The sequence below is a fragment of the Diceros bicornis genome, chromosome 18 (genome assembly GCF_020826845.1).
Source record: "Diceros bicornis minor isolate mBicDic1 chromosome 18, mDicBic1.mat.cur, whole genome shotgun sequence".
Taxonomy (NCBI): Eukaryota; Metazoa; Chordata; class Mammalia; order Perissodactyla; family Rhinocerotidae; genus Diceros; species Diceros bicornis.
In genome coordinates this window covers 36,516,535-36,660,713 of record NC_080757.1, presented here as the reverse complement: position 1 = coordinate 36,660,713, position 144,179 = coordinate 36,516,535, and the positions used below count along the sequence as shown (strand labels likewise).

The window sequence follows — 144,179 nt, the reverse complement described above, 5'->3', positions numbered from 1 at the left end:
TGGACTTTCCCTCTATCCTCAAAACGTTTCCACAAGGAAACCCATTAAGCTCCTGCCTTCATTCTCTGCCAAAAAAGACCACATTTTTCCCACCCCCTAAAACCCTCTCCCAGGAGTTTTCTGCTAATTTTCTGTATTTTCCCATGGGCGGGGCCCCCCTTCCCACACTGTGACTAGACCCACCCCCTGACACACGCCAATCAGATAGGAGCCTCTTGTTCATATAAATTGGACATCCTGCCTTGGCTGTTTGTTTGGAAGTTCTTTCTGCTGTCTGTCTATATCCCTGCTACCGAAGTTCACCATACTTATCATTGCCCACCCCATGGGGCCCAGCCTTTATAGGAGCCCTGCTGTGTGTCAGGTGCTTTAGGGTGAAATTTCATTTATTCCTCACCACAACCCTGTGAGAGGAGACACTATTCCCTATTTTACAGAGAAAGATAAAAGCTCAGAGAGGTTAAGTAAAACACCCAGAGTCACACAGCTAATAAGTGATGGAAGCAGGTTTTGAATCCAGATCTATCTGATCCCTAGGAAGAGAAATACAGAGATCCCTCTGCCAGAACTGACTCTTTCTTTTCTCCTCTTCCCTCCCAAGTTCTACCCCTTTCACTTCTCTCTGGTTTTTCCTTCTTTCTTTTCCCATCCTCCCTTCACCCTGCCTCAGATAATGATCCTTTGCTCCATCTTGTCTCTTGATGCCTTTGGAGAATGTTGAGATCAGACTTCACAGCAGACCTCGATTTCCCTTCAGTGGGACCCTAGTCTCTCTACTTCTGTTCCCACATTCTGAGCAATCCCTCCTTCCCTGGATCTCAGGTTCCTAACTCCGTGTTCTTCCTGCCCTTGGAGCAAGTATGCATCCTCTTGGATTCAGACTGGCACAGAGTTCTCCACCCTGGGCTGGAAGGGGGAGAAGATCTGGCCCTGTGCCTGCCCCCTCCTTGCACGAGGAGGAGAGGACCCGGGCATCCCCTGGCGTCCCTCCTCTTAATCTGGAGTTCACATCCATTAATTAAGAGAGCATGAGTCAAGAGTGAGCTTGGAAATCTCCCCTTTGTGCCACTTGAAAGAGCAGAGGACTATATATGCAAGTCCTTCTTGTTTTCTAGCTTCAATCTCTCCTGCTGTACCTGAACTTTCTTGCCAGGAGCCCCATCCCCACCCTCAAGAGCCAAGCCCTTCAGCTTCGTGGGGTAGCGCCATGGGTGGGAAATTCTGCTAACCCTAGTCACTCCCATTCAGGCCACACCTGAGCCCCGACCTGGGAGGAGAGGCATGGAAGGCCAGCCGGGCCTGGGCTGGGTTCTCAGCTCAGCTCTGGCCTGCGGGGAGGGCTGGGTGGGAACCATTTTCAGATTATTCCTTAATCATGCTGGGAACAAGGGTACAGGGCTGGGAACTCTCTAAGACAATCTGCCAAGAAATGTACTGGCACCAGCTGGGTTACCCTGAGAAGCCTGAGGGCCAGTGCTTCTGGGGCCACCCTTCCTCCTTCCTAGGGGGCTGCCAAGAGCTTTCACAGACCCAGGGTCGCACGGAGGGAAGAGGGTGGGAGTCAATGAGGGGACGAGGCTGAACCAGGGGTCAGCGACCTGGCGGGGGGGTGGGGCGCGGAGGAGGAAGGGACGGAGGGCCTCCAGCCCCTGCGTCCCAAGTGCCCCAAGGGCAGGCGACTAAATTCTGGGCTCCGGCTCCCCCCCGCCCGTGCATGTGCCCTCAGGCGTGACCTTCTCGGATGTGGTGAGCGCCACCGAGCCGTGTAAGCCGTGCACCGAGTGCGTGGGCCTGCAGAGCATGTCGGCGCCGTGCGTGGAGGCCGACGACGCCGTGTGCCGCTGTGCCTACGGCTACTACCAGGACGAGACGACGGGCCGCTGCGAGGCGTGCCGCGTGTGCGAGGCGGGCTCGGGCCTCGTGTTCTCGTGTCAGGACAAGCAGAACACCGTGTGCGAGGAGTGCCCCGACGGCACGTACTCCGACGAGGCCAACCACGTGGACCCGTGCCTGCCCTGCACGGTGTGCGAGGACACCGAGCGCCAGCTGCGCGAGTGCACGCGCTGGGCCGACGCCGAGTGCGAGGGTGAGCCGCGGGCGCCCCCTAGGGGCAGCTCTGGGGCCTTGAGCCGGTGGACACCCTCCCTGAAACCTGAGGGAGCGGTGGCTCCGATCCTTCTCAGCGAAGAACCCCTTTCACTACGTCCTGCTTTGGGCTAAGTGTTTGGAAAGACCTGTTTGATCCTTGAGGTGGGCTTTCTGAGCTGGAAGAGTGGCTTGAGGATCCTCAGGAGTTGGGACCCTCTGGCTCTGAGGCCTGCCCTAGGTCCAGAGTGGTTTATGGCTCTGGGACCTGGGATGGAATCCGCCCTGTCACTTACTATCTGAGTGATGTTAGGGAGGACGCTCCTCTCTCTGGACCTCAGTTTCCTCACTGGCCATACGGTTAGCAGGGTTGTTGTGGGTTAGAGAAGGCGGCTGGCCTACTTCAACTTGTGATGTCTGGGGGAGGGGTCAACAGTCGTGGTTACAGTTTAGTCAAGGATGAAGTCGGACCCAGGGGACATTAAGGAGGTCACAGGGGAAAGGCTTTGGGGCAGAGGAAGAAGAGGAGCAGCAGGCCTGGGGCTCGGGAGCCGGAGGACGAGGCCGAGTGCGCTTGGAGGGCTGTCAGCCCCAGGGTGCATGGGAGCTGGATGTACCCACCATAGCCAGGCGTTGGGCTCCAGGAGAGGGGCAGTTCCTGGGATGGGGAGAGGAAGCACCAGGGCAGCCAGGTCAGAACTGGTTTGGTCTCTGGTTGGTGACATCCATCTCAGGGGAGATAGGTGGGCTCTTCCATTGCAGGGAGAGGTTGACAATGCCTTTCCTTCTCTCCATCACCCTGAGCCTGGGATCCCATTTTGCTTTGTCTCTTTGGGACCTAACCCTCAGGGTGCCCTCACTCAGCAGGCAACACAGCGCCTCCTTCAGGGAGCCCCATGTGTGACAGCCTTTGCCCCAGTCTGATGAAGGGGACATGGTCCCAGCACTTAGTTCCCAGGAGGTCCCCCATTCTGGTGGAGGCAGCACAGCCTCTGCTCTCAGAGCGGGGGCAGATGGGGGAGATAGATCCTACTGTGGGGAGCCTCTAGTCTGACACCCATGCCTCCTTTCCACGTCTAGGAGCTCAGGGTGGGGAAGGCTGTTAAGCTGGGCTGAGGCCTGGTATGCCTGTGATGTTTCTCGCATTGGGCAGGGGGGAGGAATGGGGCGCAGAACATGGTGGTTCTGGTGGCGATTGGCCTGGGCTAGGAGACAGGCAAGTGGTGTCAGGTGTCAGGTGCAGGGCAGAGCAGGGAGGGAGTTTCAGCAGCTGGCGGGCGGGCAGCACAGTTCCGTGGGCAAGTCTGGACCAGCTGGTGGGGGACAGAGGTGGTGGCTGGGGGTGGGGTGGGCTCTGCCTTTTGGGGCATTCACAGATTCTTCCCAGATACCACCCCACTTTCCCAGCCACCCTTGAGGGGTATGTTTATCCCTGCCCCTCTTCCCCTCTCCGCTCTCGTCTCTGAAAGGTTAAATGTCAGCTGGGGCAGAGGGAACATTTCAGGAAGTGGAATTTGATTATGGTTTGGTCGCTCCCCTCCCCTCCAGTGCTTGGTACTTTCTTCCATATACATTTCAGGTGTCAACATGGTGACTCACCCACCCTGGGGGCAGAAGCCTCCCCTCTCCCCCCAGTGAAATTTGGTTTAGGAAGAGTAACCTGGTCCCGCTTTTCACCCCCAAATCTGACAGCCCTATTCCGGAAACGGCTGTCAGGACCCGCCAAGGGCTTAGCGGATTGGAATGCTAGTGGACATGGCCACATCTGGATCTCATCCCCCCGCCCCCATCAGAGGGGATTGGAGAAAGGAGGGGAAAGCGCCCTGGACAGCGCCGTCTTCAGCCTGATCTGTCCCTTACTGCCATCTCAGCCCTTCCCCACTGCTCTCAAATCTCTGATAGCCTGACAGCACCCCTCCATACCTTCAGCCTCTGGGTTGGGGTCCATCTGAGCAGAGCTCTCTCAGCCTCAGGGCTCAGGCTGCCCCTTCAGCTTGCCCAGTGCCCTAGCAGGGCAAGAGAAGACCCTCCCCAGTCCAACGCCTTGTCTGTGGCTGCCAAAACACAGGGCTGTGTCTCCCCTACTTCCTGCCCCACCCCTCCTACCAGCTCCCAAGACCAAAATGGGGAAGGGGTGGGATGGGGTAGCAGATGGCAGCCCCCTTCCCATGCAAGCCAGATGGATTCCAGATTCACAGCTGGGGGCCTTACCCCTCAGAAGGTGCTGAAAACGGGGGTCTTTGAAGCATCTCCGTCTTGAGCTAAGGAGGCCCAGGAGATGGGTGGGCAGCTTCGACACCAACTTGGGTGGGCAAACTGGGGGCTGAATGGGGCAGAACTGGGGAGCAGAGTGTCCTCCCCTTCACCCCATTGGCATGTCCTGTCTGCTTTCCCTCCCTGCCCCAGGCCTGGGAAGTGAGGATGGGTGGGGTAGACATCTTGGCCCAGACAGGTAGCCCCAGGCCGTCCAGAGCCCACAACCCCTTGTACTGCTCCTGGCTGGATGGCAGAATGGAAAATCCCACCCACTGATGCCAGGAGGTACAGAGTCCCCTGCCAGGGAGGCTGGCAATGCCCAGCTGGCATGAGAGGGCCTAGGTGGGTGGTGAGGCACAGTCTCCCTCCCCTGAGGCAGTGGGCAGTCCCTGCTTTGTAAGCCCTCTTTCCATCAGCAGTCTGCTTCCTGCCAAGTTGGGTTTGGGCTACCTGACACTGTCTTCTCTGGGTAGCAAGATTAGATGGTGTGGGGACCATGCAGGGCAGGAAACAGAGGTGAGCCACTGACCAAGGACTGGTTGGAGGGAAGCAAGCCAGCTGGGCACCCCCGCTTCCTGCCCGAGCCCAGAGCTGGGACATCAGAGACCGGAAAGGAGGCTGAGTGCCAGCTCTCGGGGAGGTCAGGGGGAAGGTACCTCTCTGTCTGGACCTGAGTACCCTCATGGACCTGAGTACCCTCATCCTTCCTTAGGACAGGGTTGACTGGAGCCCCTGGGGCAACCTGGGCCAGACAAGTTAGAACATTTCCCCAGAGTGATTCCAGCTGGAGGCTTCCTGGGGCTCACTCGCTCTTCTTTGTGTATTTACCTCCATGGGAGTAGAGTAGAATTCTAGGATCACAGCTATACCTGCGATGGAAGGGAGCTTAAAGACCATCTCTCTTAATATCTCCATTCTACAGATGGGGAAATTGAGGTCCTGAGAGTTGAAGGGACTGGTCCAGAGTCACACAGCAAGTCAGTGACAGAGCTGAAGGGGACCTAGGTGGCCTGATTCTTAGGCCCTTGCTCTTCTCCACTAGCATGACATCATACACACAATCCCAGCCCTCGCCCCCGTGTGTAACAGTTGGTGCATGAGCACGTGGAGCGGGGGCGGGGAAGAAACCCTGGAGTGGGTCAGAACATAGCGGAGGGGCTTGCGGAGTGGGCCCTCACTCCTGCAGCTCTTTCTCCCAGAGATTCCCGGCCGTTGGATTACACGGGCCACGCCCCCAGAGGGATCGGACAGCACTGTCCCCAGCACCAAGGAGCCCGAGGGTCCTCCAGAGCAAGACCTCGTAGCCAGCACGGTGGCAGATGTGGTGACCACAGTGATGGGCAGCTCTCAGCCCGTTGTGACCCGAGGCACTGCCGACAACCTCATCCCCGTCTATTGCTCCATCCTGGCCGCTGTGGTTGTGGGCCTCGTGGCCTACATTGCCTTCAAGAGGTGAGAGGGGGCACGGGGGACAGAAAGCGGGACCTTTGTCCTCAAGGTGGGCTTTGCTGTGACTTTGACCCGAAAATGCACAAATCCTTTAAACGCAGCCCCAAACCAAGCTCATCCTCACTCACCATCAGCAGCCCCGCTCCAGGGCGTGGCGGGTCAGCAGGAGGTGGGGAAGGGGATGGTCCCTGTCCTGTCCTGGCACCAGCACCTCCCCACTCACAGGCTGCTCTCCTTCCTCACTCCCTGAGCCCCCAGCTGCACACAGAGCTCTCTTTACCAGCTGCCTGTCTCCTCATCCCCCGAGCCCCGTCCACCACAGTTACCTGTGTGTGCGTGTCTCTTCCTTCCCATGTCACATTTGGGAGCCTGTGGCACCCACATCCAGAAATCCAGGATGTGCAAAAACCCTCAGAAAGCATTTGAAATGTTTAAGTGCACTTTCCATTTTGTAAAAAAAATCACCAAAGTAATACATGCTTGTTTGGGAAAATGCACATAAGACCAACGTCTTATAAAGCAAAAAGTAAAAGCCCCTTTATTTCTCCCCAAATCCTACCCCTCTCTTCTTTGGATTCTGTTTGGAATGGATCCTTTCCAGACCTTTTCTGTGCATTTATAAACATGTATATATAACTTTTATAGTTATACATAAACACGCAGGTTTTTTTAAAGCATCAGTGGGATCGCACTATACATCTTCTACAACTTACTTTTTCACTTAATCTCCCTTGGGAGAACTTTCCTCAGGACATATAGATTATCGGATCATTTGTAACCATCATTCAATGATAGGGATGGATCATGATTTATTTACCCAGTCTCCTATTGATGGACGTTGGGTTTGTTTTCAGTTTTTTCTTATTGCTTATAATAGCAGAGGAAAACCTTGTATATATCCCTGCACACACGTGGGAGTGTTTTAGAAGGTAGACTGGGAAAAGTGGAATTCCTGGAAGTCGTTTATTTATGCACCATTCATCCCATGAACGTTTAGTGAACGCCTGCTGTGTGCACCAAGCCCCTCTGCCCTCTCCGTGCCTTCCGTGTAGGCCAGGGCCGACATGTAGAGAAATAAGAACCCAGGTACCATGGTTGGGGGCTATAGTCGGGACCTACTGTGGCCTGCCCCTGGCCCCCACACATCAGGCACCTTAGCCGCACGGCCGGTGTGGCCCCTCACCCCCTGAGACCGGGCCTGCCCTCTGGCTCCAGGTGGAACAGCTGCAAGCAGAACAAGCAAGGAGCCAACAGCCGGCCTGTGAACCAGACGCCCCCGCCTGAGGGAGAAAAACTCCACAGCGACAGCGGCATCTCTGTGGACAGCCAGAGTCTGCATGACCAGCAGCCTCACACTCAGACAGCCGCAGGCCAGGGTGAGCAGCGAGGCCGGGCGGGGGGCTGAAGCAGGGAGAACGGGAGTGATTAAGATTAGACTGCAGGAAGGACTGCCAAAGGGGCTGGCTCATGGTGCCTCTGTGTAGAAGGATGGGAGAGGCCGGGGGAGTGGAGGGGAAGGACATTTCCAGTGGAATGGCTTGGGAAATGGAGGCTTTGACAAATTGGAGCATCCAGGCTCATCAAGCTAATTGTCCCCCCTAGGGCTAATCACTCCCCAAAGTGGCTGCAATTAGCCTCCTCCCCTGGACTTCTGGGGAACAAGTAGTTAATTATGTACCCTAATTAGTGGCCCATAGCCCAGCTCCAGGACACTTGCTGCCATGGAGTCTGGGACTGAGAAGTCCTGTCTCCTCTTCTGCTTTGATTGACTGCTGGGGGCGGGGAGGGGGGTTAGGCAGTGGGGATAGTGCTGGAGCTGTGGGCGAGGAGGGGACATGAGCCAGCCTCCCCCAGGCCCCTCCATGGCCCTGCCCCCCATCCAGGACCTCATCTTGGCCACCCTCTGCCTCTAGGCCCTCGGGGCTTCCCCAGATTGGGAGGTGAAATGCCTGGGCCCTTCTCAGCTCTTACCCATGCCCTCTGGGGGGAAAGGGGGTCCAACGGGTAGCACCTGACTCCCCTGGGTTCTTGGCAGCCCACAAGGGAGATGGAGGCCTCTACAGCAGCCTGCCACTGGCCAAGCGGGAGGAGGTGGAGAAGCTGCTCAATGGTTCTGCGGGGGACACCTGGCGGCACCTGGCGGGCGAGCTGGGCTACCAGCCTGAGCACATAGACTCCTTCACCCACGAGGCCTGCCCCGTCCGTGCCCTGCTTGCCAGCTGGGCCGCCCAGGACAGTGCGACGCTCGACGCCCTCCTGGCCGCCCTGCGCCGCATCCAGCGAGCCGACATTGTCGAGAGCCTGTGCAGCGAGTCCACGGCCACCTCCCCGGTGTGAGCCGAGCTGGGAGCCCCTGCCCTGCCCCCACATTCCGACGACTGATGCTCCAGCCAACCCCCGTGGGCCGGCGTCAGAGCTGAGCCCCTCTGGGCAGGGCCTCAGAGCCCAGGCCCCCAAACCACAGCCCTGTCACTGCTCCCGTGTGGCCCCACCGCTTCTGATCACACTCCTCCAGTGCCAGAAGGACCCCTGCTGCCTCTCCCTCCTTGCCCCTTCCCGGTCCCCATCTCAGGCTTTCTGCTCCTTCTCCCCATACTGCTCGACGGGCCAGCCCCTCCCACCTTAGCAGGTGTCATATCTGGGGGGCTGACACCAGGGATGGCGTTGGGGGCCATGACAAGGCCCCAGAGACTCAGAGGGAGAGACTGAGGAACTAAAGCCATGGACTCTGCACTGTGAACTTGGGGAATGAGGGGGCATCAGAGTGGCCTACACCCTCTCTCAGCCCCCCTCACCCTCCCCTCTGGCCTAAGATGAAGAGGACCAGAGGCTTGTCTGACCTGAAAGGGGGTTTTGAAATCTAGTCCATCCCCTTTGTTTTACATACAGGACAATGAGGTCCAGAGAGAGGCGGTGACTTGCCTAAAGCCACCCAGCAATAGGAGGCTGAATGTGGACTGGCTCCCTCCTCCCTGAGTGAAGGGTGCAGGCCTCAGGTTTGCTTAAGGGCTGGGAGAGGGGGGCCAGGCGACCCTCTGGGAAATGTCTCAAAGCCAAGTCCGGTCTGCCTTCTACTATCTCCAGGCCTGTCCAACCCCTGTGAAGGCAGGATGCTTCGCTCAAGGCCTGGTCCTGTGATCCGTCATGACCCCAGTGAGGTTTGGGGTTTGTGGAAAGGGGTGCTGCCTCCCTCTGCCTGTGCCCTCAGGCATGTCAGTGTGGCCTCTGTGGTGGGCCCAGTCTGTAGGTGCCCTCCATCCCGGCACAGACCCAGAGCCAGCACAGGCGGCATCTTCCCCTAGAGTCAACCCTGCAACACGCAGATTCACAGACATACAGACGCACGCATACAAGATGAGAAACCTTGCCTTGCTTCCCAAGTTCTTTCTCCTGGGCTGTGACCGGATCCTGCCCCGGGGCAGTTGCCAGAGAAGCATCGAAGGGAATTGCGCTCTGCTGTCTGTCTTCCCTCGCCCCCGGGTTTGGCGGGCCAAGCCTCAAGCTGAGGCTTGAGCTGGTGTCTGTCTTCCAAGGGCCTGCACGTGGAGGAATGCCCCCCCACATCCGCCCCTTCCCTGCAAGCTCGGTTTTGGCCCGGCCCGGAAGGCTGCAAAGAAGGAAAGTGGACCAGTGTGGGAACGCAGCAAGAAGAGACTGAGATAGCCTGTGGCCCATTGAGGGTCTCTCCCAAGTTTAGAGGATCCTACAAAGGACTGATTTTTCCCTAGCTGGGTGCCAGAAAGGGGCCCTGCAGTCTCCTGAGGTCCCTCCCTGGCCTGTTTTCTTGATGTTGGAATGAGTGTGGCTCCCCCTCTATTTAGCATGAACGAGCCCGAGCAGGGTGTGTACTGACAGCCACCCCCTCCCTGGCCCAGGGTTCTTCCAACCCTGTGTAAGGGACTGGGAACACTATACGTAGATGGCATTTCTTTGACCTCAATCTGTGATGGGAGGAAGAAACTCACCTGCTGGCCCCTCGCCTGTGCACCTGGGGAGTGGGACAGAGTCTGAGTGTATTTATTTTCCTCCCCAGCAGTTGGGGAGGGCGTTGGGGGTTGCAAGTATGTTTTAGCATGTGTTTGGTTCTGGGGCCCCTCCCACCTCCCTTTGGGCTGAGATGGAAGCCTTTTGGCCCCCCAGCTGGGGGCTATGAGCGCCAGACTCCCTGTCCCCTCCCCCTTGCATCCTGTGTAATCATTTCTTGGGCCCTCCTGAAACCTACACATAAAACATAAATGATGACCATTAAATAGCAAAGAAAGAAAAATAGTCCAAAGAGATTTTCTCAAATACGCGTGGTTTGAGTTGGTGGCGCTTGTGTGTGTTAGAGACCCAGGTATAATTTCCAACTCACTGAGTTCCTGTCCTATTTTTTCCTCCCATAAAATGGGGAAGTTTTAACAGAAATCCAGCAAATTCACATGTGTAGCCATGGAGTTAATTTAAGTGGGATAGGGAAGGAGTGGGGCCCCTTTGCCCCAGATCTTGGAGAGGGAAAGTGAAAACGGCCATGCAGGAAGTGGGCCAGCTGTGAACTTGACCAGATGTCAGAAGTGAAGCTGACCACGGGGGAGCCAGAGGCTTGCTAGGAAGGCCAGGTCACAACCCTGCAGCTCCCAGCCACGCACATGGCTTGGGAGACACACACACCCCACCCACACACATGCACATGCACAGCGTCTGGCTCCAGATGGCCTGTGGGAACCTGGCTGCCCGGCCTGGAGTTGGACAGGCCCCTCCCACATGGCTCTCCCAGGCAGCTCCCGATCCGGGCTCCTACCAGCCTGGCTTTCAGCTCTGCCTAGCCCAGGCCTGGAAGCTCCTAGAGCTGCAGAGTTCCCAGCCCCAGGCCTGTGCCCGTCTCTGAGGCTGGCAGGGCAGCTGGTCAGACTGCTTAGCCTCTGCTGGTCGCTTGGCCAGGTCTCCTGGTGGGGCTGGTTTGTGGTTGCTGGGGAAGGTCACAGGAGTCTTGCTCTTCCCAGAAAGAACAGCAAACAAGCGCTCCCGATCTTGGGATCCTGGGACGAGCCAGCTGGGCCCCAGCCAAGAGTTTGACATGAGGTGGAGGGCAGGCTGTCTTCCATCTCCCACCCCAAGACTGTGCCGGCTGTGAGGAAGGCGGGGGTGGGGGTTATTCAAAGTAGGTAAGAGAAACAGTCCTGGGACTTGTAACCCCCTGTGTGATGGGGGAGACAGTCTCCGTCTTGAGGGAGCCTCCCATCTGATGGGGCAGACACAGTCCCAGACTTCAAGATACCTCTCATATAATGCGGGAGGCACAATTCCTGACTTAAGGGATCCCCCATCCTGATGGGGGAAATGCCTCTAATTTGGTGGGGGAGAGCCAGATGCTGCCTGTGGGAATAAGGGCGACACAAATCCGTGCCTTCAGAGATCTTATATTCTCGAGGAGGGAGATGGCAGACAGGCCCTATATGGTATGCAGTGCCATGATCGGGGTAAGTGGGGTCCCAGCCCAGGCCCACCCCTCCCAGGGGTTAGGGAAGGATTGTGGGAGAAGGGACATCAAAGCTGAGCCCTTAAGGATGAGTGGAGTTAACATGCCGGGGGAGGAGAGTGCTTCTGGCAGAGGAACCCACTCAGCAAAGAGAGAACAGAGCCCAGGGCCTGGGGAGGCTCCTGTGCCTGGAGCCCAGAGTGAGCCAGAGGTCAGTGGGGCCAGATGGGGAAGAGCTTATGAAGAGACACTCAAGGCGTCTGGACAGCGTTCTGAGAACACTGGGGAGCCACTGAGGGGTTTCAGCAGGGGGGTGCCACAGACAGATTTGCATTTAGGAAGTTCAAGCTCTGGCTGCAGTGTGGAGGGTGAGGGTGCGGCAGCCCCAAGTAAAGGAGGGGCCACAGGGATGGCAAGAAGAGGGCGTTCTAAGAGGCTCCTCAGAGCACACAGGACTAAGGAGCGGGGGTAGAAAGGGGCCTGACACTGGCCTAGGGCTCCTGGGGGTCGGGGGCAGAGCCTTAAAGACATCATGCCAGAGATTCTCACCCCCACCCCCTACCACATTGTGGAGAAACCCTCTTTGCTTCTCCATCCCTCCTTCTTTAATCCCCGCAAGGGTGAAAATGCTTCATCACTTCCCGTCTTTAATGTGGCCTCAGAGGGCTTCATGAGGCCCCTGCCAACTCCTCTAGACTCACGGCCCGCTCTAGCCATCCTCTTCCTTACTCTCTGTGCTTCCCCAAACCAGCCTTCTTACAATTCTTCAAGCTTCAATGTTCCCTCTAGCCACAGGGCCTTTGCACATGCTGTCCCTTCTGTAATACTCTTTCCCTTTCTTTCCCAAGTTACCTCCCAATTCAGTGCTTCTTTGGGGAAGCCCTCACCATACTCTGAACACAAATCAAGTTTCTTGATTCCACGTTCAGAGAACATCATGTTCCACTCCTTTTCTTCAGACACTTATCTCTCTTTGCAATTAGGCACCCATCTGAGTGATTATTTGATTACTGTAAACTTCAGGAAACCAGAGACAGGGTCTGGTTTTGCTCACTTTCTAATCCTCAGCACATTGTCTGGCTTCTAGCTGGCAACCAAGAAAAATTTGTTGAATAAATGAATGAATGTGCTCTAAAGCAGCACTGTCCAATAGAAATATAATGCAAGAGACATGATTTTCAATTTTTTGTAGCCACATTACCAAAGTAAAAAGAAGCAAGAGAGACGAACTTATTATATTTTGTTTAGCCCAATATGTCCAAAGTATTATTTCAACATATAATCAATATTTTTGAATTATTAATGAAATATGTTACATTTTTTTTCCTACTAAGTTTTCAAAATCCAGTGTGTATTTTCTTCTCAATTTGGACTAGCCCCATTTCAAGTGCTCAGTAGCTGCATGTGGCTCGTGGCTATCACACGGGGCAGCTCAGCTCTAGGGATTCACACCTCCCAGAGCGGGGACTCATCCGGAGCCCCCAGTGGGCTCAGAGGACGGAGAGATGCTCCTTTGCTTCCTCCTGTGTCATCAGTCTCCCTGGTCCTGAGGCCCATAGTTCTCCCCTCCCACGCCCACCCCCAAGGCCTCTCTCCACTCTGCTCACACCCAGGCACCTCTCTTTGTCTCTTTCGTTCACTGGGCTAGAGCATGAGACCCTTCATCTTTCCTGGCCCATTAGGGCCCCTTCCTTTCCCCTGGCACCTCCCTCCCCTCTTTCATCCAGTGCGATGAAGCTGAGATGAGACTTGGAACAATGTGAAAGACCTCTTCATCCAGTGGGGAGGGGCGTGGTAGGGGCCACTGAGCCTGCAGCCCAGTGTTCCCTGGGAAGAAGGGGCTGGGCCAGAGCTGGGGTCAGGAGAAGACATTTCCCATGATGCTCTGGGCTGTGGGGTCTGCTGACCATATGCCTGGGGGAGGCAGCTCCCCTGATAATGCAAGGCAGGTTCCTCCCCAGCTTTGTGGCAGCTGGTGGGCAGAAGGCCAGGGGACAAGACTGAGCCCCCAGGCATCTGGGTACCAAAGAGCTGAGGCAAGGAGGATTCCTTCTTCAGCCTCCTGCCCCCTTCTCTCTGACTCCCCCAACACCCCTGCCCTCATGCTGACCCCTCCCGGCTACAGCAGGCTTCCTTCAGCAATCTGCCCACCCTGGGCCCCACCCCAGACTCCAGATCACTCTCTAGCTCCATCAAAAACCCCCAGTTCTCAGTGCACATCCTTAGGGGTCTCTGATGTGACACCCTTATTCAGAGGGGCACCCGGGATTCTTCCCAAGGCAGACCCTGAGCAGCCCTCTTCCTCCCCACACGCAGGGCGATGCCTCCCAGGCCTGACTGAAGGTTCAGATTTTCCACGACACTCCCATTTCCACCCCGGTTCTACCTATTCCAGTGCCCCAACCACATCAGAGCAGAGGCCAGGAACATCTCCCAAAGCTCCGTCATGGAAGAACATTCAGGAGCATTCCAACTCTCACCCCCCAGCCCTCCCAGGGCACTCAGTCCTGCCCTCTTCCCACAGCATCCGGGCACTTCCCAATCCCTGTGCTCCCTTCCCAGCGATCCTGCTCCAGCTGTTTCCAACAACATTCCTGAAGGGCTCCTGGGAAAGGTGGGATTGGGTCTCCTCCCTGGGCTGGGACTGCTCCCTTCAGAAAAGTCTGGGAATGCTCCCATCCCCCTCCCATATGCTGGTGACTCATAGAATCTGGAGGTCCTTCTGCCTCATCCAGTTGGAGCCCGACGCCCCCCTGAGAAGCCTCAACACTCTGGCCTGGGCCTGGGGCTCAGCATCCACATTCCAGGGGCCCAGCCCTACCCCAGGGCCTAAGGCTTCAATCAGCGATCCAGATGGTTCTCATTCTACTCCTACGCACCTTGGATGCCAGCGGTCCACACCGGATGTGCAGGTCAGGGGCACGGAGCAGCCAGGCTCCCACTCGTCAACCTGGAGCCAAGGGAGGTCACACCATGACCTCGTGGAAGACGACGCCGAGAGCCCAGAAGCCAGCCACCTGGGAGCTCCCTTCTCCTCACCCTGCGTACCAGTGCGGATTGTTTGTGGTACAAGAGTGAGAAAATCCAACCCAGGCTGGTTTAAGGGAATTTACTGTCCATCAGAAGTGGAAGGGAGAGGGGTAGGGCTGGCTCTCGCCACAGCTTGATTCAGAGCTCAAACAACAACCCAGGACCCAGTTTCTCTCTCTCCATCTCTTGCTTCCATTTTCTCCCATAGACCCTTCCCTTGTGGTCATAAGATGACCGCACAACTTCAGGTTCAAGCCCGGGGGAAAGACAGCGTCTCAGTCCTAGAATCCCAACCACAGTCTCCAGGTGTCCTGGGTTCTGACCGGCCCGTCCCGGGGAACGGCGATCACTGATTGGCTAGGGTGGAGGTCACATGCTCCATCCCCAGCGCAGGGATGTCGCTCCACCTGAAGCATGGGCACCAAGAGGGGGAAACTGAGGTACAGTTACTGAAAGAGGGCCCCCCAAACAAATGTAGCCGTCATCCCAGATCAACACTTGGGCTCCTTCCTCCTCCCAGGGAACCTGTGTGAGACTCTCCCCCCAGACCCAAATGTGTCTTTCTAGTAAGAATCGCCGTGAAACAACACGGAGATCGCGGTACAAAAGCGTCCAGGAGGTACTGGGGTTCCGAAGAGGGAGGACGTCCTCGTGGCTGCAGGACGCAGGGAGGGTCCTGGCGTGGAGGCCTTGACCTGAGCCTTGAGGGATGGACAGGATTTGGATTGTGGGGATGGAAAATAGGCGGGGAGAATATTTCAGGCAGAGGAAACACTGGAGCAAAGGCACAAGAATGGGGAGCGGGAGGAGTTAACTCTGACCGGAATCAAGAGCAATGGGGACGAGGTGAAAATCGGGCCAGTTCAGCAGGGACTCGAATGCCCGGCTGAGGAATTTGGACTGAACTGGGAGCTTCTGAGGTTGTCTGAGCAGGAGAGTGTTCTGGAAGGAGAGGCAGGAAGATGAGCTGGGAGGTTGGTGCTTCAGGCACAGGAACTAGCAGTGGGGAGGAAAAAAGGGAAGCAATTCAGGAAATATTAAGAAGGGAGAAGGAACTCGCCTTGGCAGAGGATCAGATGGGAAGTAGTAAGGCAGAGAGGGGTCTGCATGACTCCCGGGCTCCAGCCTTGGCAGGCGAGGGGATGATGGTGCTGTTCATAGAGACGGGAGCCCTGGAGGAGGGGCAGCCTTCGGTGGAAGATCAAGAAATCCATGTTGAGTTTGAGAAGCCTGTGGGACATTCAGAGGAGAAAGTCAGGAGGCATTTGGTTGCACATGTCAAGAGCAGGGAAATTCCAGGGCTACAGTGGAATTTAATCATCTGCCAGCCACTTGGTGAGGTCCCCATGGGACAGAAGGAGAGAGAGCCCTTGGACTGGTCCCGCCTAGGTGACTGAGAAAAATGAGGAGGCAGAGACGGTCAAGAAGGGCTGGTCAGTGAGTTGGGAGGCCTGGATTTTGCAGCATCAGGGAAGCCTAAGAAAGGAGCAGGTTTCCAGGAGAAGGCAGCAGGTGATCCCCAATGCAGGTACTGCAGGGAGGCCTGGGAGGGAGAGGGCTGGGATGAGCCACTGGATCGGACTGTGGGGGGTGCGGGAGACAGATGGCAGTGGTCAGAGGAGAGGGTGGTAGGTGAGACAGTGGAGCCCCTGTATAACTCTCCTAGAAGCTTTGCTGAGAGGGGAAGGAGACAGAGCTTGCCCAGGGGCCAGCAGGGATTTCGAGGGGGCGAGGGAGAGGGAGGATGCGAGCGCCATGGTCTGGCGTCTTGAGGTTTACAGCCGGCTACCGTGAGCCATTCCTCTCCCCTTGGACTCCGCAGCCTGGTTCCACCTGCCCGGCCCCTCTGTGTGACATTCCACAGCCTCGAGGGTCCAGGCCAGCTGAAGGGGGTCAACCTGGTCCTCAGGGTCCTTCTGCCCCAACCGTCTTGCCCTCTACCCCCTACCCATTCTTTGGTCCCCCTCACACCCATCTCACTGCTGCTGGTGCAGGATTAATTAGCAAGGACCGGTGCCTTGTCCCCCAAGACCTCAAAGTTCAGTTGAAACGAAGAGGAAAATTGTCCGAAATCTAAATGGGATTGGATTCTGCCAGGAGAGCCACAACCTAGATCCTCTGTCAAAATGCCACCTCTTTGAGACTTTAATAAGCAGCCATTAGGCCCTGTGAGTGAGCTGCTCACTCCATCCCTTCCGGGGGAACGACTGGCTGAAAGCCAGAGTAGGACTGAAGAAGTTGCCAGAATCACATTAGGTTCATGCAGAAGCCACCTGGGCAGCTCTGAGCACCAAGTCCCACCTCTTCCTGAGGTAATACGTGGGCTGGGCACGTGCCCAGAGAGCACCACGTGCCTGTCAGGCTGGGGCCTGACACGCCTCTCTGGGGAGCCTACCAGAAGCCCCGGAGCAAGGCAAACCCAGAGCAGTGACTCAGGTGAGGGGTAGGGGCTGGGGAGGGAAGGCTGCAGTCCAGGCCAGACTGTGGCACTCCCCCCCCCTCATTACCAGGTCCCCAGCTAATCAAGGGACAAGGGAGGGAGCATGAGTGCCAGGGGCAGGGGCTTGGCTGCCCCATCTGGGAGCATGGCAATGCCTCCCTTGGCAGGAGGGAAGTCTGCTTGGCAGACCGGCATGGAGGCTGTCTCAGGCCACACCAAACTCAGAGTGGATGCCCCGATGCCAGGCAGCCCTCCATCAATGAAGCACCTCCACTGAGGACAAAGGGCAGCTACAGTCCAGGCCTGGGGGGACATGTCCCGAAGGCCTGCAGTGAGGATAGGGCAGGGGTAGGGGGTGTCACTGGGAGCCATAGCCTGAGTCCCTGGATCTGGGCCCCGAGTCTGGCCTCAAGGTGGGGGAAAGGCCCTGGAGAACCTTGGGGACCCCAGGGGACTGGGAGCTAACCAGAGCCACTGACGTGGCTGGACCAAGTAACATAGCTGCCTATTGACTGGGGCCTCTGGAGACACTGCTTAATGATAACAGAGGACATTTGTCCAGCATTTTAAAGTTTACAGAGCACTTTCACAGCCGTAATTCCACGTGATCATCTCATTAGTCTTGCCAGAGAAGTATTATTGGACCCACTTTATAGATGAGGCAACGGAAACCCAGAGACTTGACCAAGGCCACCTGCTGGTAAGCGGCAGAGCCAACCTGGGAGCCATGTCTGCCCCCCACGTGCCCTCATCTCCTATTCTTTGCCCCATGCTAGGCTGACTGCTGCCAACAGGCTGAGGGTGGAGGTGCTTGTACCAGGGGCGGGATGAGGGTGAAGGGCGGGGGCGAGGCACTGGTCTGGGGAGGCAGGGAGGCTGGAGCTGGGACTGGGATTCAGACAGTGGGACAGAGGTTGAAGATAAGCTGACCCTGTTCAAATGTTCCCAAAGTCGCATTCCCCTTCCAGAAACCCTGCCCCCTTCCCAAAGAGTGGCAGGAACAGCTGGAACCCACTAGGGGAAGAAGAAAGGGGATCCCAGTTAAGAGCCTGGCGTCTTAACCTTGGTCCCCCCAGCACACCCTCTGCTCCCAGCCCCCCACCCAGGCTGCAGGAGGCTGGCGCCAGTGGGAGCCTGGCACAGAGCCATATAGGTCAGGCCTGGTGGGGGTGCAGAAGACCAGCATGGCCGCACTGCACTGCGAGTCCCACCTTGGGGGTCCTCTGCCTGGACCCCTCTGTGCATCCCCAACTGTTCGCCACTCTGCCAGTCCACAGAGATTCCTCAGGGCCTGAGACCTCAGTCTGGGATTCAGACAAGACTGTCCTTGCAAGACACCTCGCCCCCTCCCTACCCTGAGCTCTGCTGGATCCCACTGGGTAGCCCCCCTCCCTGGGTCCCTGACATGAAGGCTCCAAGGCCCTGCCAGACGACTCTTCCCATCCTTGCTGCTGGCTATTTTGGCTCCATCACCCAACGGACACAAGTGGAAAGAATGTGAGCCCGAGAGTCACACAGTCCTGGGTTCAAACCCCAGCCTTGCCACCTCCTAGCTCTGGGATTTGGGGAAGGTAGTCACATAGCCTCGCTGAGCCTTTGTTTCTCAGCTGTCAAATGGGAATAAATAGTAGCTGCCTTGGAGACTTGCTGTAGAACTTAAAGTCAATATATGTGAGGCTAGATCTAGCACAACCCTGGGTCACCGTGGCTATCTGAGTCACCGTCATCCCCACCCTGGCATTAGAGGCCCCATGGGAACCCCACCCTGCAGCCAGACTGGGTGACTTGTGTTCCCTGAATACAGCTCAGACTTCCCATCTGGGGCCTTTACTGCTGCACCTGCTGCCTGTGGGGCCCTCTCCCCACCTGACCTGCAGCCGCATCCCTTTCCCAGCTCCTCCTGGAAGCCCTCGGGGATCTTCCTCACATATTGCCTTCAGGATCTCCTCAGCACTTTGCATAGAAAGGACTCTACTCCATTTGGGGTCCTCACTTTATATCTTTGATTACATTTATATTTTCATTAAATATTTTATTAAATTATAAGCCAATTCATCTCTGCAACCCTCCCCATCCCCCCTGCGCCCCCCACCTCCAGCACCTTGTGCACAGTAGGTGCTCAAAGCCCATGAAATGCCGATTGCATTCCTCTTCATGGAGCAAGTCCAACCCCTCTCCCTCAGACCTGCTTGGACCCCCTTCCACACGGAGCCTTCCCACCATCTATCGAGGACATTGCCGTTCAGGGAGCACCTGAATGGTCCTCGGACAGGAAGAGAAAGAGAGTGTGAGAACAGAGAGAGGGAAGCACACTAACGGGGGCCAGCCCTGTGACTTAATCAAGCTTGACATGGTTTGGCAAAAGCCATTCATGGTTGTCCCTCTGGCCCCATCCAGACCAGCACCTCGCGCCTTCCTCCATTCTTGGCTGACAATGTGGAGAAGGAGAAGCCACCCACAGACACCAATTTGCAAGACAGACATAGCCTGGGCCTCCAGGCAGGAGCTGAGGAAGGCTGTGGGGTGGGGGGGAGTAAAGTCCGGGGACAATCGCTCTGAGCTTGGCTACAGCTGAAACAGGCCTGGAGACTCATGCATCAGACACCTGTCTGCCTCCTGGGCTGCTCCGTCCCACCCCAACCCCTCCCCCACAACCCCTTTTAGATTTTTAGTAAAGTCCCTTCTTCATTTCACCTGAACTGTAAGCTCCTTGAGAACCAAGGACTGGCTCTTACTAATTAATCCCCATACCCAGCGCTCTGCCTGATGAACAACTGTTGTTCATCAACCACCCCACTGTACAGATGAGGAAATTGAGGCTCAAAGAGGCATAGTGACTCCCACAGGCTCACACCACAGATGCACAGCAGAGATGGGAACCCATTTGATACCTTGAGCCTCCAAATACCCTGGACTCTTCTCACAATCCCCTTGGTGGGGGAGGTCTCAGTGCAAGATATTCTCTGCAAACAAACTCCCAAAGCTCAACAAGTTCTGGAAGATTCAGGAGCAGAAAGCAGGCTCCTTCCTCCCCACCCACACATCCCCAGGTCTCCCAAAGTGACCTCCTAGCTTAGAAGGCCCTGAGCAGGGTCACCCGCCCCCGACCAGAGGATTGTCTCTCCAGGTTTGGGGGCACACCTCTACTCTCCACCTTCCCTCACTGCCCTGGTTCTATGGGGGAGGCCCCAAGGCCCTTGGGGGGCAGTGAGCCAGCTGGTGATGCTACTGGAAGGTGGCTCAGCCGCCTGGCTCCCAGGTTCCAGTCTTTCTCGAACTCTGAGCCCTCCCTGTATAAATAGCAAAGCTCTGCACTCTCCCTTCTCCTGCCTCAAGTCTAACCTAGGTGTCTTCTGCTATTTTGAGCAGATAACAATTGCTTGGAGCAACCTTAAGAAGCCCTCAGACGGATGGGATAAGGCAGGATTCTTGTCTCTGGTCAGCTCCCAATCTGATGGCGCAAACCAGTCACGTTGGAGGACCTTAGAGAGACAAAGAGCAGTGGCCATCTGCAGGGGCTTGAGGGGAGGCAGAGGGAAGGCGACATGCATGGACAGGGCGGGCGGGGCAGAAGGGCTGGGTCTGGGGGAGAGTTTTTGGCCGGAGGAAAGGCCTGAGGGAGAAGGGAGGGCTGGCGTGGGTGGGGGCGGGCGGAGGAGCCTGCCAGGACTAGCAGAGGGAGCTGAGGTGGCTGCGCGGGTCGGGGGGGGGGGGGGGGGGGGGCAGGACCCCGGCGCTGGAGGCCCCAGATCCTGGACGGGGCTCCAGCGGAGAAACCTAAGCCTGTGGGCCCTCCCCCTTCCCAATCCTCCGGTGCTAAAAGGCCCACGACATTTACGACTTCAGGAGAGTAAAGAGCCTGAGAAACGAATCGCAGACCATATGGATTTGTTTCCTGGGGTTAAAAAAAAAAAAAAAAAAAAAATCCCTCTAATTAGGCCGGGAAAAGCCATTGGCCTCTGTCTCGAGGCCCCTGGATTCAATTACCGCCCGGCCTCCCCCACTCGCGCTGCGGCCGCGGCCCTCCCCGCCCCTCCACGCGCAGGGCGGGGGCTGGGTGCCCGGCGGAAGGGGGCCGAGGGGAGGATGAGGGGGGCGGGAGCCGGGGAGGGAGCTGGAAGGGGGACAGCGTTTGTAGTCATTTCTGATGGATTCGATCTTAAATCCCCTCGCGGCTGTTGCGAGGCCTCAGCGCCCAGCCGGGCATCCCACCCAGCCCCCTCGTCCCCACCCAGTCCCCTCGTCTACGCGTCTCTGGGAAGGCCGGGGTCTTGGGACAAGACCTCCTTGAATTCCCTTCGTCTCTCTGCCAGGAACAACTTCTTGACATCAGGAGAAAACGGAGTCGTTGAGCAAGTTGAGAGGTGGAATGGTGGAATTATGGGTGTCAAAAAAAATTTTTTTTAAGAGTTGGTGTAATACTTTTTCTACAGTAAATGGAAACAAGGCATGAAAAAGTCCCTTACTCCTCCACCTGTGCTCTGGGTCCCCTCAGAGGACTGTGTCCCCTCAGTCTATAGACACTCTTCCTCTTCTCTCATCCTATAAACACCTCCTCTGAGCCCTGCCACCCTCTCAAACCTCTGTCCTCTCGCCATCCCTGTCTAACTCCAGATTCTGCGAGAAAGTAGTTCACCCCCTCCTCCCTCCCACCCTCAACCAACAGCACCCTGCTCTCCTCCAACCCCTCACCCCTCTCCCGCCTAGGCTGGCCTCTTTCCCTGTGGAATCCTGTGGTGCGACCCCAAGCCTCACCAGCCCAGCCTCCCTGCGCCTGCGCCGTAAGGGCTTCATCTTTCCTCCCCGAGCTGCGAGGACACGAGGACATCGCTATTTCTCCACCAGCTACTCTGCGTGTTGCCCCAAGGTCAGAGCTTCTGGGTCCCCTTCTGGGCCTTTTCCTCTCTCTACGCAATACTATCTTACTGACTCACATGCCCAACTGTCGCAGTGGCCCCCATCCCCACTTTAAATGGCTCCCAAATCTATTACCTCAGCAACCCCTCTCTCCTAGGCTCCATTTTCCAGTTGCCTGTAAATACTGCCTTTTGCATGTTCTACCAACGTCTCAAACTCAACATGCTCAAAACGCAAGAAGAATTCATTCTTCATCTGCCCTGCCCCTCCAAAAACAAAACAACAAAGTCCCTCCCTCAGGGACTCCCTCTGTTCTTTTTTTTTTTAATTAATAAACTTTAATTTTTTAGAGCAGTTTTAGTTTCACAGGAAAATTGAGTGGAAAGTACTGAGAGTTCCCATATACCTTCTGTCCCACCAACACATGTCCTCCCCCACTATCTACATCCCACACCACAGCGGTACATTTGTTACAACTGATGAAGCTACAGTGACACGTCATTGTCACCTAAAGTCCATAGTTACATTGGAGTTCATTTTTAGTGTTGTACGCACTATGGGTTTGGACAAATGCATATTGACCTGTATCCACCACTGTAGCATCATACAAAATCGTTTCACTGCACTAAAAATCCTCCTCCCTCCCCCAACCCCAGGCAACCACTGGTCCTTCTCTGGTCTCTATAATTTTGCCTTTTCCAGAATGTCATACAGTTGCAATCACACAGTATCTAGCCTTTTCAGATTGGCTTCTTTCACTTAGTAATATGCATTTAACTTTCCTCCACATCTTTTCATGGCTTGATAACTCATTTCTTTTTTCTGCTGAATAGTATTCCATTGTCTGGATGTACCGCAATTTATTTTTCCATTCACCTGCTGAAGGATATCTTAGTTGTTTCCAAGTTGTGGCAATTATGAATAAAGCTGCTATAAACATCCATGTGCAGGTTTTTGTGTGGTTATAAGTTTTCAATTCATTTGCGTAAATACCAAGGAGTGCGATTACTGGATTGTTTGATAAGAGTATGTTTAGTTTTGTAAAAACTACCAAACTGTCTTCCAAAATGACTACACCATTTTGCATTCCCACCAGCAATGAATGAGAGTTCCTACTGCTCCACATCTTTGTCAGCAATTGATGTATCAGTGTTTTGGATTTTGGCCATTCTAATAAATATATAGTGGTATCTCATTGATGTTTTAATTTACGATTCCCTCATGACCTAGGATGTTGAACCTCTTTTCATATGCTTATTTGCCATCTGTATATCTTCTTTGGTGAGGTGTATGTTCAGGTCTTTTGCCCATTTTTTAATCAGGTTGTTGGTTTTCTTGTTGAGTTTTAAGAGTTTTTTGTATATTTTGGATAACAGATATATCATTTGCAAATATTTTCTCCCAGTCAGTGGCTTGTCTTCTGATTCTCTTGACGTTACCTTTTACAGAGCAGCAGTTTTTAATTTTAATGAAGTCCAGCTTATCAATGATTTCTTTCTCAGATTGTGACTTTGCTGTTGTATCTTAAAAGTCATTGCCACACCCAAGGTCAATTAGATTTTCTCCTTTTATCTTCTAGGAATTTTATGGTTTTGCATTTTACATTTAGGTCTATAATTCATTTTAAGTTAATTTTTGTGGAGAGTGTAAAGTCTGTCTAGATTCATCTTTTTGCATGTGGATGTCCAGTTGTTCCAGCATCATTTGTTGAAAAGACTATCTTTTCTCCATTGTATTGCCTTTGCTCCTTTGTCAAAGACCAGTTGACAGTATTTATGTGGCTCTATTTCTGGGCTCCCTATTCTGTTCTTTAATCTATGTGTCTGTTCTCTCACCAATACCACACTGTTTTGATTACTGTAGCCTTATAGTAAGTCTTGAAGTTGAGTATTATCAGTCTTCTGACTTTGTTTCTGTTTAATATCGAGTTGGCTATTTTCCATATAAATTTTAGAATCGGTTTGTTGATATCCAGAAAGTAACTTGCTGGCGTTTTGCTTAGGATTTCATTGAATCTATCGGTTCATGAAGTTGGGAAGAATTGAGAGCTTGACAAAATTGAGTCTTCCTATCCATGAATATGGAATATCTCTCTATTTATTTAGTTCTTCTTTGATATCTTTCATCAGAGTTTTGTAGTTTTCCTCATATAGAACTTGTATGTATTTTGTTAGATTTGTATCTAAGTGTTTCATTTTGGGGGATGCTAATGTAAATGATAATGTTTTAATTCAAATTCCACTTGTTCATTGCCGGTATATAGGAATGCAATTGCCTTTTGTATATTAACCTGATATCCTGCAACCTTGCTATAATCACTTATTAGTTCTAAGAGTTTTTGTCGATTCTTTCATGTTTTCTTTATAGATGATCATGTCATCTGTGAACAAAGACAGTTCGATTTCTCCCTCCTCAGTACCTTTTATTTCCTTCTCTTGTCTTACTGCATTAGCTGGAACTTCCAGTGCAATGTTGAAAAGTAGTGGCGAGAGGGACATCCTTGCCTTGTTCCTGGTCTTAGAGGGAAAGCTTTGAGTTTCTAACCATTAAGTATGAGGTTAGCTGTAGGTTTTTCATAGATATTCTTTATCCAATTGAGGAAGTTTCCCTCTATTCCCAACTTACTGATAGTTTTTATCATGAATGGGTGTTGAATTTTCTGTACCCATTGATGTGATCATGTGATTTTTCTTCTTTAGCCTGTTGATGTGATGGATTACATTAATTGATTTTCAAATATTGAACCAGCCTTGTATACCTGAAATAAATCCCACTGGGTCAGGGTATATAATTCTTTTTATACATTGTTGGATTCGATTTGCTAATATTTTGTTGAGGATTTTTGCACCTAGGTTTATGAGAGATATTGGTCTGTAGTTTTCTTTTCTTGTAACGTCTTTGTCTGGGTTCGGTATTTGGGTAATGCTGGTCTCATAGAATGAGTTAGAAAGTATCCCCTCTGTCTTCCAGACAGAAGAAGGGGCTTCTGTCTTCTGGAAGAGATTGTAAAGAATTGGTATAATTTCTTCCTTAAATATTTGGTAAAATTCACCAGTGAACCCATCTGGGCCTGGCACTTTCTGTTTTGAAAGGTTATTAATTATTGATTCAATTTCTTCAACAGATATAGGCCTATTCAGATTGTCTGTTAGTGCTCTGTTCTTAATTGATGATACTTCCACCCACACAGGTTATCATTGACTCCATCTCACTCCAATTTCTAACTGCAAACCAAATGGCAACTACTTTGGTTCAGGTCTCCCTCCCTCCAGAGCAACAGAGGGTTTGGGTTCCAGGAGACTAAAAGGGTTGTTCTGATACTACCACTCACAAGCTGTGTGACCTTCAACAAGACACTGAACCTCTCTGGTCTCAGTTTCCCCATCTGTAAAATGATGAGGGTTGGTTGTCACAGTCACATTGTGTCATAGCACACCACTCGGCTCTGCAGTGAATAATATTTACATGGTCAAATGCTGTTTTTTGGTTGTGAGTTTTCTTTTTTAAACAAAGATCAACTTTTAGACAAACCACAGAAGACTTGTCTATGGTTACAGCCTAGAAGGTAAATGTTAATGATTTGATGTCAAAAGTATAGCTCACAGTGTCTGGGAGGTGAAAGGAAAAGAGGAGAGGTGGGGATCAATGTCCTCATCTCCAAAGTGGAGAATCAAGAGATGCCGTCTATGGTGGGCTGAACAAGAAATAGAGGCCCTGATCTGCGATGTTTGATGTTGCAGGGGTGAGGAGTGGGGGGTCTGAGAACAGTGGAGTGCAACCACATTTGGAAGGAAAAGAGGAATTGGGAGGTCGAGAGCCAAATCTTCATCAGTCCTAAAAGGCAATCAATCAATAATGTCTAAAGTTGTCAAGTCAAGGAAAGGAAGTAAAAAAAATCTTTTAAAATAACACTATAAATATTAGAGTTAAGAAGACCATTACTAGAATATCTAAAAATAAAAAAGGTTAAAAAGTTCCCTGGGGAGCAGGACCCCAGATGGGACAGGGAGAAGTTATTTTTCACTTTAATTCCTTCTATACTATTTAAATTTTTAACCATATTCAAATATTATTTAGCTAAAAATGTTTAAATAAATTATTTTGATTAGAAATTTCAACTGAATGGAGTTTTTTAGTTTTCTTTGAAGACTTTTTTCTTTATTGTGGTGTAATTGACGTATGATAAACTGCACACATTTAAAGTGTAGAATTTGATAGTTTTGACATCTGTAGACAACTGGGAAGCTCTCACCACGATCAGGATAAAAGCTTCCTCATGCCCTTTGTACCCCCTCCTTCCCCTTCCCACCCTCGCTCCCAATGCAACCACTGATCTGCTTTCTGTTACTAGAGGTTAGTTTCTATTTTCTAGAGTTTTAAGTAAATGGAATCATCTAGCATATACTCTTTTTTTTTTTTTTTGGTCTGGCTTCTTTCACTCAGCATAATGGTTTTGAAATTCATACATGTTGTTGCCAGTATCAGTAGTTTATTCCTTTTTATTGCTGAATAGTATTCCACTGTATGGATGTGCCACAGTTTATCCATTCACTTGTGATGAATGAAACATTTGTGTTGTCTCCAGATTGTGTGTGTGTGTGTGTGTGTGTGTGTGTGTGTGTTTGCTTTTCGAGAAATACTTAGGAGTAGAATGACTGGGTGAATGAGTAGATCATATGGTAGGTATCTGGGTGAATGACTAGATCATGTGGTAGGTATATGTTTAACTTTAAAGAAACTGTCAAACTGATTTCCAAAGTGATTGTACCATTTTACATTCCCCTCAACAGTGTATGAGAGTTTTAATTCCTCTACACCCTTGCCAACACTTAGTAAGATCAGTTTCTTTTTTTTTATTTTAGCTACCAATGCATAAAGATACGTGCACTCCTGTGTTCATTGCAACATTATTCACAACAGCCAAGACTTGGAAGCAACATAAGTGCCCAACAAGGGACGAATGGATGAAGAAGACATGGTATATATACACAATGGAATACTACTCAGTCATAAGAAACGATGAAATCCAGCCATTTGTGACAACATGAATGAACATTGAGGGTATTATGCTAACCGAAATAAATCAGAGGAAGAAAGTCAAATACTGTATGATCTCACTCATAAGTAGAAGATAAAAACAACAACAAACACATAGAGACAGAGATTGGATTGGTGGTTACCAGAGGGGAGGAGGGGAGGGAAGAGGGTGAAAGGGATGATTAGGCACGTGTGTGGTGATGGATTGTATTTGGATGGTGAACATGATGTAATCAATGCAGAAATAGAAGTATAATGATGTATGCCTGAAATTTATACAATGTTACAAACCAATGTTACTGTAATAAAAAATTTTTTTAAAAAGTCATAGGTGTATAGTGGTGTCTCATTGTAGTTTTAATTTGCGTTTCCCTAATGACTAATGATGTGAGCGTCTTTTCATGTACTTATTTGCCATCCATATATCTTCCTTAGCAAAATGTCTCTTCAAATCTTTTGCCTACATTTTATTGGGCTGTTTGTTTTCTTATTGTTGAGTTTTGAGAGTTTTTATATATTTCTTGATACAAGTCTTATGAGACATATACTTTATAAATATTTTTTCTTGTTTTTTTTAAATAAGCTTTTTGTTTTAGAATAGTGTTAGATTCACAGAGCAATGGTACAGAGAGTTCCCATATACCCCACACCCACTTTCCCTTATTATTAACATCTTACATTAATTTGGTACATTTGTTACAATTAATAAACCAATATTGTTACATTAATATTAATTAAAGTCATGTCTCCTGAGGCTCCTTGGGTTGTAACAATTTCTCAGACTTTCCTTGTATTGATGACCTTGACACTTTTGAGGAGTATCGCTCAAGTGTTTTGTAGAATGTCCCTCCATTGGGATTTGTCTGATGTTTTTCTCATGATTAGACTGGGTTATGGGTTTGGGGGAGGAAGTGCCATTTTTATCACATCATATCAAGGGGACATAGTATTAACGTCACTTATCACTGTTGACGTTAACCTTGTTCACCCAGCTGAGATAACATTCGTGAGGTGTCTCCACTGTAAAGTGCCTCCTTCCCCCCCACTTTCCATATTGCGCTCTTTGGAAGGAGCCCGCTCTCAAGGAATGGGGAACTATGCTCCACCTCAAGAGTGGGGTATCTACAGACATTGTTTGGACCTCTTCTGCGTGAGAGGTTTGTCTCTGCTCCCCCAATTATACGCTGACTCAATAATTTATTTATATCAGTATGGACTCATGGATATTTATTTTATGCTTTGAGTTATAATCCAATACCAATCTTGTGTATTTCCTGCCCAAGTTCTAAAATAAGCCATTTTTCCAAGAATTTCTGGTTCCTTTTGTTGGAGAATGGTATTAGAAACCAAGATCTGGGCACTAGGTGTGCTCATTTCTAATGGGGTGTGGTTGCTTCTAGGCCCTCTTAGTGGACAGAGCAAGGAAATACATGTATACTAACCCATGTATTTAGGTATATCTATAAGTATTTCTATATGTAACCATCTGTATCTATATTAAGCTAAACATGAGTTTGTACTAATGTCTCCAACTCTAATTCATAAATCATTCTATCATTCTAGCCTCTTCTCCTTGCTTACCTGGACTACTACACAGTGAGAAACCGGGCTCGTACAATCCGCCATCCATTTACTTACTTGTTCAATTCCGGTATACATATATATCAGTATCAGAATTGTTAACCTGTACCCCTGCAAGAGATAACTCTATCAACTAGCATACAGTGCTAATGTACAGTTTCTTTTGACTTTAGTTTTACAGATGCTACTCATCTCCAAAGTTACTTAGAATAGCACCTTTTCTCCCCATCTCCGTTAGTGAGGTTGTTTCACACGTGTGTAATAGTTAGATTGTTTTGTCACATTCTGCATTCTTTCCTGAGATCTCCCAACCTCCTAAATGATTTTTTAAACTTGCCTACATTATGATTCACTCTGTCTGTAAAGTTCTATGGGTTTTGACAAACACAGTGTCATGTGTCCACCATTACAGTATCATACAGAATAGTTTCATCATCCTGAAACAAAATCCCCTGTGCTTCACCTATTCAACCCTTCCTTCTCCCCACAAACTCCTGGCAAAATCCTGGATCTCTTTACCATCTCTGTAATTTTGCCTTTTCCAGAATCATATAATTGGAATCATACAATATGAAGCCTTTTCAGACTGGCTTCTTTGACTTAGAAATATGCATTAAAATTTCATCCACGTTGAGGGGCCAGCCCCGGGGCATAGTGGTTAAGTTTGGCATGCTCTACTTCAGTGGCCTGGGTTCACGTAGGCTCAGGTGTGGACCTACACCATTCCTCAGCCATGCTGTGGCAGCGACCCACATACAAAATAGAGGAAGATTGGTACAGATGTTAGCTCAGGGCTAATCTTCCTCAAACAAAAAAAAAAAAAGAGGAGGATTGGTAATGGATGTTAGCTCATGGTGAATCTTCCTCAGTAAAAGAAAAATTAATCTGCATCGAGCCAGCCCAGATAGCCTAGTGGGTAAAGTTCCACTCGCTCCACTTCAGCAGCCTGGGTTCAGTTCCCAGGCACAAAACCACACCACCCATCTGTCAGTAGCCGTGCTGTGGTGGTGGCTCTCACAGAAGAACTAGAGGGACTTGAACTAGAATATACAACTATGTACTGGGGTTTTGGGGAGGCAAAAAAAAAAAGAGGAAGATTAACAGATGTTAGCTCAGAGTGAATCTTTCCCAGCAAAAAAAAAGAAGAAGGAGAAGAAGAAAAACACTTACAAAAATGCAACCTATTTAAATATATAAATAAAAAAATAAAAATTCACTCATGTCTTTTCTTTTATCGCTGAATAATATTCCACTGGATGAATGTACACAGTTTGTTTATCCATTCACCCATTGAAACATCTTGATTGCTTCTAGTTTTTGGCAATTATAAATAAAGCTGCTAAAAACACTTGCATGTAGGTCTTTGCGTGGACATAAAGTTTTCAAATCAGTTGGATAAATACTTAGGAGTGTGAATGCTGGATCATATCCTATTTAGCTTTGTAGGAAACTGCCAAACTGTCTTCCAAAGTGGCTGTACCACTCTGCAGTCCCACCAGCAACGAATGAGTTCCTGTTGCTCCGTATCCTTGCCAGCAGTTGGTGTTGTCAGGTTTTTTTTTTTAATTTTAGCCCTTCTAATAGGTATCTCAGTTTTGTTTTGAATTTGTAATTCCCTAATGACAAATGATGTTGAGTATCTTTTCCTATTTTCTTTGGGGAGGTGTCTGTCTAGATCTTTTGCCCATTTTTTAATTAGTTTGTTCATTTTCTTACTGTCAAGTTTTAAGAGTTCTTTGCATATTTTAGATACAACTCCTTGTTCAGAAATGTATTTTGCAAATATTTTCTCCCAATCTGTGGTTTGTCTTTTCATTCTCTTAACAGCGTCTTTTGAAAAGAAGAATTTTATTTTGATGAAGTCCAATTTATCAACTTGGTCTTTTGTGGATCCTGGTTTTGGTGTCATATCTAAGAAATCTTTGCCTAACCCAAGGTTATAAAATAAATAATATTAATATTAATAACCAATATTTTACTAATGAAATTAAAAATATTTTCTTTTATGTTTTCTTCTAGAAGTTTTATAATTTTAAGCTTTACATTTAGGTCTATGACAAATTTTGAGTTTATTTTTGTATATGATGTGATACATAGGTCAAAGGTTTGGTTTTTTGTTTTTTGCGTACAGATATGCAATTGTTTCAGCACCACTTGTTGAAAAGACTATCCTTTCTCCACTGAATTGCCTTGGTAGTTTGTCAAGAATCAATTGATCATATATGTGTGGGTTATTTCTGGACTTTATTCTGTTCCATTGATCTGTTTGTCTGTCTTTTCACCAATACCACATTGTCTTGATTACTGAAGCTTCATAATAAGTCTTAAAATCAGGTGGTGTTAGCTCTCCCACTTTGTTCTTCTTTTTCAGAAGCAGGTCCAGAGCAGTACTCAGTCCAGGGCTAATTATTCCTCGTTACTAAAGTGAGACATTCCTGAGTATCGACTCCAGGCTGTGTGAGTTGTGAGTTTTCCAGTCTGGCTGGCGGGAACAGGCGCTATTCCCAGATGGGCACTTTTCTCTAATCCTTTCAGATTGTCTTGCCCGGCCTTGGTGGTTTCCTCACCCATGTGTGCTGATGACTACTCTGCCTAACACTCGAGGGGTCCCCTCTGTAGATCTGGGGCTGCCTTTGTGAAGGTCTCTCCTCCCGGGTACTCTCTCCCGCTAACTCTAGACGCCTTGGTCTCCTCGGACTCTCCCCTCCACTCGTCCTCTCCAGGAGCCCTGTCTGCCTCTGGGAAGCTCTGCCTCAGTCTCTCTCCCCGAGCCACAGCCTGAAAACCCTCTCGGGGCAGAGGGCTGAGGAATCCTAGGGCCAGCTCCTTGTCTGCTCTCTCTCAGGGATCACTGTCCTTCATGGCCTGATGTCCGGTGCCTTGATGCCCCTGTTTCACAATTCTGTCTGGCTGTTTGGGTTGTTTTGAGAGGGATGGCAAATACAATCCCTGTCACTTCATCCCTGGCAGAAGCTAAAGGATTTTAAAGTCTCTTTCAGCTTTAAATCTTGAAATTAGTTAAGACTTCTGGCTGATCTCCCTGCTCCCCACATATCTCCTCGCTAAGTCTAAGGTGACCCTGCCATGCGGGAAGGCAAGGACGTGTCAGGCAGAGTGAAATGTGCAGAGCATGGAGTGGGGACTGCAGGACAGGGTGTTCTGGGGGACACACGAGAGTAGGAAATAGAAGAGAAGAGAAAGCAAACTCAAGGGAGAGAAAGTCACATGGCTGGAGGGAGAAGAGCAGATGGAAGAGGGATGGGACCAGGGAGGAGCTGAGGAGAGGAGGCCCAGGGGGTCACCCCAGAGCACAAGCTGGTGCGTGGTGAAGCCAGGGCTCAACGCAGCTCTGTCTGACCCAGGAGCTCAAACTCTGAGCTGCTTGCAACCCTGCCTGTTCTGAGAGCCTGGCAAGAAAGATAAAGGAGGAAGAGAGGGGCTTGTGTGAGGCCCAGGCCAAGGCACCCTGCCTGAGGCTTGCAGCCCCCAGGATGAGCAGAAAGGGAGGGCAGAACTGGGTTTTCCTGGGCCCAGAGGGGCCGCTTCCCTCCAGAAGGCTGAGGGAGAGCCTGTGTCATCTGCAAGGCTCGGCCCTGGAGGTCTCACAGGACCCCAGAGCGTCCGCCCGGTGCCCCGCGTGGTGCCGAGGGCTGGGGGGCCGGGGCAGCTCATGGTAGATACATTATTGTGCCCCTGCAGATGCTGGGGGTGGGGAGTGGTGTGGCCCTATAGTGTCAGCCTGGCAACTTGCTGAAAGTGCAGACACCCAGGTGTCCCATGGAGATCCGGGTTCAGCGGGCCTGGGCCTCTGAGCCCAGGTGATTCTGCTGCAGCAGGTAGTCTGGGATTCTGTTTTGAGAGGCGCTGCTCCATGCAGACGGTTGCTGAGAAAGTGGCAGGCCCAATTGTCTCAGTGCTTGAGAATCTCCAGTCAGCGGCCGGATGGGGAGTCAAGGCCTACAGAGAGCACTGGCAGATGTGGAGGGAAGGACCCCAGGTGGGCAGGCAGAGGTGAGCTTGCGGGGGCTGTCAGCACCCCTTTAAATTCCTTTGTGCCCTGGGCTCCCTCCCATCCCAGATCTTATCTCTGGGTGCCTGTCCCTGGATGGAGCTTTCTCCGGGGCACCTCAGGATCCCCGGGGCCAGAGGAGGGGGCAGATCAAAGGGCAGACGCCCCGACAAAGGAACCTGAGATGCCTTCTTTGTCTGCATCCTCAAGAGGCCCAGCCTGAGACAGGATGGGTGGGAGTCCCCAGCCAGGGGCTGGCAAGGGGGGTGTGAATGGAGAAACTGAATCCTGGTGTATTCACTGGTGACAAAAGGAAGGGCTTGGAGAGGGGACAGGATCCTCTAACCAGCTGCTCTGGCTAGAGGCTTCCGGCAAGGTCTTGGGCCATCTGGGTCAAGTTCTCTTCAGGGGCAGAAAAGACCCAAAAGGGGTGGCAATTTGCACCCCTATTGGCTGGGGACCCAGGTCCACTTGCCAAGCTCTGCTTTTAGCTGACTCCAAGTCACCCACACCCCAGAGGGGACCTAGGAGCAGAGCTGGGGGGGAGGTGGAGTAGGAAGTGGCCCCTCCCAGATTCTCCAATCCCAGACGCCCCCGACCTCCCCACCCCTCCTGGGAAAGCAGACCAGCCACTTGGGTGTAACACTATCCCAGGCTCTGAGCTCCCCCACATCTGGAGCCCCAGCTGCCGACCTGCCATGGAGGCTGTGAACTCTTCCCCCGAAGCCTGCTCAGCCCCAACAACAGGAGAAGAACCGAGGGGCACAGCAGCTGTTTGCTCAGGGCTGTCTGGGCCACAGGCGGGCGCCGGGGCTCCGGGGCGGTGGGGGGATCCACGTTTCACCTGCCTCCGTGGTAATTTGGGCTCTTACAGTTGGTGTTAGTTGGTGGGGGGTGTGTTTGGGATACAGTTAGCCTTATCCCAACTTTGGCTTGAATTCAAGGAGACTCAGAGACTAGGACCCCCAAACCATGTACCGCCCAAGTCCCCCACTGAGACCAAATGAATTCCACACAGACTCACTGGACCAAGTGGCCGATACAGCCAGGCCAGGTCTGGAGGTGGAGATGGATGGGAGCGGGGCAGGGGAAACCCAGCAGCAAGTGGGCAAGTGAAGACCTCCTATTCTCCAGGGCTCTCTCACACCCTATGACCCTCCCCCCAGCATTGCTCTCTGAGGCTGGCTGTTCTCAAGCCCACCTAGATTAGTTGCTGAGTAACAAATTACAAATTAGTAACAAATTAGTTACAAATTTGTGGTAACAAATTACCACAAATTTAGCAGTTTAAAATAACACACATTTATCATCTCATAGTTTCCATGGGTCAGGGTCTGCATCCAGCTTATCTGGGTGCTCTGCTCAGGGCTCACAAGGCTGCAGTCAAGGTGTGGGCCAGGCTGCATTCCTTCTTGAGTTCGGGGTCCTCTTCCCAGCTCACACGGTTGTTGGCAGAATTCAGCTCCCGGGGCTGGAGGACTGAGGTTCCAGTTTTCTTGCTGGCTGCCAGTTGGAAGTTGCTCTCAGCCACTAGAGGCTGCCCACGGTTCCTTGCCACGTGGCCCTGTCCCAGGCTCTGTCACTACAGGGCAGGCTACTTCTTCAAGGCCAACAAGAGGATCCCTCTGACCTCAGAGAGGGCCTCAGTCCCCCTTTTAAGAGGTTTCACCTGATTAAGTCAGGCATACCCAGAATCAACTCCCTTTTGATAACTCAAAATCAACTGATTAGGAACCTTAATTACATCTGCAAAACCCCTTCACCTTTGTCATATTCTACTGGCTAGAAGCAAGTCACAGTTTCTGTCCACGATTATAGGAGGGTGTGAATCATTGGGCATCACCTTGCCTCTGCTACACCATCCACTGAGGGTCTTTGTAACATCACTACGCAGACCTCTGCCATCTCTGGACTGTGTGACAGTGAGTGTGCCTATAGCCTGGCAGGAGGCCAGGTATGGGCCTTCTCTTTTTTCAACTTCCACTCAACAAAGGGCTGTTGAATGTGTACAAGGCATGCTGCAGGTGTGCATGTTGATGAGACTGTGACCCTGCCTGCTGGGACCACTTCCTCAAGGGAGAGGCCAACCCCACATAAAGAGGTTGCTTTAGACCTTTCAGGGGGTCCAGGAAAGCTTCTGAGAGGAGGGATACTCTGAGCTGGCTCTGGGGGGATTTCAGAGTGGGCAGGGGGAGAGGGCTGTTCTGGTCAAGGGACAGCTGGACTGAAGTGAATTTGGGGAACAATGTGTCTGTTGACCACAGGGCTTTGGATTGAGAGATCAAACTAGAAAGCAGATGAGGGAGGGCTGAGAACAACAGGCCAAGGAGGCAGTGGGGAGCTGTGAACATGCAAGTCTGTGAGCAGGAGAAGGACATGCTGATATTTTGTCCTGGACACCTCCTGAGAGCCCCATCTCCCTCTCTATATTGCACCCCCACTCCGAGCAGACCCTGCGTTTGGTGCTGTGAAGGCAATATTGAATCAGCATACAGGGGACCGCAGGGATCTCAGAGATGAGTCCGGGACACAGGCGTTAACCAAATCATCCATTACCTCTGCAACATGAGCAAGGAGGAAAGAACACAGTACTGGAAGAGCGAAGACCTGGGCCTTGACCTAGTCTGGGGAGTCCATGTCTACCCGGGGTGGGGTGATGGTGGCTGGTGTGTCACACTCCAGTAGAGAAAAGAAAAAGAACAGGAGGGCACCTCCCCTCTGTGCTCTCATATGCTCTCACACCCGCGTATGCAGTCGGAAAGCAGTGTCCCTTCCCGGATTTTCGTTCTCTCTCAAAGCAAAGGCCACCGGCACGGACTCCTGTGCGCCCAGCTCTGGGCCAGCACACTCCCTCTGCCTTCACAGGCTGTGAGGGAAAAGCACGAGTGCTGACCCTCCTACATGGGCACAGAGCCCACGGCCAGCCAGAGGGGCACAAGTGTGTCCCCAGGCTGTGGGAGCCTCTCTGTGCCACCACAACAGGCCCCGGGGGCCGGGCCCCACTGCTTCGCGGCTCTGCACTACACAGCCCCAGATGCTCTCACGCCCCGTCGCCCCAGACATAGCCCAGACAGCTGCACAGCTGGCCGGCTGGCCTGTGGGACAGTGGGCCTGCCAATAGCCCTGGGAAGGAGAGCAAAGAGAGGATACCTCAGACAAGCAGAGCTGACTCGCTGAGCCAAAGCACACACCAGACACCAGTCAGAGGCCTTAGAAGGCAGGCTGACCAGGGGGTGGACTTAACCCCTCCCTCCCAGCATGGCTCTAGGGAGCTCCCCCGTACTCATCTCTGCCATTCCCCTGCCCCCAGCCAGATGTCCCCACTCCTTCACCATCCCAGCTGACTCTTCTGGCTGGACAAGGAGAGTCCTTCCTGGCTCCCTGGGAACACGTTCATTCATTTGTTCATTTTTACAGAAACAAGACACAGGTCTTGTCCCCAAGGAGTCAAGGTCTGGAAGTTCCTTCTGTTGTCTGATCTTGCTCCTGCTCTCTGACTTAGTCACTGCTGTCCATCTCCCATGGCCCCTGCTGACTGCCACCCTGTGACCTCTAATTTCCCTCCTTGTCCAAGCACAGCAACAGGAAATGGGTCTAGGGGTGTCCCTGGGGCGTTGCCTTGCTCTGGAAGCAGCACAGCGTGGCGGGTAACGCCTGGGATCCCGTCGCAGCTCCCCACTCACTAACGGTGCATCCCTGGACAGATTGCTGAGGTCTCTGCTGACAGTTTTAGGATGGCAGTGAGTGCAGGAGCTGCCTCATTGGGGGATGATGAAAAGCGGTTAGACGCACAAAGCCCCCAGAACTGTGGCAGTATACAGTAACTGCACCCCCAGGGCTCCCAGCTGTTGTTCTGACAGTAGCGGTGCCCAGCACACTCCAGGTGGAGAAGTCCCAGTCGTCTTGAACTCACGCTCTAGTGGCCGAGGCAGACACTGAACACGTGAGCAATCAGCAGCGAGATCACCCCAGACGGTGACAGATGACCGGATGGGTGAGCAGGGGTCTGGACGGATGGCAAGGAGGTGGTGTGGGAAGGGCTGGGGTGTTTAGAGAGCAGCTGTTTGCCCACCTCTCCGAGTCTGTGTTCTGGTGTGTGGACGGAGATTCAAAGGTGAGTGGGGGCCAGGCCCTGCGCCCAAGACCTTGCGGTGCTGACAGATGCTCACAGGGACACAGCATTACAGGCGCACAGACCAGGTGTCCCTCATCCCCGGGCAGGCAGAGGGAGGAGGGAGGCCTGGGCCACTGGAGAGAACATTGGAGGCTCAGTGAAGGAGGGAAGCCCTGTGAGGCCAGGTGTCAACGGCTCTGAATGCCAGATGAGGGGCAGTGGGGAGCCATGGAAGGGCTGAGGCCCAGAAGGGACTGCTCAGCTGTGGGTTTTGGAAGGAGCCCTCTGGCTGTGGTGAGGGGAAGAGATCAGAAGGGCTGGCCTGGGGGGAGGCAGGGAGCCCAGGCAGGGGCCAAGTCTGTGTTTAGGAGGAAAATTAGTAGCTCCTGGCCACTGACTGGACTGCAGAGGAGAGAAGCGCTGGTTCTCCCCGGGAGCTGGACTATGACTCTCCCCCACCCTTCAATTCAATGCATCTCCACGGGCACCTGCTGGGGCCAAACGTTGCGCTGGGAGCAAGAGACAGCCATGAACAAGCCAAGTGAGGAGTCTCACGGAGACCCCAGCAGGTGAGGAAAACAGACATCACATGAACCACACTGGGAGGGATGGCTCATGAAGAAATAAAGGAAAGTGGGAAGGGCTGTCTGCTTTAGACCTGAGCTCCCTGAGGGTGGGGCCGTCTGTGTCTCCCCTTCACACTGGAGATGCCTGAGGTCAGGACGACGTTTTCTCCACCAGGCTGGAGGCTCCTGCCAGTGCTGATGCTGGGGCAGCACCAGACACTCGCCTCCTCCCCACACCCCCCGAGGCACCAGGAACAGAGGGGAGCAGGTCGTATCATCCTGAAACACTCGCCAGCTGCCCACCATTTCCTGAACAGAGCCCACTGCCACCCGCTCTATCCCAAAAGCACCTCTCACGGCTGTGGCTGGGCCAGTGGAGGATCAGCTGCCCACAGAGGGTCTCCCTGGGGCTCAGCCCCTGCTGCCCACTGCCCTCCCCCAGCTCCAGCCTTAACCGCCTGCTCCCCTTCAGCTGTAAACTCACTGGGCTGCTGATGTCGGGGGTGAGTGCTGAAGGGGGCTGGAGGGGCACTGGGTGGAGGCCAAGGGTCCACACTCACCCTCAGGAGAGACCTGAGGGCAGGACCAGGGCTGGAAGAAGACCCAGGAGAGGTTGCTAGAACAAAGAGGGTCTAGGAGGAAGAGCTGGGAGACACAGCCCCCAGCCTCTGCCCTCAGTTCCTGAGGGCCTTAGGCAAGCCCCTTCCGTTGTATTGGCCTGTTTTCCCATGAGGTGATGGGCCCCGGATGGTCATTGCCGTCCCTTCCGGCCCTCACTTTTTTTTTTTATTTCAACAGGGATAATACATCTTGGAAAACTGAAAGGTCAGCAGTCACCTCATGTGAGAGTCCCTGAAGCCAAAGGAGAGGAAATGTTACAGCAAGAGAGGCTGACACTAAGAAGGACTTCCTGGAAGGAAGAGGTACGAGCCCCCGGTCAGGCCCTGTGTCACTGCTTTCCAGGGCTCCATCTGGCTGGGTGGCAGGAGAGACCTGTGATCAAGGCAGCATTGGGGGATACCTCCTGCCCTTGTGGCCGGGGTGGCAGGAATTTGTCCTGATCAGGCTGGATTTCCCTTCCTGGTACTCATGAGGTTTGACCTTTGACCTTTGGCTTAGTCATGGGGCAAGGCTGTTTGTTCACTCACCCCCCACCCTTAGGGTTGTGCGGAGCCCATTGCTGGCTCTGAGAGGGGCTGGCAGTCTGTCCCATGGGGCAGACACAGCCCCCGCCTTCCGGAGGCTCCTGAGAGTGGGACAGTCACCACCCTCATGGAGCTCTAATCTGATGGGGGATGCACAGCTCTTGCTTACAGGGGCCCCAGTGGAAGGGAGGACTCACAACCCCTGCCTCAGGGAAGAGACCCGTCACGTGGAGAAATGAGCCAGGAGTCAGGCAAACACCAGCCCCCACCTCTGGAGGCATGTGAATCTGAAACTGGATCGGGCTGCAGAGATGGCAGCGTGTGCAGCAGTGAGGGTAGTGTGTGGGGGAGCTCGAGAGGGTGAGGAAATCGTGCACCCCCCTGCCCCAGCCTGTCTGTAGACAGGTGCATGGGCGTGAGGGAAGAGGGGTGGGTGGGAGAAGGCCCTGCTGGAGGCTGTGTGCACATCTGCACTCAGGCCTGGAGGATGGGTGTGCCCGGGTGCATGGTCCTCAGTGCTGGGGAGCTCGCTGCACGCAGAGGCTGGGCAGAGGGTCTGCAGGGGTGTGAGGTGCAGGCGTGTGCACTGCAGGAGCAGCCCGTGTGCGTGAGTTGGGATGTGGACCCCCGGTGGAGTGGGGAGCCATCTGCATGTCCTCTCTGGGCCTTGGGTCCCCCGCAGATAGGGAGGGGGCCACAGGGCTGTGTGAGGCTTCCACAGCTCCACGAGTCTGTGCTCTGAGCACCAGGGAGAGCCCCAGGGGCCCTGCGCACCCACCTCTAGGCCTCCTGTCTGCCCTTGATCCCTCTCCCTGGTGCCTGAACAACTGTGATGGACCAGCAAATGCAGGTGGGCCAGCTGTCACTGTGACATCCATTCTCTGTGGTGGTCTGGGAGCTCCCACCCAGCTCCTCCCGGGCTTTCCCCCTTCTCTCTCCCCACTGTGCCCACAGATGCAAATTAGGCCAGTGGCACCCAGAAGCCTCCTGTGGTCATGGGGTCTTCCGGGGTTTTGAGCCTCAATCTATGAGCTGGGGAGGGACCAAGGCGACAAGGAGCTCCCAGCACCCCCAGAGTCCCACTTTTCACTGCCCCTGCCCCCTGGGCTAGGAGGACTCCTGGGGCCCCAGCTCAGGCCAGGAAAGAGAAGCCTGCTCATTTGCATATTATTTACACCTGATTTGCATGCGCCTCCTGGTTGGTCATTTCTAGGCAACCCTGGAATTCTGATCTTCCAGGATGCTGAGCCTTTTCTATGACCCGCTTCTCTTCATCCCCTGCTTGACCCAGATGCCTCCTAAGGGACAGTCACACACTCCACACACACACACACACAGTCTCATCCCTACAAACACCTGCACTTATAAACATGCACAAGAGTACACTGGCCTCCACCTACGTGCAACAATAGAGTCCTGGGTCCTACCCCTGTGCATGCTCCCCCGTGCGTATCCCATGGGGCACGGGGGGATACACTCACACGTGCAACTGCATGGATGCCCATGGTTCTGTGTCTTCACACACACTCAAAACTCATGCACATCTGTCTACACCTGTACACACATGTCCCCAGAGCCCCAGCACATTCTACACACGTGGATTGGTGCAAAAGCATGCGCAGCTCAGCTTCACATCGAGGCCCAGGGCCCGCACATGGTCCATGTGCCAGGGCTGGCTGCCAGTGAAGTGCTCTAAACAGCAGACCCCGCCCAGACCCCCATTTGGGCAGGACTGGCAGGGGTCCCCATGTGTGACTCACAGGGAGGAGGTAGTGCTGATCACGTGGCTATTTTTAGTGGCTTTACCACCAGTGGGTCCCTGGGAGACCACAGTCAGAGTAGCAGTCCTTTAGTCAGAGCTCTGTCTCCCTGAGATATGGCCCCAACCTGCATTTTCTGTCTTTTCTCCGTGCCCCCCTCCCCATCCCCCTGTCCTTATTATCCCCAAACACAGCTTCCTGGGGTGGCCCTGCCTTCTGACTTTATTCACCCTGCTCCCCATCAAGACCACCTCCCTGCCTTCCTCCACTATAAATACTCACACCTCTTTGCCTTTGCTCATGCTGTTCCTGCTTCCTGGATGGTCTTCCCTCCCCATCCACCCTGCACCCTCCTATACATCCTTCAAGTCCCACCTCAAATGTAACCTCCCGGGTGAATCCTCCTCTAGTCTTACCAGGCAGAAGTAATCGCTCCTCACTCCACACATCCAGAGCAGAGCAGTGGGTGGATAGGCAGGGCCGGCTCTGAATGTCTGTATAGGGGATGTACAGGGGCTTGAGGGCTGTAAGCCTCCATTTGTAAGGAGGGGCCAGGGGACTTTTCTGCAAACTGCAATTACATGGCAAGCACTTGGATTTAAATTATATTTTGTGTTTATTTTCGGGGGGGAAGAACATGGGCCCCAGAATCGGACAACGCTGCTCCCACCCTTTCTGCTGTGTGCCTTTGGGTGAGTGTCACAACCTCTCAGGGCCTCAGTTTCCTTGTCTGTAATGTGGGCTCGCCGTAGGGGACTATGAGGACCCAATTAGAGCTTGAACAGTTATGGTCTGAATTCTCATTTCATCAAACAGTACAGACTAACTTGGCTCAAAGGATTTTTGCTCACTTCTCTGTCTCCCCATTGGACTGGAAGTTCCTTGAGAGCAAGGACTATGTCTCTATCTACTAAAGTGAGGATAATACTAAGACAGACCTCACATGCTTAGAGTGAGGATTCAATGAGTCGATTCATATAATGCACTTAGAAGAGCTCCCTGCGTTGCTCAGGGTTTGCTATTATAGTCATTCTTACATACTCCATTACTTAATTCTCACAGCAACCTAGTGTTGTTGGGGATATTGTTATCCCACTTTACGGGTGGGGAAAGTGAGGCTCAGAACATTAGGGCCTCCTTGCCAAGGTCACACAGTGAGCAAGTATCAGAACCCAGATTTGAACCTGGATTTGGCAGAGTCTTAACCACTATGTCTTTCTGCTGCCCAGCCATGGGCCAAGATGTGACAGTTCTGAGCAAACAGATCAAATACGGGGCCCAGGACTTCCCGGTACAGCTTATTTGCATGTGTCCACACCCCTCACTGTGTCCCTAGGCCTGTGCTCCATCTGGACTCAGCAACTAGGGACAGCATGGGACATCCTGAAAAGGAGCTGCCCATTGGCCCGATCCTCATAGCCAACTGAGGTTCATCAGTACCACCCTGAGAACAGAATTCCACCAGGGGAGGGGGAGACAGGGTGCGGCCTGGGGTGCGAGGTCTTTGTCCACACTGGCCCAGGGTGCTGGTCATTCAGCCCCTCCCCACATATCCATTTAGCACCCCAGCCGGGAGCACCTGGCTGGAGACCCTCTCCACTGCACACTTCATACCGTGAGACCAGGACACTCCTCCTGGGAAGCTTGCTCTGGAATGTGTTTCCCACTGGCAGGCCTCATTCACACCACCAGCCTCACTGCAAACCGGGGCCCAAAGGCCTAAGGAGGGCCTCAGTCCTGCTGGGGAGAGCCCTGGGGGCAGTGGAGGGCCTGGGAGGCCCTGTAGCAGCTGGGCAATAGCCGGGCCAGAGAGGGATACCTCCAAACCACAGAGCAAGTCTGGGCCTGCGCAGCTCCAGAAGGAGTAGGAGCCCCCTTTCCCCATCCCTGCTGGGGGCCTGGCCAATAAGCAGCCGGAGTCCTCTATGTTCTCCTGGGAGCCTGGTCCCACTTGTGTGCCCAGTCAGCCCCAGGGAGGGCAACCTGGATGGCCAGTATCCTAAGAGGGACTAACTAGGCGTCTGAGAGGCGTCGGAGCTTCCTCTGATCCTGGGACAAAACGCGCGCCCAAGAGCCTGCCAGGCCTGGAGTGGCAGAGCCAACGAGGCATGAAATAGAGAAGGAGGAACTTTCTTGGGGTGAGATGAAGCGAGTCACGGAAGCGACACGCCTGCAGCTCAGAGCCGATCCTGCCCACAGAAGTCCCCGGCCGGGCCCAGCCAGCTCTGGGCTTGGGGTGGGCTGCGCGGAGGGAGAGGGGAGGCAGGATTAGAGGCAGGGGCATGGAAGGAATGACTTCTTGAGCCCTTTCAGGCTCCAGATCCAGCCTGCCCTTTTCGGCCCAGGCCCAGAGAAGCGGGCATTCGAGTCCTGTGGACACTCTGGCGTGACCAGGGCTGCAGAGAGAAGAAACCCGCGGACGGGGAGGCAGAGGACGCGGGGGCCGCCCGGGACCTCATCTGCAGAGAAGGGCTCCAGAGCGCGCCGAGCCCGGCCAGGTGCGGCGGCGCCGCAGCGCCCTCTGTTGGCCGGAGGCGGAGGCTGCCTGTTCAGGGCTCTGTGATGGGTGGGGGACCGCAACCGCCTGCAGGACTCTGGCCCAACGCGAGTTCCCTAGGATCCCAGGAGTCAGCGCCCATTGAGGCAGTCATCTTAGCTGGGAGAACCTTGGAGACTCCTGCGTCAATCCCTATTTTATTGTTGGAAAAACTGAAGTCAAGAGAGGGGAGATGACAAGCCCCAAAAGGGGCTGGAGCCCCGGACAGTGCCAGCAGTGCCCTGGGGCGGCCCGGATTCCCTAGTCGCCCCCACCAGCCATGCTCCTACCAACCACCCCAAATCAACCCACATCCAGCCGGCTCCAGATAGGCCTCCCAGCCCCACCTCTGCCTTCTGGCCCTTCTACCCAGACCCCTCCTATAACAATTCTAGAACCTCCCTGTCTCCCCACCAACCCCCTCCTCTGCCACCATAGCCCCCAGTTCTCTTCAGCCCACCCCAATCCCCAGCTTCAGGAGGCTGCCTGTGCCCCCTGACACACCAAACAATATCCCACATGAAGCCTTCTGCTTTTGTCTTATATTTTCCTCCAGGAAATGAAAACTTTAATTTATTTCTTTTCTTTTTTTTATTAAGTTTATTGGATTTTCTTTTTAATTACAAACCATAGTACTACATGTTCCTTGTAACAGCTTAAACAAACCAGAAATATCTAAAGAAAAAGTTGATAATCTCCTCTCTGCCTTTCCAGCCCCACACCCTGAGCTCACTAACGTGGCAGAAGGAGTGTCGTCTTTCCTTATGTTTCTCTAAGGCCATTCACTCAACAAGTAGGAAGTGTTGAGACTGTCTATGCCTCAGGCCCTGTGCTAAGCCTGGGCTATGGGGGGCAAATAAGAACAGCCACGATGTCCACAGCCCTCATGGGGCTTACATTCTAGTGGAGGAAGGGGAGGCAATAGAGAGTAAATAAGAACATTTCGAATAGTGATGAATTCTCTGGGGGAAAAATGGTGAGTGAAGGGCGGGGAGTGATGGGGCCTGGGGCAGGGACCAGGCTGCTTTAGGTGGAATTGCCAGGGAAGGGCTCTCTGAGGAGGGATGTTTGAGTTGAGGCCCAATAGATGGCACTGCAGGCCACTGTGAGGGGTTTGAATGTTATTTTAAGGGCATCAGAAAGCCACTGAGAGCAGGGAGCCGTCGCACAAGGGCCCCTGGGGTGTCCACTGGGTGGAGAATGGATTGAGGGTGAGCCAGTGTGGCTGCCAGGAGACAACTGGAGACAGATAGATAGGTCAGATGGATAGATACTCCTTTTCAATTTTCCTTCTTTTTATATAAAAAGGGCTCAAACAACACACACTGCTCTGCTTTTCCCTTCCAGATCAGAATGCGCAGCTCTAACCCCAGGAGGCAGTAGCCCCCCACCCCCCACCCCAGGCAGCCAGCACCCACAGCTGCTGCAGCCCTGGTCGTTAATCAATCTTTTAATTTTTCCAATCCGACAGGTAAAACATACATCACAACAATTTGAGGAACAAAATAAATAGTAGTACTGGATTATAAGCCATGGATAAAATAAATCTCCATGAGTCCCATGCTCATTTAAATAAATGTTTGAATAAATTAATAAATGGAGAGAGAAGAGACAAATCTCCCATGCAGAAGGATTCCAAATAAATGATGTAGATACTTCATCCTAAAAGAGGGGGCACATAGCCCCCCACTCCTTACCTGCAGGCTGCACATAATGACTTCCGTCTAAAGAGTCCAGTGTGGAAAGAGGCGGGCTGTGGGGTGGGCGGTAGTTTTACAGCGAAGAAGCCTGACAAACACAGCTTCAGCCAGGTGATCAAGGTCAACATCAACAGCCACACATCATGGGGATACGAGGTGATGAAAACAAAACTTTATCTCTGTGGTTATCCTCCCAAAACCCAGTCCATGAGAGACACATTCCAGCAGAGGGGCATCTGACAAAATACCTCTCCAGCACTCCTCAACTTAAGAAAAGTCGCAGAAAAGGTCACAGCCAAGAGGAACCTGAAGAGACTTAATGTAACGAGGGATCCTGGCTGGGATCCTGGAACAGAAAAAGGACATTAGGTAAAAACTAAGAAAATCTGAACAAACTATGGACTTGAGTTAATAATATGTCAATGTTGGTTCTTCATTTGTAACAAATGTCCCATACTAATGTAAGCCGTTAATAACAGGGGAAACTGTGTATGGGGAAGCGGTCTATGGGAACTCTGTACTAGCTGCTCCATTTTTTCCATAAGTCTAAAACTATTCCAAAAAATAAAGTCTATTGATTTAAAAAAATGCACATCTCATTGTTCTTATAATCTGTATTTCCCTGACTCCTACTGGGCCGAGTCTCTTTTCACATATATATTCTGTCAACTGTTTTGTATACTTCACACACTCTTTATTTTTTGTCTTTTTCTTATTGGTTTATAGAAATTTTTTCCTATTAAGGATATTAACCCTTTGTTATATGTATTGCAAATATTTTTTTCAGTCTATTGTTGGCCATTTTATTTTGTTTAGAGAACTTTACGTCACTCAGAAATACTTTTTTTCTGTAACCAAATCTTTCTCTCTTTTTTTATGGCTGCTGGGTTTCCTGTCCCCTCAAGATTAAAGAATTAGTCTTCTAAATTTTCTTCTAATATTTTTGTTTTTATTTTTCACTTTAAATCTTTAATCCATCTGGGATCTGTTCTGTAGGTGGTATCAGGTGGGAGGGGAGGATTTGGCTTAATTTTCTTCCAGATGGATTACCAATATGGCAGCATCGTGTATTAAATAAAGCAACTTTTCTCTTAAATTGCCATTTCCCATTGACAGATAATAAGTCCCCACATAGATCCTTGGATCTGCTTCCAAGAGACCATCTTTCCGAGTTCTCCACGCTGTCATCAACATCCAGCTCAAAAGTGCACACCCACCTTCTCCTCGAAGACTGTAACCACCCGCCCATTCCTCTCAGCTGGATCAGCCTTGTCCCCACCTGGAATTCATTCATTGCACACACATGTATTGAGCTCCTTCTGGGTGGCAGGCGCTGAACCGGAGAAGACTGTCTCTGTCTTCTGGGGAGGGAATGCGGGAGAACAAAGTGCAGTAATGCTGTGAGGTCAGGGGACTCTGGGGGTCCAATGGTGGCAGAGGTCCAGTTCAGAAAAGCATCAAGAAGGAAACGATGCCTGAGCCGGGTGAAGACTCCACTGGTGAGCAGGTGTTTGCCAGACAGCCAAGAAGGAAGGGGAGGTCGAGTGGAGAGTACAGTGTGTTGAAAGTCACAGAGGCAAGGCAAAGCCTGTTCGGGGAGCTTCGAATGATTCAGAGGCCACAGCAGGCGAGGGAGAGGGGGGAAGGGAAAACGGGGGCAGGCTGGCGAGGTAAGCAGGGCCAGAGCGACTTTGAACTTTCTCCTGAGAAGCAGTATGTTGCAATAAGTAAGCCAATATTCATTTTTCCGCATCCACATTCCACCTGTGCTATCATATACTTAGTACTTTCAATTTGCTACTTTTTTTTCCTAACATAAGTTCATTTTAAAGGGACACTTTCTATCTCTTCCATCAATGGGAAACAGGTATCCCTTGCTATAAATAAAAGAGAAGAAAAGCCTTAAAAGAAACATATTTCTATGAAAATTTAAATTAATTGTCCATCTGCACTATTTTTAAAAAGGAATCTCAGACCACACAACGAATAACTCACTTCAGGACACACTGCGGCGGCGGGAAAAAGCTTGGGCTCTGGCCGCCTGGCCACCTGGGTTCAGATCTCAGCTCTGAAGAGTACTGGCTGTTGGTCCTTGGGGAAGTCACCTTACCTCTCTAAGCCTCAGTTTTCTCATCTGTAAAATGTGGCAATAATAGAACCTACCTCGTTGGATTGTGTGATTAAATGAGAGAAATTGGGTAACATGTAGTGAGTGCCTTCGATATCCCCGGGCTAGTTTGGGGCCGTGGGAAGTCTTCCAAGGATTTGAAACAAGAGAGGGACATCGTCTAGTTGGCATCTTAGAAATCAATCTCCCTCTGGCTGTGGGGTGGGTAAGGAAAGGCTGAGAGAGACCGGTCCAGGGCTGCTGTGGTCCCAGTGAGCAGCGATGGGGTCCTGAAGCCTGCAGTGGGATGGAGGAGATGCAGCTGGGTATCGTGGAGAGAGGCCCGAGGCAAGGCTGGCAAGGAGATTCTAAGGAGGTAGAGGGCAGGGCCCTTCCTGCAGTGGAGAACACAGGAGGCCCCAGGTCTGTGAGTCAGAATGTGATGAGTACGATTTTGTATACCTCAAGTTGGCAGTCCGTGGAATCTTGGGTCCTGAGGTGGCTGACTTAAGGCCAGGTTTTCGGGAGTAAGTCAGCTATGCCCTTGGGCTGAGGTCAGGCCTCCACCAGCCTGCGAGGCCCCGGAGCAGGCCAGTGCTGAGTTGGCATGAAGCGGGTATGGGCAGCCACATTCCTGTGGTGGACCTGGGTAGAACAGGGGTCAGACAGCGTTTCCAGGTAGCATCCTTCCTGCTGCCTCTCCCAGTCTTCTGCTGGTCTTAGGCCTTCGTGGCTGCAGCTGGCCCCTCCTGAGAGCCCTCAGATTGCGGCCCCTTTCAGGCTGTGCCCATTCCCAGGCTCATTTCTCTCATGTACTGCCCTATATTGTCCCATTGAAACCCCGGGGGGCTGGGGCAACAATGGGGGACAATGATGACCCCCCCAAATGGGGTGGGAGGAGAAAACTAGGGAAGATGTCCTCCTGAACTCTCTGGTGTCTTGTCTGGCTACCACCCCAACCCTGCCACTTCCTCAGGGCCCCTGACTCCCCCTGCCCCATCTCTGGTCTGATTTGGAATCAGAAGACCCTAGATTCCATCTCCCCAACAGAAGCCCAGGTCAGGGCTGCTGGGGGAAGCCCTTCCGCCTCCCGGAGCCCCCCCCCCCCCCGCAGTGTCTTCTCCCCACCCGTACCCAGCAGTGCCCAGCCTTGCTGGGCTGAGAAGAGCTTCTCAGTAGGGTTTCCTTGTGGCGCGGAGGTCGCGGTTGTCCTTCCCTCCACCGCCAGGCGTCACCACCGCCCTGGAAATAGAAGGCGCTGACCCGGGCGACAGTCGGTGAGGGGCTGAGGCGCCTGGCAGCCGTGTGCCGGGGGGCGGGGACGCTCAAGGATGGAAGCTGCCACCTCGGGACCTGCTCTGGCTCCAATGCCGGTGGGGGGGTCCAGAGGGCGCGCGCCCCTGAATTCGGGCCGCTGTGGCCAGGACTCAAGAGGCGAACCCGAGGGCCAGGAGTGTGGACGGGGTGCGGCCTCCACGCCCACCCTGCGCGCCGCCGGGAGAAGGAAGCAGGAACATCTCACTGCAGCTGTTACCTGGACCCGTCTCGCAAGGAACCCGAGGCTCCGTTTCCGTGCTCCCAGTTGCCCGCTCCCCCTCTCCCCCTTCCAGTCCAGGCTATTTCCACCACAGAGCTGCCTCCTGCAAGCTCCTGGCACGACGGCGACATTTGAGAATCCGTGGTTGAATGAGTAACTGAATGCGAATATAACAACAGCTAGCATTTATTGAGCACTTTCTATGTGCCAGACGCTGTTCCCAACACCCTCATGCGTGGATACTGTTATTATCCCCAAGAAGAAACCGAGGCACCGAGAGGTGAAGTTATTTGCCCAAGACACGCGGCAAATCCAGGACTGGGACCCAGGCGATCTGGCTCCAGAACTCGGGGCGTAACAAAGCCTCTAAGTAGCACACTCCGGTCGTGGTTTTAGGGCTTCTTTATGAAGAGGAGGAGCGGGTCTGAGTACCGGCGGGCGCGTGGGGACGGCGCGCGGCGGGCGGGTGGGCCTCGCCTTCCTCGCCACTGAGGTGCCCCCAGTGCCCACCAGGTGGCGCGCTGACCCCACTAGCCTCCGACACGACACGCCCGTGCGGTCTCTCCATCGCCCCCTGCGGGAGTTGGCGTTGGCCACAGCGCCAGTGTCCGCCCGACAGGTGGCGGACGGGTGATCTGGTGCCAGGTGTGGGCTCCCCGCCAGGTGCCCTGCAGTCTAGCTGCTCAGTTCAGGCCGTTTTCTCCCCCTTGCTTCTCACCTGCGAAGACACTGAGATGCAGCAGGAAGGAGCTAGGCCAGACCCCTTTTGTTCGGTGCTTCACTGTTTACAAAGCACTTTCCAAAAGACCAGGGGTTACTATGTGCCCAGTAGAGAGCCAGGCGCTCTCATGCTCACGAAGTCCTCACCCCACGAGATGGGCAGTATGATCCCCTTTACACACAGGGAAGCTGAAGCCCAAAGAAGACGGGGAGATTCACTGAAGGTCACCCAGACAGCAGACCTCAGAGTCAGACCCCTGACCCAGGGCTGCTGGATGCGGCCTTCCCCTTTCCACGCCACAAGAGCACATGCGCAAGCCTTTACAGACGGGAGAAGGTCCCTCCTGGCTGGGGGAGTCCTGTGAGGGGCAGAGGATAGACAAATTGACTCTCAGAGCCTGTGGCATGCACCCTCTGGGATGTTAGTGGGCAGCTTCCCTCAGGGCATTTGGGGCAGGGGGTTCCCATCTGCTTGCCTGGCTCCGGTGCCCCTCCCCTTCTGGTGCCCCCTCTCTTCCCTCACCCGCTCCTGCAGGACTGGCCTTCCTGTGCTCTGTCCTTTGCAAGCTCCTCACATCCTCACCTCTGATGGTTCTCGAGGCTCACACACCTCCCCATCTTGTCCCTCTGGTCAGACCTCCACTCTGCACCAGCTCTTCACTGCACCTGACACCCCGATCACCCACACTCTGCCTGTCCAGGATGGGGCACTGCATCTCCTCCTACAAACCTTTTCTTTGTCCTGTGTCCCCAGGCCAGAAAGCTGGGGGCCATCTCTGATCCTCAACCCCATCCTGAAGTCTAACTCTTCTCTATTCCACCCTTTAAACATCTTTCAAGGCCACCCCCTCCTTCCCATCCCCGTGGTTTCTGCCCTAGTTCAGGCCACCATCACCTCCTAGCCTCCAGGTCCACCCACCCTCTCAAACCCACCCTCCACACTGCTGTTAGAGTGATGTTTCTAGCGATCAGTGTGAATCTGACCCCCATTTAAAACTTGTAATTAAAAAACAAAAACACCTTAATCACAGGATGAGACCCAAAACCTTTAACTAGACCCATAAAGCCCTAGACCATCTAGCCCTTGCCCACCTAGCCCTTGCCCACCTCTCTAGTTTCGGGCCCTCTCCCGCCTCCTTCACTACACTCACTTCCTTCAGCTCCTCCAAAGCACTAACCTCCTCCTGGTCTCAAAGCCTTAGCATGCACTGTTCCCTCTGCCTGAAAGGCCCTCCCCCAGCTCTATGGCTGGCCAAGGCCGTCTCATCCTTCAGATTGCCCCCAAAATGTCACATCTCAGAGTTTTCCCAGACCCCTTCCAGGTAATGGGGACCCCCCTTAGTTTCTCCAGCTCAGAACTTGCTATTCTTCCTTCATCCCCCTGGCCAGCCTCTCAGAGCTTGTGCTCTCGTGTGCCTAGCTATTTAATGTCTGTCTCTCCCATTGCCCAAATTCTCCGTGCGATAAGCACCACCGTCTCCCCACCACAGCTGTACCCCCACACCCAGGCAGGACTCGAGATAAAAGTATTCTCTCAATAACTATTTGTGGAACAAATTCTTTCATCTCGTCCTCCTCAGAACCCCATTTCCAGGCTTGCTTTCATCTCTGGCCTTTGCATGAGTTGCTTCCTCTGCCTTGAAGGTTCTTTCCTTTCCCTCCCACCTGGGCTGATCCACATATCACAAGATTAATTTCTCTGGGATTTGTCCTTGGCCCCCTCATTTGAATTACGATTTCCCTCTGGGCTCCCCTAGACCCCTCTACATAGCACTCTATCATAACACTTTAAAATTGTGAATTGCCAGGTAAACATGACAGATTACTAACAATAATGATCTGCTCCCGCCTCTCCTCCTGGACCTCTCCACTTCAGCTGGCTCAAGGGCATCTGCTCTCTGCCTTTCAAACCCTCAGGAACCCCATTTCCCATTCGTTCGATAAGCACTGATCAGGCACCCACTGTGTTGTTTTCTTTCCTGCGTACTGGGGAGACAGGGAGAAGAGAAGGGTATAGACAGGTTTCTTCCAAGGGTGAGACTGAAGCAGGTGAGAGCAGCAGAGATGCTAAGGAAATGCCCAGCCGGCCCACATTCAGGATGCAAGTAGGCGTCGGGAGGCTGGGGGCTCAGGGCTGGGACTAGTGCATTGAGTTCTGTCCCCTTCATTGAGCATCTGCTGTGTGCAGGGCGTGGTGGGGGAGGGAGGCTGGGGGACACGGAGAGGTGAGCCTGAATGGCAGACACGCCTGGCCTTACCTCCAGCACAGCTGTGCACAGAGTTCACTGAGTCTGTGGTCTGTCTTCTCACCCTGGGAGCAGCCCGAGGGACCAAGGTTGGGTTCAGTTGCCGGAGGAATCTTGGCCAAACCCAGTGGTCACTGTTCAGACTCTCCCTTGCCAGGCTGCTCTGCTCCTTTGAGCTGCTAATCATCCCTCTTTCCTGATACTCTCCACACATCAGAGTTTATCTAAGGGAAATCCAGAGGCCACCTCCATCAGCATCACCTGGGATGGGGGCAAAAATGTGTGGTCCTGGGCTGCCATCTACCAACTAAGGCTCCCTGGGGTGGGACCCCAGAATCTGCATGTGTACAATAACCCCACTGCGCTCCGCACACCCAAGTGTGAGAGCCCCACCGCTCCTGCTGCTTCCAGGAGCAGCCCACCTGCCCTCCTTGGCCCTGGCTGCTGGGTCCTGCATGGGACCCCTCAGGCGCTGCTCTTCCTCTGCACCCCTTAAATGCCAGGGTGCCCAGGGCTCCCCCATGCAAGCCCCTTGCTCCCCTTGTACGCTCACACCTCCAGCACCCCGAACTAGACTTTCTTCTGCCCTTGAGTGGCCAACGGCACCCAGCCTTGACACGACCAAAGCTGACTCCACCACCCGCTCCCCAGAACCCACCTTCCTCCCCTCCCCGCCCACGGTGCCCATCTCAGCAAGCATCCCGCCTTTGCCCAAGCCAGAAACTTGGGTATCGTACTCAACTCCCTTTCTCTTCCTCCCTCATCTCAGCAACAGTCAAATCCCGATTATTTTGCCTCCTAAAGATGTCTTCAGTCTCCCCTCTCTCTCACCCCAGAACACTGCATTTATCTCCTAACTAGTTCATTCCCTCTCCCTGCCTTTGGTCTCTCCTTTTTCCAGTGAATTCTCCAAAAGCTTTCTAAAACGCAAATCTGACTATAATCACCAGCCCCCTTAAAACCCTTCAAAAGATCCTCAAGGTCCAACCCCTTGACTGACACATGAGACCCTCCATCAGGTGGTCCCCGCCTCCTCCTCCAGCTTCCTCTCCTCCCCTCTGTGCTCCAGTAACAGCAAACTGCTTCCAGCTCTAGCCTCCAGACCTTTGACCAGTCAGTGGCCCCTGCCAGGAAGCCCTGGCCTGGCTGACTCCTCCTCACAACTTCAGCATCACCTCCTCCAGGAAGCAATCCCTGGCTCTCCCTTCCCCTTCGGATGTCCTCCGTGCATCCACAACAGGGATCTGGTATTCCACTCACCACACTGAATGGAAATCATCGAGTTCCGTGTCTCGGTTCCACACTACCCAGTGAAATCCTTGAGGGCAGGGATGGTGTCCTATTCATCTCTATATCCCAGCCCCTGGCCTGGTGCCTGGCACCAAGGACAGGCTCAGCCGGTGGTCGACAGATGAATGCGGAGGGGAAACTTGAAGGAAGGGAGAGCCAAGAACGGCCGAGAGAGTAGTGAGGGCAAGCCTGGCAGGAGGCACAGCCAGAGCAAATGTGTGGGAAGTAGAAAATCGAGAACTTCCCTTTATTGCACTCCCACGGCTGCCCGCCAGCCATTGTGCCTGTGCTTCGTTTGCACATTTTGTCTCATTTCGTTCTTGCAACAACAGATCAGGACACCGGCATCAGAGAACCAAAGCAACCTGCCCAAGGTCACACAGCCGGGCCTGGAGTGGAATCCAGGACTGTCTGGCCTGAAAACCTGTGCTCTTTCTGCTGGGCCACACTGCTCTCCTGAGGTCAGGACCTTCCGGAGATGGACAAGGAGCGGGCCCAGCTACGCCTCTGCCCAGTTGAGCACCAGAACCAGCTGCCCACGCTCAGGCCGACAGCTTCTTCCTCCCAGCCAGATCAGAGGCTCGGAGGCCAGACAAGGATTTATCTGTTCCTTCCTTCCCCAGCTTTGGGGGTCTTTGACTAGACATGCATGCCCCCACCACCACCACGAGGAAAGGACTGCTGCATCCTGGTACCGCCCAGGGTACCTGGGGAATGCAGGGGGTTCTGTGATGCTGTCTGGGTTCTGCAGAATCTGTCTCCCTCATCGCACTTGGCCCAGGCTGATATTAAGATTCATCTGCATTCCCCGTGCACCCGCCTGGCAGATGGTGGGGGAGGAGGCTGGGTGCATGCTGGGGGCTGCAGCCAGAGACTGAGCTGGGCCTCGAGGGCCACAGAGCAGACTGCCCACCCATCGTGCCCTGTGGGCCCAGCCCTGGCTGGGGCCTCTCCAAATGCTGGGGTATCTCCTCACCCTCACAGCCTCCAAGGGCTGCTAGGACCTGACCTTTGCTTTTTCTAAGGACTAAAGGGAACCTGACGTTCCAGGAAGGAAACGTGGAGATGAGTGGGGGTGATGGAGGATGGGCCCTCGCCTTTGGGAATCTCAGATCAGGGTCTTGTTCTTCCTGCCCCAGAGGTTTGCAGAGACAAGAGATAACCAGGGACCCCGCTGGGGTAGGAGTCCCAGTTTGGCGACTCCCTGGGTCACAGGGAGGGTAAATAGTGAAGAACGGAGGTACAGCTGCCAGGGAGGCCTTGCCCCCCCTCACTCCCCAGCTTCCCAGGAGGCTCACTCCTGACCCCAGCCCCAGAATCCAGCCTGGCCCCCAGCGGCCTTTGCAGCCCAGGGCTCCAGCCAAAAGTTTCCTGTCACAGTGGTTGGATTGAGAAGTGAGTGGAGGGAGAAGGGTTATCCCAGCCCCTCTGAGTAAAGTAGAAGAGGAGAAAAACTGACATTACAACAAAAGGAGTACAGGCTAGACACCTAGAAGAACTTCCCTCAGCACAGAAGCAAGTCTTGCAGAGAGAAAGTGGACTGCGGAGACAGGCTACATTATTGACGTTCTCTTTTGGCTGTTGGAATAGGTTTGGAAAAAATGATCTTACAAATTCCAAGTCTCCTGGGGTTGAGGGCAAGGCTGCAGATGCCCGCTACGGGGAAACAGGCGCCCTGCCAGAGGGTGGAAAAGGTAGTGTCCCCATCTTCGGGCCACTACCCTCTCCCTTCCTTGCCAAGAGTTATTCCGCCCCCGCGTCCTGCCCCTTCGCCCTGGGTCCCGGGCTGAGGGCCGGCAGGCGAGGAGTTAACTCCGGAGGTACCGGCTGGGCTCGCTGTACCTGCCGCCGCCGCCGCCGCCGCGGGTGGGAGGGACGAGGAAGCGGGAGCCGCCTGGGCGCCAGGAGCGCTCCAGTCTGGCGGGGTGCTGCGCGGGGAGCGGCGGCAGGGGCTCGGCGCGGCCAGGGGCGTCCGCCAGGGGGCGCGCCGCGACGGGGCGGGAGGGGCCGTCTGGTCTGGGGAATTAGCACCAGGGACGGGCGCGCGCTCGGGTCCCCAGCACATCTGGACGAGAGCGACGCCGCTGGAACCGAGGGGGGCGCCGAGCGCAGATCTGCGGAGCGGCAAAGCCACCGCGCAGCTGGGGCCCTTCGAGGCGCTTGGGGCGCACATCTAGTACCTCGAGAGGGGGCCGCGCCGCGCGCAGCTGGACCAGGGGAGGGGGCGGCGGCTGCACAGCTGGACCGAAGGGGGCGGGGTCGGTCCTGGGCGGCTGGCAGAGGGGAGGGCCGCGAATCGCCGGGGACTGGAGCATGGGACGGCGCGCCTGAAAGAGCGAGGGTGAGGAAGGGGCCTGGGACCCCGCAAGGAAAAGAGGAGAGACAGGGGCCCGAGAGCAAAGGAGGAAGATGCAACTGACTCGCTGCTGCTTCGTGTTCCTAGTGCAGGGCAGCCTCTATCTGGTGAGTGGTCTGGGGAGCGGCGCGGAGGGGCGGGGGCCCGGAGGATTGGGGGAGAGCGCGGGAAGCTTCCGAGCCCGGAAACTTTCTCCCTTCCCCCCCACATCCCCGGGATAGTGGGGAAGCCTGGAGGCTGGGAGAGAGGGCGGGTCCGAGGCCGGAGACTGTGCAGAAAGGGTTAATAGGGGCGGGGAGAGGGTGCTTGGCTGGCCCACCCACTCGGTTGCTGGTGGCGGGAGGTGCGACCAGCACGAGGGAAAAGGCCGGCAGCCGGGTCGCCAAGGGTTACTCGACCCCTTCGCGGCGCCCCGAGCCGTGCGGAAGGGGGTTGGGGGTGGGTGGTGGAGCAGAGGACCTGCCAGGTCAGGGGGCGTGGGCTTTTCCCTGACCTCGGGGGCCCAGAGGGCCCGGGGCTCTGGGTCCCCCTGCGCGCAGGCAGGGGGCGGCCCCTGCGTCCCTCGCTCTCGCCTTCCCTCTCGCTCCCTCCCTCCCCGCCTGTTGTTTTCCTCTCCTCTCCCGGCTGCGCGCAGCCCGAGCCCCACAGGACCTGGGCAGGCGGCTCCCGCCCCGGGCGCTCGCGGCGGCTGAGCGGGGCGCCCAGAGCCCGCTCCCCGTGCGCTCGCTCGCGGCTTCCTGGCGGCCCAGAAGTCCACCCCAGACCCCAGCCCGGGGCTCAACTCCCCTCCGACCTAGCGCCCGCCGACCTCCCCCCCGCAATCCTCTCGTGGAGAGCCCTCAGCCCCACATCTGGAGCTGCCCCTTTCCTCAAAACAATAATCCCCTTTGCCACTGTATGGAAGAACCCTTCCCTTCTCAAATCCCACTTACAGCCCTTCTACCCATCCTCCAGCCATTCAGCTGTGACCCCCAGGGTCAAGTACACACAGGTCTGCAGCCTTGAGCCCAGCCCCCAGGAGCCTCCCCTCTTGGCTGGCCCTTTACCCCACCCCCTGGGGCCTGGCAGGCAGGGCCACCATACATATCCGCGGGCATGGCCAGAACAGAGGGCATGAAGACCCCAAACCTCTTTGGAACCCTCTAGACCCCAGCCCTCAGGCCTCCCTCATCCTCACCCCCGAGTCACCAGCAAATCCAGATGCTGCCCAGCTGTGAGCTGGTGCCCCTGGTGCTGGTAACACAGACACATAGGGTGAGTACTCTCTTCAAAGGCTGAGCAAACACATGCCTGCCGGCTGCCCTCAGGAAACCTTGTCCACGCCCTGATGCCCTTCAGAGCTGTCCTGTGTCTGAGCTCTGTCAGGCGGTCCCACTGGCCCTCCTTGCAGCTCCTCCAGGAAGCCTCCCTAGGTGTCGCCTGTCACTGGAGCTGATCCTGCAGGCTGGCCGAGCCTCCGCAGAGTTTTACAGGAGATTCCGGGTGGGGTTGGGGCTTGGATAAAACCCCTAGAAAAGGACACATCTGGTCTGTGAGGCCGGGCGCGTGCGGTGGGATGGGAGGGCTGACCCTGTGTTACTTGGCTTTGTAGCGATGTAAGCTTGAGTCCTGGTGTCCTCATGTGTGAAATGGGAATGATCAGAACTCCTACCTCCTAGTGCAAGTGATGTCCTGGTGTGTCATCGTCAGTGGTTCCCAGAGGAGTGTTTGGCTTTCCACACCCTGGTCATCCCTCCGGGTCTCCCCCTGGTCCTCCTGCCAAAACCAAAACTGTATTTGTGCTGAAGAGAGAATTTCACTGGGTTCCATTTTCTTATTCCATTGTCTGTTGGTTTCGCCTCTGAAAATAGAAACTATCCTGGAGTAGGATGGTGTCTCATCCAACAGACTAGGAAATCCCACAAGGCAGGGGCTGTCCCTCTGCTGTCAGACCCGGGATCTCCCAGCCTAGGGACGGTGCTTTCCTATCTGACTTGGGGATCACTGAGGGCAGGGACCAGGCCTCCCCCGTCAGCCTGGGACTTTCCCAGCGGCAGGGACTCTACCTCTCCTGTAAGACGGGGACCGTGTCTGCACAGGGATATGCTTCTGCCATCAGATGGGGGCTTCCCCGGGATCAGGAGCTAGGCCTCCCCCATCAGGCTGGCAACTCCCTAGGGGTAGGGGCCGTGTATCTCTGTGCCGTGGTCCACTAGAGAGAATTCTCGACCATCCTTCCAGACTTTGCATAGTGGCAGAGGCAGGACAGTGAGGAGAGGAGGTGGGACTGACCTGAGTGTCAAAACACGAGATGGGACCACAAACACAAGACAGATTGCACACTCACCCGCCAGCCATACCTGGGCAATGTGCAGGGCCCTCTCAGCCCAAGTTAGTGGAAGGGACAGGCAGAGAGATGACGCTGGTGGTGGGAAGCGGGAGACCAGAGCTCCTGGGTCCTCTGGGGACAGGGCTCTCACTCTCCTCCCAACTCCCTCCACAGGTCATCTGTGGCCAGGATGATGGTCCCCCTGGCTCAGAGGACCCTGAGCACGATGACCATGAGAGCCAGCCCCGGCCCCGGATGCCTCGGAAGCGGGGCCACATCTCACCTAGGTCCCGCCCCATGGCCAACTCCACTCTCCTAGGGCTGTTGGCTCCACCTGGGGAGGCATGGGGGGTTCTTGGGCAGCCTCTCAACCGCCCGAATCACAGCCCCCCACCCTCGGCCAAGGTGAAGAAAATCTTTGGCTGGGGCGACTTCTACTCCAACATCAAGACCGTAGCCCTGAACCTGCTCGTCACTGGGAAGATCGTGGACCACGGCAACGGGACCTTCAGCGTCCACTTCCGGCACAACGCCACGGGCCAGGGCAACATCTCCATCAGCCTCGTGCCCCCCAGTAAGGCTGTAGAGTTCCACCAGGAGCAGCAGATCTTCATCGAAGCCAAGGCCTCCAAAATCTTCAACTGCCGGATGGAGTGGGAGAAGGTGGAACGGGGCCGCCGGACCTCGCTCTGCACCCATGACCCAGCCAAGACCTGCTCCCGAGACCACGCTCAGAGCTCAGCCACCTGGAGCTGCTCCCAGCCCTTCAAAGTCGTCTGCGTCTACATCGCCTTCTACAGTACGGACTATAGGCTGGTCCAGAAGGTGTGCCCGGATTACAACTACCACAGTGATACCCCCTACTACCCCTCTGGGTGACCCTGGCAGGCCACAGAGGCCAGGCCAGGGCTGGAAGGACAGGTCTGCCCTGCAGGAGGCCATCTGTCTGGACACTGGGCAGGGAAGGGGATGGGCCTCAGGCAGGGAGGCGGGTGGAGAGGAGGAGATGCCAAGTGGGGCCAGGCCAAGTCTCAAGCGGTGGGGAAGGGGTCCTACGTGCTGGCCCCAGCCTGAGGTTGTGGAGCGGCCAGGACACGGGAGCACTGGAGGAGGAGTGAGTTCTCAGTGCAGCCTCACAGCGTTCCCCGCTGAGCAACAGGCAGAGGCTGGATCCAGGAGGCTCCTGGGGCGAGCAAACCAGTGTGGCCCCAGTAGAGTCATGGAGAGGAGCCTAACACCTTGGCTCCCTCCCTGCCATCCCGAGGAAGGGCAGCAATAAGCAGAGGGGTGTTACATCAGCGGGGCCACCAAGTAGGCGATGAAGAACAGCTGAGATGGGGCTTCCTGGGGGCCGACCCTGGGCGTGGGGGCGGGAGGAACTGTCCAGCCCCGCCCAGTGGGCAGCCCCAAGCCCCTTGTCCTGGACTGTGGACCGAGCTTGGCTTGAGGCTGAAGTGGTGACCTTTGGCGTCTTCGATGTCTTGACAAATAGACCCATCTGCCCCCAGCCAGGCCACCGCTTTCCAAAATTTCCTCTCCTTCTGTTGCTCCCCACCCACCCTCGTGCTGAAGGGACACCCATCCTTAAGCTGAGACAGAGGGCGATCGTGGTTCTCCCAGCACCAAGTTGAAGCCCACCCATGCACTGTGTGTCCCTCCTCCACCCCACCCCCTGCTGGCTCCTCTAGGAGCATCCTTGTCCAGCGAAACATCCTTCAATAGCCAGCCTTGCCTGTCAGATGGGGGCTCACCCGGATAGAGATGGTGCCTCCCCTCTCGGCCCTTGGGGCCATCAGCAGCTCGGGGCTGGACTGTGGAGGGTGTGCTGGACCTGTTCCATAGTGTCTGTCTCTGGGTGGGGGAGGGGAGGGAGGTCTTGTGAAATCACCTGATTGTCAACTTCTTGTTCTTGGAGCAGGAAATAAAGGTTTCCCGAGGCATTGGATTCTGAGTTGTCCGGGGGGGGGGGGGAAGGGCCTCGGCTGCCCTGTGGTCCAGCCAGCATTTCTTAGACGGCAGCAGGACATTTCCTGGAGACCAGAGCTGCAGGCTCCAGCGCTGTTGGAGCTGATGATGCTCACCGAAGGCTTCAGGGCGTCATCTCCAGCCCCCTTTCCAAGCTGTCAGGAAAGCTGAGCGAACACTGTGCTTGGTGCTGGTAGGGGGTGGGGGCGTGGGGCATCTGCGAAGCAGCTTGCAGAGGAAGAGCTGGCAGGTGGGATGGGTCATAGAAGGGTGTTCCTCGCTACCTCCCTGGATTGCCATCTGGGTGGGCCCAGCGGGCGTCCTAGCTCTGTCAGTATTGTGCCCTGTGGCCTTGGGCAAGTCCCTTCTCCTCTCTGGGTCTCTTTCTGTTCCTTCTCTATAAAATGAGGAGCTCGCCCAGCCCAGAGGTTCTCGAATGTGAGTGGGCGTCTGAATCACCGACAGGGTTCATTAAAACACACATTTCTGGGTCCCATCCCATGGTTTCTAACTCAGTAGGTTTGGGGTGAGGCCTAAGGAATTTGCCTTTCTAATGAGTGCCCAGGTAGACGCTGAGGCTCCTGGCCCAGGAGCCACACTCTGAGGACCGCTCACATGACCTCTAAGTTAGTTTCTGGCTCTGGCTCCTTGGGATGAGGAGACCCCTGATGCTCTCTCCCAATGGAGATTTCCACCTGCTTCTCCTGGGGCAGTCTCCTGGGAAGGGTCCCTGCAGAGAATCAGGAGGATTGGGTTTTCAATCTGATGACGTGCTAGTGGAGGAGCAGGCCAGGGTGGAGTGGGGACAGAAAGGGGGTTGAAAGCAGCCGTTTCCTGCCCCAGCCAATAGGAGGGCCTCGGAACATGGCTGCAGCGGCCCCTGGTCTGGGAGTTTGCTGGGCCCTTCGGGGCTCAGTGAGGGGAAGGTTGGGGTCCCCACTACCAAGATCACAATGCCCTCTCTGGAGGTCATTCTAGGTCTGCTTTCTTGAGAGGGCAGCGCTCAGGTCCCCAGGGTCCCCTTGGCTGTGTAGCCACAGTGATGAGAGTCCTAGCATGAGGGTCAGATGGTCTGCCACCCCCAGCCTGTCTCCCCTGCCCACCTGCACAGAGCAGTGCCTCTCACACTGCAGAGCAGAGCTGGGCCAGGCCTTAGAAGCCACTTTGGTGCAGGCCCACATTGGATGAAGTGACCCAGGAAGGGCATGTGACGTGAGCTCACACTGCTATTCCAGCTTCTTTGCCCTGCACCGTGCTTCCTGGGGCCATCTCCTCTGAGCAGAGATTTGAGACACAGCCCCCCCACACACACACACTCTTCCCTGGCACTCTCTCCCTTCCCACCCTGGGGACGGGTGCTTAGTTCGGAGAGGCCCAGGGGCATTGGGGTTGCTGGAATCTCGTCCATTGTCCCACCTGTGGACGCCCACTGGACACCAACCAGGAGCACCTCCCACAGCCCTGTGGGCACTGGAGGAAGAGTAGAACGGCGGTAGCTCTAGGCCCCTCCTCCATCTGGCCTGGCTGAACTGTCAGCAGGACTTGGGGGCTCTCTGACCCACCCCCTCTGGCTCCTCTCCTCCCGCGGAGAGCCAGATGCTGCCGACAGCTGGAGGGCCGGCCTGCCTGGCACACAGCTCTGCCTGCGCAGGGGGTGGGTTCATTTTAATAACTTCATTTCGCCCGCGTGCACACTCCGCCGCCTCATCTCTCCTCTTCTGTCTGCCCGGTAACCCGGCTGCTCTTCTCAGCTAGTATCTTGCTAACAGATTTCTTCCCAAATCATAATTCTTTTGGAGTATCCCTCTGGGCCCTACTCTTCTTGCCATCACCAGATACTTCCTGCCCCCCTTGGTTCTCACAGGGGTAAGGGGTCCATCCCACTGCCTCTGGCTATAACGGCACCGACCTCTGCCCCCTTGGTGAGCGATGTCCAGGAGGATGGACCTCTGCCCCTGGGGGATGGACGCCCAGTCACTCACTGCAAAGTGCTTGGACCACCCACTCTTGCCATTCAGACACTCACAGGAGAGCAGATTCCTCAGGAAGGAGCTTGTCTCCTCCCCTAGAGAGAAGTTCCAGATCCTACCCTGGCCCCACGCTTTGGCCTCCTCCCCGACCGCCCCTCAGTGAGCGGGCTGCTGGTCCCATGGTCCTCCTCCTCCATCCGCTCAACCCGGCTGGGGAGCTGCCCCCCGGGGGTCTTGTCTCCTCCATCAAGTGGAGCTTCCGGGACAAGCCTACCAGACTGGGGGCCCTTTGAGGTCACGGCCGCTATCTCCCCTTCAGACTGGGGAGCCCCTGGGGCCAGGGTCTGTGCCTCGCTCATCAGACTGGAGTCTCCCTGAGGCCAACAACTGCAATATGATGCAGGGAAAGCTCGTTCTTTTCTGAGCATCGGAACACCTGCAGGCCGCCTCTGCCCTTCAGCCTCGTGCACAGGTGCTGTCTGGGCCTTGGCATTCCCATCTCTAATGGGGTGAACCTTCCCGGCAGTCTGTGAAGCTAATAAGAGGGCATGCACATTAGGTCAATTAGCAACAAGGCTTGATGAAGTTTAGGGCAAAAGTGAATGGGTGTCCGGGTCCCTCCTCCCGCTTCCCTCCTCTCTCCCCCCGTTTCTTCTTCCCCGGGATGAGCAAGCGGGAACTGAGTCACCCCCTCCCCATCCTTGGCAGGAATGCTGGCGACCTAGCATGCGACAGACGCCGGTGGCGAGGCCCATTGCTCAGAGATGCACGAGGTGGTGGGTGGGTAGGGAAGCTGGGGGCAGGGTGTGTACGGGGGTAGAGGCAGCTGAAGGTCATGGGGTGACCAGGGACCTGATTATCGAGTAGGTATGTGTAGGGGGTTGTGGAGACATAATGAACCAGTTGCTCTGTGGTGGAAGTGAGCCAATGTCATGGCTGGGAGTGGGAGAGAGAAATGTTACTTCTGAAGATTCTGAGTCCTGTGGAGAACCGGGGGGCGAGAGAGGCACCAACAGCTCCACCAGGCGGAGGTAAGATCGAGTGGTGGTGGCACCTGCCGATTATGCCGAAGTCCTGGAGTGGCAGCTGCCCCCATCACCAAGACACAAATACCAAAGGAGACCCAGCACTCAGCAGTTGGGGGCTGGGTTCTGGTTCCACAGGGGACCCTGTTTGCTGTTGGTCTCCAAGCTCAAAGGCCAACCTGATAATAATCCAAGTGAAGGGTGCCTAGTTCAGTCTCCCAGTCCATAATCTCAGGGCCACCTGGCCAGATGGTCCCAAGGAACGAGCTGGCACCTCCTGAACCACAGAGGCTGCCAGCGAACTGGCAACATGAATGTTACAGGAAGATGTTTCTGGGTCCCAGTCCTGGGTCTGTAACTTATTAGCTGAGGGGCTTGGACAAATGACATAACCTCCCAGAGCCCCCTTATGTGAAAAACTAGGGATCTCCCTACCTTGGAGCATTGTTAGGAAAATTAAATGAGTTGCTCAACAAATGTTTCCTCCTCCTCTTTGCTTTTGGAGGTGGGTTTGTGTTGACTTTCACCTTGCTCCTGGTGTGGAGAGGCGAAAGGGGCCCAGGCTGGAGGTGGGAGACCTGGGCTCCTGTCCTGGTTCTGCCCCATATTGCTTGTGGCAGAGACTGCTAATTGTCCCTTAAGATCCATTTCCCCTTTCTCCATAGTAATGGAATTCTCCATTTTTAGCTGGGCACATGGCTGCCTGAAATAAATACTACGTTTCTCTGCCTCTCTTGCATCTAGATGTGGCCATCTGACTAAGATCTGGCCAGTGACATGTAAAACAAAGGGCTACTTGGCAACTTCCAGAAATCTTAAAACAGTTAATATATACTCTTGCCCCTTCTTCTTCGTTCCCTCCTCCATCCTGCTGCCTGGAATACGTATGTGATTGCTGGAGCTCTAGCTGCCATCTTAGACCATGAGGGATAACAGCCACGCCGTAGAAGTAGCAGAGCAATGAGCTGGAAGAAGTCTTGGTCCCTGAAAATTTTGTGGAATAGAAATATCATACCAGCCCAGGGCTGCCTACCTCCAGACTTTTATGTGAGAGGAAAATCAAATTTCTCTCTCATATCTATCAAATTTCTATCTTGTTGAATCTCCATTTCTTTCAGTTAAATCCAGCTCTACCTGATTCAGTGTTTGAGCACGTCACTTCTGTAGGCCTCAGTTTCCTCATCTGTTGAAATGAGATAATGCTCACATATCTTGTCATACTTCAGAGAGGTTTTATAGACTCACAGGCAAGAATGAACTTGGGAAAGTTCTGGTCCTCCCCCTCTCTGGCATCCAGGCACACAGCCTCCACTTTGGGAGGTGAAACAAGTTGCTTCTGCATTGCAGGGAGCCCCTGAGAGGCTCGGAAGGATTCTCTACCCGTCTGAAAGGCCTCCAGTCCCCAAATCAGCCCCCACACGTCTGAGTCCCCAACCACATTGTGATGTTGGTGACACACAATCCTCGTTAAGGGCCTGACTGATCCCAGCCAGATGGGATCCTAATTTAATTAAAACCCTCTAATTACCTGCAACAACACAGCTTTGGAAGTCCAATGCAGAAGGGGCCTGTGATGGGAGGGGAATGGTCGACAGGGCAGAGTAGTGACTGCCCTTCCCTCAGTTAGGGAAGCCAGGGTGCCAGGCGTTTCTCCCACCCAGCCGGGTGGGCACAGACTGCATGGAGCAGCCGGTGTAGCCCGTGCGTCTGGCTCAGTCGACAGCCAGGCAGGGGAGTGGGGCGAACCAGGCCCTTGGGAGCAGAGGACCAGGCTCTTGAACCTGAAGCTGCCGCTGTTGGCTTTGTGCTTACACTGAGACTAGCACGGGGTCCTGAGACCCTGGCCCTGTGCAGGACATTCCGGGAGGAGCAGGCGTGGTTCTAATTCCTTCTGAAGTGGCCTGGCTTAAGAAACAGAGGTACCTCTGCATCCACAGAGGGAAAGCGAAGCCCCTGCAAACAAGGTCTTTCCTCAAGATGTTACCCACCTGGGGAGGGGGAATGAAAGGGAGTGATATAGGTGGGCTGCGGAGGCACCATGTGGTTTCTGGGGGACTAGTAAGCCCCCCCGCCCCCCGCCCCGTGGAACTAGGCCTCAACTGGCTCCTCCCTGTGAAGGCAGAAGGAAGGAGCCCTTCTGGCCCTCGGGCCAGGCCAGAGCCTGCCAAGCCTTGGCAGGGGCAGACTCAGAAACCCAGACCCTGTGAGCTGGGCTATTTTTAAGCCTTGTGGACATCATACATTAATACCCTTCTGTTCTCCCTTAGTACTTATTCATTCCACAAATATTGTTCAGTACAGCCTCTGAAAGTTCCAGCTGGTCTCCACGGTGCCAGGAGATCCAGGGGAAGAGGTTTTGGTCCACACTTGAGCTGTAGCCTTAAAGGAAATGTTCTATTGGGGTCAGTTTGATGTCAGTGGCTGGAATTGAAGCAAGAAACCCCGAGAGGAAGGAGAAACTCAAGGAGGAAGGGTAGGAGCCACTAGGCCCCCCAACTCCACACCCCAAGGTTCTCCTTCCAAAGCTGAAGCCCAAGGCTCTGCAATTTTCTCTATGGAACACACTCCCACAGACCTAGGTCTTTTTGCTCCCACCCTTCCATCACTGTCCTCTCTTCCAGCATCCGGCCTCAACTCCCCACTCCATCGTGCTTCCCTGTCATCCTCCAGCCTCCACAACATCTCCAAAGATCTTGCTCCTATCTCTGACTCAGATTGAGTCTCGAATGCTGTGCTCCTGCCAACTTGGGGGCTGTCACAGCAGGTAATGTGGACGTCACCCCTAGACACAGGACACAGGAGCCTCTCCCCCTCAGATTGGAGACTCCGTGATGGCAGGGGCTATGTGCCTGTCCAGCTGGCCTGGAGGCTCCCCAGAGGCGGGAGGTCCTTCCTCTGAGGCGTATTTAATGAGCTACCTGAACCCAGGTGTCCCACACACTGAACTCTCCATGGGGGTCGTCCCCGATGGCCTCATTGGACGGCGCGCTGAGGCGTGATCACAGCCTCTGCTCTGCCAGCTTGGGAGAGGAAGTGACCACAGGAGGACAAGCTGCCACTCTGTTCCCACTCCAGCACGCCCAGGTCCTCCTGGCCGGAGGAGAAGGTGGGCAGGAAAGGTGAAGGCAGGAGAGGAGGATGGCAGCATGTCGGTGTTCGTACCTCTCCTCCCACCTGTCCCTGATACTGATATTGTCTCCCCTAGAAAGGTCTTCGGAGACCTAGGTTAGCTCCTGGGCACTGAGAGTCATAGGAAAGCCGGGGCCTTCTGGCTCCTAACCCAGGAACTGCTCTTTCCCTTATAGCAGGCTTCCTTGCCCAGATCCCCTTCACAGCTTGCCGGTGGCCCCACCTGGGAAACAATGGCCTGCTCAGTCCCAGGGAGCCTGGGTTCCCCGACCTTTAGGTCAAAGCAAGGCCATGAGTTTGGAAGGATGTGTTGGAGGCAGATGGGTTTGAGTATCAGTGGCCATGTGATTTCAGTCCAGTCACCTGGCCTCTCTGGGCCTTGGAGGGCAGTGCCCCCGACCTGCTCACATGGTTACTGAGAGGAACTAGCTGGCTCTGTCAGTGTAGGGTGATGGCCATCTAGCTCCCACCCCTGCTGGGGCTCTCAGGCCTCCCAGAGCCTCATGGGAAGGGGGAGGGCTGGCTTCTCTCTTTTTTGGGCAGGCTGTGTGGTGCAGTGGTTGAGAGCACAGATTCTGGAGCCAGGAGGCCTGGATTCAACTCTTTGCTCTGCCACTTCCTGATTGTAGACCTTGGGCAAGTTACTGAACATCTTTGTAAAGTGGGGGTGATCTTTACCTGTCAGAGGGCTGTTGGGAGCTGGGACGTGTAAGGCAGCTGGACCTGTGTGGCACAGAAGCAGTGCTCAAGGCAAGCGGCACTGAGCCCAGTCCCACACTGCAGCCCTCCCGGATCCTGCCCACACCTGGTGGAGGGAGGGAGAAGAATGGCCATGGGCACTCGTTCCTCGCTGCAGGAAGAATGTGCAGGGAAACTCTCATAGGGCAGGTCAGAAGTCTGTCCTGTCTACAAAAGAGGACACCTATACAAAGGAATCTGCTTTTGTTTTCCTTGATTCCGGCCAAGAAACGGGGCCTTTAATTGCATTCCTACTGTTCCTTTCGCCCAGAATCCCACTTCTGCATCCCTGTAGTCCCTGTGGTGCATCGAGGGGGTTCATCTGTGTACTCCCCCCTGGGATCCTTACCCATAAACATAACACAAGGCTTAGAAAATACAGGTGGTCAAAGGGTCTTTATTTAGAAGCACAGAGTTAAACACCCAGACCAGCCAGCCAACCGTGCTCCCCAGGTGGAGGCAGCCTGCCCAGGGCCCCTCTTGCCTTCCCTTGCCCTGAGTCCTGGCCCCACCCTCTGCACTGATCTCTCTCCCCATCCCATCTTCATCTCCTCCACCCGACAACACATCAGTTTCTCATCAGCCTGGATGGCCCGTGGTCCCTTGCTGGTACTCCTGGGAACTGGGTGTGTGAAATGTGCCTGGCTCGGACCGTACCCCTGAGGGCGAGTGAGTCCCTGAGGACTGAGCCTTGCATGATCCCTTTCTTCCACACTTTGAGAAGGGCCAAGTGCATGGGATACACACAGGGCCTGGCTAGTAAATCTTGTTGACTGACGGATCAACTCTGAATTCAATTTCTGTCGTGGGAGTCTTTCATAGGGACAGGGAGGAGGAGGAAAGAGACACAGGTCAAGAGGCAGCGAAATCCTGCCGGGCGGCATCTGCAACGGATGAGGACGACGCTGGTTTGGGGAGATGGGGGGCAGGTGGGGGATAGGAGAGTGTGGAAAGGTATACAAATGCCCCATTTACCAGTCTTGGCAGCTCCTGGGCCTGGGCTAGGAGGGAGCTGCTGCTGCTCAGTCAGGCTCTGCCATCTGCCACCTCTCAGCGGAGAGCAGCACTGGAGGGCTGGTTGTAGGCAGAGTTTTTTTTTTTTTAATGTGACAGGATCAGGCTCAAGATGTCACTCTAGTGAGCAGGACTGGAGACGGGGGAGAGAAATGTCTAGGAAAACGAGGGAGAAATAAATGGAAGCTTCCATGCTGCAGGAGGAGGGAAGGGCAGGGAGCAGAAAAGGAAGGAAAAAAGAGAAGCAAAACAGGAAGAATCGTGTGGAAAAGATGGGCTGATTTAGCGGGTTCGCATCGTCCATCTTCCGGGCCCCTCAGAGGCAGCAAGAGCCCAAGAAAGAGGGCTCCTGGGCCTCAAGCGACCTCCATCCTCTCCCCAAGCCCTATTTTCACACCTACCAGCGAAGGCTTCTGCTCTGCCTCTGACCCTCTTCTCTGGGATGTTGCATGACAGGCACTCCTAGCTTTTGGAGATGTTAACAGTGATGCCAGTGATGACCACACATGAAGAAGGAAAGAGCTACTGCAGGTGACTGACGGGCTCAGCGCAGGCTAACTCTCTCCCGGGGCCTCTGTGGATGCCGCTCCGCACATTATGGCAGGGGAGCGCCTCAGAGCTCGCAGGACACCGGGCTGGCCGTCTGCTCAGGATTCCTTCTCCACGGCTTATCCTGCTTCAGAAGATCCCCACATGCCCAAAGGCGCCCATCTCAGCGTCTCATCGCAGATTTATATTCCATTCCAAGAAATCCTAAAAGGAAGTGGACTCCCAGGCTACATACCGCTTTGGTTAGAACCAAAAAGATTTACTAGTAATAACTAACATTAGCAGAGGTTTCCCTTTCTGGAGCCCTTGTTCAATGGCAGGCACCATGTTAAGGACCTGACGTGTATTTTCTCGTTAATTTCCGACAGAACTCTATGAGATATACTCGTTTTACAGATGAGAAGACTAAGGCGTACACAGGCAAGCCACCTTTGGCCAGGACCACGAGTGGTGGCGGGAGATCAGAGCCAGGCTCCCGGACTCCGGATGCCGGATGCCGTGCTCTCCAAACACCACCCTTGGCCCGACCGTCAGTGCTGCCTGCGCTCTTACCAACTCCCGCCCAACAACTAGCTCAGATCACGCCTCCAACCCCCATCCCTTTCCCGGAAATTCTCAGCCATTGACCTTATTTTCTACTTAACATTGAAAAAGATACAAGTCAACAGATGCAAATTTGCTCAACTTCCACTTTCAGACAAACCCCCTTGTTTCTGCAGGACTCTCCTCATACCCAGAGAGGGGGTGTCCCCCCTCCCCGGAACACTCCCAGACCCTCGCTATCGCCTCCTCTACTGGGCTCAGAGCTTTAACTGCTTCCTCTCCACTGGATCCTTCCCATCAGCTTTAAAGAAGGTCACGTCTCTCTCAATCCTATAGGAAAAAAGAAAACACCTTCCTCTGCTCATTTCCCTCCTCCACTAACTGCCCAAACTTTTCCTTCCCTTCACAGCCATACTTCAAAGACGTGCTGTACTCCCTGTCTCATTCCTCACCTCCCACCCACTCCTCACCTCGCCCCGACCAGAGGGCCTAAGGTCACCAATGACTTCCATTTTGCTAGCTCCAACGGACATTTTTAAATTCTTTCTCTTATTCGACAGAATTGGACACTTTTAACAGTTTTGTATTGGTTTTCTTGACTATATTTTGTCCCTATCTATCTCTGGCCCCTTCTCTTCCTCCTTTGTGGCTTATCTTCCTTTACCAGCCTTTAAACATGAATTCCTTAAGGTTTAGTCCTGGGCCCCCTCCTCTCCTTACTCTATACTCCTCCTCGGTGATCCAACACACCCCAGGCCTTCAATTACACCTATAAACCAGTATCTCCCAGAAGCTTCTCTCCTGTCCGGATCTCTCCTCTGAGTTCTAGGCTCATAAATTCAACAGCCCACATGATACCTCCATTTGGATTTCTCAAGGCATCTCATAATCAACAAGTAAAATGAAATTAATGATCTAATTTCCCTCAAGCCTGTTTATCTTCCTATTGGTGTCTGTTTTGGTGAATCCATCTTAGTCACCTCTTCGTCCTTACTCTATCCAATCCATCCTCAAGTTCTGCCAAATTTGCCCCCTAAATCTCTCTCAAATATGTATGCTCTTCTCCAGCTCTGCCACCTCCCTAGTTCAAGTTCTATTATCTCTTGCCTTCCTCCATCCCTACTCCCAACATTAGCTTTCCTATACTCTAGCCAAAGATCTATTAAAATGAAAATCTTGTCATCCTCTCCTGCTTAAAACTCAATGATTTTCCCACAGTTCTTAGTATAAGTACCTAAATCCTAACATGACCTATGAAGGTCCTGCCAGATCTGGCTCCTACCTTGCTCGCACGCATCTCCACACGCCAGCTACCCAGCCTTTTCTGGGCTCCTAGAACACACCAAGCTCCCTCCCGACTCAGGGCTTGATATATGCGATTCCTTCTGTGTGGAATGTGTCTCTCTCCTGCTTTACCTAGCTGACAGCTCTTCATCCTTTAGCTCTCACTTCAAAAGCTGCTTTCTTAAGGAAACCTTTCTAGATCCTCCAGACGAGATTAATACCCGACTCATAGGCTCTCACAGTGCCCTATACCTTTCTTCCAGAGCGCTCACCATGGTTGACATCATGCATTTGTGGGATTAAGGACACTCTCTCCCCATTAGACTCTCAACTCCAATGAGGGCAGGAAGCAGTCAGTCTCACTCACTGTTTATCTCTAGAAAATAGCACAGTCCCTGGCACATCGTATATTGAACGTATAAATGAATGATTAGGAAAGAAAACAGAAAGGGCTCTAAAAATTCATTTTGAAAAGGCCAAACCAAGGCAGAGGTTCTTAAACTTTTGTGAGCGTAGAAGACCCTGGGGATCACCCACTAGCAAGCTGATCACTCTCAAATGCCCTTTTCTTTTTAACTTTTGTGCAGAGGTAATGGGGGCAGGAAGTTATACACTATGGAGATCACAACCCCTGGAAGGACTGAAGATTATATTGGATAACATGTCAGGGGATATGCCTATTTTTCATTAGTGTTTGAATACACACTTCCAATACTGGTAAGAGATAGAAATAAAAATGTTTATTTACCTGAAGAGATTAAAATGTGTAATATGACTACTGATTATGAATCAATGTATCCACAGATTTCTAAAAGGGTGGTGCTTCATTTTACCATTAAACTAGGTAAGCACATTTTAAAGTGCTGTGGGATAACAGGAAATAATGAGCAGCACAGATGTTGGCAGACAAATTCAAAACCACAACAGTGGTATGATGGAATTGGTTCACACTGGCTCTCTAGAGCAGACTGTCAAATTTTCAGGAATTTTGAGAGCTGGTTGTTAAACGGACAATTAAAAATTAAATTGTATTAACATACCATTAAGAGCAAAAGTAATGATTCATCTCTTCCTGATGGTTTCACATTTTACTGTTATCTATGCTCTTGAGGTTATTTGCATCTATTGTATCTGTATTGCATCTATTGTATCTGTCCAACTAGATAAGGTGAGCTGCGCATCCCTTTCCAACTCTGCATTTAGTAATGTCACCTTGGAAGTTTGAAACGGGCCATGGTGGGAGTATTTACACCATGGAAACTGGCAAATGCTACCAATCAGGGTTTACATTTTTTGGAACTGCATGTTATACCTTTAGTAGCACAGCACTGAACCAAACCACTGGCCCATGAAATCATTTTAAGAGTCTATAGTAATTGTGAAGCAAACTTTTACTTGGAAGGTGGATAGGCTGAAGAAGTACAGAAACACGTGTCTGTCTTTAGGAAATCATTCTCAAAATTGTGGAAGCGTTGAAGGAGATTGTTTTCTTTCTCAACTTAAAGCTATAATTATTCTACAAACATGACTTTTATTACAAGTATTAGTTACTAAAGTGTCTGTAATTTTATGGAACAACCTGTACCCCATTACTTCTAGACAAAAATAAATCTGTTGACTAGATTGAGACATAAGTTCTTAAGAGTGGGTGGGAGAGATTCCCTTCCTCTCCCTGCCAAACTTCTGGAAACAGCAGCATACACTCAGTCTATGTCTGCTTACCTTCTCAGCGGTCTTGGCTTCTTCCTCCACAATTTGACAGAAATTGCTCTAAGGTAACCACTGACCTCCTTACTGCTAAATTCAATAGCTTCTTTTCAGTCCTCAAAGCCATGGCCTCTCTGTTTCTGTGGGCCGTTCCCCTGCCTCCTCCACTGGACTGAATTAGTACAGCAGAAATCCTACCCTCCACCCCAACCCTAGCTAGCACAATGTTTGGCACCGTCTAGATGATCAGCTATTGCTTGCTCAATCACTGGCCTGAGTTTTAATCTGTCACCGAGCATGTTATTTCACTTCCCTGGACGTGTCTTCTCAGATGTGAAAAGGTGAACTATGTGAGGGACCCATTTTCCCTTCCATTTGTCAAGAGCTCACCTTTAAAGGTCTTGAGAGGGCTAAAGCTCTCTCCATTTCAACTGAGCCTTACGAGATGGTGTATCCACTTTACTGCCAGGCAAACTCTTGGATTTTCACTTTCTCTTTGGTCTCTGGGCCTAAGCCCCAAAGCTATTCTTTTGCCTTCTGTTGCTTCTTGGCTCAGAGCCAGGCTGCATGACCTTGAGGAAGTTTCATTATCACCTTCCCCAGCTATATAATTGGCATGAATGGGAGCTGCACCAGACAAGCCTGCTAGCGTTCAGAACTCCTGTGAGATCTGTAAACTGCAGGTCCTAGTGCTACATTCCCATACTTGAGTTACGCATATTTTATCTTTATAATGTTTTTCCCCTAGAGTTGATCCCCTTCAACTCCTTAATCATTTCTGTTGCTTGTACTGAATTCCCTCAAGCCGAAAATTCTTTTTTCCTAGAGCTACAAGAGTCAGAACCAAAGAGTATTCCAGATGCCACTTTCCACTCCAGCATTACAGGATTTACAGAGCGGGGAGTGATCATCTTGCTAATGGCTTAGTGGCATAAACATCCCATCAGTTAACACATTCAAGTTTCTGCTCTCATCTGGAGGTCAAAGCTTCTTGTTCTCCCAGCTCATTATCCCAAATACTGATCGTCACATTGGCTTTCTTGTGCATTCTCCATGAGGTGTCCACCTATTGGGTCAAAGGCCCCAATGTGGTGCCGCCATCTCTGAAATTAAAAGGGGGAAAATGCATCCACCTCGTACATACACATACATAAAGAGCAGGCCAACGATACTCACCTGAATGTGAGATCAGTCAGCACGCCATTAGAAATGAATCTGAATGACATAGGGCAGAGTTCAATGAAAAGTCATGAGATAAAGGAAACACATGGGGCCCAGGCTGATTAAAAAGATAATTAGTTGTGGAAAATAAGGTTGGGCTCCAGCCAAGAATGTCTTTGACAAAGACAAACCAAAGAATCCAATACCGTCATGTTGGGGGGATTTAGTTGCTGTGCTTTTATAGGAGTTGAAGATCCAGAACAAAGCAACAGTCAGTTTCAAAGTGCAGTTCAACTCCCCCTCTGTTTGTTGTTCTCCTCATAAATATACAAGCTGTTTCTTTTCATCTGCACAGGCTCACACAATATGGAGAACCAACAATAGGTTTAAACCAGATTTATAAATGAATGTGTAGACTGGCAGTCAAGCCAGAGATCTTTTAGCCTAAGACAGGATCTTGAGATCCCTGGCTGGAACTAAAAAACAGAAAAGGAATCACTTTCAAGAGCTAAGAGGCCAACAGACTTAACAGTAATAAGGAAAAGAGAGACATCTCTTACCTAAATTGTTAAAACCTGTAGAGGTGTTCAAATAACACCTAATGTCTAATAACAACATGTCTAATATGTAGAGGTTTAATCTCTACATAGGGAATGGGAAAAATTTTCCATGGATGGCCAGATACAGGGGGGCTGACAATAGGGAAGGAGGGGAGTTAGGGAATGATGCCAGATACTCTATTTGGACCGGAAACTGCAACTCCAAAGGTTCTATGAAACTACTTGCCTGAAATATTGATTTGATAAATAAGCCATATCCTTGTGGAATTGAAATCTCCAACTGTTCCACTGGCACGGACATCTCTGTAGTGACAGCACATGCCCCAGATTGTGGAGTTAACTTGAATTAAATTTCAGATGTGGGGGAGCTAAGGGAGGGGGTGGTGGCAGTGGGAGGTTTATGAACAGTATGCTGGGGCTCTGATGTTGCCATAACCAGATGGCTTCAACTGTATCATTTAAACAAAAGCAAACATGTCCAGAAATAATATAATAATGACAGGAGAAGCATCAAGCAGCTTTACCTGTACCTGGAATCCTAACAGCTTTGTACCCACAGTCAAGCCCACACTGGAAATGCCATAAATACTGGAAAATCTCAGAACAGACCTTCATCCTGCCAGAAGCTTGGTGCCAGGACTGCTACCCTCCTGAGGATATACTCCCTGAACCCACCAGCCCCCAACCCACAGCTTTCTGTGAATGAGGAAGAAAGCAAATCTGAAGCCTGGTTTGTCCTCCTGGAACCTCTGAAGAACAGGCCAGCAGAGGTACCTTTCCAGAGCTTTGCTCTTGCTATTCCCACAGGAAGGAAGCTTTACCTCAGACTTCATACCCAAACATTTCAAAAAAGGAACTTCCTCCAGTTCCTTACATCTTTTCAGGGTACTACATTAGAAGAACTGTCACTCAACAGTGGTATGATCTTAGGCATGTCACTTGACTTCTCTGGGTTTTAACTTCTCTAATCTATAAAATGGGAAGATGCTATCTATCACTTATCCTACCAAACGCATCAAGTTGTTGGGAGGGTCAAATGAGATACTGTATATGGAAGGTTCACTGAAAACTGAGAACTGCTGAGCAAATGCAGTTACCTGAGACAGTATGGGCAGAGGAGACTCTGTGTACGCCCTGACCCCTGGATCTGTGTGCTGATCTGGAAAATGAGGACTGAGAAGGCACAGGACAGCAGCCAGAAGATGGAGAACTGGGCGCTTCCTCACATAGGTGCCATTTAGGAGGAAATCGAGAAGTGCAATGGAGTGGTTTCTAATAAGCGAATCCTGTTTTTGATTATACTGATAATAGACCATATCTACTCCATTCTGGGGATAGCAAGATAAATGAAAATTGGAAAATCTGCAAAGGCTAAAGTCACTGAAGGGAAATGGAAGGTGAAATACATTGAGTCTCCATCTAAGGTCAAATAATACACACCTTGGCCAGACCGCATTTTCCAGCATACCCCGTTGTCCTGTCCTGTCTGACACTGCTAAGAGAAAGGCAGGGGAGCCCCGGAGCATTCTTGCAAACTCACTGGGAATTCAGACATTAACTTTTCTGAAAACACATCAAGTCAGTGACAGCACCAGTCAGAGATAATAATTTCCCTTTATTTGATCAATCTCCATATTCATGTCCCCTTGATCTTTTTATACTTAGCTAGGAGAAGGGAGACTGGGAGTTAGGTCTCAAAACGTGTAGGGTGCAGAAATTACTTGCCTTGGCAGAGGTAGGAGCCCGATCCCTCATTAGGATGTGGACTGTGAGATACTCAAGGACAAGAGACTGGCAGATGCTGGTAGCTCACAAAGCAAACTCGAGACAAGGGAGACGCAGTAACTCCCTACTTCTCAGACATTTCAAACATCATCTCTGTACGCTGAAGGATCAAACCAGGCCTTCGAAATCCCTTAAGGAACTCAGACTCAAAGACAAGCCAGGTGAGTGAAACAAAAGACCAGAGATACCACACAATACAAAATAGTAATTATTTATATTTTCAAAAAGAAAAAAATTAACATTTGGAAGTTCTCCCCTGTAGGAAGAGGGGTGAATTGGAAGGAATGGGACTGGCTCCTATGCAGGCGGCAAGTCAGGTATGAACAGCTGAGCAATCTGGGCTGGGATTTTTTTTCACACAGCATTAATAATAAAATTTCCTTTCTCTTCTCTTCTTTTTGTTCTCTTTTTGTTTTGTGTTGTGGTTTTTTTTAGAAAAGGGGTGGGGGAGGGAGGAGAAATAAAATCAGAGAAAAATGCCAAAAAACATTTTCCACAATATCTAAAAACAGGGAACCATAGTTCTTGTCAAGACAGTATGAATTGTGGATGAATTAGTTTTTCCAGTTTTCAACACCAATAAAGATTTTTTGCAAAAGTCACGACATCAGAACACGCATCTTCCAGATCAAATAACCTCCTTCCCCTTTTGCCTTCACTTGTCATTTTTCATAAACAGATAAAACGACGTATTCTGTTCTTGCAAACAATAAGTGCTAACAACAAGAGAGCTCTTCTGATACTTGTATAGTGGTGAGGAGTTTTCACAAATATCCAAGTTTTAGCACAGCTGGATGGACTAAAATTTCTCTCAACATAAATACTACTTGGAATCCACAAACTGGTTTTTGAGAAATTCTGCAAAAATCCTTTCTTCTTTCCTTTTCCTTTCCCTTCTCTTAAAACCAAATGTCCTTTTTTTTTCCTTTTTGCTCCAGGCACCTGACGATTTGTTCTGCTCAGTCAGATGCAGACAGGTTTCTCCGAAGTGCCACCGCTGAGACGTCCTCGGGGCCAGCGCCGAAACTGAGTCCCCACAGTATCAAATTGGCCAGGCCAAGGGGAACACAGTGACGCAGCAACAGGGTTTTCATTAGGTTGAACAGCCCCGAGTCCAGGGCCCTCCCCTCCCCCCATTTCCCCCCAGTTTATTTAGTGCTGTTTTAAAAGTCTGGGGCCACGATGCAGTCTCTTCCCCTCACAACAGAGTAAAAACTCCACAGATTGCTCTGTCTACCTGGTGGTCAGTGGCAGCAACAGTGGCTGCTGCTGCTGGAAAATAAACGGAGTCTTACAACAGGCAGGATCTTAGGATTGCTTCAGGCGTTTGCGTGGGGGTCCCAGAAAAGGGCACTGTGCTGAAGCCAGAGAGCGGTATGCCTCGGCCACCAAGTGGGGATGTGACACCACCATTGACTTCCATCCAGAGGTTTCCAAGACATCCGAAGCATGACTAGGAGAAATGTGGAGAGATGGGTTACCAAAGGAGTGCGCGAAGGATGGACAGCCACCTAGACAGCCTCATTTCCCAGAGTGTGCTGTAAAGGGTGTCAACGTAAGAAACAGACAGAACCCCTAATACGCATGAGGATTTGCTTGCTAGATAGCATGCAGACAGGTGACTAGGTTGTGGCTGTTTTAACTCTGAAAACTAGGACTTTGAGCCACTATATTCTCAAATACAAAAGGTGAAGTGTTCCTCAGGCTCTTCTCTACACTGTCACTGCTCTCTGTGTTCACTGGTGATGCTACTACAGAGAAAGAGCAAGGGTTTTCTTGGTCAGACAGCTCTGAGCTTCCATCTGGCTTTGCCATTTACTAGTCCCATAACCACAGAGCAGATCAGAGCCTGGGGCCTATCTGATTATTGAAAAGGAGAGGATAATAACCACATTTCGTGAAATGGTTACATCTAAAAAGCGCGAAGCAAGTGTCCAGCACAGAGCGAGCACTCACTAGAATGAACATTTAGCGCTCTCCTCCTTCCCTCTTTTGCCTCAATTGGTAACTCCTTCGAAATAATCTTACAAACAGCCTTAGAGGACGTTGTTTCCTGTCTTTGGGCATTTTCCGTGTTGAATAATGTTCACTCATCTACCTGGCAACCTCTTAGACCGCCCCCTGCAGAACTGCTGCGGTGAGGGCTTCATAGGGCCTGCTTCTCTTCCTTGGGTTTTTTCTAATTTTTGCTCCCCATCAGGCAAGGGAATAGAACGTGCCCTGGGAATTACTTCAAAAGTCAGATGGCCAGGTCATTAGGATGAAGGGACAGCTCTACTGGAGTGAACACTTCTTTCTCAAAATAGTATTTAACAATCTCATCTACTGATCACCCCTTCTCTTTTCCCCATTGCACAATCGGCCATTAGATACATTTTACTAACTCCTAAAAAACATATTTCTGTTTTCCCAGATATCTCCACGTCTTTTAACTCAGTGAGTATAAAGTAAAGATACTATCATTTGTGGCACACAGCTTTTTCAGGCCAGCTAGTCATTATTTTCATCAATTCCCATTACTACAAGGAAGTACAACACCTCACTCACCAATCGGGTTAGACCCATGAAAGCAAAATCATCTTCCACACTGCTGAGCTGAAGGGAAAGAAGAAAACTCTCTACTTACTACTACAAGGTTAATGAAGCCACTCGCCTATTTTATTCGCTCATTTCTCTAGCTGTCCCAGCCATCCTGAAAGAACAACTCTGAAGATGCCAACTCACTAGTTGATGAAATCCACCGCCTGAGTTTTCAACTGATCTGCGCTGTGGAGGTCAGCCAGGATGAGGATTTCTGCGGCGTTCTCCACGGAGAGGTTACTGCAGAGGGCGTCTTCACACATGACCTTTAAGCGCTCCAGGGCGTACTGGAAAACACAAGCACTGCTGTTGTCAGAGCAGCAACAGCTCTGGGCGGACTGCTGCCGACGTGGTTGTCTTCAGCTGTGCACCACGTAACTGGACACCTGAACAGAACTGCACAGACCACGAAAAGGCTACAACTGCAATTATAAAACATAACCATACTCCCACGGCTAAAGGAAGACAGCTAAAATAACCTGCATAGCTGCCACTCAAGTTCTAAACTCTACCTATTAGAAAAATGGCAGTTATGAAGTAGATCCACATTCCCAAGTTTACCCTGCCCCAACCATAACTAAAGTGTTTCTTAAACCATCACCACCTATCCTTACAATGAGCCATCACTCTGCTTCAAGTCAACAGGGACAGTACATTTTAAATTTCTGCAATCCTTTTCTTTAGAGCCAGACTAGGGTCAAGCACAGTCCTTTCTACTTAAGCATTGTCACTAGCCCGGCAGGCTATCCCACCTGGCCATCAGACTGTGGAAAGGAGCCCTGGGGTGACCTTCACCTGCATCTCTGCCACTAGTTGTTCCTGAACGAGGGTCAACCAAAGGCCTCCTTTTAAATAGAAAAGGATAAACAGAGTCCTATTTTATTTGGGTTGAGGTTAAGAAGCTCAGGATAGAAGAACAAAGCAACAGAGACCCTGGATCCAGTTTCAGTCTAAAAACTTCCTATCTTCCGACTAAAGGGTATAAATGTTCTGGAAATGAAGGTTAATATTGGGCACAATTGATCTAGTTGATTTGTTTTGATGCAACTGTACCACTTAGCAAGGAACTTCAGGGATGAGGAGGAAGGGATAAAGGAAGGCACAACTTAAAATGTCTTTAATCAGTTTACAGGAGAATGGTTTGCTTTGAGGGTATCTATAGTCTCTGAATAGGTCCCATCTTGAGGGCCTCTGAACTCAATGACATAATACTTCTCCAGGCTGAATCATGGCAATCGAACCAGGACAATTTTATTTTTATGAATTCTGGGTGAGAAGGCGTATCTGCTGGCATTGTGATCTCCTGCAGCAAAAAGAGAGTTTTATTGGTTTTGGTGCAGCTTTAATTTTTTACATTTGAGTAACTGGAAAACAGTTTCCATGGAAAACAGGAATGACACTAGATAAGCAAGAAATTAGGTTGCTGTTTTTGTTTTAAAAGGCTGGAAAAGGTTGAGTAAATGTTCAGTCTTTATACAGTGCTGCACAGAACATTCCTCTTACCCTTTCTCAACACATTCTTTTAAAAGGACTTTTACTGTGAATAGCTCTGATCCCTACAGCATAATTAGACAAAAGTAGACATTCTTGTCCCTTGGGGGACAAAGTTTTTTTTTCTTAATTATGCTTCTGAAAAACCTGCCTAATGGCAGTACTTACCCGAGAGAGTGAAATTGTGTCTCCCAGGCCTGGCCGATGTGTTTTGTTTTGTTTTTGGTCTAATTACACATGTCCCCAGGAGACTGGAAAAGCTCAGAAGAAGCTGTTTCAACCTCTTGGGTAAATTCTAGATGTTTAGATCCTTCCATGAAAGATTTCTTATTTTGCTTTCCTGAAGCTCACAAAGAGGTGTAAAGGTAAAAATGTTTCCATATAAGCTTGGAGCAAAGACTGCCTAATGGGAAATTCTGAATGGAATTTGAAAACACCCTTCAGTTACTTCTCATTCATAAATTTAAAGCACTGCTGTGATTCAACTGATTTATCTTTTAAAAATGCAAGTTAACACATTGTACTGAAAATACCATCCTTGGAATGTCAATTCAGGCTGATCCCCATGTTCTGTGCACTTACAGGAGGATCCCAGTAGCTCTCCGGCTGAGGAGAAAGAATGAAAACCCAGGGAACACAGATGTCTAACCCTGGCTTTCAGGATATACAACTCTGAGCCTCAGTATTTCTGTCTAAAAAGTGGGCCTTGCAATACTACTCACCCTTATGGGAGTTAGAAGATAAGGGGGATAAACACCTGGTGTGTATAAGCACAAGGGACCACTTCACTGAAAATCAGAGTTCAGAATCATCATAAACTCATGTTTACAAAAAGCAGGCGTTGGGCTGTGGCTTCTACCTCCCCAGAGCTCACAGTGAATATTTTCTTACTGTCTCCACTGAAAGCAAGATTCCTCTGGTCAGAACTGAGCTAGAATGGAAGGGTATGGAATGTTCGCTTTGCTTAACTGTACTAATAAATTTATTAGTCTTGAAAGGTGATAAGAATACAGCTGTTATTCAATCCTTTTCATCAGCAGCATTGATTGGGTTTACATGCCTCATCCTCTGCAAACATTCCAAAAAGCAGATCAATAAAGATAAAACCTCCACTATAAACACAGGCACTTCCCTGTCCTCAGGGGTGCAAAGGGAGGTGGAAGGGGACTACTCCCACCAGCAGACCTCGGAAGGCTCTAGTGCCCTCAGCCCAGAGCCAGCTTGCCCTCAGAGGGGTGCTGGGGCAGCACAGCAGGAAGAGAACCATCTCTCTCCCCAGGCTCTATCGCTGGCTGTGTTTAAGCTCTTTTAATGCCCTTGCCTCAACCACCAGCAACACAAGAAAAGCTTCCACAGGATAAACAGCAATCCTTTCACCTCCAACCCCGCCCCCCCAACCCAGTCACATTTCCTCAGACCACAGGGACTTGGAGGACAGGTCACTGAGCCCTCTCTGATGTATCTATGTAATGAAAGTCAGTTTCCCAAAGTTTGTTTTGGGGAACACTAATCCCCAGAGGCAATCCTGGAGGAAAAGGATTCTGGGGTTAACTAAATTGGAGAAATGCTGACCATTACATTCCCTTTTAGGAAACTCACAGGGCACACGAGCATAGTAAAAGATCTGAGAAATCCTGCAGTGAAACAGTGACACACAAAAGCCCGATTTGACTCGGTTAAACGCAGTGTTGCGTTAACCTTTCCCCCCACCTTTTTTGGGGAATCAGTGGCCTGTTGTTTTAGGTAATCACCATATTTCCTTGATTCTAAGATCCACGTTTTAATTTCCATACTTTAACATCTCTCAAATCAAAATGTGTCTTACAATCAAAGTATACATTTACTGTTGTAGTTATCTCTTTTTTCCTGAAGAGCTATTAATCACCTTATAATTTTGAATATGGTATATTTCAATAACTACTTAGGGTAAAAGTTGAAGATGATAACCACGACACTGGATAAAAGATTACTTTCTTATTGACAAAGTTTACATGAAAGTTAATGAACTCAAGAACATTTTTTAAATTATAAAGCCAAATTATAAATCCAAATGTTAGTATTATCTGAATCTTTAATATCACTGTGGTTAAATTTGAGATGGGGAAGAGAAGAGAGATAAACATCAAACTTATCCTTCTTTTCCATAGTTAGGGTGACCATATAATTTACCATTCAAAGCAGGACACTTTTGAAAATAAAAAGGGTGCTGTCAGTGATTGTGCTGGAACACAAGCGTAAACCAGGACTGTCCTGGCCAGACTAAGACACATACTCGTCTTACCCACAAAGCAACAGAGAAGCCCGATCATGAAACTCCAGAGGTCACAAAAACTCCTCGACTTGTGACTGTTTTTCTATTCTTTTCTCACCTTATCAGCAGCTGCCAGCAAATCATCAGCCATTTTGTCGAGGTTCGGAGCCTTCCCCGTGTAAATGAAGCACATCATTTCCTTAAAAACTTCAGGCTCCACATCATTGATTTCAACCCGATTCTACACAGAAAAATTGAAAATGAGAAACATTCCAACAGAACAAAATCCCTAAACAATTTTCATGATTTTAAGCTCTGGTGAGGAGAGAAGCTGTAGCATTTAAAACCTAACATGAATGGAAAATTTCTCTTTGCCCTATTTGATTATAACAGCCTTTTCTCCCATCAGATGTACCACCTTTGTTTTCTAAAATACAACAGCAAGACAACTATGTCTTTGATTTGTCACCTTTTTTGTCCTGAGTAGAAACACGTATCTAATACCCTCACTCAAAACTCTGTGGATGATCTGCCTGGGACAGAGTGAGATGGCTGTACCTAGAATGCTTCCGGTCCACCTCTCTCTGCTCTCAGAAAGTATCTGTTCAAGGAATTGTACTCCATTTTAATAACATGATGAGAAAAAAATCATTAGGAAAATAAATCTGCTGCCAAATTGGGAAGTCATCTGAATCTAGTCATCGCTAAAAAGACATATCTCCTTCCTGTTACATACCTTTTTGCTCTCTTCCATTTCATGTTCAAACATGGCACTAAAAACTGGAGAACGAGCTACAAAAAAGTGAGAAGGAAACAGAGGCAGATATGGTTATCACACTGAAATCTTCTGGTTCTTCTGTTATGAAGAAGAGAGCATTCTCCTTCCTGTCCCATTGCTACAGGAAAGGGTCTTAGCCTCAAATTATACCAGAATTATAAAGTTCGTCTCTTCTGATAATATACCAAAAAGTGAATAATTATAACACATAGGGGAAAAAAAATCACTACTTTCAAAATAATTTACTAGCTCCATCCCACCCATTTATATTTCAAGGAAATTACTCAAATTTCCTACGTTGGATGACAATGACATCCTCTGAGTAGATCTGGGGTTCAAACAGAAGGTCCTTCATGGTGTAAGCAGGGTGTCCTAACAGCTGGATTTTGCCTGGAACAGTGACACCTACTTTCTCCACCTCCAGGGACTACACAGCAAGGAGGTCAAGAACAGGGCTCAATGGCATCTACTAACTAGACGAAGCGCACGCTTGTTTACGGCAGGTCGTCTGTTCCTCCAAGCCTGGCATTCTCAACAGGGGATAACGCCCCAAAGAGGTGAAAAAATCTTAGGTATCACAATCACTGGTGGCCCTTCCAAGCTCAATCCTACCTGACAAAATCTCATTCCTTAGTATTTAATGTCTCTCATTAGCGATAATTTAATTTTTTCCTTACGGGTAGGGATGATGAGAAAAGGTTGAGAAACAGTGTTGTTCTAAGCCATGCCCTTTCTAGTCTAATAAAGACTTTGAAAAATAAGTAAATTTAGTTTCAACCATGAAAGTAATAAAATGGCTAAGGACTCAAATTTTATCACGTTGCTGAATAAATCAGGGGTTTTGGTGAAAGTTAAGACTATCAATCTCTACCTAAGAGAGGAGGAACAGACGGAATATATAGTAGGACTTTGAGCCAACAGGTAACTGGAACTTTGATCTATAGTTTATGTCACAAAGGACTAATTTTAGATCTGCCATTTTCTAACCATATAATCTTGGGCAAATCACTTAACCCTCTGAGTCTCAATATTTTAATCTATTCCAAAAGGATATTAATTCTCACTGTTCTTATCTCAGAAGGGCTATAGACTATCAGGTACTAAATAAATATATTACAGAAGTTGAAGACCAAAGTGCTGGTGCTTTTAATAAAGAGAGAAGGGTCCAAAGCAGTGACATGCTTAGAGAGTCTTCAGTGGACAGACAGAAGCTGATGCTATGAGAATAAATAAAATCGCCCCAGGAGAATAAGGAGAGTGAAAAGAGAACTGAGGCAGACCCTCAGGGAACACCCATGTTTGAAAGGACAGGCAAAGGAGGAGGCCACATATTAGAAGTAGCCAGAGAGGGGCCGGCCCCCTGGCTTAGCGGTTAAGTGCTCGCGCTCGCCACTGCTGGTGGCCCGGGTTCGATCCCGGGCGAGCACCGACGCACCGCTTCTCCAGCCATGCTGAGGCCACGTCCCACATACAGCAACTAGAAGGATGTGCAACTAGGACATACAACTATCTACTGGGGCTTTGGGGGGAAAATAAATAAATAAATAAAATCTTAAAAAAAAAAAAAGAAGTAGCCAGAGAACCAAGAGAAAACCAGGAGAAAGGAGTCAAATATGAACTAAAGAGTTCTCTCAAATTTAGGAACTAGCAGGTCATATAACTTTGGAAAAGTGCTTTCGTGGCATCGAGGTGAACTGAGGATAAGTGGGAGGAAAGAAGTAGAGACAGTGAATGTGCTAACTCAGCTCTGGAAAAAAAAGAAAAAGAGAGAAAGAATAACTAGAGGGAGAAGGCTGAGCCTGTTTCCAGGCTGAGGGTAAATAGGCAATAGGAGAGAGAGAGATGGGGAAGATCCCAGACAACAAGGTATAACTGGCAGAGCACAGCTTCTGAGAAGGCAGCATGGGGTATGAAGCAGAAGTAGAAAATACAGTCTGCTTTGGACACGAGGAAGAACACCTCCTCCACGGGAATGCAGGGAAAATGTTAGGTAAGGTGAGAAGCAAGAGCCAAAGGAGAAGGACCTCAGTTTTCTCTTGGAAGAAGTAGCAGGGTCATCTTTTAGGAGTTGGAGATTAAAGGAGAGCGGTAAAGGTTTGAAGTATCTATTGCTGAGAAAAAGAAAGGGAGCGGACTATGTATCTGTAGAGAGTTCTTGGCAGTGCTGAGGGCCTAGCTGAGCGTGGAGACACTAACCTAGGAGATGACTTCCTTTAGCAATACACAGTAACACCTAGTTGAGAGAGGGAACAGGAAGATGGTCAGATTGAGCAGACTGAGGTTTTGCCAGGTGTGTATTTTAGAATGACAGAGGTGAGGGTCTTGGTAAGAAATTTATTGCCTGAAGGTTCATGCAATTTCCTCTTATAGACTCTATGGTCTGAACAGAAGTTTGTGTCTGACTGCTATACTTTCATGTGAGGTAAATTCAGTCCTGACTTATCAGTTCCTCTTCTGTCAGTCTTTCTGGTCTTAAAGACCAAGGGCCTATAATTAGAGCAAGACCTGATCCTCCATGTCACTAGCAACATTCTCATTCTTCTAGTATGTTTGTATCAAAGAGAGGACCAAGACCTCCAGGGCGGGGGACGTAGTTAGATGGTGGTTTAGTCCTGAGTCCAGAATCCTCTCCATTATATCCTAAGCCCCTGTTTAGGGGCTGACACCTGCTCTTAACCTGTGCTTTGACATCTACTCTCTAGGTGCAAAGGCATTCAATACTACATCATCATCCACTCCTTGAAAACGGTGGCCTAAGTCCACTACAGAGAAGAAAAACAGAAATACCATTTTTATGGAGAGTAGCCTTTTTGGTTATGACAACTAATGCCGCCACAACATAAAAATATATTTGACGGCAGTTTTTGCACTAATTCAAAAAGTTCAAGTTACCCAAAAGGCGATTACGCAGCCACTGTTTTTCCTTGTTTCACCAAAACTAAATTTCCCCAAGAATAAATACCAACCTGCTAAGATAGCTTTGTGAGCCTGGAATTCCTGGCCAGCAACACACAAACAACAGTCTGTGAACCGGGAATTCTCCCACAGTCCTCCTAACTCATCTGCCAACCGGCACTCAGGAACCTTCACCATATTCATGGTATTCTGGCCAGAAATGTTGACAGAATCTTGTACCACACTCACCTGTAAAAGACAAGGAAACACAGTCCAAAGCTTTTGTTACCAGGAATTTTCTTCCTGGCAGTAGGAGAGAGAACTTTTACCTCATTGCTATAGTACATTCAGATACTAATGTTAGTCATATTCTCTTAAAACCACCTGCACTCATCAAGGCTTTATCCTCTGGATCAAGTAATGTCCAATCTATTACAATCATACTTACTCTACACCATCTCAGGACAATGGGGAGAGAGCCCCACAAATCCTCTCCTCTAACTTCTAATAAGCTCCGCCTCCCCTGCCCTGAAAAGCTGGGCAAGGCCACCAGAGGGAAAAAACTGACAGAAACAAATGTTAAACCTCAAGTATTTATCTTATTCTGTCTTAACTAAAAGGTTAAATATAAAGAACTCCAATAGAAACTACCATTTAAGTTAAACTCTCTAGAGAAAAGAATCTAATAAGCCTAAAAGCACTTCACTTATTTTAGTGAGGTCTGGAACATGAAAATAAAATACAGCTTCTATAGGGCCTGGTAAATAATTGGCACCTCCTCACAATGTTAGTTTAATGAACAGAACTCGGCTTGGAAGATCTTTCTGGTAGTGATAACTGGGTGGGTCTCCCACACCATTTACACCCTTACTTAGTCATTTGTGACAATGACATACAAGATGGCTGGCTCCAGACAGACATGCACTTAGAGCTTTGGAACAGAATGATGACAACAGATTTATAGAGGGATTCAACTTGCCACTATGGCTTCAGCAGCAGCATGTTTTAACCAGCTGAATTTACTTAACTGTTCAGCCTAGAAAAAAACCAGGGTAACTTCTAGATGGGTCAGTGAAACTCAGATAAATTTGTTAGGACACCAAATACAAGGATTTATAAATCGTATAATATGTAAGTTACCAAACTGAAGATAAGACCCAGCAGATCAGTCTTCTGCCTAACAACCACTGCTATGCTTCATCTCCTACATCATATCAGGTTAGAAATGTTAAAATCAAAGCAGAATTCACAAACCTTGAGAATCAGCTCCCCACTCTTGCTACTCCTATGAGTTCGATGAGAAAGACAGCTTAGGAACATCTTAAATGACCCAAATTTCTTTTAACCTTCAAGATGCAAGTCATCCCTTAAATGCAGTCATAAACCCAGAGGCAAAGTTAAAGTTAATGCCCGATCCAAATGACCCACAGTCCCCTCTGTGCAGGAGTGAGATATTTACTATCAGGTCAAGAAATTTATTCATTTGTTTAAAACTAGCCATTATGGTCTTGAGCAATGAAGCAGCCAAGTTAATCAATTATGAATGTGCTTAGCATTAGTAGCACATTTATCAGAGTCAGATTATAACATTATTTTAACAGCCCAAGACCCAGCACAAACCACCCCACAGAGATTCTCTCTTGTCCTGTGTAAGACCTCTAATTTGGTTCAGCCACTTTCTCATATTAACACCCTCACTTCTTTGACACATTAACAACAAAAGTACAAGTTGCCTATTTCCAGTTATAGCTTCAAAATACTGCTGATTAAAAAAAAAAAAAAAAAAAAGAGGGAAAAGATCAATTAAATCCAACTTACTCACGGGGAAAGGCAGGAATCTCTTGAGACGGCCAATGAAGGGAATGGAAAATGCTTTTGGCACTGGGTTCCTATGCTTGAATTAAACCAGGTTGACAGAAGCCCAAAGTCATTAACACTTGATGGCAATTTACTAGACTGAGTAAAATGAATTGGCAAGAGCTAAGCTGAATTTCAAGCGACAGCTACACCAGTGGACCCTCTGCTGGTTAGATGTATGCCTGGTAATGAGTAGGGCCCAAAGACTGTGACTTCTCTCACTGGGGCAATTCCTCTCCCTAGACAGACAGGAACACAGCAGGAAGGAGAATGTACCTTTACTGTCTGAGCCAGACTTGTTCTGCAGATATATGGATGCCTGGAGTCTCCAGAGCTCTGAATGTCTGGCACCTCTTACCAACATTAAATACGCTTAATTAAAAATAAATTTTAAATGGCATTCACAAATGAGTCTTCAGAGCCCAAACTTTTAACTCAGAAAGGGATTGTTTTCCTCTGCAAATGATGATGCTAAAATGAGACCATTTTGAGAAAAACTAAAGATTTTTTTAATGCCTATAAAGTTGACTATGGAGACTCATTCAGAATTGCAGCTGTGAAGATGACGTGACTGTGACATTTATGTCCTCTTATAAATGACTGTGTGAAAATGTCTCCGGAAGGCTGTATAACCCCCTAAATTTCAAGTTGTAAAAGGGTCTCACTTTTAAAGTCTATTCATTTTCTTAAAAAAAGAAAATTCCATAAAAGACTAAAAATTGTGCCAATTCTTGTACATTTTATCTAAACATAAAAAGTCTAAGTAAAACCAATGGAAATATATTTTTTAACTTCTATATAATTAAAACAATCAAGAAAAAAATAAACAGATTCTGCATATAGATTGTTTATAGCAGCAGCACTATTTCTAATCAAAAGACTAGCAACAATCCAAATGTCCATCAATAAGAGAATGAATAAATAAACTGTTGTATATTCACACAATAGACTATTATACGGCACTACAAATGAATGAACTATAGTTATATCCACAATAGAAACATAATGTAAAAAAAACAAGTGCTGGATGACTACATACAATCTGACACCACTTTTATAAAGCTCAAAACCAAACAAACCTAGATAATATAGTGCTGTTCGGGCATACAAACGATCAACAAGGGAATGATAACATATAGTTCAAAACAGCTATTTATTATCATCCTCGGAGCGGGGAGATAGCAGGTCTAAGGGATAGGGAAGAAGCATATATAGGTTAGTTCCAAGTTACTGGTGGTGTTGGGGTTGGGTTGGGTGGTAGGTTTACATTATCATGTTTTATAACCTATAATGTGACATATTAAATCATCATTCTTATAGGTCAAGAACAATCAAATATTGGCATTTTCATACAGTTCAACTAATATATCCAAATAATCCATTAATAAAATGATAAAAAGGAAAAAACATGAATGGACCCACATATTTAAAATTTGGGAGGCCGGCCCGGTGGCGCAAGTGGTTAAGTGCGCCCGCTCTGCTGCGGCGGCCTGGGGTTCGCCAGTTTGGATCCCGGGAGCGCACCGAGGCACCACTTGTCAGGCACAGGTGGCATCCCGTATAAAGTGGAGGAAGATGAGCATGGATGTTGGGCCAGGGCCAGTCTTCCTCAGCAAAAAAAGAGGGGGATTCACAGATGTTAGCTCAGGGCCAATCTTCCTCACACACACACAAAAAAAATTGGCAAAAATACATATTTCCAGGCCATGAAGGGATATTCTATGTTTGAGATGGAAAGAGACGTTTTAAGAGCTAACTATTGACTAGATATTTCATATTTCAATTTTAACTGCAACATTTACAAAGAGCCACTGGAATCTTCTACCTGTTAAAGGCATATACAGTGAAGGTGGAATACATGCATCTTGATTACTAACATCTACTTGTTTTCAATATAAATAAATGCAGAGAAGGGTCAAGAGAACTGAAACATTTCATGTAGATCTTCTGTGGCCTAAATTATTAAAAAGAAAATTAAGAGTATAATAAAGCTTTCATGATTCTCTCTTTGATTACCAAAATAAATAGTCTCTCTCAAGAAAACTTCATAGAGCCTATGCTTCCTTGGGTGAACGGCATTCAGCTCCACTTGGTGTAGCACAGCAGACTAGAGACGGAAATTGGAGAGCTGACGTGGCCCTGACACAGATTTCTGCACAATGTTAGGAAAAAGTACCTGAACTCTGTAGGCACTGCTTCTCTCCCCAGTAACATGAAATGAAGAGAAGAGAACTAACCTAGTTCAAAGAACTGTGATAAAAGATAATCCAGGGAATGTTTTGAAAATGCTTCCAAATACATTAACTAAGCAATATCAACTTGGAAGAATCGCCACCTTTCCTAACAGACAAACACATAACTGCGAATTGAAAGTGAACCCAGTGTGGCACGTTACAAACAAGACCACTCATTCAGCATTTTCAGAGTTTGCAATCTAATTTCATTTAAATATTCATTAACAGTAATACCACTGAAATAAAGCCCAAACAAACAAAGGTATGATTCTCAGTCTTTCACCTTAGGATTCCCTCTTGTGGCCTCTGGGAACAGCCCCAAAAATCCATGAAACAACTGTACTTATTGCGTCAGAATAGCACAGAAGTGCCTGGCCAAAGGCTGAGTGAGGAATGGAGCAGTGGAGTACTCATAACCTAAATTTGTATGTGGACATCAACTTCATAAAAGCCTCTAAATATAAGAAAATGCTAACCAATAATAAATAAAATAGAAACATGAACTAAAATAAACTTGTTTATAAATATTCCATTGATAGAAGGGAGCAACAAATCAAAGGGATAGAATTTGCACCAGAGAATGATCTAGCTTTGAAAAGCACTAGGAACTTGGATCAGCTGCAGATATTTTTAAAACCCACACATCCAACACACCCCGCCACCCAACCGTCTTGCAATGCTGAATGCTACTAAGTCCACAGAGAGCCTTGGAACAGAAACGAGTCTCACTAGGCACAAGCCCAAGTATGAGAAGCAACACTCAGCACCTGTGGCCGACAGAGATGTGTGAAGGGAACAGATGGCACACCTGGTCTGATGGTAAGAAACCGATGGCATCAGCAGAACCCAGCAGACGCTTCCCTGTTCAACATCTCCTCACTTCCAAAGTGTCATCTCACTTCCCTTCTAAGTCAGTAAGGCAAATCTAAACTTAACCACAGGATTTCTCCTAAGAGAATTTCATATGCGGAAGCGAAGGGAGAGTGAGCCTCAGACTTAACCACAGGATGAGAGACTGCCAAGTGAGGGCAGGCCAATTGGTTTCCAAATCAACATCAATACAAGGGTTGGAGCAGCTGGAATGGATTTTTTGCAGGGAGGAGAGGAAAGCATATGAGAAAGGCTGAGACCACTCTGGACTTGAAAATGCTGCAATAAAGGTTATGGCGTTGCCTAAAACACCAGATGCAATATCATACGTGATTTCTCTTCCTTCAGAGAACAGTTCAAAGACTGGCTTTCATTTCCAACAGAAACTAGAATTTTCCATTATTTTTGAATTTTTCTGAAATATAGGTCTCTAAAATAGGCGAAGATTAAATTGACGGTCTGTTTATATAACATCTAACTTCATACAAAACCACCTAATTGTTCTCATTTCTTCACCTGGGCAACTGAGTGTGATCTGCAACTATTTGGATTTATACGGAATTCAAATTTTAGTTTCATACAAAAAGTAACTACAACAGTTTATATATTTATATAGATGCCATAACTTTAGTATTCCCTTCTTTTACTTAGCAATTACAAAGGAGAAGGAGGTAGCTATCACGCAAACTGTATTTTATTTATTCAGTGTGGTATTTTAATAAACTATACCTCCAAAGTTTTCTTATCACCAGCAACTATTCTGTGGAAATATTCAATGAGCTGTGACTCAGAAAAAAAAAGCCTACTGCTGGCCAGGCATCTTCTGCAAAAAGGCAAGATTCCTAAGGGACACCCTTCCCGGCTGCACAGGTGGTGATACTCCTTTGGAACTGTCATTAACTCACAGTATGAGCCTATTATTGGACAGAGTACACTGATAGCTGGGGAATTTGCCTGCACCCTCCCCATGAAAATACAGTGGTCATCTCATCAAGTGGGCAGCTCAGGAAGCAGTTCCTTGATCACACAATGTACAGGGAACACTACCATTTCAGTTGACTGGAGCTTTCATTCATTTATTACACTGTGAGCTTATGAGTATTTATAGATGTACTGATAACAGAATGAAACAACTAATTGGCATATACTCATTAAAGAAACCACCTTCCAACTCACTCTTGGTTTGGGAATTTTACTTCAAAGCTTCTCCTGAAAACCTGAGAGAGGCTCTTAGGTCGTTTGCGAGAGAAGGCCTCTCTTAGCTGACTAGAGATAATTCTCCTAGCAAACTAACAGTTAGAGAGCTTTACGTAGCCTTCACTCTAGAAAGAATGGTTCTCACCTTCCTATTTCACAATTACTCCAGCAAGACAAACCAGAGACACCCAACTCCTGACATGAGTCATCTAGTTCAAAGGGCAGAAAAGAAAATGTTCTGTAGTCAAACACATGTGGACTTCATACTCAGAAAGTTTAAGGAACAAACATACAAATCTAGTTGCTGGCCATTCTCCTCACCTTCAACTGATAGTCCTTCCAAATGCTATCTGACAAAACCCGCCATGAAAGAGCCAGAAGCCTGACCCAAGCAACTCAAAAATCACACACACCAAGAGAGTGCGCAATCTTTGTTTTTAAGAACAGTAACAAGTGGAAAGCTGAGGTGCCCAACAACCTTGAAATCATGACACAGTTTTCAATTACTCCACTTGGGGATTTTTCTCACTTTCTATCCCTGATACAATACAATTAAGCCTACCAAAACCCACCAGGTCTGGGAATTGCTAGTCTCACAGCGGGGTAAAAGGACTCACCTCGCAGAAGAGGGTAAGCTTGTCATCAGGGAGAAGCCCGTTGGCCTCATCCAAGAGAAAATCTCTACGGATGAATTTTTTGAATCCCCAGTCTTTGCCTTGCACAAACCTATACGCCCGTTGACTCTCTGGGGTGAAAAAGAAAGTCATGTTTAGAGTTACTCAAAAAAAACCCTGATCAAACCCACGACTTGTCAGTGTATGAAGTTGTTATAAAGCATCGAACGAGGAGGAGAGCATTTACCCATAGCTTTGGTTTCTTCTCCCTTGGCATTCAGGATAGAGAATTTGAATTTTGCCCGAACTTCACTCTTTGGACAGCTGACCAGTAACAGGTAAAGTGACAGGTAATCTTTGCTTTCTTCATCTAGCCCTTTTGGGTTTACTCGCAAACACCTGCCCGGAACAGATAGGAAAAAAAAATGTGTCGAAAGCATCCATGTTTATAGGCTCGTGAAGCGATAGGAGGGAACTAGAACATCAAAATCAAGAGAGGGAGATATTAAAAAAACAAAAACAAAAACCCAGGCCCTATACCAGGAGATTCTGATTCAGTAGAATGACTACTTGGGAACCACTTTTCTAGAGCAACCCAAGTCACCCTTTAAAAAGGCAACAATAAAAATAAAGGGGCATTCTTTGATGAATGCTGCACACCATAATAAATTAAAGTATTTCTAAAAAATAAAGGGGCATCCTAGAATCTGACAACACATCCCTTACATCTATGCCTCTTTCTTCATAATCTCCCAAATCACTCTTTTACCCCCCTAAAATATTCAAAATTCAGCCTAGTCTCACTCTATTCTTATCCTCAATCTCAGGAAAGGCAGCTCCTTATTTTGTCAGGACTGTGGCAAAACCATGTCAGCGACCTCTTTAATATCACCTTGGGAGAGAAAAAGTATTCTAGAGAAATATGTGAATAGTATATAATCTTTTACAGATACTTTATCAATCTGGCAATAATATTCTAAGATTAGAATAAAGGAGGCAGTATGAAGGAAGCACAGACAAAGTAAACTCCTATCATATAGGGTAGAGTTCCAAGCTAGGGTTCTCCATGGAGTCAGAGATGCCAATCTGCTACCAATGAATCAAAACGAAATACAGACAGAATTTAATAGGTTCAACTGAGTTAAGTTGCAAATGTCATTAGCTGAACTGTATGTGGTTCAGACACTGCTTCTACCGCATACAACACACAGGCCATATGTGTCCTTAGGCTTTGCCAATGTTATGGCACCTCTCTCAAACAGGTGGCCCAATCCAGTGCCTCTCTAGGGAGCGCATATGCCACATACATCACTATACATTGTACTAAAGATGTAGATTTAAATACAATGCCTAAGAATAAGCATTCTCTCAGCACCTAGTAGTACACTGCTTAATGTACATAGCTAACAAATACTAAATGAATGGAGAGTTGTTTAACTCTTCAGTGGGTTATCAGAGGTCAAAACTGGTGGTTTACAGACATGTGTTCTGGTCTTTGCAGTGAGCACACGGTTGTATCCTGAACTGCCTGCTCCTAGTCAAGAGGATACATGGTTTGGATGGGACTGACCCCCACTCCCAAATCCTATTCACCTTGCCACAGCGATTAATTGAGAGAACCCAGATTTAAACCAATTAGTGCATGTATGACATATTTTTGGCCACACAATTAGTTCAGAGAAAGTTCAAAGACTTTTGTTGGATGGTGGTGGATTATGCCCATTGCTACTGCCAGTCATCCTTCAACCACAAGGGAAGCCAGACTTGAGAGGTCCAACAGTGTGAAGAGCAGAGAAGAGCAGAGAGAGGAGGAGTCCTTAATCTAACCAGTAGGCTGCTAGATCAAACTACTTTTGAACCTATCCTACACCTTAGGCACTCCAGTTACATAAGCAAATAAACCTCCTTTATTGTCTAAAAACAGGCAATTTAAAAGTCAGGAGATAGTGTGTTAAAATCTAGATTTCTTGCTTTTCTTGAAAAATCAGAAAATCTGGCAATGGTCAGCCCTTATTCACACACAGCTATAGTCAGCTGGAGCTGAGCAGCCACCACTCCTTTTAGAAGGATACTCACTAGTTTGCCAAGTGGTCAACACTCATACCATAAATGGATATGATTTACAACACTGGCCCTCTTTAGTCATTTACATTACCCTACAGCCATTTGAGGTTGCTACACTCATTGAATTAATTCAACAAATATATAGTGAGCATCTGTTATGTGCCAGGCACTGGGGAATACATTCAGAACAAAACAAAGTCCCTACCTTCAAAGATCTTACGTTCTAGTCAGTCTCCCATAAAACCAAGCAAAGCAGGCAACTTTTAGAAAAACTTTTACAGCTAGGTGTATTCCTCACCATTTCAGTTTATCATTGGCTCCTGATGAAAAGGTTGAACTTTTAATGACTTCACCCATTTCCTCCCGGCAAAAGCTAAAGTTATTGATGGTCCACATGTAGGAGAATTTGACTACTTTGATCTGTTGATAGAAAACCAGGAAGCAATTAAATAGGAAGTGCGCAAACTGAAAAACATGCTGAAGATCAGACGATCGTTTCCCCTCCCTCCCTCGGCCTGATCTCCATAGGAAGACAGCACTATGTGGCCAGCATGGAGGCTCAGCTTTTTGCATCCCTCATCCACATTTTAAGAAATCGCACAGTGACCAACTGCTTTCATAGCTTTTCTCAGCTTCTGAGAAACACTGGATGAGTGAGAAAAACACAGACAGGGTTGGGATAGCAGATGATAAAGCCATCCCTAAAATGAGCCTCTGCTCAGAGCAACATGGGACAATTAGATGCTGATGCCATTCCCTGGGGTTGCAAATCTCAAACCTGGTTTCCCCTTGAGTTGCCCAACAGAGGAACACATTTCCATCAAGGGGGATGTAAGTGGATGTAGTTTCACAGATTCCTCCTTTTCAACCTCCAGTGAAAAGTACTGGCCTAGGGCATTCAGATTCCAAGTGAGAAAACAAAGAACGGAAAGCTGACAAATACTTTATCTATCTGCTATTTGGCAGTTTCGTCCCAGAGAAAGCAGGAAACACGATGTAGGAAAAGAAATCTTATTCTTTTCATCCACCAAAATCCTCCCAAGACGCAAGATTTACAGGGTGAAAACATGAACTTACCTGTGTGTAGCACCAGCTCTCAGCTACGGGGCCACTCGACATTTCTGCCGGAGGTGGAGGACTTGGAACCCTTGACATCGCCAGTTTGAAGGTTAAACAAGATTTCCAAAGTCAGGGGACAAAGATTTCTGTTCTCTCTTCACCCTAAAATCCACCCAAGAAGCAAGAGGATTTTATCAGATTAATGGTATACCATCCTACTATTTCTGTTTGACCTTCCAGAGACTGGAAACTTTGTCTCCTGCCTGGAACGCTCTACTCTTATCATTCAAATGGCTCCTTAGCATTCAATGTTAACCTGAGAGAAGATTACCTAATCTACAGTAGTCTCCTAGTCACCATTATATCACCCTGTTTTAATCTTCTGCATAATACTTAATATTATCTTACCAAATGAATTTACTCAAAAGGCATATAAGGTACATTCTTAAAAAAGCTGCCTGAAGAGGAGACAGCATAGTGAACACCAACACAACTTTGCAACTGGCTCCTTCCCTTATGGCACAAACACTCCACTCCTAAGGGAAAATGATCTTGTTACCTCTCTAACTACTGTTTCATCTTCTACACTTCACCGCAGACTTACTAAGAACAGTCTTCTATTCCTCAACCCATTGCTAGGTGCTCTCTTGAAGGGGAACATTTACCCCTTTCCTAGATGTGTTCCTTTCTCTGCAGCATTAGAGATCTCTCCCCACTTACACTGTCACTATCCCATTTTCCAGATTCTTCTCCTTGCTCTCTCTGTTTTCTGATCATTCCTCAATAGCTTTTATTGGATTCTCTTCCTCCACTATTGTTCCCATGCTTTAATCCTCAATCATTTTTTCAATCTATATTCTTTTTCAGGGCAATTTTATCCACCCCAACAGTGTCAAGTTTCTGCCTTCATACAAACGTTTCCCAAATCTCTCTAACTATGACCTCTCTCATTAGCCTCAGACCCTTTCAAATAACTACCATACATCTCAACAGGGTGTCCCAACAGCAAATCAAAATCCAACTCCAAAGTCTTCCCTTCAGGGCCCTTCTACACACAAAAGCCATTCAAAAAACTGGTGAATTTAGTTACAATTTTTAAGTACCATAAACAAAGCTGAAAAACAAACTGAAAAAAAAAGCTTGCAATGCACGACAAAGGGATAATTTTATTAAGATAGGAATTGACACATAAACTGTTTCTACAAAATCAATAAGAAAAAAGCCAACTACCTTATAAAAATATTGTTCACAAAAAAAGGAAATAAAATAGCTTTTAAACATTTTACACCTATTAGACCAGCAAGAAAAAAATCAACCATATCATGTATGGGGATATGGGAACTCATACACTGCTGGTGAGACTGTAAATTACCCAAGGGAGAAATTTCTTTCCCGAACACCTGGTTTGTTTTCAGCTATGGACAGACAACATGAATCTTATAACTGATCATGTTGTCCTCTTTGCTTGGCTACTAGGAAGCCCTGAGACAAATTTGTGACCCATCTCTTGAAAGTATAGGCTCATATACTCGCTCTACATGCTATATTCTATATAAAATCATATGCTTATTCTAGAATAGCCTTATTATTTTCTTAATGTTATTCACTCGCTACAATTCCCTCAACTGTGTTACTCTTTTATATGTTAAGTATTTCAGGAAACTTCCTCAAACCCTTTGTAGAAAGAAGTATAAATGAATAACAAAAAAATCACTCAACTCACACACAGTCACTGGCCACTTAATAAGCACGGAGGGGGATTAATAAGATACAGGTGCACCCTTACAGAGTCATATACCATTGGTATTACCAGAGTCCCCATTAGTTTTAAACACTATCCTACCGGCATTTACAACTAAAGCATCCCATGTAATCACAGATGGAGTTAACAGTCTTATACGCACGATGTGCTATTTCACCTAAACTAGCAAACTAAGTATGGCAGTGGCATTTAGGCCTCTGTGGTTCGTGCAATTCATGATTCCATGATAACATCAAGAGAAGAGACCAGATGCTACAATTGATCACCTGTGATAAGGTAGGCTTGCATTTGATGGAAAACATATTCTCACAGAACTGTTTATTTGTCTAGTAACGACTAAATGCACCTAAGGCAGTTTTACAAATCCTAGTTGCCATTAATGCCAGTAGGAGCCAGAATGAAATTTCAAAATTCTTACTTAAAACTATCTTTTGGGCGGGTTGGCAATGAAGATGTGAATTTTACACGTTAGTTAAAAGCATAAAAGTTGGCTCTGGAGGTGTGGGGTGGAGGCTCAGCTCTATACTGAGTGATCATAAAATACTAATTTGAGTTTATTTTGAAGTTTAAAATAATACTCCAAATTTGTCTAACAATTAACAATTTAAGAATTCTCTAAGCCTAAGAAAAGGACAAGTTTAAAACTGGTTTATTTTCATGGCTTGTTGCTACTGAACCATGGTCCATTATAACAACGAGGGAAAAAAAAAATAAAAAACCAACTTTGGTCTTGGCCTTTTTTTTTTACTTTTTTGCTTCTCACTTATTTTGTAGCCAAGTCTTATTTTATTTATTTTTTTAATAATATCACCTCTCTTCCTATTTTTAAAAAATGTCCAACCCAGCAGCTAGTAGAACTGGAGAATCAGCCTCAGACTCTGAGGAGCTCTAATCACACAACCTGCTGAGAGGGAAATTGACCAGGATAACACAAGTCTAATTAATTTCACTCATGACAGGCACATGGGCAAAGTGTTCATCAGCAAAGTAGCCTGCTGTCACGTGAACTCTCCAGTACTTCATGCCAACTGCCGCAGATGCCCAGCAGAAAAGCAAGTTTAGAAAAGAGGAGGTCTATTTGAGGGTCATGGTTTAAGAACCTCTGTAGGAGACAACTAGCACCAAAATATATTGTTTCTGGCTACAAACAAGTTAAGACAAGACCATCCAAGTTCTGTAACGAGAAATTTATTTTCCAAAGCTTAGCAACTTCCCAGTACGCTCAAGTATGTTCAACTTCCCAGTAGTTGAACATATCTGTTATATACTACCATTTATTTTCCTGTTCATTCTATTAAATCCCAACCTGTGAGGCTACACATCTTCTGAGTCACACCAAGAAATATACTTTAAAATACCTCTGTCAAAAGTAATACTGCTCAAATTCCAATGAAGGTAGTACCAGTTAGCAACTAGCAGCAATGTCTAACAGTATGCTTCCTAGCAGGTATTATGAGACCATGAAGTCATTAATCATTTTTGACAAGAGCTTCAAGTCAATCAATATATATGATTTCTAACTAGAACATTAAACCTTGGAGAGTAGACAGAGGTAAAAAAGAAAATGTACTAATGCTGTCTTGATGCACAGATAATGCTTTCAATCGAACCTATACAGTGCACTCTTTTCTGCCTTCTTTTACACTCATGAACACTGCTGTTGCCTCCAGTAGACTTACAGCTCCTTAAAAGGAACTTGCAACTGTTCTTCGTTGTATCCCCTTACCACCTAGCACAGCCTGCCTGCAACAAGGCATTCAGAAATACTCGGATGACTGAAACATTTATCCAGTTGCATTCAAGTTCATTAACTTTTCTGCTTGTTTGTTTCACATATTTCTAAAAGAGTCCTCTGAACAATGCTGAGTATATTAGATTTGCAATGTAATGAGAATCATTAATTTCTTCTTTTGGATGGGTTACACAAAGCCAAAAACTCCTAGCCTGGCACCCTCAAGTTATCAGCCCCAGTAAAAGCTGAGTTTTTCATCCAGTATCAAGTATATCTTCATTCTACAAAAGGAGAAAGACCTGTTATAATTTCCTTTATTTTGAAAATACAAATCAGTAATTTGAATTAAACTCTTACATCATCAGGATTCTTTCAGAATAGAAGATGAATTCCCTGCACAATAAACGGAAATGTCCCAATAGTTTAACCTGCAATATATGCACAGCTAGGCTAGAACACACTCTGAAAAGCATGACATAGACAGCTTGTGCAGTTATTTTTTATCTTTCTTTTATTCCCTATAAGCATTCCTCCATTTTCAATCTAATCCAGTCAGAGAATTAAAAAAAAAAATCAACAGCTAACACAGGCATATCACATGCATGGTATCTATGAGTTAGCCTTATATCCATGAGTCTGAAAATACAGGCATAAGATTGTGGAGCTATTAGATTGAACCATGAAATTGTTTTGTAGGCCAAAAATAGTCGAATATTGCCAATTTCATGTGATTCAGCATAACACACAAACATGCACAAGCTAGACGGCTGGTAACGTAGCTTCTTGCCAAGGAATGGTTTGTTAGGGACTTTTTAAAAGCCTATCACTTTTTTTTCTTTTGGTTTAAAGCCTTGTACAGTTTCCAAGTAAGGAAAAATCCCAATGTCATAACTATTTTAAACCTGAGAGACGTTTGCATTTTCCAAAACAGAAGATGCCAAAAAGATTGTTGATAAAAAAACAAACTATAGAAAGACTTGAGTATACTCATTTTTGAGAAACTGATGTGACCTCGAAGGGACGTTTGTATTTCTTCTGTTACAGTGTCCTCAATCATATACAGCCCAGGAGGCAATAACTTTTCTCTCATTACCCCAAGGACAGATTATTATAGGTCATACTGACTTTCTCTGTTGCAAGGTTTGAATGACTTTTGAATATCTGTTATGGGTAAACTTTTTGCAGTTCAATCTAGTCTAACACAATACTAAATGCATTTTTTTTTTTAATTTAGAGATACTTCTTAAAATGAAATTGAGGGCAATCAAGAGAGACCTCAATCAGCAAAGGAAAGACTGGGATTTTTTTATGTCTCTCATCAGGTTCACGCTTTGCAAAATTTACAAGTTAAAGATGACTACATTTTTTTATTGAGATATAATTGACATATAACATTGTATTTGTTTTTGTTTAATTCTTTAACAGAGGGATTTAGTATTAAGTGAATCTAAAGATCAAGAAGAAAGAAGTCAAGAGCCTAACAGAAAAATGGGCAAAGAACAGCCAATGGTTTCCAGAAATGTAAATACTAATGGTTCTTAAATACATGAAAACATGTTCAATTCTCTCTCATTCATAATAAGATAAATGCAAATTAAACTGCACATTGATTCACCCAGTGAATTGGCAAAGATCAAAATGTTTGATAACACTTGTCCAGGGTAAGGAGAACATTTCTGATTAGAGTATAAATTGTCACAGTCTCCATGAAGGGAAATGTATATCAGAATGAAGAAGAAATGCACATATCCTTTGATCCAGCAATTCCATTTCTAGAAATTCACCCTACTGATATATTTAATATGACAATGTAAAAGGTTTTTCACTGTGGCACCATTTGTAATCATGAAAGAATGGAAATAACCTAAAAGTCCATCAACATGGGATTGATTAAATAAATTTTGACAGACAGAGACAGTATAATAATAAGCATCTGAAAAAAAAAAAGGAATGCAGAAGCTCTTTCTGTTTAAAGAGGCAAAAATATTTATTTGTTTTAATACATATATCATCTCTGGTAAAGCTACACAAGACTCTAGGAACACTAGTTACTTCCAAGAAAGGAAACTGAGTACTTGGGTGGGAAGGAGAATTTCCATTGTATTCCCTTTTATACTTTATGAATTGTGAACCATGTGAATATATTACCTTTTCAAATAATAAATAAAAAATTCAAAAAGGAATTAGCGCCTTCATAATTAATTTTTCTAAGTTATGAGGTGACTTATAAATCGGACCCTTATGAGAGATAAGACTGGCATTCTTCAGTGGCTTCCACTGCTATCTGAGTAAAATCTACCTTCTGTCATGATGGCCCAGGCTTCGGTGTACCCCCCGACCTCATGTAACACTTACCCTTCTCAATCACCGTGCTTTAGTCACTCAGGCCTTTAATTCTATTTGGTGAACACATCAGGTTCTTAGCCTGGAAAGCTCTTTCTTCCCTCAGATCTTTTCATAGTTGGCTCCTTCTTGTCATTTAGGAGTTCTATCAAATGAAATATCCTCAGAGAGGTCTTCCCTTACCACCCGATCTGAAGTAGCCCCACTTCCAGCCTGTCCTCATCACATTACCCTATTTTATTTTCTTCTTTATTACCACTATCTGAAACTATCTTGTTTTTATTTTTTCACTTGTCTATTGTCTTTCCCACTAGAAGTTAAGCTCAATGAAAGAAGAGCATCCCTTGCTGCCTAAAATGGTATCATAACAGGCACTCAATACTTGTTCAACTAAATTATTGTTGAATAACTAAACTCACTGTCTTTTGGGATCATATTTTTCCTTTATGAGCTCTAGTTAAAAGGTTAAAGTTTGGGAGTTGCTGAATGAATAACAGCTATAGGAATCCAGGCATACTTTTAAAACAAAACATTTAAAAAAGAAAACGATCAGTTCATCTCACTCCAATTTTAAAGAATCCCATTCAATACATTTCCAAAACTATACTCTTCTTTGATTAAAAAAAAATCCAAGGGGCCGGCCCCGTGGCCTAGTGGTTAAGTGTGCGCACTCCACTACTGGCGGCCCAGGGTTCAGATCCCAGGCGCACACCGATGCACCGCTTGTCAGGCCATGCTGTGGCGGCATCCCATATAAAGTGGAGAAGGTGGGCACAGATGTTAGCCCAAGGCCAGTCTTCCTCAGCAAAAAGAGGAAGATTGGCGTGGATGTTCACTGAGGGCTGATCTTCCTCACAAAAAAAAGAAAAAAATCCAAGAAAACTTGGGAGAAAAGAGAAGTCTGCAAGACTAAATGGGAAGTTCTGGAACCCACAAGACAATAGTAATACAAGCACATTTTCCAGAACAAGTCAATCTTGTTATAGAAAGTACCATTACAGCAGCTGTCAGGAGCTCATGCTAGACATCTAAGTTATTCTAAGTTAAATTCTACACAAAAAAATTCCAATATATAAAGTTGAGGCAGATCCTTAGCATTTTCTTAGATTTGACTATAATTTTCATATCTGACACAGGGTTTGATTCCCTTAAAAATGACATGTAGAGAAAAGATAACATTAAACATGTATAATATGTAAACATGTATATATATACTTACATAGAGAGACAGAATGAGAGAGAGAGATCTTTGTAACATGTCTAGACACATAACTAAGTTTTTTCTATACCAGGCTAAGGTATAGAAGGTATTTTCTGCCATAGCTAAATATTTATCTAATTAAGAACTGAACTGTTCTTGCAACAGTTGTATATAAGGAAAACTCAGAAACAAGTATGTGATTATGTATGCATGTCAGTACCCTTCAGATTTTTCCCAGTCTACAGATATCTCTTAGGCAAGCATAGACTCTAAAATAATTGTGAGGATTAGATATGTTTTCGTACATAAAAAGGCTATTTTGGGGGGCCGGCCTGGTGGCGTAGTGGTTGAGTTCATGTGCTCTGCTTCGGCGGCCAGGGGTTCACAGGTTCAGATCCTGGGCGTGGATCTACGCACCGCTCATCAAGCCATGCTGTGGCGGCAACCCATGTACAAAATAGAGGAAGATGGGCACAGATGTTAGCTCAGGGCCAATCTTCCTCAGCAAAAAAAAAAAAAAAAAACAGAGGAAGATTGGCAAAGGATGTTAGCTCATGGCCAACCTCCCTCACCAAAAAAAAAAAGCCTATTTTTCCTTCTCCTCGATCTAAGTGTTATAAGACAGAGTTTTACAGAAACAGCCTGGCTAGTAAGGCTCACCCATACAAAATCAAGCTGCAGATGAGCAAGAAGGTACACGAAAGAATCTCAAGTCAGGGAAAGCCATGAGATAACCAACAGAATGCTCCCACTGACTCCCAAACCTCAATGTGCTCTGGCTGTTTACAGCCTTACTGCCCTTCTTTACAGGTTATAAATAACTACAAAGTGTCCTTGTCCCCAAGGAGCCCTCAGCAGCCAGCTCAAAGGTTAAAATATGGAGTAAGTCTCACTTTGGATGCAACTTTTCCAGTTAGCAAAAAAATCAAAGAGCAGAAAAATTTATTGTCAATTTAAGTTAAGGGCTGGGGAATCATTTCCTCCCCTAAAAACTATCCATTATGTAAGAGTTGTTGAAATAGACATGTCAGCCTAATTCTCTACCCCAAAAAGATGTCCAGGGAGAATGCAATGCGTGTTCTGCTCCAAATGCAGACGTCTGTCCTGGAAAGGGGCAGATGCCACTCAACAGTCTTGTAAGATTGCATCTCCTTAGACCTTAAAAAGACCTCTTGAGTGTTTGTTTTACTTTTTAATTTAGGCACAAATGACTATTGAGCTAAAGACATCTACATAACAACACTGGAGAAAAAAAATTCCTATCTCTACTTGGATGGAGGATGTAGCAGAATAAACCATGGCCGCAACAAGCACAGGTTTCACAAGGTCTGGGCTAATACCATCAGGTGATGTGCTGCTGTTGTTAATTACTGAACCCCTGCTAGAAAAGAAAAAAAAAAAACTCCTTCAACTGCTTTTTTAAAAAAAGGCAGAGAGGTTCATCAGATTAGACTTCTCCACACATCACTTTCAAAATCCATCATTTGGGAGATGTCTGAAATGAAACGACATGAATCCAAATCAGCAAAGAAACCTGATTATAGAGGGGCTATTTCATTTCAAAGTGGATCTCAGTTCTCAAGGAAAACACCTTTAGAAATGAAGTTAGATAGGCAGAACCAAACAATCAGCAACTGGGCTCTCATCACAAATTATAACAATGTGTTGATTCCACTGAGTGGCTTGGCCAAAAATCTCTAGGGCCACAAAGAGCAAACTTAGGAAAGGTGAAGATTTTAACACATCCCACGTGTTATCAAAGATTTCTCCTCTAGGTTGAGAAAATTTATTCTAAATCAAGAGCTGGAACAGAATTTAAAAAAAGGAGGAGGAGAAGGAAGAAGAGGGAAAAAATCTTACGGCTAAGAAGATTCTATTTATTATATAATTATATTCCCAAAGTGGTTTTGAGATTTGAGAGGTTACAGTTTTTCACCCTCTCCCCTCAACTACAACTATGAAGAACCTTATAAAATCCAAATAGGGAACAGAGGAAAGGCTTGGCCCTAATATAATTTAAGCGTGTCCAGTCTGCAAGGAATTCAAAAACAGAAGAGTCACTTCATGAAACAAATAGGCAGAGGTTGCATAACCCCACAGGGTCCTCTGGTCTTTATAGAAGCCAAATTCAACATGCGATTCCCTTTGGCCATCTATACTTTTGTCAAGCCATTTAAAAATATTTCTTGCTAACACAATTTGGCTACAGAAAGGGCCCAAGGAATGCACATCAAAGAAGAAAGTCTAAATCAGTCTTAGGGTATGCAATCTGAAATAAGTTCATTAACTTAGAAGCTGAAAAGGCCGACCTGCTCCAGAGGATCTGGTATAATACAAGGGCAACCAATTCTCTTCAGCATTAACTACTACTACCTAGCAGTACAGAGATCAGTATTCTCTCAAGACACTTGTCTTTATGAGAGAAGACCTCCTCCAACTACGAATGGAAGATGGAGGCATATGTATGCTTTACTCGCCTCCTTTAACTATGCTCTTAACTGAAGAGATCTGATGACTGTTTAAATGGACCCACACTCCTCACCTAGAAACGATCTGCAAAAAATAAATTCTCTCTTCTTCTTAAGTTATTAAAAATAAGCCAATTTCTATGTTAATGTTAAAGTTCTAACTAAACTAAATGGAACAAAGGACAGGCAGGAAGTTCTCAGTTTTAAATGTTCATTCCAAAATTCATGACGCAAGGAAAAAGTAAAACCACACAGGCAGAGAAAACAGGGGAAAATCAGACAGAATGTCTGTCTTAACAGAATTTCCTGGCTCCCAGTGATTTGTGTCAGAATTTAAGATTAAAATGCAGTTAATACCTATTTTACCTAATACAACTCTGTAAAACCATACATAAGCATTTGAGGCAAGAATCATACCACAAAGTAAAAATTTTAAGGTGCTAGCCAGAATGGCAGAAAGATTTTGTTAAGTTACCCACAGAAAGATGAGCTCTAAAGTATGTACAAAAAGGCAGTCTGCTCAGAGTCAAATTCCTTTTCCAGGGTAAAATGAAGCCTATGAATTGCTTTAAGATATCTCCTTGTCTAAACTGTAATTCTAATTTCCCTGAAGATCTTTTCTAGGGAGAAAAATCATCTCACTCTAAGGTCTCCATATCACGTATTATCATCAACCAGTGATTAAAAATTTAAATCCAAACATCTTTTCTCCCCTCCACCATTAGTGTAAAGCCTTATCCTATATACAGTAGTTTCCAGAGAAGATCTAAATAAATAGCTCTGGTTCACTCCAGGAAAGAATATTTAGAATAAACCTTCTTTTGAAGCCACTTACGAAAAATGTTTAACACTGTTTGTAAGGCTCATTATTAAAAAAAAAAAAAAAAAAACTTACATGCTTACCTCATATGACTTCCAACTTTACATACCATTTGCACTGCAATGAAACAGATTACACTCAAGAGGTGCATTTTTTAAAGTCATGGTAAATATTTCTATGCTTTCATTCCACTTTTTCCCTCATGATCTTAAAGTAAAATAAAACTATGTAAAAACTCACCAAGTCAAGTCAGTAGGAAGACTCTAATTTGTCTTGTCTAACAGGAAATCACTGTTGGAAATAAAGATGATGAATCAGACTTAACTAGATTCTGAATCTCATATAACTACTTACTTTGGCTATTCTGAAAAGGGAAAATCTTACAAAAGCAGGTGATACATTTGCTAGGATTTACTAGTTAAAATTACCATTCTTATATCTCATCACTAGTTCTGAGTGCTCTATTTATCAGTCATCTCTCAAAAGGATTATACTTAGAAATTAAAGTCAGAAAAATCCAAGCTAATTCTTCTAATAAATTGGCCGATGAGTGCAACAAAAATAAGTGGCTTGCCCCATGTCAACATTTACAAAAGGCGAGTGATCACTTTTGCCTGCTACCTCACAAAATGTTGGAAGAACTAACTTTTTATGTAAAATACTCTTTTTGTGTGTGTGTGTGAGGAAGATCAGCCCTGAGCTAACATCTGCCAATCCTCTTCTTCTTCTTCTTTTTTTTTTTTTTTTGCTGAGGACGACTGGCCCTGGGCTAACATCCATGCCCATCTTCCTCCACTTTATATGGGACGCCGCCACAGCATGGCTTGCCAAGCAGTGCGACAGTGCGCGCCCAGGATCTGAACTGGCGAACCACGGGCCGCCGCAGCAGAGCGCACACACTTAACCGCTTGTGCCACCGGGCAGGCCCCTAAAATACTCTTCATAATTATAAAGTGCTCTGTGGGTTAATTACACCAAAGCAAGATATATTTCAACAAAGCCGTGTATCCTACGTTTTAATGATAGGTTTTAATAAATAGCTGCCACACTGAGGTTCCTGGTGATATACCTTGGGTAAACACCACCAGCACTGCCCTAATAATCTACCATATCCTACAAAGTGACTCAAAACAAAAACAGGGATAAATGTGGTTGCAAGGCTTCTAGGAGCCTAACCTAGGCAGAAAATTCTGGTGCTATCTTCTTGTTTGTGGGAAAATGAAGTACTGCATACATCGTGGGTGACTGGTTAAAAACAGAATCTTTTCCTGAAAACGTAAACACTATCTTTAACTGGTTCACTGGTACAAATAAGCTTCTCTTATTTTGGTAAACCAAGTCTGGTTACTATCAGTAATGGAATGAGCCCTCACTAAAAACTGTCCTAAACTACAGACACTAAAACAGGACAGTCTTGATCAGAACATTTAGCAGTAGCCAGAGTCAGGCCGAATTCACTGAACAAATATTTACTGAACACTAACTGTGCAGGGTAGTCTTCGAGACACAGGGGTAAAAAAGACAGACAAGGTTCCTAACCCTCTGAGGGTAGACAGATAAATGCCTTTAAGACTTTATAAGTAACTACTCAGGCAGAAGATATCAACCACCTCTAACAAATGAAAATGCTCTGAATATCTGTAATTCTTAAAGTAGAAACCAATACCTTTAATCCTTTACTCTAATTTTTTTTAAGTTTAAAGTTTTGGTTTCTCAGTTCATTTTCTAGAATGAACATGTTTAGTCCCAAAGAACTGGCAAAATTTAAAGAGTATGAAAACACTGGTAAGAACTAGGAGGAACGGGGGCACTCTCACACTGTTAGTAGGAGGACAAATTAGTACAACCACTTTGGGAAACAGCTTATTATTATGTAATAAAACTAAAGATCCAGCAATTCCACTTGTAAAACACGGCCTAGAGAAACTCCTGCACATGTCTGTCAGCATAGATACATAAGAATGTTTACAGCAGCACTGTTCATAACAGCCAAAAACATCATCCACAGTAGAACGGATACATAAATTGTGGTATGTTCATATAACAGGATGCTATATGGCAATGAAATTAAACCACAGTTCTACATAACAACATAGATAAAAGTTATGAACATACTGTTAGGTTCTAAAAGAAGACACAAAAGAACACATATAGTATCATTCCATTTATATAAAGTGCATAAACAGACAAAACTAAACCATACTGGTTTGCAATGAATCCTAGGTGGTAAAACCACAAAGAAAAGTAAAGAAATGATTATCAAAATGTCAGACTAGTGATACCTCTGAGCAACGGTATGGGTTATGATCTAGAAGGGACACACAAGATTCTTCTGGGTGCTGGCAATGGTATATTTCTAGGTCTAACTGGTGGTTATGGAGGTACTTGCTTTTTATAATTAATCTTTAAACTATACAGTTATGTTTTGTATATTTTTCTGTGTGTTATATTTCATCAAATGTTCAAAACATACATTAAAATAATCCAATAGAGTAGCTATACATATATATATCTTCCCATGTCTTAGGGTGAATACAATGTCTTGCACAGAATAAACCCGATTTTTTTTTTCCAAGACAATTCAGGATGAGAACTCAGTAACAAAGCAGGGCCACCCAGGAATGAATACCTATAGACAGGCTTTCCTTTCTTCAAAATTGAAACGCAACACCTAAGATCTGTTTTTCAGGGAAATTTTCGGTACTGACACAAATTTTTTAATCTGTGTATGACTACTCACCAGGAGCCATTAGTTAATACCCGAATTATTACAAGAAATAAACAAAAGCTTGTGAAAAAGCAAAGCCAGGATACAAGTATTTTTTGGCTTTATCTTTTTAGTTTAATCATGGCCTCTGATAGAACCTCCAATGACTTCCTATCTCACTTCCAGTAAAAGCGAAAGTCCTTACAATGGCTGGGAAGGCCCTGCACAATCTGGACCTCATTACCTCCCTGGCCTCATCTCCACTTAACGTTCTCCTGAGCTCACAATGTTCCAGCCACACTGCCCTTCTCTGCTGTTGTTCCTCAGACAGAATAGGCTCATTCCTGCCTCAGGGCTTTGTACTTGCCCTTTTCTCTACCTGGATAACTCTTCCCCTAGATATTCTCTTGGCGCACTCCCTCACCATTGTTGGGTCTTTCTGTAACAGTCACCATCTCTGTAAGGTCTTCCCCAACACCCTTAAAAACAAACCCCCCCCACCACCGCCATAATCCTATTCTTCTTTCACTGCTTTATTGTTTTCTATAGCACATAAAGTCACCTACCATACTGTATGTGGAATTAAGGAAGCAGATTCTTGTCTGTTTTATTGCTGCACCCAGACAGTGTCTGGCACATGGAAAGCCAGAAAAAAATACTTAATTAATAAATGATTGAATGACTCTCCTTTTCTTTTGGATTTCTATCCTTGAAAGATTAGACAGTAACTCTATATATTTAAAACACAGAATGTTTCCCTTCTCTGTATGTCAAATTCATCAACAAAGTTTGTTTAACTAACATGTTTCAGGTTTACACTCCTGTTAACACTAATGAGTTACAGGTAAGATTTACATAAAGTTGATACAAACTAAACTGTATTTTCCCCTAACAAAGGTGCAGTGCCGGTTTCAATGGTAACGCTGGGAGAGCCCAGGGAGACAGGAGGCTCCGGTACTGCTGGCGGGTGTGCACCGGCATGACCGCTACGGGAACTACCTGACAAGATGTACCATGAAGACTGAGGGGTTGCTTCCTTTAGCTATGCTTTTCGTTTTTAAAAAAATGAGCATGTTCTACTTTTGTAGTCAAAAAAAAAAAAAGTGTTTTAAAGAAAGAATTATGCAAACAAAATATAATTTCAGGAAGAAAGTTCTTTATATTATATTTTGACTCCCACAGAAACAATATTTCATCTGTTACATTATCAGATGAAATAACCCAAGAAGGGGACTATAGTTAGAAAAAAAAATTGTTTTTTACTTAGGAACTAAAAATTTTATAGCCAAGTTTCCAGAGTGGAAGGGAAAACAAAACTCCATGGTGTTAGTGTTCCATTTAAGAACATAATTTTATTCTAAAGAAAGACTTAAAAATAGGAACATTTCTCCACAGCATAAAATGTGGGGTTGATGTGATAAAGAGTAGGTAACAAACTCCATTCAAACTCAGTGATTCCAACAGCAGAAGGAAGATAATTCACTGAACACAACTGCCTACGGGGTGACATGACAGGTACTTCTGAACACACAGATGGAGCTTATACTTTGGATGGAACACTTCACTCAAGTTAAAGTCAGAGTAAGCCTGATCCACAGGTTCCTTGCCAACCACAATATTGGTGACCTGAACCATATCCTAAGACATGACAAATCAGAGAAAATACATAGGCATCTGATATTCCACAGTTATATCTATTACAAGATTTCCATTTTAAGGTCTTATCAAGTGTTTTTAAAAAATACTTAGCAAATAAATTCTTCTCAAATTTTTAAAGATAGTTGATATATTCATGAGGTGAATATATATTCATATATGAGGTGGCTGCTCAAACTAGTTGTTAAGAAAGGAAGCCCTACTCAAACACATGCAGCAGGCAGAGTGTATTATTAGAGAAGAGTAACAGTTTTCATTTGTAACACTTCAGCATTTCAAGTGCTCAAAGCTCTGAAAAGGATGCACATTTAAAGGGGAAAAGAACATGGAACATAAAAATTGAAAATACATAAAACCTCACAATAATGAATAAAGTATAGTGGATTAAAAACTCCAGAAAAAAAATTATAAATGAGAACCACTGGTCATTGAAACATACGGTGCCTGAACAAAATTTATCTATAATAATTCTAATCTAAAGTGAAGGCTAACATTTTTAAAATGCTTAATTTGGCTGAGAATGCTCCAAGAAACTCTTCCCTAAATATCAGCTATGTTTGGATCATGCTGAATTTATAAGGTAACACAAGAACTGCAAAAACTGGATTGGAGATCACTAGATAGTCCTACATTTACTGGGTGGGAAGTATTCTAGGAGTTAAAAAGTAGTAAAAAAAAAAAAAAAAAAAAAACAAAAAACCTGAGAAGGGGAAAAGTTGAATAGTTATTGACATTTATGAAAAACAGCTATTAGATATGAGAAAATAAAAATACAAAATATTAAAATGCAAAGGTTGCCAAATTTATCAGAATCCAAAGAGATCCACAGGAAAAGAAAATTTCAGAGCCTCTGGCCCTAGTAAAAGAAGACTGGCATTCCAAGTTATGGAAAATTTTCCTCATCCTTCCCTCTCCCTCAAATGATGACTGTGAACACCAAAGTGGTGGACCAAGTGGGAGAATTCAGAGAAGATATTAAGGACAAAATAAAACCACCAAAGCAACAACCACCACCAAAAAACAAAACAAAACAAAACACGAAGAGGAAGTGGGGCTGGCCCGGTGGCATAGTGGTTAAGCTCACGCGCTCCACTTCCACGGCATGAGGTTCACAGGTTTCGGATCCGGAGCACAGACCTACATACTGCTGATCAAGCCATGCTGTGGCAGCATCCCACATAAAAAATAGAAGAAGACTGGCACAGATGTTAGCTCAGCGTGACAATCTTCCTCAAACAAAAAAAGAGGAGGATTGGCAACAGATATTAGCTCACGGCCAATCTTCCTCACCAAAAAAAAAGAGGACGAAGACGGAGAACAAAACCATAAGGGATATGCATGAGGTTCTTGTTCACTGGAGTTTTCCCTGTGATGGCAAAAAACCGAAACAATTTAAATATCTATCAAAGGGGTTTGGAAAACTGTGAAATATTCATACCATAAAATAGAAACGAAACAGCTAAAATGTGGGACCTAGATCTATATGTATCCAGATGAATAGATGCTGAAAAAGAAGAAGAAATGAAAAAAATGACTGCCATGGAATTTATTTATATATTCATACACACATTCTCTCTCCCTGCACTTGGAAGGATGCACGCTAAATGCATGGACTAGGTTGTCTCTGGGCAGCAAGGCAGGAAAAGGCACTGAGAAAGTGAATAAAGAGGACTTCAGCTGAAGGTGTTTGTCACAATCTCTCCACTTTCTGTTTGGCTTTTTTTTTAACTTTTCAAAAACGATGAATTCCGAGGGAAAAGTAAATTAGAAAAGCTTTAAGAAAATCAACAACAGAGCAATATTTTAAATAGACAATAATGTAGTCTGAATCAAACCAAAAAAAAGCCAATGAATTCAGTACAGATCTTCTCAATAATTAAAAATCTAGCTCTTGTTGGTAAAATATTTTCCCCAGTTGACGGGAATTACAAAGCAGTGGGTTACTTAAGCAGAGGGACTAAAGAGACTGACCTCATATACTTCAGTAAGAAAGCACATTTTAAACAAAGATAATACTCATAGTAATCCAGTGTATCTTCAGAGACTGTGAATCGTCATAAGGAACCATGCTTCCACAGAACACCTTCTCCTTCCTGTCCACCATCCTACCTTCTGATCTCCTGAAGACTGGTCCTCCATCTTGCCCTAATTTTACTCATTCCCCTGGAAGGACCATCTCTCCCTTCTTCAATCGCCTCAAATTTTAGGCGATTTTATCTTTAAAAAGATAGATCTTTTTAAAAGAAAACTGGAGACTTTCTGGAATGATTTAAGCTTTTTCTCCTCTTTCAAATATGTTTTTCTACCCTCTCTACTTTTTCCATCCCCAACCTGTTTCTTTTCCTTCCATTCTCTTGCTGACCAACAGCTGCTTTCAACTGCTAGCAAGCCTCTAGCATGTTTATACTTTTCACTTCTTAAGGAAAAGATACTCCCAAGTAAACCAAACAAAATCCCACTCCACAGCCTGAAGGTCAAATAAGGGGAAAAACTAAAGTAAAAAACACTAAAAACTAAACTAAAAAAATTTTGCTGCCTTTCACTTTGGCATTATGGCTAAGAATAAAGTACTAACTACCATTTTATCATCTTCATAGCATTTAAATTTATCTGGAGTCCTCTGTTTCACAAGTTACTCTGGCTAAGAACCACAAGCCACTTATAACAGGTCTGTACAGTCAAGTACTACAGCCTAGTGGAAACCATAACATCAAGATTCACAGTAGAGGGACAACCTGTGCACTTCCACCCCCATCCTCCTGGTCTTCTTGAAAAGGACTTCTAAGGTCCTTTTGCATTAAATACTTTAAGCTATATAACCATTCCCTCACAACCAGTGTTCAGTGCTTCCCAGTCTTCAAAGTACTTTGACATTCATGATCTTATTTGAAATTTTTAACAGCTCCGTGAGGCATGCAGAGCAAGTATTTTGCAAATAAGGAAACAGAAGCTCAGAGGTCACAATCTGTCATGGTCACATGGCTATTAAGGGGTTTGAGTTCAGAACTCAAGTCTTTCAACTCCTAATCCAACACTTTATAATTCCTGTGACTAGGTGATTCTTAGATCAGGTATGGTCTTTCATTCAACATGTAAGAACTGGAAAAATATCTGACAGATGACACACTTATAGACCCCAGCTTTCAATTCCGATTTCATTTTCAAGTGGCAACTGTATTGAAAAGTAGGCTCTTTTGTTCTAATGAATTCTGAGCACAACTATTAATGGAGACCTGGGCAAATCACTGACAGGCTCATGCCTACTTTCACGACTGGACCCTGGGAACAAATCGTATGTCCTAATACTTTTAGAATGACTTTCTATGCTTTAGCACCTAATCATCATTAATTTTTTAAAAATAAAACGTCCACTGTTCTAACATGCCAAAGTAATTTTCCTAGTCTGAGTTTCTGAGAAACAAGTGTCTTTTCCTCTGAAGATCTCTATTTCTCCTTTGCCATAAGATCACAGAATTAAAAAGCACAATTTCTATCATTCCTTAATTATATTCATTTGAGATGTCTAACATGACTAAATGGCACCATCTTCTACCCAGTTGCTCAAGCCAAAACCCCTATCTTTTCCTATCCCATCTATCAGCAAGTCCTGCTTCCTAACATATTCCACGTTTCCCCATTTCTATCTAATTACACCCACTTCTGTGCAGTTTTCTCTCACCAGAACCAGTGTTAACTGGATTCTTATTGATCTCCCAGCTTCCTCTGAAGCACAATCCATTGTCCACATAGCAGCCACAATAAACTTTAAAAAAGTAAATGAGAATATGTCACTCTTCCATTTAACTACACTTGGAATAAAAATCAATCTCTTTACCTTACCCTATAGGGTCCCATAAGAGCTGGCCCATTACACCAAATTCACCACCTTCCCCTCTCCCGCATTACTAATTTCACTCCAAACACGCTGGCCTTCTTTCTATAAATAAGCCAAGTCTGTTTGCATCTCAGGACCTTTGCACTGTCTTCCCTCAGCTTGGAAGACCCTTCTAGATACTCACATTGCTTGCTTGTTATTTAGGGTTTAGCTCAAAAGTCACCTCTTCAAAAAAAGGCCTTCTGTGACCACAATCAAAAGTAGCAGCCCCACCCCTACCTTCTATAAACTTGATTTACATGAATTAATCCTCTACATTGTATATCGTCTATAGCCTGATCATCTTCTGAGTGCACTTATAATACTGACATTCTAGTCCCGCAAAGCTAAAAACCAGAACCCAGACAGTGGGGGATCTGCTGAGATAATGACCAGTTCAAAGTCAGAAGCAGCCCCCTGGTCTTTTTCTTTTTAGCATCCAAAAGAAACTCTACTAAACTTTCTTTTTTCCAAACTTTCCTTTTTCCTTTGGGAGTAAAAACTTTTTTTTTTTTTGGTGAGGAGATCAGCCCTGTGCTAACATCTGCCAATCCTCCTCTTTTTTTTTTTTCTTGCTGAGGAAGAGTGGCCCTGGGCTAACATCCGTGCCCATCTTCCTCCACTTTATATGGGATGCCACCACAGCATGGCTTGCCAAGCAGTGCGTCAGTGCGCGCCCGGGATCCGAACCGGCGAACCCCGGGCCGCCACAGCGGAGCACGCGCACTTAACTGCTTGAGCCACCGGGCCGGCCCTGGCTGTAAAATTTTTAAACGAAGCCATCGTTAACTTTTGAAAATTTTCCTACTATATCCATTTAGGCTTGTCTTTTTAAAACTTATAATATCAAGCCTCTAGACTCTGTCTTTATTTTTTACTTGCCTTAAAGAAATTACTAGTTTTTCTGACTACTAAGCCTTTACTATAGTTTACTTTCTATCAATTAAAGAAAACAAGTGATCATAATGGGACCGGGGATCTGGGATCTGTTTTCTGAGATAGGAAACTGGCTTACAAATAGAAAAATAAAAGGTAGAGATAAGAGCATTTTTAGAGACGGAGATGTAATTAATGCCTTATACAGTGACAGTAAAAGTGAGAAAACTTGTTAATACTACTTAATTCTTCAAGAGTAAAAGATCTGAAAAAAGTGAAGAAAGTTCTTTGCTATTAGCCTGAATACTCTTTGAGGGCAAGGGGCTTGCACCCAGAGCATCCTGTATTGTGCCTGGCACATAAAAGGTGCTTCATAAACATCTGGTGAATAAAGGAATTAGTAAAATAATTCTAGAGATATAAAGGACTTAATGAACATCCAGTCAAATGACTTTGTTTTACAGATCAGGAAACTGAACCCCAATGCAGCTTAGTGGCTTGCCTAATGTGATATATTATACACAGGAGACCAGGAGCAGAGCTGAGACCAGAACCCAGGCTATTATACTATCTCCCTGTAGTTATGGTGGAAAAAGCGGATGTTGGGCTCAAGAATTTCAATGTGGATAAATGAAAGATAAGGCATTGGTGAAAAACAATCAAACTGTAATTAACTGTTCAATAATGATTTAGAATGCAGAAAAGACCTTGGTGAGGCACTATGTAGTTACCCCTTACGTAGAGTCCGAATGGACCAACCAAATTCTCTCCATTATCAGAAAGGATACTGGAAACAAAAACCAGAAAACACATGCAACATTGACATCCCCCAACCTAGCTTTCCAATCTTACCTAATGTGACTGTTCAAATTAAGTCAACTGTCAGACTACCCAATTCCATTGCTCCGTCTACATTCACAACAGAAGTGGCTATAAAAAACGGGATTCCTCCCTAAGGAGGTGGGGTTACAAAGATAAATTTGCAACTCTATTTATTCTTGGCCCTCTATAACCTTTTCTCCCTTTGAATTCAACCAAACCTTTACTGATTAAAACTGCATAGACATGCTTTGACTCTGATCCTCAAGATGTGAAAAGGTCCTTTACTCTATTTCCCAAAAACCCTTTCCTTTGAAGCAAAGATTCATCTGATCAGCCTAATCAAATTGTTATCAGAGTGCCAATTTTGAGAGAGGCTTATGGATTATTTAAATTTTGGAAGAGTAAGTTTTCCCCACCTATGCAAGTAGTAGAGTCATAAGCAAAGATAGCTTTTTATCCCAAGTCCAACAACTAATCTTAACATTGATAAATGTTTCTATTGCTTGAGCCCTAAAGTCAATCAACCATAAAAAATATTCACCGAATGCAGTTTGGATGTCCAGTCCCATGTTAAACCACCAGCCTCACCAATACCAATTTCTTTGCTTGATTTGAAAAAGAGAAAATGTTTCTGGCCTTGAAGAGTCAGGAAAAGACTCAACTTAAAAGAACTGTTCACATTAAAAACTGAGAACTTCTCCTCAATATATAAATTTTCTTCCTTCAAACAATTTTCCCACCATCTTTTACAGTACACTTTGCCTTTAAATAGCAAGCCACTTAGAAGTCACAGAAATTATTTCTCCATCTATTCAATGGATGGAACAAAAACTAGATGGAACAAAAACTCAGTAAAATCAATTTTAAAAACCTAGAATAGTCAGCTAGGTATTCAAATCAAAAAGCAAAGCTTTGGACTCTAGACACAAATTCACTTCAAATATTAAATACTTGCATAATTCCTAAGTAAATTCACTTTTAAGGGATTGTGTCTCCAAAGTTACAAAATGTGGATAAGAGTTACTACTACCACTTTACCTTTACTGCCAGAGATAGTTACTTTGAGAACTGTCTTACAAAAGTCAACATTTTATTGGGTCTTCCAAAATCAATTCTTCACAATGAGAAATGGACATCAGTTAAATAAACTGTTAGAATAAGAAGAGAACGAGTCAGTATATTCATAAGCCTTTGCTGTTCTTGGCACCTGAATTCTACTGCAGGCTTTGCAGATACTTTCCTAAATCTGAGTTTTCTCATCTATAAATTGAGAGCAACTGTCCAAGAATCTCTAAGGTCCCTTCCAAAGCTCAAGTTCTATGCCCCTTTGGAAATACTGTTAAAATTATTTCTGCCTCTCTTCATACATGCTTTTTGAAAACTACAAGTAATACATATACAGCATAATAATTCAAAAGTTATAGGAAGCTATAATTGAAAGGTAAAAGTTTCCTTCCAGACACCCAAATTGGTCTTCTAAAGCCTAAAGACAACCACTGTTTTCTTCTGTATCCTCAGAAACAAACAAAAAAACTCACAAACCAAAAAAAGGGCATGTACATACAAGCAAATATATACACACGCACACACATATATATATTCATATTCCCTGGAGGCACACATATACCTCATTCTTTCTAAAGGTTGTAAAGAATTCCACTGTACCCTGATGTGAGATTTGCAGGTTTTTGCTACTGCAAACATTGTAGCAAATAAGTGTATCTGAACGTTAAGTGCAAGCAAGCCCAAGAGCCTGTGCATTGTTTATTTTGACAGATATTGCCAATTGCCCTACAAAATGCTGTACCAATATATACTCCCTGAGTGACTGCCCGATTCCCCGCACTTTTGAGCATCTACCCTCCTGATCCACTATTCATCCAGGATGGCCAGAGACAGAGAGACATAAAAAACCTTTAAGCAGGAGAACCAGTGAGACTTAGACCCAAAAAAAAAAAAAAAAGGCTAGAAATGTCTTCTATGAATTAAGTGGTCAAACTCCAGCCAAAAATATAGCAGACGTGATATGTAGTACTTGTTTATTTACAAAGTTTAAGTGTTGCTGTTTCCTTGAGGAAAATAAATTGTGGGGGGGGGGGGTAGGGGAAGCACAAGGAGAGTAGGTGAGCAACTCATATTGCAAATTCCATGAATCCCAAGGAGACCCAGTTGTCTTAGATCACGATGTGGATTTAATAACCTGTATGGCGAAATTCCTCCACATATAATCTGGCCACTTTCACCTAGAGATGGTTATCAGCACAGTGAAAGTCAACTTAGTTCCTTATCTTTATCACTGGCAAAGAATCCCTATAATTCAGCTGTTTATCCTCAAATTAAATGGGATGGTGCATGATTCCAGAGGTGATAAAACTGTTAATAAAGCACATAGAAACACTTGGTGTATTTTAAAAGTGTTTGTTTTTTATTAAATAATTGGTATAATGTCTAGCATGTAGTAGATACTCAATAAGTAGCTGTTAATTAAGTTAATTCACATCATCCACTTGGAAAATTATCATCATAGTTTAACAGGAAGCATTTGCAAAGGACCATGTAAACATCAGGCAACTTTTTAGGAGCGTGTATATATGTGTATGCATGTGTGTAGGGAGGGAGCTAATGAGTTTCTAAAACAAAATAAATATACACAAAAGTTCTCATTCTACTTTCCTATAATTTGCTATTATGAGTATTACATCTTCAGTTGTAGTATGCTATCACATTTTGAGGGGAAAAGAAAACACAATACTTTGGTCTTACAATGAAATGTGAAAAAAATTTTTTTATTTTAGAATCAGAGAAACGCGATATATCTTAATGCTATGCTCGTTTTCAGCAGAAGCTCCCTTTGATTTTATAAGAACAGTGGGAAAATACAATTTAGGAACACCCACTATGAGATTATTCCCAACATATTCTTTCCTTCTCCTCACCCAAGTAAACCAACCACACCCAACACTAAATCTCTTAAGAAAACTACCCCTAGTTTCTTCCATCATCAAGGGATGGCTTAAAAAAACACAATTTTAAGCATCAATCGGAAGCGCTCAGAATCAAGGCCAACCTTATATACATCTAGACACAAAACTAACCAAGCACAGCAAGTCCCATGCTGAGGGCCAGAAGCATCCCTTCCAAAATGAGGGTGGTCTTCTCAGCCCTTGCTCTGACTACATCACAAATGATCGATGGGGCCCAACGCCAGACACTGGACTCAGAGCAGATAGTACCAGGTACCCAACAAGGCATCAGCTGGGAAAAAGAGGGGGAGTGGAAGTAAATAGGACACAAAGTCAAATATAAGAGTTACTTGGCAAAGGTCCTGCCCATGATATTATCAAAAAAATCATGTGAGAGGTCCCCAAATTCTACCACTAATAAAGAAACCCTTACCTGTAGGCATATGATTTGGGTAGATCCTTTAAGATTGGTTGCAGCTGAAGAAAAATTAAAGTCTTCTAGGTCCTGGCAAATTCTACCTAATGGAGTTGAATGTCCCATCTACCAGACTGAATTCCACAGATTAGTAGGTAAAAATTTTAGGTTAAGAGTTTTCAAATAAAAATTATAAAGCAAAGCAAAGCAAATATTGCAATCACATAATTAAAGAGGCAGGCCTCAGACCGGGATGAAATAATTATGTCCTTCAATACAATCTACTGTTTCCAAGAGACACAAGAAGCTGTTTCTTGGACTTGAGATTGGTATTAAGTGGCAATGGATCAAGGAGAGAAAAATAAATGACTACTGGAAACGAAATCAAAAAATCAAATCCAAAGACATTCAATTTAACACTGAGCTTGCATATACTGCTAAAAACAAACTAAAGCAATATTTGGTTGGGCTCCTATGTCAAATGGCAAACTATTATGACATAAAAGAAAATAATGGGTCAGGATTGGCTGTAGACAGTTACTGCTCATACTTGCCACAAAAGTTTATCCAGTAAGATCATGTAACGCAAATAACTTTCAAAAGTAAGTAGGGGTTTTTTTCCTTGTATGTGTTTTTAATGAGCATGTACTCCATACAAGGCACAGTAGTCAAGGCACACAGTCCAGTGGAGGAAGGGAGGTGTCTTAGCTTTCTATTGCTGCGTAACAAATTACCAAAAACTACTGTTCAGTGTCCTTGAGACTTCCACATAATTTATAATGAACCCCATCACTTCTAAATATCTCATATCTGTAAACTTTGACTTTCATAACTGATGTTAATTTAGTTAATTCAAAATATCTTTATATTATACTTAGTAATAAAGATGATACTGTTATCCTCATTCTTTATTCTAGAATGAAATTATGACCTTTATTTCAATTTCTATCATACTTGAAGCAGATGAAAACTTATTAAAAAACTTTTTTTAGTTATTCTTAAAAATACTCTAGATATCTATAGTGAAATCATTCACAATTTATTGGGGAAAAAAGGCTGAATTCAGTACAGTGCTCACTATCCAATTTGTAGACTCTTCAGATCTTGCCTGATTCTTGCCTCTCTGTCTTCAAGTAGTGATAACCAAGTAGGAGGAGAACGGATAAATTTAAATCCACTCATTTTCTTATGTGTGAGCTTGCTCAAATAATTGTTGAGAAAGTTTAGAGAAATTTGTTAAAATGAAGTTTTGGTATTATAGAAAGTTCTAACCAGACTTGTTAAAAGGGTACAAGAGCAGAGTACTCACAGAACTCTGGGATAAATTCTGAATGCATTTTTTCTTTTTCACAATTTTTATATACAGTAAAATTTACCTTTTTGTGTACAGTCTGTGAATTTTGACAAAATTCATAGGTAACCACCACCACAATCAAAATACAAAATAGTTTTTGTGTAAATTTTAGGACAACAACCATAAATAAAAGAAGAATTATCTAAAGCACTTACTTCAAAAGACAAGATATCTACCAAGTCAAAAGCAGACAAAACAGGATCTAAAAATTTATACAAGGATTTACTGAAAGTAGAGGAATACTGGCCCCTCTCTACTTTTGCCCCTACCTTCTAGCCAGTCCAAATCACTACAATCACCCCCGTTTCATTAATTCCCATGGCTTCAGTTACCGTGTACATGCCTGCCTACCTCTTCTGCAAACGAGCTTCCTGCTACTAGACATCACGAGGCTATTTCGCAGGCATCTCAAACTCAGCAAGTCCAAAATGGATGCCCATCTTCCTCCAAAAACCTGACTGTCTTCCAGTGACCCTACCATTCATCCAAGTGCTCAAACTAGTAAACCTAGGAGTTACCCTTAACTCCCCACTCTCCCTCACTACCCACCTCCACTCCCCACCCCCCAATTTAGTCAACCACCATGTCCTGTCAATTTGACCTCAGAAATACATCCCAAACCTGTCTGTTTCTCTTAATCCCCATGACCAACAACCAACTTAATTAGTGCAGGACATTAGTATACTGCAGTTATCACCTTAATTAATGCAATACTTTCTTGTTTCATTCCTGCAGAGTGAGCTGGTTTTCTGCCACAGCATCTTTGCACATAATGTTTCCTCCACCCAGAATGCCTTTCCTTCATCTTTGTAAACATCTACTCTAATCTCTCCAAGTAGAATTAAATGCTTCCTCCTCCTTTATGTGTATATCTCTTGCTGTTGTAATTATTTGTCATTCCCACTAGACTCAGAGTGCTAGGAGGGCACTTAACTAGGTGTTATATTCACCTTGGTAAGCCTGGTGTCTAGGCAGTGCCCAGCAAATAGTAGGTGCTTAATACACATTTGAAAAAGGAATGAGTGACTATATCATGATCCAGATTAAATGGCCTCAAGGATTTTTACTTCCGTTTGCTAAGATTCCATTCTTACCAAGTGGTCTTTTGCTTAGTACAACACAGTAGTTACTAGTCATATGATTTCAGCCAAGTTACTAAAACAACCTCTCTGTGCCCTGGACTCCTCACCTGTAAAATACAGATAAGCATACCTCCCTCATAAGGTTATTGTGAAGACTGAATGAGTTAAACACATGTAAAATGCTTAGAGCAGTGCCTGACACACACATAGTACATGTTCAATAATCATTAGCTATTATTATCAGTTTTTTAATAATATCCTAACACTAGGAGGGGAATGGACTGAGAAGACACATGTTTTGTAGGTCATGGAACTCAATGTACATTAATAAAATGGCATTCTGGTTTATCTGTCACCCCTTTTGAGTTTGGATAGCCATTTTTCCCGAAGACCAATCAACAACTCTGGTGACACTGAAGAAACAGTTTACTTGCAAAATTGAGGAATGGATCCTGACTCTTAAAGATCCCATCAAGTTAAAAGCATCCTGACAGGGCTTGTCAGAAGAGCTGATCGGTCACCTTATGACAGCTTCCTTTGGTTCTCTCTAAAAAGCAACATTTTGGTCAAAGGTAGGTAGTACAATTTGGTGAAAAGAATGTGACACTAGGAGGGAGAGACTTACAGGATGCCACTAATTAGCTTTGAACATGATTGTATATTTTCAAGAGAAAGTCTCTGAGTTTAAAAAAGTACTAGTCAGTTCTCAATTATCCATAATAAAAGAGATAAAAAGTGGTATAAATAATTCAAAACAGATAGTAAAAAAGATATACTTAACATTTTACTTTGGAATGTATTATGTAATTTTTCCTATAGATTTATACCCCAAATTGCATCTGGGCTGAACTAATAATAAAATGTATTTACATAGCCTGGCCATACATTAAAGACACCACGGGATTGCATTCCAAATAAAAGAAGGAAGCCAGCATGAGATAAATTCCTATGGATAATTTACATGAGGATAATTTAAAACTGACTATTAACATATAATTCCTCTCAACCTCACAGCATCCTCTTGAGGCTCTGTGAATTTTAGCCATAAAATTCTTTCAAACAAAAAATTTCAAAATGTCATTGAGAAATAAAACATGAGAACAACTGAGTTTCCAAAGGTGAATAAATCTAGACCTGGGAAGCCATGAAAGAATCATCCAATTGAGGATTTTTGCTCCCACAGATGTGGGGGTGCATTATTGTACCTAAGGAGCTAGAAGTGCTATCAGCCTAACTGCAAGTCAATTTATTTTATAAAATCAAGGTATTCCTGAAAGGTTATGCAACAATCTCAGTGCCAGAAAGCAACCACCTTGTCTAAACCCTTTGATTTTATAAAAGAAACTGAGATCCACAAAAGTTGCAACATGTCTGTCAAACTACATCATAAAATAAATATAAGTATTGGGAAGTTTGTTTTTTAAAAATTTCTTTAAATTGAGATATTACTGACATATAACACTGTATTGGTTTTACATGTAGAACATAATGATTTGATATATGTATATATTGCAAAATGATTACCACAATAAGTTTAGTTAACATCCATCACCACACATAGTTACAAAAAAATTTTTTTTCTTGTGATGAGAGCTTTTAAGATCTACAGGAAGTTCATTATTTAAATAATTCACTTATATAAATAAATAACCTTCTATATTTCTTGTAAGAAGAGACTTTAATGCTTCAGTTTGCTTAAATTGGGCCACATCTATATTTATGCTTTATCTTATAGTTCCATACGGTACAATTTCAGACTTACTAAAAATAAAATTGGTCCTCTGGGATATAACTTAACTCCCATACAAGCCTTTCCACTGCACCACAACATGAACCGTCCTCTCCAACTGGTCTAGCGGCTAGACTCTAGCCTATTTCTCAGCTCATACACACAGCCATGTGCCTTCCTCACATCTGTTCATGCCATTCTGAAAGCCAGGAATGTTCTCCTACCTCCTATCTGAATATTACCCTTCTGGATCCAGGTCAAGTTCCGCCTTGCCTTAAAGCGTTTCCTAATCACCTCAGTTCACTCTGAATTCCCATCATACTTACTGTCACTTTCTTGGCAGTTAACAAATGGTACTTAGATCCTTTACCTGATAATTAACATAGGATGCCCAGAATTGTAATGTGTCTATGTCTTTCCTTACCTACAAATTCTCTTTTGTTAAGTCTAGTGAGACCTAGGAATAGGTACTTAAAAAACAAAACAACTTATCAGATGGGAAAAGAAAAACAGCTGGTAGAAGAATAAAATTGATTTTTTTCCTTTATTAAAATATCCTTTAATGCTGTTTAAATATCTTTTCAACTATAAAAATATTTAAAGAATAATTAGGAAAACAGAACATTGCTTATCCTTCAACACAGCAATTCAACTTCCACGTCCACTTCAGGAATCCACCCTAAGGAATCAATCTGATCAGTGTATAAAAGATTTACGTACAAGAATGTTCATCACAACGTAATTTATAAGCAAAAACTAAAGAAAAAGGAAGTTCGTTAGTAGGGAATTGGCCAAATAAAATATAATGCATTCATACAACAGAATTCTATGTAGTTACTTTAAAAGATTATTTTTTAGTGACATGAAATTTTTTAGGTTTTTTTTCTTTATATTTTTCTATTTTTCCATTATTTTATAATCAGAAAATCTTTTTATTCTGAAAAAAATACAGCATAGATTTTGAAATTACACACAACTCTTTTTAAGGATTTGTGTATATAGTGCATTACTCACATTTACTACTACCACCATCACCAAAGAGCTCATGAAAAGAAGCAATCCCTAACAATGTATCAAAGTCCACATGTAATTAACTTTCCTGCTGTTTTTATGTTGTTTCTTCAAGCCAGAAGTTTCTGAAATAATTTACCAATAACTTTCACTGAAGGAAGTTTCTCAACTATGTAGAGGGCATTTCCACAGGTGGTGACAGCATGGCAATGAGTCAAGTCACCATCAAGTCAAGTTATATTCCAAAGGTCAACCATCACCACCACTACCACCACCACCCCATCATCAGATCACCAAGGTGAAGGGGAACTACCACTGATATAGCATCTCTAGTCAACAGATTTGAGTACTGAGGTACACTAAGACCAACATGGAACTTTGTGTCTTGGTGTTGACAGGATTTCAACTTGAATGGGTCCCACAGCCATTCCACTTGAGATGCTCATCTGCACTCTCAAACCTTAGCAAGGATCTCTTGGAATTTTCTCTACTTCCCAGATAGCAACTTCTAAATTTTTCTCTCTGAACTCCTATTCCCTCTACCAAGAGGAACAGAAGAGTCAAGATGAGAAAACAAAAAGTATGAAAGCTCTGAAGGAGGACCTAGCTGAGTATATTGGAAGAAAAGAAAGAAAGCCAGTGTAGCTTGAACATGGGGAACAAAGGAAAATACTGTACAAAAAACAGGCAGGGACCATATCACAGAGGACCTAACAGGTCATGATAAAGACTCTGGATGCTGTTATTTTCATAAGTTTTGCTGCTCCCATTGTGAATCAATTTTATATAAATGAAACCTAAATCTATGTTTCAAACCTCATCTGCTCTTCTAAAACCCAGTGCAATAGATTGCACTGCCTGCCTGCTAGGCAGCCTCTCCTAAATGTCAACACATGCAAAGCCAAACACTATCTTTCTTCCCAAACCAGCTCCTCCTGACTATTTTATATCTGCTAATAGACGGATCATTCATCCAGGCTTGATATCTCAAAGCTATCTTTCATTCCTTGCCTATTGTCCACCCTACTACATACGGGCTCCAAAGGTCCTCAAATCTCCAACCTACTCTTTCTTTTCTAGTCAATTGCCCCTATCCTACTTCTCTCTAGCACCAGTTCTTATTTAGATTACTGGAACAGGCTAACCAGTTTCCACACCTCCAGTTCTTTCCCCAACAAATTTATCCTATATGTCATTTACATACTTTTAAGACAACCAGTAACCAGACAATATATAAATTTATTACCTCAAATTCTGACTTCACTTCAAGCTCCACTCATATCTGCCTACTTAACATATTTATACTTAGCCTCATTCACATCTCAAATTTAACATGTCTAAAACTGAACTCCTGATTTCTGATCTTCCCTCCAAATCCCACACCTACTCCTCCCATTCCTCTCTATCTCCCACTCCCATCTCACTAAGTGGCACCTCTGCCCATCCAATTGCTTGAGCCAGAGACCTGGGAGTCAGCCTTGACACTTTCTTCTCCCTCAACCTCCACATTCAATTTATAATTAAATGGATTCTTTAACATACTTCTCAAATCCATCTACTTCTCTCCATCGCCTCTACCACTGAGTCCCACCTGCAAACATTCTTATTTAAGTGTTATGAGGTACAGCCCAGGCATCAGGATTTTTAAAAGCTCCCCAGGTGATTCTAACATGCAGCTAAAGGTGAGAACCACTGTTCTACAGGGTCTGGACTTCCACCCACCTCTCTGACCTCATTTCTACTACTTTCTCCCTTGCTCACCTAAATCCACCCACATTGGCCTACTTGCTGGTTCCTTGACCGTGCCAGGAACAAACATTCCTCATGGCTTTTGCCCTTGCTATTCCCTCTCTCTGGAGCTCTGGTTCACTCCTTCACCTTATGCACATATTTACTCAACTACTACCTCTGTACTGATTTAGTGAGACGTTCCCCGGTCATTCTATGTAAAATTGCAAACCCCACCCCCACCCCAATACTCTCTCTCTCTCTTTCTCCAGATTTATTTTTCTCCTTGGGACTTACCACCTTCTAACATACCATATATTTATCTTATTTACTGCCTGAATATGCACTTCATGACAGCAGGGATTTTGTCCGTTTTATTCCTTAACTATATCCCCAGCACCAAGAACAGCATCTAGCACAAGATAGGTACTCAATTAATATTTAACTCCTCAGCAAGGCCTTCCCAGCTTCCCCCGAATAAATTTAATTTTCCCATTATTCCCTTAATAGTAACTTATTCCTTTCCTTCATAACATTTACACTAAATTGTAATTATATTTGTGTTTATTTGCTGAAGCTTCTTTCCTAGACTATGAATACCATGAGAATACGGATTTTCTGTTTGGTTCACCATTATATACACTGTTCCTCTTGCTTAAGTGGCACACAGTAACTAATTAAAAAATAGTTGATGAATGAATTAACAAATGAATGAGGTCAAATATATTTTCTGAAAGCACATTCTGATCATGTTATTTTTTCAATCAAAAACTTGCAAAGTCTCTCCATCACTTACCACATTAAACCCTAACTGCCTGACCTTGGTAGAAGACCTTCCATGTTCTGGGCCAATTTACTTTCCTGTCTTATCTCCCAATATCCCATGAGTCTTTCGCTTCGGCTACACCACCCTGTTCATTATTTCCAGTACGCACCCTATACTAACAAACACTGCATTTCCCCACCTTCACATTTCTGCTCCTGACATTCCTTCTGCCTGAATTCCCTTTCCATCTCTGCCAATCAAAATTCCAGCCTTCAAAATACCTTCAAAACCCAGTTCAAATGTAATCTTCATGAAGACAGGCCTGACTCCCGCCCCAACTTCCCCAACTGAATGATCTCTTCCTCTTCTAAACACCAAAATATATAACACTGGTTTAATTCCTCACTCATTTCAGAATATAACCCTCCTTGACCTTTTACAAAACCTTTTGTTTATAGTCACTCGATAGATATTTGTTGAAATGAAGTCAGTTACCCCTACTCCCTTCTCTGTGATAAAACATATTTAAATTTGGGGGGCAGGTTCTCTTTAGCAAGACTTTTTAATAACCAAATATTCCCAGCCTTAACCTTCCTTCTATGACTCTTCTGAAAAGACAAGATTTTCCCAAATGCAATTTTTAGAGCTCAAATTTTTTAATGTATTCAACTGCTTGAAAAAAATGTTAAGCTGCATGTGCTACTATGATGACATAAATTCCATAAGCTATATTAAAATGTGTTACCCTAGAATTATCATATACTTGAAGGAATATCTGGCTGAAAATCTGAATACCTTAAACTCTGCTGTTTGAAAACAATAATTACTAGGAAAACACTTCTGTTCAACAAGAAATCTGAAACTTTTATCTTTTAAAGTATCCCATTCATTTCTACATCATGTTAAGTGATGTTAAGAAACAGCACTATCTGGGCCAGCCAGGTGGTGTAGCGGTTAAGTTTATGTGCTCCGCTTCGGTGGCCCAGGGTTCCCAGGTTCAGATCCTGGGCACGGACCTATGCACCACTCACCAAGCCACGCGGACGTGGTGTCCCACATAGAGCAACTAGAAGGATGTACAACTATGACATACAACTATCTACTGGGGCTTTGGGGAGAAAAGAAAAAGGGGAAAAAAAAGGAGGAAGATTGGCAAGAGATGTTAGCTCAGGACCCATCTTCCTCAAAAAAAAGAAAGAAAGAAAGAAAGAAACAGCACTAGCTGTTTATCCAGTAAAATTCTACCGTGAGACAGTTGTCGTACCTCAAGTAATAGACCTTTGTTTCCCCACCCACACCCTCTCATAAGGTTGTGGTTCCCAATGCGTAGTCTGTGGATCCCTGGAAGTCCCTTTCAAGGAGGCTGTGAAATTGAAACTATTTTTATAATACTAAGAAATTGTTTGCTTTTTTCGTTGTGTTGACATTTGCACTGGTGGTACAAAATCAATAATGGGTAAAAACTGCTGATGCCTGGGCCGGCTCCGTGGCTTGGCGGTTAAGTGCACGCGCTCTGATGCTGGCGGCCCGGGTTCGGATCCCGGGCACGCCCCAGGGCACCACTTCTCCGTCCAACCCGAGGCCGAGTCCCACGTATGGCAACTAGAAGGATGTGAACCTATGACATACAACTGTCTACTGGGGCTTTGGGGGGAAAAAAAATGAATAAATAAAATCTTTAAAAAAAAAAAAAAAAACCAAAAAATACTGCTGATGCCTTAGCATAAGTCAAGGTAATGGCATCAAACTGTGCTAGAGTCATGCGTCTTTCACTACCATGTATTGGTGATTTAAAAAAAAAAGTCAATTTCACTTAAGAATGTTCTTGATGAAGCAACAAAAATTATTAATTTTATTCAATTCGAACCCTTGAGTACAGGTCTTTTAAATATTCTGTGTGATGAAATGAGAAGTATACAGAAAACACTTCTGCAGGATACTCAAGTACAATGGTTGTCTCTAGGAAAAGCACTTGTGACTATATGACTTGCAAGCTGAACTGGTTTTTTCACGGAACACTACTTTTACTTGGAGCAAAGGACAAATGGTGGTTATTCAGACATGAATATTTAGCAGACATTTTCTTGAAAATGAAGTAAATCTGTCACTCCAAGGAAAACAACTGACACTATTTGTCGCCAAAGATAAAATCCAAGGGGCCGGCCCCGTGGCTTGGCGGTTAAGTGTGTGCGCTCCGCTACTGGCGGCCTGGGGTTCGGATCCTGGGCACGCACAGACACACCGCTTGTCCGGCCACGCTGAGGCGGCGTCTCACACATAGCAACTAGAAGGATGTGCAACTATGACATACAACTATCTACTGGGGGTTCAGGGAGAAAAAGGGAAAAAAAAAAAAAAAGGAGGAGGATTGGCAATAGATGTTAGCTTAGGGCTGGTCTTTCTCAGCAAAAAGAGGAGGATCGGCATGGATGTTAGCTCAGGGCTGATCTTCCTCACACGCACACAAAAAAAATCCAAGCTTTTAATCAAAAATTAGAATTTTGGGGGGCCAGCCTGGTGGCGTAGTGGTTAAGCTCGCATGCTCTGCTTCAGTGGCCCACCGTTTGCGGGTTCAGATCCCAGACATGGACCTACACACCGCTCATCAAGCCATGCTGTGGCAGCGTCCCGCATACCAAATAGAGGAAAACTGGCACAGATGTTAGCTCAGGGCCAATCTTCCTCACCAAAACAAAAAAACAAAACAAAAAAAATTAGAATTTTGGAAATCTTGTAGCTGCTTGATAGACTCCCAATACTTACAGACTTTTCTGATGAGATGGGTAGTGATATTAACTATTGTGGGTTTTTTGATATCGCAGTATGAAATGTATCATTTGGAAGACTTGCTTAACTCAATGAACCAATATTTTCAAAACAACCAATGCATGATATTATAAAATCATGTATGAGTAAAATATCTATTCAAAGTACAAGACAGCCAATGGATTTTAATGGAAGAGTAACATTAATATGATTTCAGATTCCACACTGCAACTTAACTTGTAAGAAACTACCAAAATCAAGTTTTGGTGTAGTATCAGAGAAGAATATGCACAATTATCTGAAAATACTCCTCCCTTTTCTATCTACATATCCTTTGACGCCATATTTTCTTTATATACTTCAATTAAAACAATCTATCGTATCAGATTGAATATAGAAGCAGATATGAGAATCTAGCTGTCTTTTATTAAGCCAGATATTTAAGAGACTTGCAAAAATGTAAAAATTGCTACTGTTCTCACTAATTTTTTGCAAAGTTACTTTTCATAAAACTATATTATTTATGTTAACATGAGATAGGTTTATTTTTTTAAGTAATACTTAAAAAATGTTTTCCATTTTATTTCTAATTTGGCAAATATCAGTACATATAAACTATATAAACAAAAGCTCTTTGGGGTCAATAATTTTTAAGAGTATAAAGAGTCCGCAGACTAAAAAGTTTGACAACCACTGCTCTAAGAGAATCTGCCTCTGATTCCTGCCACTCCCCAAACCGCTCTGTTGTACCAAGTCTCCTCTCCCCCATCCTCAACCAGAGTTGAACCTGGGGCAGATATCTGGCCCAGAGGAAATCAAGCCTTAGACTGACCAAATCAGATCTCGCTCAGGAATCTGAATTAAGCCTCATGGATAATGAGGTCTATTTATGGCAGAACACTAGAGTCCATGAACTCTTACTGCTGAAGTCCTTGGAACTGTTTGGGTTCCAGCCCTTTCTGAGGCCTGATTGTTCAGCTTTTCCTTGGATTCTACAACAGCTATTTCCTTTTGATAAATCTCCTTTTATATGAGCTAGTTTTAAATGGGTTTCTTTTCCTTATGATGAAGAAAACACCACAGAACCTCAATGCCTTTACTTAACGTGTTTTATTTGGTGTCCTTAACCAAGAAACCAAATTATAACAAGGTTCCCCTCCATTTCAAGACCATATCCCAATATAAAAATGAAAATTACCCCAACAAAACTAAAAAGTGAATGGAAATTGTAGGCTCATTCAGAACAAGAGACAAACTTAATGATCAGCTGCTAGAGAAGTGAGGCTTGATTTTTTTTTTCTTTTTTGGAAAAGCTGATTATTTATCATGTCAATATACTTTAGACAGCAAATGGCTTCATTAAAATACACCAATCTGACAGGGTTTTCCAGGGAGGTTGATGAACAGAAAAAGAACAAGGTAGTGAGACTACCCTACCATATATGAACAATTATTATAAAGCTATGATGATTAAGGCCGTGTAGTACCAGCACAAGATATGCAAACAGACCGAAATAGGGAATACAGATACAAACCCTCATATATTTGGAAACATATAAGTGGCATTATAAAGTAGTTGGGAGCAGACATGACTATTCAGTAAATGATGCTGGGGTACCAGGTTATCCTTATGGAAATAAAATTAAATCTCTACTTCAGGGTTATCCTAAAGGAAAAAAAAAAATAGATCCCTACTTCACATCAAACATCAAAATAAGTTCTAGGTGGATTAGAGACCTAAATGTGAAAAGCAAAACTTTAAAACTATTAGAAGAAAATATAGGATGTAACTATTACCTCAGTATAGGAGAGGATTCCTTCATTAAGATACAAAAACACATATCATGAAGGAAAAACACAATAAATCTGACTCAAAGTTTAAAACTTAGTTTCAAAAAAAGATAAAATACAGTTAAAAAAAAAATTAAAACACATCCATTGGGATGGCTACTATCAAAAAACCCCCAAAATAACAACTGTTGGCAAGGATGTACAGAAACTGGAACCCTTGCGCACTGCTGGTAGGAATGTAAAATGGTGCAGCCACTACATTAAACAGTATGGCAGTTCCTCAAAAAAATTAAAAATGGAATTACCAAATGTGTCAGCAATTCTATTTCTGGGTATATATCCAAAAAAATTGAAAGCAAGGTCTCAAAGAGACTCTTGTACACCCATATTCACAGCAGCATTACTGACAATAGCCAAAAGGTGGAAGCTACTCAACTGTCCATCAACAGATGATTGTATAAACAAAATGTGGTAAAAAGTGGTCCGCCTCTTATCTGTGAGGGATATGTTCCAAGACCCCCAGTGGATGCCTGAAACCGTGGCTAGTACCGAACTCTATGTATACTATGTTTTTTCCTAAATATAGATACCTATGATAAAGTTTAATTTATAAATTAGGCACAGTAACAGAGTAACAACAATAACTAATAATAAAATAGAACAATTATAACAGTATTCTGTAATAAAACATGTGAATGTGGTCTCTCTCTCTCAAAATATCTTACTGTATTGTACTCACCTTTCTTCTTGTAATGATGTGAGGTAACAAAATGCCTGTGTGATGAGATGAACTGAGGTGAATGACACAGGCATTGTGACGCAGCTCTGGGCTACTACTGACCTTCTGATGATACATCAGGAGAGGATCATCTGCTTCCAGACCACGGTTGACCGTGGGTAACTGAAAGCAGGAAAGCAAAACCACGGATAAGGGAGGACTACTGTATACATACAATGGACTATTATTCAGCCTTAAAAAGGAAGGAAAGTCTGACACATGTTACAACATGGATGAACCTTGAGGACATTATGCTAAGCGAAATAAGCCAGATACAAAAGGACAAATATAGATCTTCCTTGACTAACAATGGGGTTACGTCCTGATAAACCCATTGTAAGCTGAAAACATGGTAAATCGACAATGCATTTAATATACCTACCCTACCCAATATCATAGCTTAGCCTAGCTTACCTTAAACATGCTCAAAACACTTACATCAGCCTACAGTTGGGCAAAATCATCTAACACAAAGACTATTTTATAATAGAGTGTTGAATATCTCATGTAATTTACTGAATACTGTACTGAAAGTGAAAAACAGAATGGCTGTCAGTGTATCGGTTGTTTACCATCGTAATCACGCGGCTGACTGGGAGCTGCAGCTCGCTGCCGCTGCCCAGCATCACGAGAGACTGTCATACCGGTAGGCCAGAAAAGATCAAAACTCAAAATTCGAAGTACAGTTTCTACTGAATGCACATCACTTTCGCACCATTGTAAAGCTGAAAAATCGTAAGTCGAACCATCTTAAGTCGGGGAGTGTCTGTACTGCATGATTCCACTCAGATCAAGTATCTGAAGTAGTCAAAACCATAGAAACAGAAAGTAGTACCTGTTTCTAAACACCAAGAAAAGGATTATGTAAATCTCAAATTAAGGAGATAAATGATTACATATACATTTTTTTCTTACAAATAAATAAAAAGACAGACAGATAGATAGGAGGAATTAGAGGCTCTCAGAAAACTACTGCAAGCCCTTCTTTGATGTAGCTGGTGCCACAGCAAAAAAGATTTATGTCAGTAGCTTCTTAGAAAGAAACAGTCAAGAACAAAAGTGTTCATGGTCAAGGAAGGGTTCTGAGGTCTGCATCCAGCTCTCCCAAAGTGGCACGACCAGCTCTGCCACACAGAGCAGCTAGGCAACTCCTGCCAGTTCTATTAGACATGACCATAGTTGTAAGAATGGAGGCCCAAGTGTTTCCTAAAGAGGCTATACTTGAGAATCTTTTTTCCTATAATGAGAGCTGGTCAAAAACAAAAGTAAAAGAAGCTACTAGATCTTAGTAGCAAATGTATCAGGACAGCCTTTCAGAGTGATTCACCATGCCTGAAAACAAACACAAGAAACAGCTGTGCTTCCCTGAATACACAAGCATAATTTAATACGGGGCCAGTATTGTTATGAAACCAGGTTGAAAACTACCTTATCAAGTCTGGAAGCAAATGTGAAAAGATGATTTAAAAAGTGAATTTCAGATAAATATCAGAATAGCTTTACTGTCAGGCTTTGAGTAACTTGAAATCAGTAAGATTACTCAAAATACCACTACACGATAAGAGTCTAATAAAACATTTCTGCTAAGGCAGGAATTAGTGCAGCCCCTAAAACCAGCTTTAGAATGCAGTACCACCATATCTTTCGTTTGTATTAACCTTCATTAGTGTGGTGGATTTTCAGAAAACACTATGGATGCATTGCCATTTCTTCTGAGTCTACAGGACATGATAGAAATCCACAAGATTCAGCACTGTTTCAGACCCTGTGATAAGACAGCTAGATATACCAGTTCATGGCCTATCTGAAATTTTTCCCTAATTAAGAACAAATTTGTCTCACTCCTTTTTTATGATGAAAATCTAGCGATAAAGAAAAAAATATGCTATTACAGCATAATCTTACATAACACTCCAACTGTGTGGAGAAATGCGTGTAAATGAGGAAAAGGGAGGAAAGACTAACACATACTTGTGCACATACACACGTGTTGTTATATAACCTTCAAAACCCCACATCTCCAAGAAAGCTTATAAACACAATTTCAGTCTCTAAATTTCATTTTGTGTACCTTGCATCTCAGAAAAAAAGCAAGGCTGCTTATGAAAGGAGACATTCCCCAGTCTCTTATATAGCTAACCTTATACTAAGGAAGTGGAGGAGGGGAAGGAACACTCTCTTCAGAGATACCACCTGTCTTTCACAAAGAGTCTTCAAGACAAGGAATCTCTGAGGTCTAAGACCCAGAGTCTAGCAATGTCACCGGCACAGAAGTGAGTGGAACACTAGGCGTCTTGAGTTAAAATAAAGGCACTTTCAGTTTTTAGAATTTAGTTCCAGAAGCTCCAGAGGGAGATGAACATAACTTATTAAAAGGGAAGAAAATGTGATATATACACACATATATATAAACACACAGAGGTGAAGGTTCCACAGCCAGGACAGGAAAAATACCAAGTGAGCCAGGAACTTCTCATACTAGGGCAAGGAAAAACTCATACACCAAGCATCAAGGGCTCCCAGAGGCCAAACACGGAACATTCTGAGCACCAAAAAAAATGTCTATAATTGTTGGTAAAACATAGAATAAATTAAAATTCATGAGTTTATAATGATACTAAAACAAAGAGAGTGAGAAAAAGAAACCATTCATTTGCTAGAGGTGATTATCATACTATATCTTTACTTAGAAAATTGTTAAAGGGAAAATTAAGAATTTACCTGGACTTTTTGGTAGAATTATAATTTTTTTTTTAAATTTTATTTATTTTTTCCCCCGAAGCCCCAGTAGATAGTTGTATGTCATAGTTTCACATCCTTCTAGGCGCTGTATGTGGGACGCGGCCTCAGCATGGCCGGAGAAGCGGTACATCGGTGCGCGCCTGGGATCTGAACCCGGGCCGCCAGCAGCTGAGCGCGCGCACTTAACCGCTAAGCCACGGGGCTGGCCCTAGAATTATAATTTATTCCTAACTGATGAGGGATATCTTTACAGAACAGTGAAAGCTAATCAACGTAAAAGGAATGGCAGAATTAGAAAGTCACCATTTTGCAACACCCAAAGAAATAACTGATTCAGACAAGGATCACTGTCATTACGTGAAAGGTTGCTGGAGAAGTCTAACAGTATGATGCCAAAGTGTCACCACTCGACAGATTACTAATTACAAAAGGAAAAAAATGTCTTCACAATGGAGAAATCTGGTATTTATTATCTTAAACAAACGATCAAACAAACAGCATCATCAATAGTGTTTCTCCTATTGTGATGAATATGAGGTACAGAGCAACACCTATGAAGTATTCTTACCAAAAATGTTTAACCTGAATCTAATCAAGCCTTTAGACTTCATTGCTAGTTTATAGGAAATACAGGGATAAAGGATCAAATTAAATGAAATTGTGAGAAAACAATTAGAAAATTCCAGAACTGATACATTCTACAAGACAAACGACCCGGTCTCTTCAAAAAGGCAATATTGTGTGGCTTCTAAATAAACTGTTCTAGATTTAAAAAGAGACTAAAAGACATGTTTGAAGATAACAGTACCAAAAGCTAAAAAGTGTCATTTTCAAGACAACTGGAAAAATCTGAATACGAACTGGATATTAGACGGTATTAAGAAATTACTATTAATTGCCTCAACTGTGACAATGTATTGTAAGAACAATTAAGTAAAACAATGTCTTTATTTTAAGAAGATGCAGCTAAAGTATAACGCATTAAGGTGCCATGATGTCTGCAATATAAAAATTTATATATTATATATAAACACATATGCACATATTTAGATAAAGCAAATACAGTCATGTGTCATTTAAAACAGAGATAACGTTCTGAGAAACGCACCAGTAGGTGATTTCATCGTTGTGTGATCACAGAGTGTACTTAACACAAACCTAGATGGTCTAGCCTACTACACACCTGGGCTATATGGGACCACTATCGTATATTCGGTCTGTCGTTGACCCAAACGTCACTATGTGGTGCGTCATCCTCCCGTTCTGCTTTCTAACTGTACTCTTAGTATTTCATATCTTCAGTAGACTTGGTTTTCCAACAAGATTGTAAGCTCCTTCAGGCACATATATCTTTTAGTTCTTTTCTATTTCCTCACGGTTCATAGTGAAGTATTCTGCAATCGGCAGACTTTTAAAAGTACTAGTACCAATATGCTGTATAAACACTCAGCAATGCACCTTAACTAACTGGGTTAGCTTTTCAGTTCCTCAACAGAATGGCAGTTCACGTGTATAAACAATTTTGAGTCACAGCTATCAAAAGGAGATCATAAAACATCACTTAACGGGCTTACAGAATTTCACATAGAGAAACTAGCATCTAAGAGTTAAAGGAAGAAATCAGAATATAGATTTTACATGTCTTCCTAACATTGTGGTGGATTTGCTGTGTTATCCAGGCATATGACTTTATTCTCATGACATTATTCTTCAGTCGAACAGTATCTTCTACCACCATTCCCATCTGCAAAACAGCGATGGTATTTACCCACAACTCCTGGATGTAATGAAGCTTAACAAGCTACATAATAAACTTCAAAATCTTAGATACAAGACTGCACAAAGATAAAAAATTTTGACAATACAGTGTCGGTGAGGAAAGTGGCAAATTCATACACTGCTGGCAAGAACACAAATTTGTACAACCTCTATGGAAAGCAATTTAGCAATATCTAACAACATTAAAAATGCATATGTCGCGCCGGCCCCGTGGCTTAGCAGTTAGGTGCGCACGCTCCGCTGCTGGCGGCTCGGGTTCGGATCCCGGGCGCGCACCACCGCACCGCTTCTCCGGCCTGCAGCGTCCCACATACAGCAACTAGAAGGATGTGCAGCTATGACATACAACTATCTACTGGGGCTTTGGGGGAAAAATAAATAAATAAATAAAATTATTTAAAAAAAAAATGCATATGTCCTCTGCTCCAGCACTTCCACTGGGAATTTATCCAACAGACACCCATGTACATAAAAAGTACAGAGAAGGAATTAATTGTAGCACTGCAAACAACTTAAGTATCCAATAATAAGAGCTGGCTGAATGATGGTACATCTATGCAATGGAATATCTGCCATCTTTCAAAAAGGAAGAGCTACTCTACGTACTGTAAGGAATGATGGTCAAGATATATTAAGTGAAAGCAGCAAAGTGCAGAATAATGGGTATAGTATCTTACCATTTGTGTAAAACAAAAAATAAAAACAAAACACCAAAGAATACATAGTTGTATATGCTTGTAAAAGCACTGACTATCTCTAGAAGAGTAAACAAGATGTAGCTAACAACAGTTTCCTTTGGGGAGGGTAAATAGATGGATGAAAGGAAGAAATTAGAAGAAAGATTTTTCACTGTGTACCTTCTGAATTTTGTTTCATATGTACGTACATGTGTTACCCATTTTAAAGAGTCTTTTTAAACGTGGCTCTGCACCAATACAAACCATTTAATGATATTCATCTCTATCCTAAAAGCATTCCATGCCTTCGTACCATAAAAATTTTAAATGACGCTTCAGTAAATTCAACCAGATGAAATGTGTCCAGATAAAAATAAAGCATCCTAGATGACAGAAGCCTACTGAGAAGAGAAATGTACATTACCTCAATAGTTGTACCTCAAGATTTTACCAGAACCTGATGGAAGTCTGGATATAAGCAACATTAAACATTTCCAAGTATCAAACTAACCACTGTGAAGAGCTCTAAAAAGAGAAGTCACCGAAGTATCAAATGGACACCAACGACCCCCACCCTAGGTGGGGGGTTGTCACAATAACTTATACTCCTCAGTCTTCACACAAGCAAAAAAAAGTGAGTCTCCAGCTCTTTCCCAGGACACAGGATGATATATGCCCCCCAAATTCCTGTGCTTCCTGTGTCATCTCTTGGCTCCAACTGTAACCATGGCAACAGAAAAGCGCACAAAAGACAGCTGAACCATGCAAAGGCCAGGGTTAAATGGGGAAGTGAAAAATATATATATACTTTAAAGTCCGAGAACATAAGGTCCTAGAGGTAAGAATGGCAGCAAAAAAAGCCTTCCGAGAAGAATACCAAAGAAAGAATACAACAGAAAGAGAATAAAAAATAAGGCTTACTAATATATCCCATTCACAGTTATCCAGATATGAGACAAGGTTGGCAAAGACAACTGAAAAACACAGAAAATGCTCCCCCTCGCTATTGAGCTATTCATTTCAATGCTATTCAGCAAACCTTCTGTTTGTAAGAGTTTATCAATTCCTCACCCTGTTCTGATAGCAGAGCTAAGAAGCAGCCCCAAAATATCCAAAAGAATGGCAACCCAGGAGCAAATGAAAGGACCATGTATAACCTGCCGACGGAAAACCCAGGTCCTAGATCACTGAAATATCACTGTACTTTAACGTTCCTTATTTCAAATTGCTCTCTGTTATTTGCAAATGTGAAAGAAACATCACTCCATTACTTAAAGTTAAAACCTCCACTGGGTAAGTTGCAGTCCATCTGTAGTTTCAGATTGCTTTTGTTTTCATGTGACGTTCACAGAGCATCAATAATGTACAGCTAAAACGAAAGTGCAAAGGAAGATCTTTTACAAAAAAGGAGGCAAATAGGTCACACAAAGTAGGAGAGCTGGAGATGAGAATCTTGATGTCTTGATTTACAGTTAATACTCTAAGCCTTACACTGTGTGCTCCTAATCTCTACCTTATCTAGTTCTGCGAAGATAATTAACTATGTTACTAAAAGGAAACCCCCTTACTTTCTTTTTTATGACCCTTAGTCCTCCTCAGAAAGGCTACCAAAATCCCCTGCCAGAATAAATGAATGGACTGGGGCACCTACTCCTAAGTTTACGGAAGGTTTGCATTAAAGGTGCAGCATGACGACGGGAGCAGAGGAAAGAAAAGTACTGCGAGAACTAGAAGTTGCAGTGACAGTTTCAAAAGAAGGGTCAGCTGGGGGCACGTTGGCTCCGGGAGGCGTTTGTAGCCTGGGAGTCTCTAGGGCAACACCAGATGCCAACAGTGCTTTGTCAGTAAGTCCCTCAAATAATTTAAATTCTCCCTTTCGCACAGGAGCAACAGAGGCTCACTCTCCGGCAGCAAGTCTAGCCCACTGCCTGGGAAGAAGGCGGGCGCGTGGTCAAGGGGCTCTTTATCCCGCAGGTCCCTGCAACACAGCGATGCGCATGCGCCCCCAGGGCAGCGAACAAGCACCCCTAGCGCGTTCACACTCGCGCATGCGCAGTCACCCATCTCGCCGCAGGCGACAGCTCACTATTTGGCAAGGGGGATGGGGCTGGGCAAATGATGGGGGGGCTGAAGGCAGGGGGCGCGTTTGTGTCTCCTGAATGCTTGGGATTGGGAGAAGGAACGGTTGATTAGGCTCTGGCAGTCACAGGCCACGTAACCCGGGAGGTGGGAAATGGGGCAGAGAAGAGTATATGTGTGGCGGGGGGGCGGGGGAAGTGGGGGTCAATCACCTCTTAAAGGAGGCGCCCCCCCCCCGACTCCGACAGGACAACCCTCTCCCTCGACTCTCTTCCCCCCACTCACCTGAGAGCGGCGGCGACAGCTGCTGGTCCCCGTCCGCCTGCGCTCGCCTCATACTGTCCGCAACATCCGGGACCTGCGAGACCGCCGATACACAAATACACACACACTCGGAGCTCGCACACTCACTCACACACACACACACCGACACACACCGGCCGGGGCGTCATGGCGTCAGCACGTCGACGCAGCGAGCGCGCACCCGCCGGGCCCCACCCCGCGCGGCCTCCGCCCCCGCTGCTCTCTTCCCCTCCCCGTCCCTCCGCTCCCTGAGTTCTCCCACTTCCTCAGGACTCCACCCACCTCCCCTGGTGCGCATGCGTCCCGGGGTCTCACCGGTGCCCGGGCGGTCGAGGGAAGGAGGGGCCTGAGGAGAAAGAGGCGGGAACTTAGGGTCGCGTGCAGGGCGCGGCAGGCTGCGCGGAGGTGCGAGGACCAAATAGAGACACGCCAAGTGGGCTTGGGGGGGGCGAGTAACAATAAAGGCGTTTGACATTTGCAACTTATATTTGCAAGCAGTTTATAGACTACCAACGACTTTTATGTGCATTACCTCATTTTTTCTAACCAACTCTGTGTCAGTAAAATATTATTTGGACTTCATGGTAATGCTAGAGATTCTTTTCAGTAACTTTTAAAATTTAGCATTTGTAAACAGAAACAAGTAGGACCATTCTGTGGGGGGGGGGGGCATATAAGTGGCTTAACTGAAAGGAAGCTGATTTCAGTGACAATTTGTTGTGTTGGACGCCCGGGTCCCCAGTCAGCCTCACATCCTAGCTCCCATGGGCCGTCAGTGATTCCTAAGTTGAGAAAAAGGAAAAAGTCTCAGAGCATCTTGGCCCTGGGAGAAAAATAGTCATCTCTACGTTGGAGCAATAATGTCAGTATTAGGATATTTATTATTGCTACAATTCTTTCTTTTAGCTTAAACTTTAAAAAATTATTCTTGCTGAATTAAGCCAAATAATCTGGAGCTGCATTGTCTCTTTTCCATACTGAGCTAGTATCATTATGTGGACACGTACGCACAAATGCCTGAGGAGGCATTGGACCCGAAGGAACAGCCAGATGAACCTGTGGGTCATGGGGTGACAGAGTGTGGGCCCTGCCTGGGGAACAGCTTCCGGAAGCCCTGCTGCTGTGGGACTGTCTCCAGGAGACGGCGCTCACTGTCTTTTGCCACATGCGTCCTGGCAGCAGGTGGCTGGTGAGTCTGTTCAGCAGGGAAAGCTGGGACCCCATGAGCAAAGCCATGGGGTTCAGAAAGAAACCCCTGACAGTGCCAGACCCTGACAAGCAGACCCTACAATCCCACAGCTTAAAATGTCCTAGGAATCACAGACAAAACACTACACTCCTAGAGCTTGCCCAACCCGAATTTCAGCCAAAAGGACCAAGAAATGGAGATCCTAAACGCCACAGTGATGTGGTTACCGTGCCTGGCCCGCTTAAAACAAAAAGGGCTTTTGTCACGTATTCAAGGATGCTTGAAACTTTCCAATTAGTTTTCACTCATCATCATCATCAACAAACATTCATTCCTTTAGCAGAAGTGAGCAAGGTTTTTGGTCCTTGTGAAAATTCAGAGTGCCCCACAGGTAACCCAGTTACAAGTAACTGACTGCTGGTGTCACTAAGGCGGTTCAGTTCCTGTTCTCTTGACTTCAGATTTCACAGGACAGTAGGGAAGAAAGAAAAGGGGTTCTCCTTGGAGGGAGGAGCATGGTGGTGGGGAAGGGGTGCAGAAAGAGCGCCTCTGACTTTAGCTACCTCACAGTTGGGGCTAATCATTACAGTTTAGTTAGATTCCGCCTGGGACCTGGGAGGGGACTCCTTGGGGCTAGTGAGTCTGTGTTAGCAGCTTGTCTAGGCTGGCCCTGAATCCCCAGAGATCCGGAAGGATGTGAGTCCTATCTCCATCTGTAGCCTGGTGCTGTGAGACTCCCACTCTGCTGTGGGGACCATAACACCCACCTGAGATGTGATGCCACCAGCCTCTGTAAAAAGGACTTTGATTTGGTGTGGATCTGATTAAACACTGTAGATGTCCTTGGAAGCACTGTGTGGAAGAATTTTAAACAGCTTCTCCTTTTTAATATGCACTTCCTCTTTGGTTTTAATTATTTTGTTCCTACATTTTCCCTTTCAATTTACTAAAATCTAGAAATGTAATTAGAGCAGAGGCTGGGCCCAGAGAAAGCTGCCAGGATTTCTACAGCATGATTAAATATACTAGGCATCCCTTTAGTGTAGAACTGAAAAATAGGATTCTCATTATTATCTATCCGTTATCCAGGAAAGAATCGGCATCACGTACAGATATGGATTTATTGAAAATGCAGCGCTAATTAAAAAGTCACCCAGCCTCTTGACGAGGTTTGGGGGAAAAAAAGTGCAGTTATTTAATTATTTCTTCCATTTCTTGTTTTGTTGTAACCACGACAAGCAAAAAGCGCCCCCCCCCACTCCTCTATCCTCAAAATAAAATTCTTCTCTCCTCATGAGGGACTTAATGAGGCTTTTATCTATGCAACAACAATCAAGCTTACAATGGCACCAATTCAATTCACTGCTCCTTGTGATGGGAGGAAAACATGCAGAACTCGTTTTCTTAATCTAAAACACAAACGACAAAGTGTTCATTGGCCATCATAAGCCAAGTCTGGGCAAGGGCTCTGTCCCAAAAGACCTCGAGACATCTGCTATTTATTCCGCCATCAAGGATCTTCGGCTCCATTTTATGGTCCAGTAAGCGAAGGCATGGTTTCTCTTGAAGGTGTGGGGGAGGTGGAGGCAGGCAGGACTGAATGAATAGAAGATGAGTACAAACTGCCATTTCGGTTGTAAACACTGTAGGAAAATGAAGTCCTTTTCTCCTCTCTGTACATTTATTCAATTGGCCAGTCAGTGAAACCCCTGGCCCAGTGGTCTGCGATGGTGGAGCCCCATGTGAACATCAGAGATGGATATGCGGGAAGGAAGATCCTTTGTAGGGGCATGGTCCTGTGCTCTGGAGGTCCTCAGTCTAAAGGAACAGAGACAGATGACACACCCTGGGACACAGGTGTAAGACCATATACAAGGAAGCATGCCAACAAGAACACATTGATGAGGTTGTACTGGGGCTGCAATGGGGTAAATAGAAAATTGGCAGTGGAGAAATATTTTTTGACTGATTAAATTTCATAGCGAGGCAGCTGTGGCTTAATGAATGAGCACCAGCCTCCTTGTCTGGAGACTCAAGTTCAAACCCAGCACTAACACTTACTATAATACAAACTTGGACAAGTCTCTCTGAGCCTGTTTTTCCATCTGAACGATGGAGAAAATAATGCCCATCATATCATATTGTTGTGAGAATAACTGAAATAATATTTGAACATAGCACAGTCCCCAGAATAGAGTAGACCCTACTTATTTATGGATATGTTACTGAAGGTACATTTTTGGGGTAAGCGTTCATATACGTAGTGGTCTTCAAGCCCCACTCTGATCTGTGTTCCATGCTCCTTTTCTCTATGCCCTTCTTTAGAATTCTTTGGGAAGTATGGAATCAAGGAAACAGCACAGACTTCTCAGCCAGAACACTGTCACTTGCTAGCTGAAGTCCCTGAATCAGCTCTTTGACCTCGGAGTCTGTTTCCTGGGATCAGTCAGGGTTTCTGTTTGCAAGAACAGCACCACCTCTGGCTAAGTCAACCAAAACTGGAGTTTACTGAAGAAATATCTCTGACTCCCAGAATTGACAGGAGCTGAAGAACCACACTTGGAAATTTGGCAGGAAACCATAGGTCAATGGAGGAAGAACAACCTTCTTTAGCAGGACATTCTGGCTAGGAGGTCCAACTGCTGGGCACTACCACAAAGTGCCACTATCAGACACACAGCCACTACTGCTGCTGCTGCAAAGGATGTCTAACCTTCCTTCCATCTTTGTGCCTCACACTGCAAACCCGTAGCCCAGGTGGCAGCACCCTGTTAGTCAATCCTAGGCCACATCCTGGGCCCTGACCACCATGGGGGGCAACGAAGAAAGGTCTCACTGCTAAAAAACAAACAACCTGATAAAAAAACGAGCAGAGGAAATGAACAGACCCATTAGAACCCTCACACCCATTAGAACGGCTATACTCACCAAGACAAAACAACAAATGCTGGAGAGGCTGTGGAGAAATGGGAATCCTCATTCACTGCTGGTGGGAATGAAAACTGGCACAGCCTCTGTGGAAAACAGTATGGAGATTCCTCAAAAAATTAAAAATAGAAATACCTTATGATCCAGCTATCCCACTACTGGGTATCTACCCGGTGAATCTGAAATCAGCAATCCAAAGAGGCTTATGCACCCCTATGTTCATTGCAGCATTATTCACTATAGCCAAGAAGTGGAAGCAACCCAAGTGTCCCTCGACTGATGAGTGGGTAAAGAAGATGTGGTATCTGTACAATGGAATACTACTCAACCATAAAAAAAAGACAAAATCATCCCATTTGCAACAACATGGATGGACCTGGAGGGTATTAAGTTATGCGAAATAAGCCAGAAAGAGAAAGACAAACAGTGCATGATTTCACTCATATGTCGAAGATAAACCAGCACACGGACAGAGAGAACTATTTGGCGGTTACCAGCTGCTAGTAGGGTGGGGGGTGGGCACAAAGGGTGAAGGGATATATTTATACGGTGACTGACAAACAATAACGTACAACAAAAATTTCACAATAAAGGGGGAAAAAAACAGGTCTCACTGTCACGATGTCCCAGTGTAATGTTCAGCGCCCCTCAGCAACACTATCCACAGCGGGAAGTGGATCAGATACTGGACTGCCAACTCTCCTGTCTCATCCATGAAATGGGGCATCCATCCTAGGGTAATAAGCAGCATGGAATGACATGATATTTGTTCTAAAGTGCTTGGCATATAAAAAGCATTCTGTTACTTTACTTCCCTCTTTAATAAAACAAAAGGCTTGGAATTGTGCACTTATCTGGGGATTTGATCAATGTGCTTATAGATATTGAAGTTCTGAGTTTCTAACCTGGAAAAATGGCTGGGAAACATGATATCTGAAGAGCGGAGTGCCAGGCAAAGAGGCAGTGGGAAAGAGACGAGAGGAAATGGCAAGTCTGAGTGCTAGCTTTTCTTTGATTTTTGTCTTGGACTGGCAACACAGCTCCATCTCCATCTCATTCATCTTTAAAACTGGTCTAAAAATTGCCTGAAGTCACTGCTTCAAAAAAAGTTTTAGAGAGTTAGTATTTGTTTTCAATGAAGAGTATATTACCAAATACAGATTATATTCACTTTATGAATTATTGTCAGTGGGGTTTTTTGGTCCTATTCTAAATGGGATTGATCCACCACCTGTTGGCATTTGCCCTAATATTTACCTAAATGTAAATAATTAGTTTAGCAAAAACACATTCTTTCTCTGCCTCAACTCAAATAGAAATTACTTCAGATATTACAATTTTAGATTATCTTTGCCATGGCTCTACTTTATCAAGGTGAATTGATTTTGATTGAAAGTTTACTCTACATTAGAATCTTATTTTACAAAAGGAATTTAATCTAAAATTCAATTATGGAAGGTCTGTGCCAAGGTGAACAGTCAACTAGCGCTTATTGAAAGCTCCCCGGATACAGAGTTCTACCAAGGTAACTACAGGAGAAGTCAAGAGAAATAGAAATATACAAAGAGTTTTCAGTTTAGAATTTAAAAATTTCAAAACTGGAAGGGATCATAAAGATTCTTCAACCCAGTGGTTTTCAAACAATGCTTACTTCTCAAGCTCTGGGCTTCTGAAAATTTGCCCCTTTGGGCTCCAAGGAAAGTGGGGGGTGGCAAACAGAGCTGGGGCAGGCCACGCCAAGCTAGCTTGGTTCTCTTTCCACCCATTCAGGCCAGAAATTAGGCATCATCCTAGACTCCTTTTCCCCTGATACCTCATACCTAATCCATCAAGAATTCCCACAAGTTCGAGTTTCAAAGTATCCCTTGAATCTGTCCACTTCTCTCCATCTCCCCAGTCCCATTCAAGTTCTAACCAACATCCTCTTTTGC

The 144,179-nt window shown here is 46.4% G+C and overlaps 3 protein-coding genes across 8 annotated transcripts in view; 2 read left to right on the top strand and 1 right to left on the bottom strand.

Moving 5' to 3' along the window:
* The window catches only part of NGFR (nerve growth factor receptor), an 18,563-nt gene extending 8,524 nt beyond the window's left edge, over window positions 1-10,039 (top strand). Inside the window, exons 3-6 of the mRNA XM_058559357.1 lie at window positions 1,727-2,086; window positions 5,541-5,793; window positions 7,006-7,166; window positions 7,826-10,039. Of these exons, the coding sequence (XP_058415340.1) occupies window positions 1,727-2,086; window positions 5,541-5,793; window positions 7,006-7,166; window positions 7,826-8,127 (1,076 nt within the window). The 3' untranslated portion in view covers window positions 8,128-10,039. The remainder of the gene's footprint in view (window positions 1-1,726; window positions 2,087-5,540; window positions 5,794-7,005; window positions 7,167-7,825) is intronic.
* A 44,271-nt stretch (window positions 10,040-54,310) lies between these two features.
* Window positions 54,311-57,789, top strand: NXPH3 (neurexophilin 3). The gene is made up of 2 exons (XM_058559356.1): window positions 54,311-54,386; window positions 56,762-57,789. Exons 1-2 carry the CDS (start codon window positions 54,333-54,335, stop codon window positions 57,464-57,466), a joined length of 759 nt encoding a protein of 252 aa, XP_058415339.1. The 5' UTR covers window positions 54,311-54,332; the 3' UTR covers window positions 57,467-57,789.
* A 16,423-nt stretch (window positions 57,790-74,212) lies between these two features.
* On the bottom strand, window positions 74,213-138,275 carry SPOP (speckle type BTB/POZ protein). Of its 6 annotated transcripts, XM_058560730.1 has the most exons (13): window positions 138,114-138,275; window positions 130,513-130,674; window positions 104,474-104,524; window positions 104,317-104,350; window positions 93,926-94,069; window positions 93,147-93,268; window positions 91,032-91,183; window positions 90,788-90,915; window positions 84,084-84,261; window positions 81,076-81,131; window positions 80,458-80,580; window positions 76,742-76,884; window positions 74,213-75,470 (listed from the first exon to the last, which is right to left on the bottom strand). In XM_058560730.1, the coding sequence occupies exons 5-13, from the start codon at window positions 94,001-94,003 to the stop codon at window positions 75,326-75,328; spliced, it is 1,125 nt and encodes a 374-aa protein (XP_058416713.1). In that variant the 5' UTR covers window positions 94,004-94,069; window positions 104,317-104,350; window positions 104,474-104,524; window positions 130,513-130,674; window positions 138,114-138,275; the 3' UTR covers window positions 74,213-75,325. The 6 variants fall into 6 exon arrangements, with proteins under 6 accessions (XP_058416713.1, XP_058416710.1, XP_058416714.1 ...); XM_058560727.1 differs by lacking the exon at window positions 104,317-104,350; XM_058560731.1 differs by lacking the exon at window positions 130,513-130,674.
* Window positions 138,276-144,179: the final 5,904 nt, after the last annotated feature.

Bases quoted from the DNA above. Each gene is read 5' to 3' on its own strand.
- NXPH3 (XM_058559356.1), top strand. From the start codon at position 54,333: ATGCAACTGACTCGCTGCTGCTTCGTGTTCCTAGTGCAGGGCAGCCTC. The intron at 54,387-56,761 runs GTGAGTGGTCTG...CTCCCTCCACAG, and splicing joins TGCAGGGCAGCCTCTATCTG to GTCATCTGTGGCCAGGATGA.
- SPOP (XM_058560730.1), bottom strand. From the start codon at position 94,003: ATGTCAAGGGTTCCAAGTCCTCCACCTCCGGCAGAAATGTCGAGTGGC. The intron at 90,916-91,031 runs GTAAATGCTCTC...TTTTCACCCCAG, and splicing joins AGAAGAAACCAAAGCTATGG to AGAGTCAACGGGCGTATAGG. The intron at 80,581-81,075 runs GTATGTAACAGG...TTTTCTGTGTAG, and splicing joins AAATGGAAGAGAGCAAAAAG to AATCGGGTTGAAATCAATGA.